Source organism: Amblyomma americanum, chromosome 9 (assembly GCF_052857255.1).
Source record: "Amblyomma americanum isolate KBUSLIRL-KWMA chromosome 9, ASM5285725v1, whole genome shotgun sequence".
NCBI lineage: Eukaryota > Metazoa > Arthropoda > Arachnida > Ixodida > Ixodidae > Amblyomma > Amblyomma americanum.
This window is the reverse complement of record NC_135505.1, coordinates 92,012,052-92,156,230: the sequence shown is the minus strand read 5'-3', so window position 1 is coordinate 92,156,230 and position 144,179 is coordinate 92,012,052. Positions and strand designations below refer to the sequence as shown.

The 144,179-nt window shown below is 47.0% G+C and overlaps 2 protein-coding genes across 14 annotated transcripts; one reads left to right on the top strand and one right to left on the bottom strand.

The window, feature by feature from the left end:
- Positions 1 to 44,401: 44,401 nt before the first annotated feature.
- Positions 44,402 to 72,430, bottom strand: LOC144103508 (uncharacterized). The gene is made up of 7 exons (XM_077636208.1): positions 72,375 to 72,430; positions 68,678 to 68,801; positions 62,579 to 62,641; positions 54,890 to 54,967; positions 45,866 to 46,002; positions 44,626 to 44,697; positions 44,402 to 44,416 (listed from the first exon to the last, which is right to left on the bottom strand). Exons 2-7 carry the CDS (start codon positions 68,778 to 68,780, stop codon positions 44,402 to 44,404), a joined length of 468 nt encoding a protein of 155 aa, XP_077492334.1. The 5' UTR covers positions 68,781 to 68,801; positions 72,375 to 72,430.
- A 3,517-nt stretch (positions 72,431 to 75,947) lies between these two features.
- LOC144103226 (uncharacterized) lies at positions 75,948 to 125,017 on the top strand. 13 transcript variants are annotated; one of them, XR_013308274.1, is made up of 5 exons: positions 108,323 to 108,384; positions 108,911 to 109,123; positions 114,819 to 114,973; positions 121,839 to 122,068; positions 123,377 to 123,676. XR_013308274.1 is itself a non-coding variant. In XM_077636003.1 (5 exons), exons 3-5 carry the CDS (start codon positions 114,928 to 114,930, stop codon positions 119,827 to 119,829), a joined length of 327 nt encoding a protein of 108 aa, XP_077492129.1. In that variant the 5' UTR covers positions 108,400 to 108,612; positions 108,911 to 109,123; positions 114,819 to 114,927; the 3' UTR covers positions 119,830 to 119,867. The 13 variants fall into 13 exon arrangements, 5 of the variants coding, with proteins under 5 accessions (XP_077492126.1, XP_077492127.1, XP_077492130.1 ...); XR_013308271.1 differs by lacking the exons at positions 121,839 to 122,068; positions 123,377 to 123,676 and adding exons at positions 118,822 to 119,030; positions 119,657 to 119,867; XR_013308276.1 differs by lacking the exons at positions 108,323 to 108,384; positions 114,819 to 114,973 and adding exons at positions 108,400 to 108,612; positions 119,657 to 119,916.
- Positions 125,018 to 144,179: the final 19,162 nt, after the last annotated feature.

Genomic DNA, 144,179 nt, shown 5'->3' with positions numbered 1-144,179 from the left:
TCGACGCTCTGTATCACCATCATGGCGTTAGTGCACCTTCTCTCCCTGAATGTTCAGGGATTTAGGTCGCCGGACAAGCAGAGAGAGGTGATGCACTTCGCCCGAGCGCAGGGCGTCGACATCCTTTTTTTACAGGAAACTAACCTACGTTACCCACGCGAGGTCTCCGATTTTAAGTCCAGGTTTTGTGTTCATGCTTTTTTTTCGTTAACTACTTGTGTTTCGTGCGGTGTTGGTGTGGTTTTTGTTAACAGCTCTTTTCGCTCTGGCGCGCACTGCATTTACGGCATAGACGGTCGCACACTTGCGGTGGATTTTTATTTGGGCAGCAGGCGTGTCAGGGCGGTAGTGGTCTACGCACCAGCCCGCCGTTCTGATTCGTCTAGTTTCTTTAATTTGTTAGATTCTATTTTCTTGGACTGTTATCCTTGTTTTCTAGTCGGCGATTTCAATTGTGTTTTAGATCCCGTTCGTGATGTTCGCGGTCCAGGCCAGGGGCGACCCTACGCCGGGGCACGGTCACTGCGGGATATTTGTATCCAATTTTCTTTGACTGACGCGTGGGTAAAACTACATGGTGACAGTTTTGGTGCTACCTGGGAGAGGCGCAGGTCGGCTAGTAGTCTCGACAAATTCCTGTTTCCACGCGATTTGGATTGTTGTGTGGTATCGTGTGACGTGCTCGCGTTTCCCCCGGGCACCCCACGTATTAGCGACCATCAACCTCTGTCAGCAGTACTTTACATGGGCGGTGGCGCCCCCCGTGTCGACGCGTGGCGTATGGATCCATGTCTGCTGACAGATTGGTGGAGCGTGACTTCTATTGAACAGGCGTTGGGAGGCCCGGTTAGAGGCGTTGAAAGTGCCAACACCTGGGATGAACTCAAATCGGCATGGCGGGCGCTTTTAGTTAGCGAAGGGCGCCAGCGCAGGAGGCGTATCTCGGAGGAGATAAACACCACCCTTGCCCGTATTTGCGTCGTGCAGCGCGGCGCGCCGCTTACCTTTGCCATGCGCGATTACCTCGCCCTTTTTAAAGCGCGCTGCCACATGCTACTGCGCCAGTCCTCGCGAGCCGCAAGTCAGACACTAGTGCTGGGTAGACCTGCGTCTGATCCAACAGTGCTGCGGCAGGTGCGCGCAGGTAGTCTTGATGAGACGCGACAGGTTCGCGTGGAGGAGGTCGTTTTGCCGGACGGTTCCAGGAGCAGCAGCGCGGCTGTCATCTCTGCCGTTTTTAAGCATCACTTCTCACAGCTGTTTGTTTCTGAGGCCGGACGGTGGGACGCCGCCTCCTTCACGGTCGCTTTACGCAGTTTTTTCGGCCAGCTCCCGCAGGTGCCGAGCGATGTCTGCACACAGCTCGGCGCTCCGGTGAGCTCAGAGGAACTCTGTGCCACAGTTAAAGGCATGAACGCTGCCTCAGCTCCAGGCCCTGACGGCATTCCCATTAACTTTTATGCGCGGTTTTACACCGTTCTGGAGAAACACCTTCTCCAGATGGTGAACGCCTTCGTCAGGGACGGCGAGAGGCCGGAGTCCTTCAGAGAGAGCCGTATTGGGCTCATCTTTAAGCCTGGCGGGAGCCCATCTGACCCGCAGGTGTGGCGCCCGATCACACTGCTTAATGCAGATTACAAGATTGTGGCGTCACTGCTGGCTAAAAGGTTGAGTACGGTTTTAGCGGAGCTCATAAGCCAGCACAGACATGCAGTGTGCCCGGACGATCGGTGTTCTCGTCTCTCGCACTAACGCGTGACTTGTTCACGTTCACCTCGAGAACGGGAATACCGGGTTGTTTCGTCTCACTTGATCAGGCTAAAGCCTTCGACCGAGTTGAGCACCGCTACCTTTTTGGAGTTCTCGGGGCTTTCGGCTTTCCGTCCGAGTTCGTGGCGCGGTTAGCGCAGTTGTATTCCGGCCTTACAGCTCGTCTGCTTTTTAACGGTTCGTTGAGCGCTTCAATATCGAGCGCGGCATACGACAGGGTTGTCCCAGGTCTCCTTTGCTATTCGTGTTGTGTTTAGACCCACTCCTGCGGCGCGTAACTGAATGTCCATCGGTGCGCGGGTTCCCTTTGCCTGGCCAAGGCCAGGTGAAGGTGTCCGCGTACGCTGATGACTTGTCCCTGTTTTTGCGAGACGAGGACAGCTACGCAGCGTTATTACGGCTTTTTGCGTGTTACAGCGAGCTGTCCGGCGCCCTGCTTAACAGGGGCAAGAGCAAAGCTCTGCGCTTTGGCGCTTTTACGTCAGACCTGCTGGCCGACGTTGTGTGGGTCTCGGCGGTTAAGGTCCTTGTCGTCGTGTTCCTCTCCTCAGGAGAGGTAGCTCGCGAGTCGTGGTCGCAGTTAAGAACGACCGCAGAGCGACGTCTCGCAGTGGCAGCGCGTTTTCGCTTGTCGCTGTCTGAGCGCGCTTTTATAATTAGATCATCTGTGTGCGCGCCACTCTTCTACGCCGCTCGCGTCGCCTGTCCGCCGCGCACATTCATGCGTCGTTTGGCCACACTTTGTGGCGCTTTTTACTGGGCGGGAAAGACGGAGACCATCGCTCGCGCGCTCCTCCGCCTTCCCACGCGCATGGGCAGGTTCAGCTTGCCAGACTTACGCACCATGTGCAGTGTTCTAGCTGTCCGAGGCGTCCGCGACCTGGTCAACGTCACCGACTACCCGGGGAGGGGACTTCTCGCCTACCTTCTTGGGACGTCGCGGCTCCTCTTTTTCGGTCAGGTAACATGTCCTTCAGCCGTACAGCCGCCGAGGTTCTTTAGGTATGTCTGTCGGGCGGCCGGGTCTCTCACAGCCGCTCTGCCCGAGGTCGACGTCACTAAGACACAGGCCTCCCGTGTTTGCGAGCTCCTCGCTATCCAGGAGGCTACTCCAGAACAGCTCGAACGGAGCAGGCGGGTGCGGTGGCGAGATTTGACGTCTGGCACTCTTCCACCAGACGGTCGTGACTTCGGCTGGCTGCGAGGCTGGAGGGTCTTGCCCAAGGGAGTCCGTGTCGCGGCGTGGGGCATCGCCCCTTCTTCGCGGTGTCCTCAGTGTGGCGGCACAGAAACCCTGCAGCATGCCATGTTTGACTGCGTGGTGGCTAGAACGTTTTGGCGGCTCATGTCGCGTACGTTTTTTGTCTCCTTGACCTCCCGCACCCGGCCACGTGAGTCGTTTGTGCGGCTTCTGCTCTGTGTGGGTGCGTTTGTTTTGTGGCGGCAGAGAGGCGTGGCTTCCTTGCAGGGTCGACCTCAGCGGGCCATGTTCCCTTTGTTGCTGAGGGTGAGAACGCGCCTGTTCGAACAGGCGTGCTTAGACTGGGTCACCCTCGACGGGGAAGAATTTCTGCGCCGGTGGAGCACCCGGTTCATCAACACAAGCAGGGGCCGCGTCACCGTGCAGCTCCTGCCATACTGAGTGTGCTGTGCGCTCCTTGTGTGCGGCGATTGTGCGCGGTGTGTTGTGCGTGCATGCCCCGCGTGCTTCCCCCCCGCGCGTATGGACCCTCTTTTGAACTCTTTTGGACTTTTATGGCTTTTCTATTTGTGCATTTCATGCCAACGTGCATTTTTGCATAAGTAGGTTGCCGCTAGTCGCCAACGCATGTCATTAGTTTATGTTGGGCGACATTAGTCGCCGTTCTGCCTTTGTTTTTGCGAGGGATACAAGTCACTTCCAGGCCCGTGGTAAATAAACTTCTCTTCAACCTTCTCGGCCTTTTGGCTAAGATCAGAGCCACCAGGCTGCTGGTCTTCGGAGAGGCAAACCCACGCGCCTGGAGCGTAGCGGTCCTGGGCCCCGCACCCGGAAGGAGGCCCCATCCCCCTGGAGGATCGTCGTCCCGGCGTCGGGATTTTGGCCGGTCGCCCGGGAATCCCTGCCGCCCAGCCTACCCCGGAGCTTGGTGGAGGTGCTGACCGCGGCCCCCTACCCTCTACGAGCTGCCCATCTGCTGATTCAGGTCCCCGGCCCGGCTCAAGCATGGTTTCTACCGGTCCCGCTTGCGGACCAACCTTCCGCGCGCCTCCCCCGAAGGCGCACTGCTTCAACCTCTCGTTGAAGACCGAGGCCTCGGCCGACGACTTAGTCGACGGCATCGAAGCTGTTGTCGGCCCGAAGGGGCTGGAGTCGCTCCAGCACCAGGATGGTTACAAGTTTTGTGTCGCCGTAGTCTCTGCTGCGGCGGCTCACAAGTTACTCGCAGCGGGTGCCTTCCCTGTGAACGGCACCTCAGTCCCGAACTCCTGCGTGGGTCCTGCGGTCGTGAACGTCACGGTGTTCCGGCTGCCGCTCTTCGTAGGTGACGCTTCGCTCACCTCGGCACTCAGCCCTTACGGGAAAGTGATCGAGATCACCCACCCTACCCTGAAGGGCCGGCGGCATGTCGACAACGGTCAGCAGCTGGTCTGGATGGAAATGCAGAATCACGTACCCAATTTCATTTCTGTCCTGGGGCGCCGCGCCATGTGCGATTATAGAGGCGTCCGCAAAGTTTGTTCCCGCTGCGGGCACGAGGGCCACGTCGGCGCAACGTGTCGCACGCCGCGGTGCTCGCGTTGCGAGGCCTTCGGCCGCGACACTGTCGGGTGTCGGGCGATGTGCAGGCGGTGCGGTGGGCCGCACGCGGCGGCGGAATGCCTGCGGCCGCGTTCGTTCGCGGATGCGGCCGCCGCCAGGGGGCCCGGGGCTCCCCGGCCTGGGCCGCCCAAGTGACCTGGAATGGCAACTTGCGGCCCCCGCCGAGCAACGGCCGGCTGACACCCCCCGGGAGGGCCAGGCCGCAGGCGCCCCTGTCGACACCCCCGGGGAGGACCAGGCCGCGAACCCCCCGGACGACTCTCCCCGAGAGGAGCAGAGTGCGAACCCTCCTGCTGCCACCCCCACGTGCCACCCCAGCGTGGACCACACCGTTGACGCGCCGCCAGAGAGCTTCTCGGAGCTTTTCTCCTTTCACTCCAATTCGTTCCCGGCCGCCATCTCTGATGCAACGGGCGCATTCTCGCCGGTGCCGCTCGCATCTTTCGGCTCGGAGGACGAGTCGAGCAAGGAATCTGAGTCCACCTCGTCCTGACGGATCAGGACGGGCCGTCCGTGAGCGGTTTAGTGCTACGCCTGACGGGGGACCTGACCTGCGAGCAGCGCCAAGCCCTCTCCACCTGGGTACACCAAGGCCTGCCCTGCCATGCTCCCCGCCCCCAGCCCAAGGGAGAGGAGACGCAACCAGCCGGTGGTGGCTTGTCGCCAACACTGGTCGCTACTCTGGCGGCGTCGAGTGAGGCGCTGAGTCACCACGTGACGGTCAGGCAGCCGCTCGATCTACGAGCATTGGCCGAAATGGACACAGGAAAGCTAGCGGGGAAGCAGGCGAGGGACGCGGATGATAATTCCGATGGCGCTGTCTCGTCGCAGGCAAAAAAGTCTGCCCCAAGCTCCACTCTTCGCGGGGCTCCCTAAAGGAGTACAGTCACCGTCGACGCTCTGTATCACCATCATGGCGTTAGTGCACCTTCTCTCCCTGAATGTTCAGGGATTTAGGTCGCCGGACAAGCAGAGAGAGGTGATGCACTTCGCCCGAGCGCAGGGCGCCGACATCCTGTTTTTACAGGAAACTAACCTACGTTACCCACGCGAGGTCTCCGATTTTAAGTCCAGGTTTTATGTTCATGCTTTTTTTTTTGTTAACTACTTGTGTTTCGTGCGGTGTTGGTGTGGTGTTTGTTAACAGCTCTTTTCGCTCTGGCGCGCACTGCATTTACGGCATAGACGGTCGCACACTTGCGGTGGATTTTTATTTAGGCAGCAGGCGTGTCAGGGCGGTAGTGGTCTACGCACCAGCCCGCCGTTCTGATTCGTCTAGTTTCTTTAATTTGTTAGATTCTTTTTTCTTGGACTGTTATCCTTGTTTTCTAGTCGGCGATTTCAATTGTGTTTTAGATCCCGTTCGTGATGTTCGCGGTCCAGGCCAGGGGCGACCCTACGCCGGGGCACGATCACTGCGGGATATTTGTATTCATATTTCTTTGACTGACGCGTGGGTAAAACTACATGGCGACAGTTTTGGTGCGACTTGGGAGAAGGGCAGGTCGGCTAGTAGTCTCGACAAATTCCTGTTTCCACGCGAGTTGGATTGTTGTGTGGTATCGTGTGACGTGCTCGCGTTTCCTCCGGGCACCCCACGTATTAGCGACCATCGACCTCTGTCAGCAGTACTTTACATGGGCGGTGGCGCCCCCCGTGTCGACGCGTGGTGTATGGATCCATGTCTGCTGACAGATTGGTGGAGCGTGACTTCTATTGAACAGGCGTTGGGAGGCCCGGTTAGAGGCGTTGAAAGTGCCAACACCTGGGATGAACTCAAATCGGCATGGCGGGCGCTTTTAGTTAGCGAAGGGCGCCAGCGCAGGAGGCGTATCTCGGAGGAGATAAACACCACCCTTGCCCGTATTTGCGTCGTGCAGTGCGGCGCGCCGCTTACCTTTGCCATGCGTGATTACCTCGCCCTTTTAAAAGCGCGCTATCACATGCTTCCACGCCAGTCCTCGCGAGCCGCAAGTCAGACACTAGTGCTGGGTAGACCTGTGTCTGATCCAACAGTGCTGCGGCAGGTGTGCGCAGGTAGTCTTGATGAGACGCGACAGGTTCGCGTGGAGGAGGTCGTTTTGCCGGACGGTTCCAGGAGCAGCAGCGCGGCTGTCATCTCTGCCGTTTTTAAGCATCACTTCTCACAGCTGTTTGTTTCTGAGGCCGAACGGTGGGACGCCGCCTCCTTTGCGTACGCTTCACGCAGTTTTTTCGGCCAGCTGCTGCAAGTGCCGAGAGATGTAGGCACACAGCTCAGCGCTCCGGTGAGCTCAGAAGAACTCTTTGCCACAGTTAAAGGCATGAACGCTGCCTCAGCTCCAGGCCCTGATGGCATTCCCATCAGCTTTCATGCAAGGTTTTACACCGTCTTGGAGGAACACCTTCTCCAGATGGTGAACGCCTTCGTCAGGGACGGTGACAGGCCGGAGTCCTCATCCTTAAGCCTGGCGGGTGCCCATCTGACCCGCAGGCGTGGCGTCCGATCACACTGCTTAATGCAAATTACAAGATTGTGGCGTCACTGCTGGCTAAAAGGTTGAGTACGGTTTTAGCGGAGCTCATAAGCCAGCACAGACATGCAGTGTGCCCGGACGATCGGTGTTCTCGTCTCTCGCACTAACGCGTGACTTGTTCACGTTCACCTCGAGAACGGGAATACCGGGTTGTTTCGTCTCACTTGATCAGGCTAAAGCCTTCGACCGAGTTGAGCACCGCTACCTTTTTGGAGTTCTCGGGGCTTTCGGCTTTCCGTCCGAGTTCGTGGCGCGGTTAGCGCAGTTGTATTCCGGCCTTACAGCTCGTCTGCTTTTTAACGGTTCGTTGAGCGCTTCAATATCGAGCGCATCATACGACAGGGTTGTCCCAGGTCTCCTTTGCTATTCGTGTTGTGTTTAGACCCACTCCTGCGGCGCGTAACTGAATGTCCATCGGTGCGCGGGTTCCCTTTGCCTGGCCAAGGCCAGGTGAAGGTGTCCGCGTACGCTGATGACTTGTCCCTGTTTTTGCGAGACGAGGACAGCTACGCAGCGTTATTACGGCTTTTTGCGTGTTACAGCGAGCTGTCCGGCGCCCTGCTTAACAGGGGCAAGAGCAAAGCTCTGCGCTTTGGCGCTTTTACGTCAGACCTGCTGGCCGACGTTGTGTGGGTCTCGGCGGTTAAGGTCCTTGTCGTCGTGTTCCTCTCCTCAGGAGAGGTAGCTCGCGAGTCGTGGTCGCAGTTAAGAACGACCGCAGAGCGACGTCTCGCAGTGGCAGCGCGTTTTCGCTTGTCGCTGTCTGAGCGCGCTTTTATAATTAGATCATCTGTGTGCGCGCCACTCTTCTACGCCGCTCGCGTCGCCTGTCCGCCGCGCACATTCATGCGTCGTTTGGCCACACTTTGTGGCGCTTTTTACTGGGCGGGAAAGACGGAGACCATCGCTCGCGCGCTCCTCCGCCTTCCCACGCGCATGGGCAGGTTCAGCTTGCCAGATTTACGCACCATGTGCAGTGTTCTAGCTGTCCGAGGCGTCCGCGACCTGGTCAACGTCACCGACTACCCGGGGAGGGGACTTCTCGCCTACCTTCTTGGGACGTCGCGGCTCCTCTTTTTCGGTCAGGTAACATGTCCTTCAGCCGTACAGCCGCCGAGGTTCTTTAGGTATGTCTGTCGGGCGGCCGGGTCTCTCACAGCCGCTCTGCCCGAGGTCGACGTCACTAAGACACAGGCCTCCCGTGTTTGCGAGCTCCTCGCTATCCAGGAGGCTACTCCAGAACAGCTCGAACGGAGCAGGCGGGTGCGGTGGCGAGATTTGACGTCTGGCACTCTTCCACCAGACGGTCGTGACTTCGGCTGGCTGCGAGGCTGGAGGGTCTTGCCCAAGGGAGTCCGTGTCGCGGCGTGGGGCATCGCCCCTTCTTCGCGGTGTCCTCAGTGTGGCGGCACAGAAACCCTGCAGCATGCCATGTTTGACTGCGTGGTGGCTAGAACGTTTTGGCGGCTCATGTCGCGTACGTTTTTTGTCTCCTTGACCTCCCGCACCCGGCCACGTGAGTCGTTTGTGCGGCTTCTGCTCTGTGTGGGTGCGTTTGTTTTGTGGCGGCAGAGAGGCGTGGCTTCCTTGCAGGGTCGACCTCAGCGGGCCATGTTCCCTTTGTTGCTGAGGGTGAGAACGCGCCTGTTCGAACAGGCGTGCTTAGACTGGGTCACCCTCGACGGGGAAGAATTTCTGCGCCGGTGGAGCACCCGGTTCATCAACACAAGCAGGGGCCGCGTCACCGTGCAGCTCCTGCCATACTGAGTGTGCTGTGCGCTCCTTGTGTGCGGCGATTGTGCGCGGTGTGTTGTGCGTGCATGCCCCGCGTGCTTCCCCCCCGCGCGTATGGACCCTCTTTTGAACTCTTTTGGACTTTTATGGCTTTTCTATTTGTGCATTTCATGCCAACGTGCATTTTTGCATAAGTAGGTTGCCGCTAGTCGCCAACGCATGTCATTAGTTTATGTTGGGCGACATTAGTCGCCGTTCTGCCTTTGTTTTTGCGAGGGATACAAGTCACTTCCAGGCCCGTGGTAAATAAACTTCTCTTCAACCTTCTCGGCCTTTTGGCTAAGATCAGAGCCACCAGGCTGCTGGTCTTCGGAGAGGCAAACCCACGCGCCTGGAGCGTAGCGGTCCTGGGCCCCGCACCCGGAAGGAGGCCCCATCCCCCTGGAGGATCGTCGTCCCGGCGTCGGGATTTTGGCCGGTCGCCCGGGAATCCCTGCCGCCCAGCCTACCCCGGAGCTTGGTGGAGGTGCTGACCGCGGCCCCCTACCCTCTACGAGCTGCCCATCTGCTGATTCAGGTCCCCGGCCCGGCTCAAGCATGGTTTCTACCGGTCCCGCTTGCGGACCAACCTTCCGCGCGCCTCCCCCGAAGGCGCACTGCTTCAACCTCTCGTTGAAGACCGAGGCCTCGGCCGACGACTTAGTCGACGGCATCGAAGCTGTTGTCGGCCCGAAGGGGCTGGAGTCGCTCCAGCACCAGGATGGTTACAAGTTTTGTGTCGCCGTAGTCTCTGCTGCGGCGGCTCACAAGTTACTCGCAGCGGGTGCCTTCCCTGTGAACGGCACCTCAGTCCCGAACTCCTGCGTGGGTCCTGCGGTCGTGAACGTCACGGTGTTCCGGCTGCCGCTCTTCGTAGGTGACGCTTCGCTCACCTCGGCACTCAGCCCTTACGGGAAAGTGATCGAGATCACCCACCCTACCCTGAAGGGCCGGCGGCATGTCGACAACGGTCAGCGGCTGGTCTGGATGGAAATGCAGAATCACGTACCCAATTTCATTTCTGTCCTGGGGCGCCGCGCCATGTGCGATTATAGAGGCGTCCGCAAAGTTTGTTCCCGCTGCGGGCACGAGGGCCACGTCGGCGCAACGTGTCGCACGCCGCGGTGCTCGCGTTGCGAGGCCTTCGGCCGCGACACTGTCGGGTGTCGGGCGATGTGCAGGCGGTGCGGTGGGCCGCACGCGGCGGCGGAATGCCTGCGGCCGCGTTCGTTCGCGGATGCGGCCGCCGCCAGGGGGCCCGGGGCTCCCCGGCCTGGGCCGCCCAAGTGACCTGGAATGGCAACTTGCGGCCCCCGCCGAGCAACGGCCGGCTGACACCCCCCGGGAGGGCCAGGCCGCAGGCGCCCCTGTCGACACCCCCGGGGAGGACCAGGCCGCGAACCCCCCGGACGACTCTCCCCGAGAGGAGCAGAGTGCGAACCCTCCTGCTGCCACCCCCACGTGCCACCCCAGCGTGGACCACACCGTTGACGCGCCGCCAGAGAGCTTCTCGGAGCTTTTCTCCTTTCACTCCAATTCGTTCCCGGCCGCCATCTCTGATGCAACGGGCGCATTCTCGCCGGTGCCGCTCGCATCTTTCGGCTCGGAGGACGAGTCGAGCAAGGAATCTGAGTCCACCTCGTCCTGACGGATCAGGACGGGCCGTCCGTGAGCGGTTTAGTGCTACGCCTGACGGGGGACCTGACCTGCGAGCAGCGCCAAGCCCTCTCCACCTGTGTACACCAAGGCCTGCCCTGCCATGCTCCCCGCCCCCAGCCCAAGGGAGAGGAGACGCAACCAGCCGGTGGTGGCTTGTCGCCAACACTGGTCGCTACTCTGGCGGCGTCGAGTGAGGCGCTGAGTCACCACGTGACGGTCAGGCAGCCGCTCGATCTACGAGCATTGGCCGAAATGGACACAGGAAAGCTAGCGGGGAAGCAGGCGAGGGACGCGGATGATAATTCCGATGGCGCTGTCTCGTCGCAGGCAAAAAAGTCTGCCCCAAGCTCCCCTCTTCGCGGGGCTCCCTAAAGGAGTACAGTCACCGTCGACGCTCTGTATCACCATCATGGCGTTAGTGCACCTTCTCTCCCTGAATGTTCAGGGATTTAGGTCGCCGGACAAGCAGAGAGAGGTGATGCACTTCGCCCGAGCGCAGGGCGCCGACATCCTGTTTTTACAGGAAACTAACCTACGTTACCCACGCGAGGTCTCCGATTTTAAGTCCAGGTTTTATGTTCATGCTTTTTTTTTGTTAACTACTTGTGTTTCGTGCGGTGTTGGTGTGGTGTTTGTTAACAGCTCTTTTCGCTCTGGCGCGCACTGCATTTACGGCATAGACGGTCGCACACTTGCGGTGGATTTTTATTTAGGCAGCAGGCGTGTCAGGGCGGTAGTGGTCTACGCACCAGCCCGCCGTTCTGATTCGTCTAGTTTCTTTAATTTGTTAGATTCTTTTTTCTTGGACTGTTATCCTTGTTTTCTAGTCGGCGATTTCAATTGTGTTTTAGATCCCGTTCGTGATGTTCGCGGTCCAGGCCAGGGGCGACCCTACGCCGGGGCACGATCACTGCGGGATATTTGTATTCATATTTCTTTGACTGACGCGTGGGTAAAACTACATGGCGACAGTTTTGGTGCGACTTGGGAGAAGGGCAGGTCGGCTAGTAGTCTCGACAAATTCCTGTTTCCACGCGAGTTGGATTGTTGTGTGGTATCGTGTGACGTGCTCGCGTTTCCTCCGGGCACCCCACGTATTAGCGACCATCGACCTCTGTCAGCAGTACTTTACATGGGCGGTGGCGCCCCCCGTGTCGACGCGTGGTGTATGGATCCATGTCTGCTGACAGATTGGTGGAGCGTGACTTCTATTGAACAGGCGTTGGGAGGCCCGGTTAGAGGCGTTGAAAGTGCCAACACCTGGGATGAACTCAAATCGGCATGGCGGGCGCTTTTAGTTAGCGAAGGGCGCCAGCGCAGGAGGCGTATCTCGGAGGAGATAAACACCACCCTTGCCCGTATTTGCGTCGTGCAGTGCGGCGCGCCGCTTACCTTTGCCATGCGTGATTACCTCGCCCTTTTAAAAGCGCGCTATCACATGCTTCCACGCCAGTCCTCGCGAGCCGCAAGTCAGACACTAGTGCTGGGTAGACCTGTGTCTGATCCAACAGTGCTGCGGCAGGTGTGCGCAGGTAGTCTTGATGAGACGCGACAGGTTCGCGTGGAGGAGGTCGTTTTGCCGGACGGTTCCAGGAGCAGCAGCGCGGCTGTCATCTCTGCCGTTTTTAAGCATCACTTCTCACAGCTGTTTGTTTCTGAGGCCGAACGGTGGGACGCCGCCTCCTTTGCGTACGCTTCACGCAGTTTTTTCGGCCAGCTGCTGCAAGTGCCGAGAGATGTAGGCACACAGCTCAGCGCTCCGGTGAGCTCAGAAGAACTCTTTGCCACAGTTAAAGGCATGAACGCTGCCTCAGCTCCAGGCCCTGATGGCATTCCCATCAGCTTTCATGCAAGGTTTTACACCGTCTTGGAGGAACACCTTCTCCAGATGGTGAACGCCTTCGTCAGGGACGGTGACAGGCCGGAGTCCTCATCCTTAAGCCTGGCGGGTGCCCATCTGACCCGCAGGCGTGGCGTCCGATCACACTGCTTAATGCAAATTACAAGATTGTGGCGTCACTGCTGGCTAAAAGGTTTAGTATGGTTTTAACGGAGCTCATAAGCCCTGCACAGACCAGCAGTGCGCCCGGACGATCGGTGTTCTCGTCTCTCGCATTAAGGTGTGACTTGTTCACGTTCACCTCGAGAACGGAAATACCGGGTTTTTTCGTCTCACTTGATCAGGCTCAAGCCTTCGACCGAGTCGAGCACCGCTACATTTTTGGAGTTCTCGGGGCTTTCGGCTTTCCGCCCGAGTTCGTGGCGCGGTTAGCGCGGCTGTATTCCGGCCTTACAGCTCGGTTGCTTTTTAACGGCTCGTTGAGCGACCGCTTCAATATCGAGCGCGGCATACGACAGGGTTGTCCCATGTCACCTATGCTATTCGTGTTGTGTTTAGACCCAATCCTGCGCCGCGTAGTGGAGTGTCCATCGGTGCGCGGGTTCCCTTTGCCTGGCCAAGGTCAGGTGAAGGTGTCCGCGTACGCTGGCGACGTGTCCCTGTTTTTGCGGGACGAGGATAGCTACGCAGCATTCTTACGGCTTTTTGCGTGTTAAAGCGAGCTGTCCGGCGCCCTGCTTAACAGGGGCAAGAGCAAAGCTCTGCGCTTTGGCGCTTTTACGTCAGACCTGCTGGGCGACGTAGAGTGGGTCTCGGCGGTTAAGGTTCTTGGCATCGTGTTCCTCTCCTCAGGAGAGGTAGCCCGCGAGTCGGGGTCACAGTTAAGAACGACCGCAGAGCGACGTCTCGCAGTGGCAGCGCGTTTTCGCTTGTCGCTGTGTGCGCGCGCTTTTATCATTAGATCATCTGTGTGCGCGCCACTCTTCTACGCAGCTCGCGTCGCCTGTCTGCCGCCACATTCACGCGTCGTTTGGCCACACTTTGTGGCGCTTTTTTCTGGGCGGGAAAGACGGAGACCGTCGCTTGCGCGCTCCTCCGCCTTCCCACACGCATGGGCAGGTTCAGCTTGCCAGATTTACGCACAATGTGCAGTGTTCTAGCTGTCCGAGGCGTCCGCGACCTGGTCAACGTCACAGACTACCCGGGGAGGGGACTTCTCGCCTACCTTCTTGGGTCGTCGCGGCGCCTCTTTTTTGGTCAAGTAACAGGTCCTTCAGCCGAACAGCAGCCGAGGTTCTTTAGGTATGTCTGTCGGGCGGCCGAGTCTCTCACAGCCGCTCTGCCCGAGGTCGACGTCACTAAGACACAGGCCTCCCGTGTTTGCGAGCTCCTCGCTATCCAGGAGGTTACACCAGAACTGCTCGAACGGAGCAGGCGGGTCCGGTGGCGAGATTTGACGTCTAGCACTCTTCCACCAGACGTTCGCGACTTCGGCTGACTGCGAGGCTGGAGGGTCTTGCCCACGGGAGTCCGCGTCGCAGCTTGGGGCATCGCCCTTTCTTCGCGGTGTCCTCAGTGTGGCAACACTGAAACCATACAGCATGCCATGTTTGAGTGCGTGGTTGCTAGAACGTTTTGGCGGCTCATGTCGCGAATGTTTTTTGTCACCTTGAACTCTCGCACCAGGCCACATGAGTCGTTTGTGCGGCTTCTGCTGTGTGTGGGTGCCTTTGTTTTGTGGCGGCGGACAAGCGTGGCTTCCTTGTAGGATCGACCCCAGCGGGCCATGTTCCCATTGTTGCTGAGGGTGAGAGCGCGCCTGTTCGAACAGGCGTGCTTAGACTGGGTCACCCTCGATGAGGAAGAATTCCTGCGCCGATGCAGCACCCGGTTCATCAACACAAGCAGGGGCCCTGTCACCGTGCAGCTCCTGCCATACTGAGTGTGCCGCGCGATCTTTGTGTGCGGCGATTGTGAGCGGTGTGTTGTGCTTGAATGCCCCGCGTGCTTCCCCCGGCGCGTATGGACCCTCTTTTGAACTATTTTGCACATTCATGGATTATGTCGTTGTGCATTTTATGCCAACGTGCATTTTTTGCATAGGTAGGGTGACGGTAGTCGCCAAAGCATGTCTTTAGTTCAGGTTGGGCGACATTAGTCGCCGTTCTGTGTCTTTGTTTTTGCGAGGGATGCCAGTCTCTTTCAGGCCCGTGGTAAATAAACTTCTCTTCAATATGTTACGGGTCCAAATGGATTATTTTTGGAAATGTGGTGGAGAGTTTGAAAGATGCTTCACTCCCACAACCGGTTGTCCCGGTATTGCACTATCTCCGGGATCGGCCTTGTCTTTAGTGCGTCTTTGCTATCCTGTCTTTCTATCCCATCTTTCATCTCTCCTACTATCTGCCCGTGGTAGCGATTGTGGCTCGGCTTGAGCCAGTGAGCAGGCCTGTGCACTTTCCTTTTCTTTCTTCCTGGCAGTAACAGACACACAGTAGTTACATGTAGCGGTCCCATAACGGGACAGTTTATCTCCCGTTGAAGGGTATTTTTGGGAGGGTAAGGGGGAAAGAGATAGGAGGGCGCAAGAAATTTTAATGGCCGCCATCCTAGATTAGAGGAAACGAAACTATGCCACCATTTCGTTCCCTGACGTCATTCACACATAGTTCCACCCCTATCCACCATATCGTACCGGGACGTCATCATTGTCGAGTGGCAGGTTGTTGCTTCTACAATGCTATCGTAGATGGCGCTACAAGTCCCCATTGCGAGATATGCTGTTTTCTAGTTGCTGCTACAGATGACGCTGTGATCGCAGGTTGGTAGCAGACCCCACGAACTCGAAACGTGATGAGTAATACCAAGCGCTCTTAAAATTGTGAATAAATGATTCATAAGTAACAAAGATCATCACCTGCGCCACTTTCGTTCAAATGATCCGCTATTATAGCGGCATGTGAGGTTGATAATTGTAGTTTCCTACTGGGAGCCCACTAAAGAAAGTCTTATGCTTAGCTATTGAAAAAAATGCCAGAAAGAACACGGCCAACCCAGAGGTCACAAACGACAGATTGCTCAAGATACGAACTATTGAGTTTTTGGTAATAGAAAGGCTATGATTCATATTATTGAGTTTATCGCCTCTAAACCCGTTTTAACACGGGGCCATTCATAAGCGCCGCATATTTTTGTCTAAACTCCTAGAACAGAGAATAAAGGAGTCACTTAGTGAACCAGTCAGAATAACTTTCCTGTGGCGTCTGATTGTGCCCACAAAATTTGCGTAGTCTGTTTTGCTACAAAATGCTAGTTATCCAACTCAACCAACTGCACCCGAATGTTCTGGTTGTGAGCGAGCTTAAGAAAAATAATAGGCAGAAATAGCTTGAGAAGGAGAAGCTCATGAGCTACGAATGTCTGTTTTAAAGGAGAACGGTACGGAAGGCTTCCTATGCCGAAGTATCCATTGTATCGGGAATCGATGGCAATGTAGACGGATAAGGAAGCCTTTGCAGCTCAGGCTTCCTCACTGGAGGATGGGTACGTGTTTGCGCCATCGCTTACTTGCAGAAAAACGCCTTGCAGAAAAAAGGGATTGGGTTCGACTACCATTACGGAAGCAGAATTTATCGTACATCACTAATTAAATCGGATTTGATCAGTTATCTAAATGCACACTTTTAAAAGCACACAACAGTAGCTCGGGGTGTTGCCGTAGCGGAATCACAACAAGCAGCATAGGAGTATGCTGCCGATTCAAATAAAACGATTACACTCCGTGCTGTTTCGGACCCTTAACTCACGTACGCTTCTTTTGACGTATATGGAACTGCAGAGGCTTTGAATCGTGTTCATATAAAGTGAAGTGTAAATTCAGGGGATATGCATACCGAACGGACGTTTAGAGATGTCATTATTGAGGGCTGCGGATTAGTTTAACCAACTGGATTTCTTTCATGTGTTCTGAGTACTCGCATAAAAATACCTTTGCACCATAGTTAATCGCAACACAACGACAAAATACGATCTATAAAAAAGATATTGTATATGAACCCCATGTGATTTTACCGAAATATTGTCGCCAGTTTTTGATATTTGTTCAATTTTTTTGATGCCAATGAGCCAAGGTATCTCTTCAACAAAACCTGAAAAACGTGATTTCATAACGGCTCGTCAGGCAGTTTTTGAGGATACGAGAAAGGAATCTCCGTTTTCAAATTTCACTTGTTCAAGTAGCCTCTTCGTGGTGGAGGCTAACTGTTGATTGTCGCCGCTGCGAAATGTTGTCGTCATTTACCGTCATTTTACTTCGAAGGGCTAATTTCTTTTACACGTTCTCTGGCATTTCAATTACCTGTATGATTATTCGATACAGGTATTTTTGCAACTACATGTATTTTAGTTATTTTGTTGGCAGGTGCTAGAGCGTTCATACTAGCGCGGAATTTTAGCAAGGTTTACGTGATCGCATATTGCCATCAAGTCTGCTTAGCTCTCATTTTTACTCGGTCATACTACGAAGGTTTCACTAAAGGGTCCCAATGGGAGATATCGCTCCGGGTGAGATCGTTTCAGGCAATTAGAGGGCTGAGGCCATGGAAGTGCGTCTTCGCACAGCTGTGAATCATGAAAGCTGCTTCTGTACAAGATAAAACCTAATATAAACAAAACTTCGACATTTAAGATAAAGCTGCTTTTCTTCTACAGGAAGGAAAAATAACAGGTGAATATGACTTCCATTTATCTGCGCCACGCTACAGCGAATAACTGAGGTAAGGGGATGTGCCGGTAAGCCTTCGCGGACCGGAAATTGGAAAGTTTTTCTAGCACACATTCAACGCCTTTTAGGGCAACAGATAAAATAATATCGAACTCATCAGTTTTGAAGTCGCGCTCTTGTTAGCGTCGAAAAGTACATTTGCAAAGTTGAAAACCAAGGTCGCTTTGCGAAGCTAAATCAGAGCTATTTATGCAGCTGCGGCGTGAGCATGTTGCAAAATGCTCAATTGTTTTCACCAACAATATAAAGGATTGACTAGAAATGGGAGTTGATTTTAACACAGGTGAACGACGTAGCTTTCATTGTGCTCTTTTTACTTATACAGAACGAAGAACGGCTCGTGGCGCTGGCCAAGACAAGAATGACTTTATATTTCGGCATTTAACGTAACGTCATTGTTGTGTGCTTTATTCTGAAACTTTTAATTAAGCGCGCACCCGTTTCCGAAAAGAGAGCAGAATGAAGTGATAGAAACAGGTAGTCAGGAACAGCATTTTATTACACTTCAACTTCCATGTCTTCAAAAGACAACGAAGACATTATAAACAATTCCGTGACAATTTGAGCTTGACATGCCAGCTCATGCCTGCTTAATTGGCGGCCATGATTTCATTCATAGCGGCCTCGTATTATTACAACATGCTCTTCATCAGAACGCGTATTTCCTTCTATGGAGCTGTAACAGCATTCTTCAAATTGCGTGCTTTCATAAGCGTGATAATCTTCCTGCACAAAGAATGTAGCTTGCTGATTATAGTCTACTGGATTTAACGGCTTAATTTACATTTTATAGAGCTCAACGTCCTTATCTATGGGCCGAGATAATAATCAACTCGGAAAAAGGGAGACAGCACAGAACACGAAAAAAAACAACAACAGAACTTTCGAAAAAGCGGTATCTACGGACACTCCATACGCGTACGCATTAATGTTTGAATGATCGTGGCTGGCATCTGTGTGCCTGTTTAATGAAGAAAATGAAAAAAAAAATTCTATACCTCAAAATATCCCAGTGACATGTTACTGTGCCAGAACAACATGCGAGAATAATCAATTGAGGCTCACCTTTCCAGGCTCACATGGTAATCCTTCCGCCATGTAGCGTATCCGGCATCTTTTATATTCAAAATCAAGGTCATCCCATTTGTCTTTCCAGCAGCACTTGACTTCGCATCTCTTATGACGGCGGTGATGCTTCTAGAGGGATGAAAACAGGATAACTGTAACGAAGAATAAGCGATACACGTAAAACAGCAGAGTTCACCTAAGTATGTCTATTATGTTTCTACACAATGCATGGGATGCCATGTGGAAAGAAATGAGGTGAAAAAAGGCGTTTTTTTACGCGAGTCAAACAAACTGACTGCTTTCAGAAAGGGTGGCCACAAGTCCGCAATACATTCAATACATTCTTTCATCAAAGTGGTTAATTCTTTTTTGTAAAGGGTTCAGCCCAATTCGCAGTGCTTGCTTCAGAGGCTAGTTATGAGTTTCAACCTTACGAACAGCATTACGATAAAGCGAACCAGTTTTGTTTTTAGAAAAAAAAATGGTATTCCGCCTTTTTCATGGGCATAAAATGAAAGCCCACGAGAAGGCAAAGCTAGCACGAGCGAGCATTGAAACTGCAGCGTTCCCAGAGGCGATCTTCGAAAAACCAGTCGAGCAACCTTCAGCGATTATATGAGTAGCTCCCTCGCCGGCAGTGGTCGCGCATGTGCGGCACGAATTCCAGACCCGCTAAGAAAAGCGACAACGTAACTTTTTTTTTGTGTATGGAGGAAGTAGTGAACATGAGTGGCCATAATATGATTTCTTTTTTCATCTTGCGAAATTATTTACGAGGGTACTATTTCTTCGTGCCCCATATCTTTTACTCTTGTATAGTGTAGTGCGTTGCTAATAAAAGGGGTGTGATTCATGCGCGGCAGTCTGAAATGTCAAGAATCGCCATGACCCGTGCTCGTATTGCACGTTCGTTAGTAACGGAGTACGACCGGTCGTTCGACGAGCCAGCAGCCGCAGCCCTGTCGCATGAGTGGCAATGATCACAAACTGGAAGCCTCCTCGGCTCAGTGCCGGAAGAATGAGAAGATTCAAAACTTTCAGACGCCGCCTGCACACGCTGAGGTTGCCACGCCTAGTTGATTTTTTTTCAGTTGGATGCTTTTGATTCTACGTTACTTATAGTCAATTCCAGTCGCAGGTTCGGTGCACTTCCTGATCAACTTTTTCTCCTTTCGTACACCCTTTCTTTGTTGTACATTGGACATGTTAAAATTGGTTGCGCTGCTGGTCAACAATGGTAACTGAGGTGCTGGGTAAATGTATGAACAACAGAGAACATATTTTTGCATGATTTTATTGATACATAGAGGGTGTTCTACGTAACACTTTTAAATATTTTTAAAAAGAGCCTTTTTGAGTTAAGACAGCGCTTTTTTCGACATAGCCTTGTCAGTGGTGAAGCACATCAGAATACAACAAAGATGTGCTAACTAGCTGGCTGGTTAACAAATATTGACTAGTGAGCTTTTCAACTATTATAGTTAGGTTCATTAATTACTAAATGTCGTGTAGCACACCGTAAAAAATATCCATACCAGTTTATAAAATTTGATATCCGCGGTTCCCCGCGGAGCTGCGGCCCAACAAATTTAGGCTATTTGGACGAATTCCCTGAACTGGAGAGGTTGCTTTGCCTGCAAGCTTCTCTAAAGTGCACGTATTTTGTCGCGATGTACCCAAAATGTTTTAGGCAATTACTTTTAGTTATCATCAAAATGACTCATTGTGAATAATATTGTGAAGAATGCCTTTGCATGCCCTAAAATGAGTTTTAATGAAGAAAGTGCGAACCCTAATTATTTAGAAAATTTGTTTTATGTGCGACAGACTAACAGTTTGAGATCTGACGCAAAGCTTTCCCGCAAGTTCCAAAGCCCTATAGTGATCCTGAAATCATGGATACTGTTTTTGTTACTCACGAAAAAGAAACATTTTTTTGAGCATTGAGAAGAATTTACTATGTACGTACGGATTCTGGCTTCACGCCTGCAACTCCTCTTTGGACCATTTCACAAAACCTCTTGCGGGTCATATTCTGCCCAGGGTATATTTCGCTGGTATAGTTAACTTGGTGGCTGATTTCAATGCAAGATCTGGATATATTTCTGCAAACAAAATGAGAACCACCGCTGCTGTATTGAGTGCAACCAGTGTCTAGGACAGTGGCTCTAAAGTCTCCAGTAAGGAGCAGTGTAACGGTGCACATTGCGTAATGAACGGTGGCAAAAATAAAGCCTTATTCTGCACATAAATGATTCACGTGCCATATGTGAACTAAAACTCAAAGTGGCTCTTTAAGAGAAAACTCCATTTACAGCAGTATCTATAAGATCCCTATATTTGGCGTAAGAGGCAAAAGAAAACAGCTGCAGTCTTGTTATACGCGCCACTTAGTTCATCTTTCCGCTTTAATACCGGGATTCAGTGTGGCAGTTTGTCAAAGAGTGCCAGAGGGATTTGCCTGCCTAGCCGATGCATTCTTGCTAGTAACAAGGGCCACCTATAAGAGCGCACCAGTGTATGTCACGATAAAGGTGAACAACAAAAAACTGTTGAAGATAATTTACTTGTCTAATTTTGCAAATAAATATAGAGAGGACATAACTAGGCCGGCTTCAGGCATCTAGCCAAGAACACCATATTTACGGGGCTGCAGTGTGAACTTTTATGTCACAACGGAGCTGCCACGGCTAAATAATATAGTTTTTTTCCTCCAGTCTTCTCAAAGAAAGAAAAGTTACATTTAGTAAAACGAACTAACATCAGTACAGGATAACTTCAAGTTGACATTTGGTGGTTGCTCATAAATACCCGCCGCGGTGGCTTAGTGGTTAGGGCGCTCGGTTACTGATCCGGAGTTCCCGGGTTCGAACCCGACCGCGGCTGCTGCGTTTTTATGGAGGCAAAACGCAGAGGCGCCCGTGTGCTGTGCGATGTCAGTGCACGTTAAAGATACCCAGGTGGTCGAAATAATTCCTGAGCCCTTCACAACGGCACCTCTTTCTTCCTTTCTTCTTTAACTCCCTCCTTTATCCCTTCCCTTACGCAGTTTTATTTGTTAGGAAATAGTTGTAACAAGTTTTTTCTTCTCTTCAAGCTTCTATTGATATTTCTGAAAAACAACTGCAACAATATTTAAAAATGCCTGTGTGTCCTGTCAGCCGCGAGGCAATACAGGCAGTTACGTTTAGAATAGAGTTTTTTCCTGATTTACGACATTATAATGAAACCACTGTTTCTTTTTTGGTGACGGTGATGGAAGTTGACGCTGTTGAACTTCAGTCCGGTCGGTCAGCCGCTGCCGCCCAGAGGAAACGTCTTGGCCTCCCAAATGACGCAAGCAGCCAGGCCACCGTGGTGTACTCGGTCACCAGCAATGACTCTTCGGCTGACGACGGTTTCATCAGAGTCGTAAGCATGAAGGCCAAACGGAGACTGCGCAAAGCTGAGGACTCGTCGTCCCCGAGTAGGTCCACGAACCCTACTGAGCGAGGATCATCGGCACGTACTGCCGTTTTTGTGCCAGGTACTCCGACCGACAATCTCAACCACATCAATAGGCAAGCCACGTCTGCGTTCCTGGAGGCACGCGTCCCGGGAGCAATTAAAGATGTGAGGGTGAATCGTTTTAGGAATGTCGTCGCCATTGATGTCATGGACCGGAACGCGCTTGCGAGTTTGAGCAACATCAGAACGCTCGGCGGCATCAGCGTTCGTTCCCATGTCCTTCTAGGCAGTGGCAGTACGGCAGGCGTCATTTACGACGTCGACGTGGCTATGCGCGACTTTGATCTGCCCATTTTGATTCAACCAGCTACCGATGGTGTAACCGTACTGCAACCTCAGTGTCTTGGAAGGACAAAGTGCATCAAGTTGACCTTCCAAGGGGACTGCATTTTAATATACGTGAAGGTTGGGCACTTTCGGCATGCAGTTAGGCCCTCGTCTCGAATTCTCTCCAGTGCCGGAAATGCATGAAGATAGGGCACGTGAGTAGTGTGTGCAATTTCCCCATCGTGTGTACACGGTGTACTTAGCCACACAGCGGCTATTCTTGCAGGGCAACATTCCTTACGTGTGCCAATTGCCGCGGCCCTCATGACGCTGCCTCAAAAGAGTGTCCTCGCCTGAAAAGGGAAAGGGCGATACTCAAACAAATGACGAGAGTTAATTCCACGCACAGAGAAGTTGCCGCTGAGGTGTTACGACGTCGTCGCCCTCTTCACAGACCTTCTAAAAGTTTAGCGAGCATTAGAAAGGATCGTCCAAGAATTTCCGCAACTTGTCCTCCCCCTCCGCATACTACTTTAAGGATTGGGAACAATATGACTGACGAGGCGCAGACGGTTGTCGCAGACGGGTCTTGTCCATCCCTGCCTGAGCTACACACACCTGCAGTGACCAAGCAGGTATTGCGTACTCATTGTCCCGAGCTTATTGCTAATCAAGCACAAGTCACAACTCCGGTCCAAGACCGGGACCGCCAAGTGACTTGGCCATCACTCCCGAAGCACCCAGCACCCACCCCAGCACCGCGCACCCAGTGTGTTGAGCCTACTGCTGGTCGGGTGGAAGGTCAGAAACCGGACCAGGTCGCAGACGAGCAAGTGATTGCAATGCTAAAGCCAATCGTGAATGCCATGCGTGTGCTGCTTTCCAGCATGCACATACCAGCTGCGCAGAATGCACTGCAGGTGCTGGATTTGTTCAATCCAGTGCTTGCAGCGGTCCAATAGCTGGCACAACGAATCCTCCAGCCTCATTCTTCCGAGAAGTCCAATGCTTACATTGTCATCAACATCATCAGCAGCAACGGCAAACAGCCTTTCTTGACACTGAAACGTCTGCGCTGCCTTGTAATGTAGGGCCCTCGATCTATCCCACTCAGGTCGCAGCAGTTGGCAGCCCTCAAGGTGTGCATGCTACAGCTGCGGTGGCCTGTGACTTACAGTGCTTGTGTTGTGCTTGTGTCGTGCCTGTCGTGCTTGCTGCGGACCGCATTTCTCTACTTCTTATTCTTTTACGCCCCCCCCCCCTCATCCCTCTCCCCCAATGCAGGGTAGCCAACCGGAACGTTTTACTGGTTAACCTACCTGCTTGTCCTCTACCACTTCGCTCTCTCTCTCTCTTCGTTTAGAATGCTGAAGCCTTAAAAACTCGCCTAAAAAGCTTTTAAAATTGAAGGTCAGAGATCGGCAGAATCCAGTTGCTGGGGTGTCAGTGCTGATCGACACACTGCTGTCTTCAAGCACTTAGAGAATCTTTCGAACGATGCTAGCGTCAACAAATGTGCGGCCTCTAAAGCACACTAAACCATGTTGCTAAGCCCTACTCATAGCAATCCCCAAACCACAATGGTATCACAAGATCTAAATTGGAACCCAGAGCAATATAGTCGCTGAATCCAACACGAAATGTGGCTGTAGTATTCTCAGTGTAAGTAATAATTTGTAAATGAGACAATGCGCACTCATTCTGGCACACGTTCGGCATAAAATAAAATAAAGATACTACGGGCAAAGTTCAAGGGTAGAGAACTGACTCAAAAAGATGTCAATAAATATTTCTTACCTGTACATAAACTGTATTTGATCCTTAGAGCAGTTTGATAGTCTGTTTCTGTTTCTGTAGTGGTCGTGGTAGCTCATTAAGAATCCATCTTGCCATGAACACCTCTCCGCTGATGGGTAACCCGAGATATTGAGGATACCCCTTTCACTGTCATGATCGGCCCCCAATCTAGCAGAAATGATGGGAAAGCAGTCGCACCATATAGTAAATAAAAAAACTTTATAAAGACAGCACTGCCGCGCGTATTTAAAACAGTCGTTTGTGCTAAATGTTTGCAATAAAATGACGTGCACATCCCTTCGTATTCTGGTAAAGTTCTTAAATATGTGGTGCTGAAAAATCAAGAGAATTTAGTTCCCATTTCAACAATCCAGTAATCGTTTTTATACATTCGCTTGTAGTTATCAAACTGATTGGAATGTGAGTAATGTGGTTCAGGGCGGCACCAACAGCCTCCCATTAGTAGCACACACGATTTCTCACAAACTCAATTCTCGTTTACGAATGATGCTAGCTGAGGCCAGTATTTAAACTTATGAGCTCAATTACAATTCATTAAACAAAGAAATAAACGCTAAATGAAGCATTCAAAACGGTCGTTTCAAAGAAGGATAAGAAGGATGTGCTCTTAATCTCAAAAGTGATTTTCTGTTCTTGGCTCGAACGTCTCCTGCTTTAGATAGCGCTGACGCAGAGATTGGACGTATGGCTTTTAATTACGTTAGAAAGAGTTTAGTCACCTTCTCTCTCAGGTGCTTGAGGCAGGTGTTTGATAAAAAATTAGGGAGGGTACTTAAGCCATGCCTTCGTAGTATGACGCGATAGCGTAATGGGTAAAGATTCTCATTCTGAGCAGTTTGACACCTTTGAACGCATTTTTTCATTTTTCAATATTTCCAGCTCATTTAAATAATGCCACGCTGTAAATTTTCTTACCTACCATCATCAAGCATTGACTTTCATTCTTAGCATTTTGGTACCAGTGAACATGCTTTTAACTTTTTAAATTTTAATTTCCTTAAGTAATCCATTATTCCATTAATTAAATGAGTTCACTACCTCGTCATCACGTGTCACACACCAATCAATCATCGATCACTAGAACTAAAAATTACCATGATGCAAACTTTTATACGCAGGCTCCGATTATTTCCGACACGAGGTGCTGGCTATGCCGACGGCCTTCGAACAAACAGGCTGTATGCGCTTTCGCGTAAAAGTAGACAATTGTCGTCGATACATTACATATTTTACGGATGCCCTTAAGCGATGCCTTTCCGATAAAGAGGAGCTCCAGTTTTGGTCTACCGATCTAAAAAGAACTTTCCCATTATATTACATTACGTAGATCTCTTAAGCGGTAAAAATTTTATAACAGCAGTGCCTTGGTCATTGCTTCTTTCCTTCGTTCTTGGTGTCCGCTACCCAGGGTAGCATATATGAGCCCGCCAATATTAGAAATCAGTCGGAAAAACATGATCCTAAGTAGGCCCAGAGCTCCCAACGAGTGTGTGATATTGGCTGAACCACTCATTAACGCAATCAATTATGGCCCTGGTAGCCCATGACTATCCCAGTATTGTATCTGCTGTTATAATATCCTGGTCATCGTGGGCTAGATTAGGCAAATTCTCCCATGCTTTGCTACTCCGGACAGTTCCCTCTAGGAATCATGGCTATCATGGGCCATGTAAGCCAGATTACCCCTATTGTTTGCTAGAATTGGTTGTGCTATTCTAGAAAGCTAAATATATTGGCCTAGCTTTGCCATCACTCATCCTGTGTTAAAAGCACACTTGCAAACGCTGGTCATCCTTGTGCCATCTAATAAAACAAAATGGAAACGTTCAATATTGCTGCAACAGAGAGAGACAGTTAAAACTCACTTGAGCTCTCTATAAGAGGTTCGAGACACGACTAGACTTGTCTCAGTTTAACTGTAATTGGAATGTATGCGCTTCCAAACTAGATTTTTTAAGTTGATCCTTGAGATAAAGACACATGTTCCTGGAGCACATTATGGAATACGAGCAGTATTAAGGCTGGTTCACATGCAAGCGACTGAGTGATTGAGTCGCGCGTCGCAGGGGAAATTTCCAGCTTATTTGAACCTCGCCGCTCATCGCCGTGACAACTCAAAACAGGTTTCTCAGCGGCGGCGGCAGGTTTCGCTGGCATTTTCGCTTGCATGTGAAACAGTCTTTAGAGCAGTAGCGTTGTGCTATTACATTACTACTCCTACTGGAATTCTATCACAATACCCGTGTTACGTAGACCTTTAGGTGGCATTTAAGCGAAATGGTATTCGACTCTACGAATGGCATTCGGACTCAATAGAGTTCTGCAATGAATCACAACAATTTCTAACGCATTCGGAAGCATTCCAAACGCACTCGCTCTCTGTTCAGCAATGCTGACGCTGCCGTCGAGTTTGGTTGTCCGTTCGCTCATTTTAAGTTGTACATCAACATGACGACGACTTCGATGGTGGCCAGTGGACTGTGCATATTCCGCCACAGAGGAACCAGTCTGTCGTATAAGACCGACGACAACACTATCCAGACCAACGACCACCGATGTATAGCATTCTATCGTTAAAGAGGCTCTGAAAGGGGCTCTAACAACGTTGTTATATTCCTCGGGTGTTAAAGCACGCCGCTTCACGAATATTGTCCAGGAATAATTTTTTAATGCGCTTTGTAGGAATAGAGTTATCTGTAGTCAAAATTTGAATTTCAGCGTCCTCACGCCTTTCCCTCTCCTCTCGTCACTTTTTGCACGCTGGAAGGTCGGCGCACCTCCGCCGGCCCTACCTCCAGGGGAGAGCTTCTTGCCCCGCCGGAGCTACGCGGCTTATTGGCCGCGGCCTCGGTAGCTGCCTGAAGTTTGAAACAATCAAACGAATAGCCATCTCTCAACATCTGTACGTAGATGCGAGCGACGGAGGAGGTTGCGAGCATGAACATGCCGCCGGAAAGGGCTCGCCAACTTTCGCGCGTGATTGTGGGTGCTCTGCTGGTTGTAGAAGTGTATTATTTGGCTCAGGTGTTCATGACAACAGAATGTAGTGATTGAGCAAGTTGATGTCCTCTCCACGGAAGTTGTTTCAGAGCCCCTTCAATACTGGGTAACTAGAAGAGGCTGCCACTAGCCACTAAAATTTTGAATAGAATAGAACTTAGTTTACATCACTATCTATGATATAGGAGGCCTGCAGAAAAAGCTGCCAGTAGCCAGCTTGACAGTGCCGCAGGTCCCCGTATTGGCATTACTCAGTGGAGATAAATAGCACCTGATTTATAACACAAGAAATCGTGGGTACAATGCATGGAATAATACGAGGTACATACATAATAATTGAAGAATGGCATAACATACTACATTTCTCATGCAAAACAAAACAAAAACAAAATTGTGTTCTACAATTTGAAAAACTCGTGCAATGTCTTGAACGTAATATTTTCAATTTGTATATTTCGAGCTTTTAAACTGTTCAGTATTCTTGGCAGTGTGTTCTGTAACATTTGAAGGCCGTATGTTGTTCTGCTTGTTTTAATATTCCATGGCTCAAAATGGCGTGTATTTATTTTGAAAGGTCCCATATATTGGGTAATTAACGAATGAGCGCTGGCGTGACCCAGTGGTAATGATTCGTCCAATTATGTATGGCTAAGCCAAGCCGCTAATCAACAAAATATATTATTTTTTTCAGAAGTGCACAGACAGAGGTCACGTTGTTGCCTTTGTCCGATTTTTGGGCGTAATAACCCGTCTATTTGTAATGGAACATTATGCGTTTGAAAGCGTTTTTGCGCGTTCTGCTCTCATGAGTATCTGGAAACCAGCCCAAAGGCGTTTCTTCCTAAAAAATTCATTTTATAAAGTTTTTTTTAATTAAGAGAGTCCCTTTTTTACTTCACACTAGAGAATTCACTGCCACACAGCGCAACGGGCCTCTGCTTATTGGAGATCCTGACTCAAACGTCATAGCTTCGTGGAAGTGAATTTGTTAAACCGGCTTTGTGCGCAGTTTTAGCAACGCACAGAAACGAAACAGCGGCCTCGTAATTCGGAAAGGCTGGCGCTTCACAAAGGCACGCCGTCACGTGCTGAAAGATTCCTACGCTTCCGTACCTCCTGCCCTGTGATATCGGTTTTCCCCGTGTTTCCCGATTTCCTATTGCCTTCCTTTTCTGCAAATCGTAATGAAGCAATTTGTTTTTTTTTGCGCATTTTATTGTTTGATTGAGTAATCAGCATTAAGGGCTATAGCTCTTGTTCAAATCTTTGCTTATTGGCTCAGAAATGTTTTTTTTTGCTTTCGGACATCACCTTTATTGATTAAAAGCATCGTAAGTAGTTGCGAATAACAATTTAACGTGTTTTTTGCGTGAAACTTACTCACGAACAAAAAAACTTGTCTTCTACGCACAGTGAATAACTGTGTTGACAATTGGTGTTAGACGCATGTTAAGCTAGGTTGTCTATCACATGTACGTATATGAAACTATGAAAGAGCCTGCCCTCTGCTTGCATAATATTTTATTTCTTTTATGTTTTTGTTATTTTGTGGTAACATTTTAAGCCATCTTCAACTAATAGAAGCCACATCGAATGGCCTTACAAAACACGCGATTGTCTGAAATTGTTTTGGCGAAATCCATATCCACGTTTTTCGCTTCAATGTTTTCGGGCACCGAACATGATGCTTTTCCTTCGGCTTTGCAACAATATTTTGACGCTTCCGCTTGACCCATCTCCTTGCTCCTTCTCAGCTGCCCATGACTCTTTTTTGGAGAATTCTAAACCCCTTTCACATGTTTCGGCCCCCGACACCTCTGTGTTGCAAGGACAATAATGCCGCGAAGCTTGCTTTTTGTCTGATCTTCTTATCGCGGCAGGCACGCCGCATTATCAATTTTCTGGGACGCGAGACGCGACCAGAGTTATCTCGATTTTTCCTAGCCTCGCGCAAGTGTGCCTACTATGTTCTGGAACTTTCCTTGCCGCCTTTAAAATCGAGCACGGCTAAGAGCGGCGGGCATTCTGTTAGTCGACGACCGCCGAGCACGTTCGCTGCTATCGCCGCCGCCGCGTTTTCAGTGCTGTTCTTAGTGGGCGTAAGCCAGCCTATTAAAGTATTCTCTTACGCCCGCCGGAGTTCCCGTCACCACCTCGTGACATCTGGTGGAGGTGCTGGTACATGCACCCAACCCAACCTGGAAGATCCACCGTAGAGAACGAGAGCCAAGAAGATCCCGAGGTACGACACAGCCGCCGTCTTCAAGGCCTGCAAGCTCAACACGGATTACTACCGGATCCTACTCGACAACGACAACAAGCTCCAGCGCCCACCATGACCGAGCCAGCGACGTCCACCCCTGCTCCACCAGCCACGGGTGCCTCCAACCTTCCACGGCTACCCTGGCGACGACCCGGAAGATTGGATAGACAACTTTGAGCGCGTGGCTACATTTAACAGGTGGGAAGATGACATGAAGCTCCGCTATGTTTTCTTTTCCCTTGACGGTCCTGCAAGAACGTGGTACGAAAACCACGAGACTACCTTGAAGACCTGGAAATTATTCAAGTCTTAAGTCGTGAAGGTGTTTACCAACATTCTCCGGAAGGAAAAGGCGCAGATGCTGCTGGACTCACGGATGCAGCACCCAAACGAAACTGTCAGCATGTACGTCGAAGAAATGCAGCGTCTTTTCCGCCGAGCTGACCCGAATATGACGGAGGAGAAGAAAACCGGATATCTAATGCGGGGCGTAAAGGAGTCTCTTTTCGCTGGCCTCGTACGAAATCCACCCAAGACTGTCGCCGAATTCGCCGAAGATACGTCAACGATTGAGAAGACCCTGGACGCCCGCACAAGGCAGTACAACCGACCACCGCAGGTCTGCTCCAGCTTTCCGGACACGACGACTACAACCAGCGACTTGCGGGAGATCATCCGTGAAATCGCCCGCGAAGAACTACGCCGGCTGCTGCCATCATCTTCACAACCTCAAGTAGCGAGCCTGACGGAAGTCGTCCGTGAAGAAGTGCGGCATGCGCTTGGCTCCCCTTCTGCGACGACTGAACCTCAAGCTCCAGCCATGAGTTACGTCGCTGCAGTACGCAAGCCCGCGCCTCGACGTGCCACCCCAAGCCCTATTCGACGTGAGCCAGCAGTGCTGGACCGCCGCCCTCCGGGCCCCGCCCACCCAACCTACGAACAACGTTCGGGCCCAAGGAAATGCGACACCTGGAGAACCCGTGACAACCGTCCGCTGTGCTTCCACTGCGGTGAAGCCGGTCACGTCCTGCGTCACTGCCCGTCCCGACGCATCGGTCTTCGCGGATTCGCCGTTGACGCACCACGACCACGCTTCGGCCAACATCCACAAGAAATCGACGACTACCTGCGCCGCAACGAATACGTGTCGAGCCGATTTTCCCGCTCACCCTCGCCGCGAGCCTCGCGCTTCACGTCGCCCTGCCACAGCTACGCAGCGGCTGTGCGAGGAAGGTCCCCCAGCCCCCGTAGGGGAAACTGAAAACAGCAACCTTAGGAGGTGAGGTTGCTTCCCGGCAAAAAAACGAAGACCCTCCAACGACGAGAACTCACGGCGACGCCGCACCGACGACGACACGACGCAACTTAGAGACCCCCAGGCCACCGACATCGACAAGCCTCTGCAGCCGCAGTCGCAATCACCGACCAAGCCGTGACCCGACGCCGAAAGTTACGTGCAACTCAAGAGCAAGGACTTCCGATCTAGAGGTGACTGTCGACGGCCGAAACGTTACTGCTCTAATCGACACGGGAGCTGACTATTCCGTGCTGAGTGGTTCCTTCGCTGACCGGATCAAGAAAGTGACGACGACTTGGGATGACCCGCAGATACGCACAGCAGGCGGACACCTCATCACGCCATCAGGAAGGTGCACTGCGAGACTGACTGTCAACGGACACACATATCCGACAGTATTCGTCGTACTTCAGAAATGTTCCCGTGACGCCATTCTGGGGATGGAATTCTTGACACAGCACCGCGCAGTCATCGACCTCAAGTCCAAGTCCATCACGCTTTCGACGGACGAAGCTTTACCTCCGAAAACGACCCCAGAGCAGTCAAAGGCCCTCAGTGTTCTCGATGAAGAACTAACCATCCCACCCCGGTCCAGCGTCATCGTCCCCGTCTGTGCAAGAAATTTCGAAGACGCAGAAGGCATCATCGAGGGAAACACGCAGTTGCTCTTAGACAGACGACTTGGCGTCGCAAGAGGCATCGCTCATTTGCGGCATGGAAAAGCCGAAGTACTGATCACGAACTTCAGCGAAGAATACCGACACCTCAACAGAGGCACTACAATTGCGTTCTTGGACGAAGCAACTGATTTACTGGACGCCTTCATCATCTCCGACGAACCTGCAAATGACAGCCTAAAGCAAGACCATGCTCCCACGTTCGCCATCAACCCAGCATTACCCCGGGACCGACAAGAGAAAATCACCCTTCTTCTTCAAAGTTACAGCGAATGTTTCGCCTCGTCATCAAAGGTGCGACAAATGACGATAGCCAAACATCGAATTATAACCGACGAACACACCAGACCTCTCCGCCAAAGCCCTTACCGTGTGTCGCCGCGAGAACGACAGGCCATCCGGGACCAAGTAGAGGAAATGCTTCGCGACGACGTCATCCAACCTTCGAAGAGCCCATGGGCGGCACCGGTCGTTCTAATGAGAAAGAAAGACGGTGCTCTTCGATTCTGCGTCGATTATCGGCGACTGAACAAGATTACGAAAAAAGACGTCTACCCCCTCCCGAGGATCGACGACACTCTGGACAGGCTCTGCCACGCCAAGTATTTCTCGTCGATGGATCTCAAGAGTGGATATTGGCAGATTGAAGTCGACGAAAGAGACCGGGAAAAGACTGCCTTCATCACACCGGACGGACTGTACGAGTTCAAAGTCATGCCATTTGGGCTTTGCTCCGCAGCCGCAACTTTCCAAAGGGTAATGGACACAGTGTTGGCAGGCCTCAAGTGGAAAACCTGTCTCGTCTATCTAGACGACGTTGTAGTCTTCGCAGCGAGCTTCGAGGAACACCTCCGGAGGCTGAAGGCAGTACTCGGCGCAATCAAGTTATCCGGACTTACCCTGAAGCCTGAAAAGTGCCGGTTTGCCTACCACGAACTATTGTTTCTCGGCCACATCATCAGCAAGGACGGCGTGCGCCCCGACCCGCAGAAGACAGCCGCCATTGCCAATTTCCCGCAGCCTCATGACAAGAAGGCGGTCCGCAGATTTCTGGGATTGTGTGCTTATTACAGACGCTTTGTGGGGAATTTTTCGCGCGTCGCGGAACCTCTGACCAAGCTCTCCAAGGCAGACGTACCATTCACATGGAATTCGGCACAAGCGGAAGCCTTCAACGAACTTCAGCGTCTCCTGCAGTCTCCACCGGTGCTAGGGCACTTTGACGAAAACGCCGAGGCAGAAATCCATACCGACGCAAGCAGCTTTGGTCTAGGCGCCGTGTTCGTCCAGAAAAACGAAGGAGTCGAAAAAGTAATAGCATATGCAAGTCGTTCATTGTCGAAAGCAGAAGCGAACTATTCGACCACTGAAAAGGAGTGCCTTGCGATCGTCTGGGCTACATCGAAGTTCCGTCCCTACTTGTATGGACGCCCGTTCAAGGTTGTGAGCGACCACCATGCATTGTGCTGGCTGGCTAACTTGAAGGACCCCTCTGGCCGTCTCGCTCGATGGAGCTTGCGCCTCCAAGAATTCGACGTCACGGTGGTCTACAGGTCTCGGCGAAAGCACTCCGACGCTGACTGCCTGTCACGAGCCCCGGTCGACACGCCGCCAAAAGACGATGACGACGACGCTTTCCTTGGACTGCTAAGTTCCAGCGACTTCGCACGACAGCAGCAATCTGATCCTGACCTACAGCGCCTGCACGAGTATCTTGAGGGGAAGTCTCCTTCACCTCCTGCCCTCTTCAGGCGTGGACTATCGTCCTACTGTCTGCAACAGGGAATCGTCGTGAAGAAGAATTTCTCACCGAACAAGGCCGCCTACCTTCTCGTCGTCCCGAAGAGCCTTCGGGAGGAAATTCTGCAGGCTTCGCATGACGAACCAATGGCTGGCCACCTCGGGTTTACTCGCACCCTCCGCCGAATCCAAGAGAGATATTACTGGCCTCGTCTATCCTCCGACGTCGCGCACTACGTTAAGAGTTGTCGTGAATGCAAACGCCGGAAAACGCCACCGAAAAGACCAGCAGGGTTCCTGCAGCCGATTCGACCGCCATCAAGACCTTTCCAGGAGGTCGGTATGGACCTACTTGGCCCCTTCCCAACATCAACGACGGGCAACAAGTGGATTATTGTGGCGACCGATTATCTCACCAGGTACGCCGAAGCAAAGGCCCTCCCGAACGGCACAGCAGCAGAAGTCGCCAAATTCTTCGTCGAATCCATTCTTTTACGACACGGCGCCCCCGAAATACTGATAACAGACAGGGGGACAGCGTTCACGGCGGAGCTAACCCAGGCCATTCTGCAGCACAGCCATACAAGTCACCGGAGAACAACTGCGTACCATCCGCAGACAAACGGGCTTACAGAACGCCTCAACAAGACCATCGCCGATATGCTTTCTATATACGTAGACGCAGAACACAAGACATGGGACGTCATTCTTCCCTATGTGGTGTTCGCCTACAACACCGCTGTGCAAGAGACCACCCAAATGACACCATTTAGTCTCGTCCACGGGAGGGAGGCCACGACCACACTCGACGCCATGCTGCCCGACGTTACCGACGAAAGTAACCTCGACGTCGCCGCCTACCTGCAGCGCGCAGAACAAGCTCGACGACTTGCCCGTGAGAGAATACAAGACCAGCAGCGCACCGACGCCCGACGCTACAATCTTCGAAGACGCGCAGTGCAATACAAGCCAGGCGATAGAGTTTGGGTTTGGACGCCGATTCGCCGCCGCGGACTGAGTGAAAAACTTCTGCGCCGCTATTTCGGCCCGTACAGGATTCTTCGCAGACTGGGTAATCTGGACTATGAAGTTGTCCCTGACGGAGTTACAGCATCCCAGAGACGCCGCACACGCTCAGAAGTTGTCCACGTCGCCCGTCTGAAGCCTTACTATTCGCGCTAATGACTCTTTGTGTTTACATCATGAGTATTTATTTTGTATGCTCTGTATCTTTATGTCCGTTATCCCTGTTTTTAAGCATCGGGTCGATGCTTCTTTAAGGGGGGAGTAATGCCGCGAAGCTTGCTTTTTGTCTGATCTTCTTATCGCGGCAGGCACGCCGCATTATCAATTTTCTGGGACGCGAGACGCGACCAGAGTTATCTCGATTTTTCCTAGCCTCGCGCAAGTGTGCCGACTATGTTCTGGAACTTTCCTTGCCGCCTTTAAAATCGAGCACGGCTAAGAGCGGCGGGCATTCTGTTAGTCGACGACCGCCGAGCACGTTCGCTGCTATCGCCGCCGCTGAGTTTTCAGAGCTGTTCTTAGTGGGCGTAAGCCAGCCTATTAAACTATTCTCTTACGAGCTGCTCTGTGCCTTCCTCAAGACCGGACCCCAGTCGGTGCTACGTGACCCCGGCGGAGTTCCCGTCACCACCTCGTGACAATATCTCCCTACCTTTTATCCCGTCACGCCCTTTTCCAGGTAGCGCGTCAACTCCCCAAACTACGAAGGCCTGTTTTTCTTTGTGATTTTACTCACTTTCTCTAAGCTGTTTTTTTTTCGCTCCCAGCTAGGCGCTTCGCCGTTCGTGCAAACCCCCCCCCCTCCCCCCCTAAAAAAAAGAGGTCTCCCATCACCCACCTATGAGCTGGAAACTTTTTCTGGCGACCATGAAAGCTGTGCAAAAGGTAATTACTGTCCCCCTTCAGCCATCCCCTCTCCTCCACCGTCGTCCACCCGGCCACTCGCATTGGAAAACTGCGGTGCATCACCATGACACGCAACCATGGCACATCCTTGACTGGACGCGTCTTGCACTGGAGGTCACGGCGGCGCCCAACCGCGCAATCAGTGCAAAGAAAAAGCATGCACACTCGGACTGGCACCGTTCGTAGTCTGTGCAAGCGAAATACCACATCTAAAACTACATGAGAGCTTCGACGCGGTTCAGTTCCCTGGCCTATAAAATCTTACTTGTGAGTATTGCAATTTTTTTTATCTTAAGATACGCTCGATAATGAATGTGGTTTTGGAAGTAAATGTTGCTTTGACATCATGCGGCTTTATTTTCCTGCAGGAATAGAGGACGAGACACGCTCGAGGACTACTTCTGTGTACCTAAATCTCATTGAGATATGTTTGGCTTGACGCGCAGTGCAATCTGCCCCAATGGTAAGAACGTTATTTTTCGTATTCGGTGAAATGAATTCAAAAAACATTCAGTTCTTTGCCTAACTGCAGGGTTAAATTCATGTGAGCTGACATCTGATGCATTCGGGGATGCGTTTGTTATATACCGCTTATGCAGGACAGGGTTAAGAACAGCTTAGTGTTCGGTAGGATCGTCCTTAACGACTTACCAGCGAAGTGTTACACACGATGTGTAATACTTCCTTATTGTTTATCTTCGGCTTGCAAACTTGCAGGCGTCCTAGAAAATCTGCATTTTCTGGATAAAGTTAATTTTGCTGGAATTTTCTTTCAATGAAAAAAAAAGCCTTTATTCTTGACTGTAAGACGGGTGTTTTTTGTGTGGTTTTGAAGTCAGAGCTTCGAATGCTATGCTAATTGCATGCCAGAATGGAAGCTTGGGCGAGTTGGTGGCTGTTTATTAGACATACAGCGCTAAGCAGACACGGACGCAGGAAGACGAACAGGACAAGCGCTATCCGGTTCGTCCTGTTTGTCTCCCTGCGTCCTTGTCTGTTTAGCGCTGTGTGGCAAGTAATTGCATGCGAAGTGATTGAGATAAACTCCTTGATTTTTTTAAAGCAAAGGTGCCCTGAGATTCGTGCATTCAGCGTATTCCGAAAAAATGCGCAAGCCGTATCTTTAACCCCATCCGAAGAAGCTTTGTTCAAAAATATTGCTTTCATGTCCATGTCTCGAGATAGTACAACCTGTGCATCTTTACTCGAATAAAAAATGCGCCCGTATTTGACAAGTGCTTAGTTATGATATTAAAACAAAATAATATATGTCGTTTTCAATATCACATTAATTCACTTTTGTCACACAGCGCATCGAACTAAACATGGCACATGGTACATGGCAAATTTAGTAAATTAATTTTTTGCTTGGTTCAATTAATGTGGTGTTAGTTCTTAAGCACAATTTATAAATTATTCTGCAAAATGCGTTGAAAGTGTCTTCAAGCAGACTGTGCCTCGTAAAATTCGCTGTATTGGATCTTTTTGTTTTTGTGTTTTGACACACAATAATTGGGCTCATCATGACATGATGCGTTCCTTTGCAGGCTCTACGCATCGTGAGATCACCGAACAAGAGCTGGAAGAAGAAACTATTTAAATGCACTGCACCAGTCTTTTGCAAGATCAGGGCAACAATCACTTCCATTGTGAGTGATCGGTTTTCGTTAAGCACTTTGGATGCCTATTGCCGTGCCACCAAAGCTTGCCGATGATCGACACGCAGTTAACTTGAACATAAACGATTTTCTCACAACCTCTACAGCTATGCTCTTAGCCCCCCTTTCCCCTAAATCCCAGGATGGCTATTGGCGAAGAAAGCAGTCTTGCATGCTCTAGAACCGTGATCCTTGTAACTCGATGCAATAAACGGGTCCTTCTCCTGAATTTATTGGCACCCTCCTTTTTAAATTTTTGCAAGGTAGAATGGTTCATCCACAGAGCATGTCATTGACCAGTGGTTATGTGGCATGTGCCAATTTTGAAAGCAGGATAGCAATATTTGAAAACTAGATAAAACTATCTGAAGTTTGATTGTGCCAATGTTCGCAAGCTGGTTACCAAAGTCCGAAAGCTCGATGCCAATGTTCGAACATGCCAATGAACGAACAATTTTCTGAAAACAATATTCGCGAAAATTTCTAGGTTGCGTTCATTAGACGGGATAAAATATAATGCGAATCTGAACAGGTAAAAATGTGACAAACAGCTGTCTTGACGCATTAATAGAGACTTTAAGTGACATCACTCCACTAACAAAAACACAGCACACTCCTCAACGCAGCTTCGACGCTCGAGTGCTTAGCCAACAATGTTTTCGCAAAAGCACACGTATCACTTGCAGACCAGCTCGTAACTTCGTACAAAGAGAGTACTACTAGAGTTATCCTGGTACAACTGGCATCATTAAGCGCTATTTACGACCAATCGCAATAAGTTGCTGCTGTCGTTATTATGGCATGTAGCAGGAAAGAAACCCTTTGCGGACAGGCGTGGTTTCGATTGGTTTAGGGATTCCTTGTGTAACACTCGTACCACTTCTATGTCGCCTACAGTCTAAACAAAAGAGTAAAATGGGAGCGACTTGTCCAAATGCGCAATAGATAAATGGGCTAGGTACCTTGCCCATGGTCAGGTCTATATTTTCATCACAAAAATTTTGAATACTTGCGGTTGGCAACATTACAGATTTCTTCAAAACCTGCGACGTTCTTAGCCGACGTTTCTATCGGCTCTAAATTCTATCCTCAAGACCTCTGGCGTCTTATTTAATGGTCTTTTTTCTTTGATGACAGGATCATGTTCTATGCCTTCAGGTGGGAATATGCCTCCGATGCCAACAGTGAGCATTCCGTATGTTTATTGATTTAAATGTGCCCTTGTACATCGGCAGAATATCTTGTCTCTAAAAACGAGTTCTGTAGAGGGAATTGTTTAGCTTTTTACTCACTTATAGAGTAATTAATATATACATTGTGGTTCGCGGTACAGTCGTCCTCACATTCTGTAGCGTGTACTTCATATTGCTCAGTATTTTTTTGGTGTTCAGAAAAGGGCGCCAGCCAACATTTACCGCCATCAAGGGCTGGCTGCGTGGCCGCAAGAACGGGCACGTTTAAGACGGGACGGTAAAAGAATTTTGCTTCTTACGCCCAAAGCCGGGAATGCTTTAATTATCCGAAATCATTCATTAGGCATGTAAGTAAGTTGTTATCTTCTTTATTACTCATTAACGCGTTCAAGCGGCAGTGGTTTTACGGGCGCTAAGCCCGGTGCGTGGTGGTCCATCGGAGATCCCCCCTTAGATTTTTTTGTGTGCAGCGCCATGCTTTCAGTGAGCCTGCGGCAAAGTAATCTTATTGGGCCCACAAAAGTGCAATTGAAACCTGGCATGTTTGCTTCTTGCAAGCACCCATAAAAATCTGAGCGATCCCGCGCCTGCAAAGTTTCGCTTAGGGTTCGCGCCGCACAGCAGAAACACACACGTCGCACCGGTGATCCACGACGCAGTGTTCTGCTACGCTGGTCGGGAACGCTTCCAGCTTGACAAGTTATATCTTTTATTTAAAATAGGAAGGAGATTTTTTTACCGGAAGTAGCATCTCTTATGTCTAAATAAATTTACTGCTGCTCGAAGGAATAGTATTTCTCTTTCTGGTACTTTTTTGTTGTTTCATCCAGAATTACCAACATTCTTCCCACCGTATTCCTTTTAGGACGAAGTGATAAAGGCGCTACGGTCGGCTCAAATTTTCGTGAATTCACTTGTGGTAAACCTTCACAGTTCTTAGCACAGACGTGTCCACTGATGCTCACCAAATGAGAACAGCCCCGATGTTCACAACATGCAAGCAGTTCGTTCTTGGGGTGGCAATAAGAAGCCACTACACCCCGGTTACTAATGGTTGCTTGCGATAACAGACGAAAGTCGTACTAGGACGGGAAAGCTCTCTGCTGTTCATTGAGGGCTTGGCAGGCATTCAAGAGCACTCGAATGTCGGCACTAAGTCTAATAGAAACGGTGGAAGCTGCTGAGCCCCGTTGCTTTTTATTCGACAGAACACAAAACCGTAGCATTTCGCTCACACCTGCGAGCGTCGCAATCTGCCTGGCGTCAGCCCAAACAATAAATTTACATTCTTCGATAGTTCTGAAATCATTGCTGTGACTTCATATGTGAGCATCTAGGAATAATGGCACTACAAATTTCTCAACAAACATTGTAAGTCAATACCCCTTTTGGTACGCACTGAATATGAGTAATAATCGCTTTTCCATCAAATTATATCCGCCTCTGCGGCATTTTTAACTGGCGATGCGTCCATGTGGGAAAACACGGCCAGTTAAGTACTTAAAATAAATTAATTCCTTGTGCAGTACGTTCACAACGGAAAAATAAATTTTGTTTGATGCGCGCTTGATTTGAAACTTACAAGTGTGCCAGCTCATGAGCAAGCGTGTGCACTCCATGGAAGGTGTAAGGCTCGTCTTCACCGACTCCGACTTTTGCTTCGCCGCATACGCCACCAATATAAGCGATACCTGAAAATGTTTGGGCATTGGATTTATATGAGCAGTACAGAGAATTCACTCGCTCAGCAGATAGTATCTCGCTTATATTTTCTTCGTGTCTCTGAACTGATTTTGAAGGAAAAACACATAATGTTTAACAAATGCTGCACGTTGTGAAAAGAGATCGTAGTTGAGAGCTGCCTTTGGGAGGAATGTGTAAAACAGCAAAATATGCTGCTCTTACTGTCACATGTTAAGCATGTATTAGTGTAAATTTCTGGTTGCACACACTTCTATTCCCATGATGCTATCTAGCTTTTTAAAAGATGCCCGTAACATTGTTTGCGAAATATAAACATTGATTTGTGGGCCGTTATTCACATTCCATAAAAGAACGTTTACAAACGGCTGATATTTATTTAACTTTCATCTAGATTTGCCGCGCGTTGAATCGCCTTCAAGACACCCGTTGGAAATGGTTATCAGGAAATGCATTGAACAACGTCATCTAGGTCACTCAAGGGATTTTGCGTTTGGTTGCTGGTTCCTATTTTGCGTGACCAGTACCAGCCGCGACTGCTTGAGGTATTTCTATACAGGCAAAAAAAAGAAAAAAAACGCCCGGGTGCCGCTGTGTGATGTCAGTGCGCTTCAAAAAGTTCCAGGTGGTTAAAACTATGCGGAAACACTCTAATGTGGCATTCCTTATCGCCCTTGTGTCGGTTACGAACCTTGATTCAAAACAATTTACAAATTGTAATGAAAGAAAACAGGTTTCAAAATATTTAGCCGAGCGTTCTCAGACAACAGGCATAACGCAAGCACGCACAGGAATCTAATAAAACACACAATCGCAGAAAATTGTTTCAAAATGCCGGAAGTGAAGTAACGTTTAAAAAACAAGTTGGCCACCCACAGCTTTCATTCAGGCAGATTATAGAGAAAAATCGTTCATTTATAGGTAGAAGTATAAAAAAAATTCTCAAGCGATCCTGCTAGCTCCTCGCGCCCATTTAGCGCAGGCATCATTAATATAAAATATCATCTTACACGAATACTAACTATGGGTATTGCCTGAAAGATCTGCGGCGCACCGATAAAACCACAAGAAAGAAAAGGACAACACATCCATGGTACAAGCGGTCCTTTACTTTATTCGGTTGTCATCGTTGCGCCGCAGGTTTTTCAGTCATGCACCAATTTGCCCAACAGCCGTCATTCTATAGGGCTGCTGTGTTTCTGGGTTGCAACATTTTGAAGTGAGAAAACAGGCGTGTGCTTTTACAGGTAAGGCGAAAATATGTCCTCGTTATTGGCGCTATGGGGCATGTGGAGGGATTTGTATTAACATGAATAATATTTTTCGCACACTAAGTATTACACTAAATGCCAGCAAACTTCGCATTGCATTCGACCTTGAACGTTCCATAATTGTATGCGGCTATTAAAAATACCTTGTGGACGACTGCGGATAAATTTCGACCAACAAAGACTTTTTAGCGTGCACTAGTTGTCATCCACAGCACACGGCCGCATTTGCATTTCGCTTTTATCTTAACTGCAGTAGCCGGGGTTTCACCTCAACAACTTAAGCTCATCAGCAAAACAAAAAGGCCACCGAGCCACCGCGGCGGCAATGTGAAAGAAACTGTATTTAAACCTTAAACTTTTTTTAGAAGCGACGTTAACAGATTTTCTTGACAAATGTAAATTACGATGTTCTTTGACCCAGCCGAACCATCAGTAGTCATGCAGTCATAGGTGTAACCATGGAAGAGAATATGCATATGTAAATCACATATTATCGGAATGAGCGCCGTGAAGCGACACCGGATTAATGTGCAACATGCGGGGTTCTCTAAGGACCAATGACATTGCAGAGCACAGGAATGTTTTGTATTTCGCCACCAGCGCAATACGCCCGCAGTGGCTGGGAGGGACCCGCAACCTTGAAGTTCGGATACCAGCACCAAAATCCCTGAGCCACTTCAGCGGGCAGACGTCATATGTAAACATACTGGAGAATATGTATAGCGGTTGGACAGCGGCTATAGTCGATAACAGAGACAGCGATACAATACCATAAAGGAACGGTGTCAGGCAAAGAGGCACAATTTCTGTAGCACTACTCATAGCGTTTTTAAACACAATATTCAGATAAATGGCTTGAGAACAGTTCAAGAAAAAGTTAATAGAGAGTTCTTTATCAATCACGAATTAGCTTGCGAGATTGCCTTGCTTAGTAACTCAAGGGCTGAATTGCGAAACCTGATCTAGCACATAGGCAGGCAAAACAGAAGGCGGCGCAAAAATAATATGAATAAATTTACTGCGGTGTTCAAAGTATCAAAAGATAATAATTTACGAAAATCAGCCAAGTATTGGAAGTGGTAAAGTATTATATCTAGCTAGGGCAGGTCGTGGCAGCAGATCCGGACCTGACCACGAAACATAAGTGAGAATGGGAATGGGGTGCAGTGAATTTTAGAGAGACTGTCACGTGATGGCAATTCACCAATATCTCTCAGTAGGAATGTCTACGAATGTATGCCTCTGGTACTGACCTATTGGACAGAAACGCAGAAGTTAAAGAAAAGGATGAGCATAGATTGAGGAAAACGTAGAGGACTGTAGAAAGCAAAGTGACAGTAAGTGGTGGTACCTTTAAAAGTTGTACCGACAACTTATTTCGAACGCAAAAAAACTACATATGTTTCTTGGGCATAAGAAGATACCTTCTTGGAAGTTAAACTCGCCGGTGACGAGTGGAAGATTATCTAATAAGATTTTGAATCTTCTGCAAGGAGCCGCTCGGCATTTCCATCTGCATCGACTGACCTCAACGCGCATGGCGAAATAATTGCGGCGTCACCTAAACCCTGCTGTGCTCTCAGCAATAGCACGTCTTTGCGGTGACGCCGGTGTCGTCAGGATTGTGCTAGTCCAGGCTGGCCGGTGTACCCTCATGTTAAGGTGCTTAAACACTGGAGCCCAAAGACAATGAAACTGTAGGCATAAAATAGCATTCAAATTATTTTTAAAGCTTCGCACCGGTGTTTCCAGCTCAGTTTGATAATTCCTATGCGCGTAGTCTTCTTTTAAAGCTAATTAAGAGCTACCAAGGCTTTACGGTCAATGCCACATTTACAGACCAAGAAGAACAGAAAAGGTCATGAAGTCAAGTCGATTCATTGTTAACCTATTCGAAATCTCGAAGAAGAAATGCTCGTAATGGCGAGGAAAGATAACAGATGGTCCCTTAAAGCAATGTTCTGCATTCCCAGAAGGGAAAACGCAGTTCGAGCAGTCAAAAGGTCACTTGGGCGGAAGATAGGGAGAAGTTAGCAGGATCATTATGGTCATGGCTGGCTGGCACATGACAAGGTTAACGGGGTCGATATGAGAGCAACCATTCTATTGCACTGGGCGTAGTTATGCAGATGACGATGATACTGTGGTTGTATCACCGACGCTATGCGAAATCGCTTCCAGGTTGTATTTCTTAAGACAGATCTCAGAGTAACATATTTTTACCATTGTATAGAATCCACATTATCTACACTGTTTAGTACACTAGAGTGTGTGAATTGTCACTAAGAATATTCGTGCTCAATTTAAGCAACTGCTAGAAATTTATGCTTGAGGTTTGCACACCAGGCTTGAAGTTGAGGTGGAAGTTTATGTATTTAGCACAAAGTACAAAGCAATTAACCGTCAGCGGACACTTTGGTAGAGGTAAGCAGCACAATTCACAAAAAAGAATATGAAATGCGATGCCAGTTTTTAAACAATAGTTAGAAGATCAAAATATTATATATTTTTAAAATAAAATAAGAAAAGGCAACGTTAAAAAGAATTATACAAAAAGCGCAAGTAAGAAAGTTTTAAAAAGCGCGTGCAATTTCTTTCTCGTGAGGTGGTATTTACTTAAACAGTGCGGAGCGCTGGACGGAACCACCCGAAATTCATAGTTAGTGTGAGATCTTGCGACATGCCAAAGTTGTCAAAAGGTTGTTAGCAATAGGCGTTTCACTTTTTGTCTGTGTCGATAAGTTTTTAGCTCTCGTGCCTTCTCGAAGTGATTGAAGTTATGAGAGAGGCATCAACAACTGACGTCTTTCTTGTGGATTCTAATATACAAATAGAATGCTCGAACTTACCAGCGACGCTTTTATCCGCTGTACCATTTTCATACATTACAAAATCTTGGCTTATGAAATGAACAGAAAACCACAAAAATACATTATTTCAATGACAGCAAACCATATTAAATGACGTCTCTCCAAATAAGGACAAAAATTAAAAACTCCACGTCTACTTTAAAATTGTCTCTCTCATTCTCCTCTGGCATGATGTATTTATTTAGAATATTCACCAATATAGATCCATGCTTTGACTACATATTTCACGGCTTTTTTTAAGAAGTACGTTTGGCAAAATTGTGTTGCTTGCTACAGGCCTGATAAAGCTTACCTCCAAGTTCACGCCAGCAAGCATTAAAAAGAGACACGAAGGTACATGGGTTGTCAAACAGGACCTACCTAATCTTCACAAGTGGCGGGAAAGCCCCTCTCTAGTTTATTTTTTCGTGCTAGGAATAAAAACATTTTTGCCGAACAAAACCACATAACTTATCTGTATACCAAGGACTTCGTAGCCTGCAGCGCTTTTGAGTAGCGTTAACGAATCGGTAACTATTTCACACACCACCCTCGTGACAATTACCACAATATAAATTGTTATTCTGTACCTTGATATGAAGAAAGCAATGTCACAGCGATTGAAAGTGCCTTGATGTGAAAGGTTTTTCATATTGTCTAACGTCGCCGTTATATCGGGTTGGGCTTCGGTAGTGTTAATTATTTTTTCACTCTGAGGAAACAAAGAAGATAAATTCAATGAATCAGTGTATATATATGAAGAAGGCAAAAGCATTATTTGGGCAAGATCGATCTGTGATACGTGGGTTACAACTATAAGCCTTCCTCGTGGGGTGCCATAAAACGCCGTAATTTTTGTACTACATTGCGCTTAAGATATCACAAAAGTACAGACATGCACAACAACCATTTAACAATAGGCGGCTACGCTTTTCAACCTAGAATACTGAATTAGCATATGATTGACAGTTCTAATATATTTTCTGCCGAAAATCAAAGTAATGTCTTTTAAAATCTCAATTTTCAGTGCACTGCAGGAAAATAGGAAACGAACAAAATATTTTACGAAATTTTTATACCAGAACTTTACTGGAAATATCTTTTGCAAGGTAATTGTTAAGGTAATTTTTAAGTGAATATTAAACAATTTTATTCAACATGATAAAATTCATTAAAAAGATCAAAATTTGTGACCTATGTAAAATAATAGTTTTTCTTGCTTCTGGAAAAATGCACTTACCAAATTTGTGAAGACTTGGTTAAGTTGGAAGCGTATTTTGGGATCCTTCAAATCAATGAAACTCAGGGCAGCCTTGGGGAAATAAGAAACCAAGCTTCATTACTAATTTTTAATATTGGTGCATGTCGTCGTTTGACGTTTTACTATCATTTAAAAAAAACCCCAGTGTAGCGCTAAAGGGGACGCCAGATAATCGATGGCTGAAAAATCTCAGCGTTTGTTGGGAAGTGGAGTAAAATCCAGCTACAATATTTTCAATGCAATAAAATGCCGAAATGTAATTCGATAGTTATTCTTCACCTTAGAAGACTCCAATATTAAAAAAGACAAAAATAAGAAGCACCTTATCTTGTGGTATCTATAAAGAAGGCACTCCTTATTATGAACAAAGTGGGTATCATTTAGTGCTATGCCAGAAAAATTTCCACCATGCTGCCAGAAATAAGCACTGCACTTGCCGTTTCTCTCACAAGTAACGTAGTTGAGAAAAATAAATTTTCTTTAAGTTTAGGGTCCCGAAACGATGCCTACGCGCATAAAACACTTAATGATTCCATTTATAGTGGAGTTAATGCCAACCGATTTAACTGCAGACCTTGCTTCCTCAACACGAAGGAACCTGTTGGTAAAATTTTTACCATTGGTGCCATCAAATTGATTTCACTCATTTTTTTCTAACGTCTTGTCGTCTTGTGTATGTACCTATAAATTTCTAGTGCGCCCGTTCCAGCTCCGCGCAGTTTTCAATTGAACGGCAGCCAAAGGTTGGAAGTCTGTAAAATGCTAGAAAGAATTATTCTACGCGTCATATTAGGATTCGAGATGTTTTCTCAAGTTTCTAGTCCGCAGTTGATATCTGAGCTGGCACCGTCTTCAAAACAGGGCATTGACTTGAAGATATTATAAAATCGTGCAGATAGAGGAGTCAGAATACGGCAGAAACCATTATATAATAAAAAATGTTAGTCCTCAATAGGCCTTTAAACCGTATATGTAGTAGTTTACCTTTGTATACCTTATATGCAAGTCATCTCTTGAGCATAGCTCTTCTCTCTGGTTACTCACTGACCAATAATAGACTGCGGAAACAACCTTCTTTGAAGAAGACAAAATCAATAGCATCTTTTCTCAGGCTGCAAGAACCTTTTCGTAGCTCATTGTGCTGGCATTTGCTGCTCCTAATGTTGTGTACAATTAAAACTACAACCAAAATCTGTGGTAGGTAATGAAAGATACATACCGCATTCAACATGAGAGCAATGTATTGAATAAGTTCTTCGGTTGAATTAAATTGACTTGAGTACTCCTTGCTTGTAACCATGCACATTTCTACCACGAACCTGTTTGGACGTTCCTTTTGCGTCTTATTTCGGAAGCCTGAAAAAGATTGGCGTTTAGACTCACTGTAAACGCAAAATTATTTATAGCGATATTTTTGTTACTTTTGATTAACCATACAGCCCTGCATTCTACCTTAAGATGTACAGCGTCATGCATAAGGCATTAATTGCTTAGTGAGATCTTTATTTAAATTTTTAGCAAATTATTTATTTAGGTTCAGGTGATGAATCCAAGTCATTTCAAAATTCACCTACCACGTTATGTAGGTAGCAAAGTGGTCCGAGAGAAATCTCTCGCTCTATGTTTAGGTGAGGGAAGGGAGTTGGAAATGCAAGATTGAAAGGAAAGAGAGAAAGTGGGAGGCAACAGGTAGCCTAGCGGATTGTGAGGTAATGGCGGAGTGAAGGAATGTGCAGCCTGAAGGGGGTTCCCAGGCATATTGCTGGGCTATGTGGATACACCAAAACTAATAATGTTTTTGCGGTTTCAAGCGCTTTTCCGTAACCCAAACTCTAAAGTACCTTTTGCTCGAAGCTCCATTTCACTCGATCTTTGAAATATGGCAATCCAAAAACTAACGCATGGTACCTGTAAGTCAAACATAATGGCTTGCACTATATTGACTGCGGTGTTTTCGAGTGAGATTTGCCATCTGATTTTGAAACCACGCCTTTCTATTGTAGATCACCTTACACCGTGTGTATTCTCTAACGCAGTGCATTTTTTCGATTTTCTGCGTAATTTTCGAAAAAAAACCGCTGCCCAATCTCCGTGTGAGGCAGCACAGAAAAAAAAAACGCTTTTTAGAGAAATGCGGTAGTAGGGTATGTAAAAAGACAGCAAGAAAGGCTTCAAGACAAAACTTTATTTGTTATACCTGCGCCCACAAAGAGCTGAATGACATTTTTTTTTATTGCTGCATAATTTGTTCTATATTTATTGTTTTGTTTACCCGACGTTTTATACCCAATTTGATATTCCTATTGATTTTTAGGTTAGCTGTTTATTGCTCTTTTTTGGGCTTACGTATGGCCTTTTCACGTTGTTGTCCCCCCCCCCCCCCCCACCCCCGCTTTTTATGTAATGTTCCTGGTGGGATCTTGAAGAGAACAAAAATGATGATTATACCGATTACTCTTCGGTGGTGACGAAAGTACCAACCGTGCCCAGTGGTCGTGGAACAAAACGAATGCAGTTCGTGGCTGCGCTCATTTAAAGCTGGCAAACAACCATCGACATAAAGAAGAAAACGCATCTACAGCGACCTTGAAAAACCTGGAAGCCTTGGACCTGGGTACGATCAACAGAGATAATTCTAGTTTCGTGTCGCGTCACGAAAGAAATAAAAACGCCCCCAGTCGGAGGCTTTGAGCATGGACAGAATATCAATACAAAGATGCGCGGTATTACTCCGCTCTCAACTATGCACTGGCTCGATTAGTTACAACAGAAAGAAAGTAAAGCAAAAAAACAAGCAGTAAATAGAAAGGAGAAAAACACTGAAGCTGCAAATACAAAGCGTCCGTTAGCGTCCACAATAAAGTTACAGGCACAAGACACCCACAGCTGTGATGCTGTCGCTCCGTCGGGAGACAATTCGTAGTCAGCCTGTCCAAGTCGACGAATGACTTCTATGGGGCGAAGTAGTGGCACAGAAGCTCTTAACTAAGCCTGCGCCGAATGCGAATCAAGTCAAGTCAAGTGAAGTCAATTTTATTTACATCATTATGATGTGGAAAGGCTCAGGGAAAAAGTGAACGATTTTCGCTTGAGCGAGCCCGAGGCCCCTATATGGCGTACAGTAAGGGCAAAAGTTTTAAAAATTACAAAATCCACACACACTACATAACAGAATATAATACAAGAAATTCAGAACAATCGATATAAACTCTTGGTACATGCTCAATAATACGCAATGTGTAGGTGTTAACACAGATGCAAAAGTCATTCTTGTCACACTTTTAACTCAAAGGGATTTGAAAAAAAAAGAGACGCCGACCAGTGAAAAAAGGGAATCCACACCAACATGCGGCCACTCGGCTTGTTTTCCGCGTCACGTCGGCTGAAGTTGTGCCGTAGAGTGCTGCTGATCTTTATTCCGTAATCGGGCAAGTGGTCGGGCTTCCTCTGCGCGCTTAGGGCAGGCGGCAACGTCAATGTTGCCTTCATCTGCGACATCCGGGAGCGTGGCGTCGAGCGTGGTGATTGCCTCTCTGCCATGGAGTGGTGTTGCAGGCGAAAACGATGGTGGGGTACATGGAATCACAGGTCTTGTGTCTGGCGTCCGCATATGGGGGAAAAATTCAGGAACAGTTTTGTTCAGACGCTCCGTAAGAGCGTTGGTCTGCGGATGACACGCATTAGTTCGCCGATGACTTCTGTTCTTGTAGTTCAGAATAGCTTGGGTGAACAAGGCCGTAAATGCTGTTTCTCTATAAGTGATGACAACGTCTGGTGCGCCGTGACGCAAAAGGGTCTACTGGACCAAAATATTTCCTACTTCAACCGCAGTACCACTCCACAGCGCTTTTACTTCTGGGCAGTGGGTCAACTAGCCGATCGCTACAATGAATCGCTTGTTCCCTGATGCTGACGTTTGAAAGGGGCCGAAATTACACATTCAAATCGGTTGAAAAGGCTTGCTGTATGGTGGTATGGGCTTCAAAACTCCAGCTGACCTGATCAGGGGCGTCCTTCGTCGTTGACACTCATGGAATGGTTTGACAAACCTTGCGACATCGGCGGATTATCGGGGCCAGTATTTATCCTGACTGCGACGAAGCAGAATGTAAACCCGAGGTGTCCAGCTGTTAGTTCATTGTGCGAAGCCTGCATAATTTTCTCTCGCAACATGTTCCGCACGGCGAGGAGGTACGCGATCTTGTTTGCAGCGAATTTCTTCACGAGCATGCGATGTCACAGACACAAAGCGGACAAACCACGCTTCAACGCTGCTGGGGTTTGGGAAGCCTTGCCTTCCAGATACGGGGGGAGAAGCTGTAGGTCGGGGTGCAAGTGTTGGCAATGTGCGACGTCGATGGTGCTTATCGGTTTGAAAAAGGTGACCTCCCCGTGATCTTACGGAGGCACCTCGATATTTTTTTTTATTCGAGAAGTGTGCCATGAGGCATAGGTTGAAAAAAAAGGAAGGGGGGAAGGAATGCACGGGATTGAAAATTAAAAGCAGGAGTGAAGACTCGTTGCGCTGAGGTAGTCGCAGAGGTTGATGATGAAACGGTTGTTCATAGTCCACTTCACGTAGTCACTTTCGCGGTCCCACCGCAGGCCCACCTCGCTGAGGAGCCTTTTTCTTATAGCAGCCGTCGCTGGGCGCGTCCACAACAAGTGCCGCACATCACAAATGTTCGGTGCAGCGCTACAGTGAGGGCACCTGTCAGGTGCTGGCAGATCTTTGGCACGCCACCGATGACGAACAGATGGTGTCAGAGCCACCCCTGCTCGAATCTGGCGCACGGATATTTCCTCCTGCCAAGTAAGACTACGGGGGAGAGATTGTGAACACGGAGGAATTAGAGTGCGTGTTCGCTGGCGCAGAACTTCGGAATCGGAAACATGGGACAGGAACGGATTTGGGGGAAGAGGGGAAGGTGGCAGATCGTGTGAGGTATGAAGATGAGTCAAAGCATCCGCTTGAATGGTATGTGGATCCTGAGCATGGCCGCGAATCCAGTGTTTGCGCACAGGACATGGATACTTTGCGCAGAGCACATGAATTGATTGTGAAATCTGAAATGTCCGTCGAACAGCCTTAAGCTGTTTAAGAGCGGCGCGGGAGTCGGTGTAAATATGAACTGTATTGAATGTTGGAAGGAGTGGGAGGGAAGCAATGGCATTATAAATGGCTTGAAGTTCCCATGCCGGGGAGTGCATGTATCCGCAGTATACGTCACGCGAGAGTTGAGATACTATACAGAGCAATAAGTCCCCTCTCTGCAGAATGTGATGCATACGTGTATATTTTGCACCCTTCAGGCAGATACGCTGCTGATACCGACGGGGAGACAGTGAAGCGATTGTCAGTGATCTGGCAATATGACCACGGAGGAAGTGTCTTTAAACGATAAAGTTGGAGAGACTGTTTTCGAGCTATATTTGCCACCCGTTGGTCGATGAGTTCACTGAGTGTAATAAGTTGGGCGAATTCCTGTAGCACAAGTATGGGGGTTAAATGAGGCAGATATGTTATGACTCGCATAGCCTCATGATTGATAGCTTCAAGGGAGTCCTACCGTGTGCGGGTGAGACCTTGAGACCTCGATATGTGCTGGAGATAGGCAGTCCGCATCCCTGTGCTTTCGTTCAGATTTTTAGACGACGGTAATGTCGAACTCCTGGCGGCGCAGGCCCCACTGATCGAGGGGGCTGGAGTGGTCCCAAAAATTGTCAAGCAAACACAATGTGGGGTGATCGCTTACCACCTTGGATTGAAGATAGGGGCGGAATTTCGACGTTGCTCAGACAATGCCGAGGAACTCCTCGGTCGTGCAATAGTTGGCCTCGGCCTTCGAAAGAGGACGGCTTGCATACGTGAATACTTTTTCCAGTCCGCAGCTTTTCTGAGCGTGGAAGGCGCCAAGGCGTACGTTGCTTTTATCGGTATGAATTTCAACCTTGGCGTATTCATGACGGCGTCCGAGGACCGGAGTGGTCTGTACACGATGCCGAAGTGTCTTGCAGGCTTTTACTTGCGGCCCTTCTCATTTACATGGCACATCTGCCTTTGCCAGCTGGGTCAGAGGCTCTTCAATGCGCGAAAAGTTGTTCACAAATTGTCGCTAATGCGCGCACAGTCCCAGAAGTCTACGCACAGCTTTCTTTTGATCGGTAGCAGAAGCTGTGCGATAGCGGCTGTTTTCTTCGGGTCTGCGCGTACTCCACCCTAGGTCACGATGTGCCCTAGACACATCAAATTCTCATAGATGAATTGAAACTTCTCTGATTTCAAGGTCAGGCCGTACGACTTGATTGCATCTAGTACTGTTAAAAGCCTTTTTAGGCGCCTTCAAAGATCGAGGCGATGACAACGGCGTAATCTAAATATACCATACAAATTTGCCACTTCAGGAATGCAAACTGTATTCATTACTCGCTGAAACGTCACTGGTGCGGAACAGAGACCAAATGACATCACATTTAACTCGAAGAAGCCATCTGGTGTGATGAGCGCTGTTTTCTTTCGTGCTCTTTTATTTACTTTTTTTTGGCGTGTGACCACTCCTGAGGTTCATCGAAGTCGGTCGAATTTGTCGTCGATGCGGTGGAGATGTTACACAATCGTCTTTATATGGTTCAAGCGGCGGCAACCGATGCAGAGCCGAGGTGTACAATCCTTCTTTGTCACCAGAATACCAGTACCTCCCAGCAGCTCTTCGACAGCTGGATGACGTCGTCGCGAGGCGTTTCATCCACTCGGTGCCGGATGGCCTGGATGGCAGGGATAGATACTTTGAATAAGGGGTTGCTCGTGTTCGTCGCTTGCAGCCTAATGTTTGTCTACCTGCGTTTGTCAGATTTTTGATGACTGCGAGAAGCGCTCACTGTTATTTTGAAGCAAGTTGTATATTTTATCCAGTCTCTTCAGAGGCAGGACTGTGCGCATGTCGAAAGAGGGCGAGTTCTTGGTACGATGATTCTTCTACATATCGGACGGAGAGGGCGAAGGCGTTGTGTTCTCCGGCTAGTTCCTCAACGAAAGAAATCATTGCAAAGTCCCCTTATAATGTCCCGATATTCTTCGTTGAAGTTCGACACCCGCACTTCAGCATGGCCATTGCGGATATATACGAGGTCTCTTTCGGCGCCGATTCTTCGGTCTAGAAGCAAGCGCCTTTTCCCCTCGATCATGGCTTCCGTGGCGCCTACGGGGACGATGACGCTTGAGCGGGGTGGGATGCTCACATGTTCCTCCAGGACAATCAAGGCAACGTGATGATCAAGGGTTGTCATCGAACGGATGACATCATCCAATAAATGCGTCATCAGCTTGGATGGCAGGTCGATCATTTTCTTATGCTCATTATCGTTAAAAAATCCACAGCCAACATCACTTAGCGGGAACATTGCGGTTGCACTAGAAAGGTCGCGGGTTAGGTATGTCTGCTGGTGGGCACTCGCGCAGTGCAAATTCTAGATGGCGTAATAAGGTCACCTCCTGCGGTTCAGATTTTTAGGCCATTAACAGTGGTCGTGACTTGCATTTGGTGCTCAGTGAAAGCTCCATTCATCACTGAATAATCGGCCACTACATCTACAAGAGCGGTCGCCGTCCATAGCTACTTTCAAGTGGGATATCCTGGCTCTTGCGTTCCACATCGCCCTCGGCATCGGGTCACGGCTCCACCGGGATAGTGGATCATGAGCAAGTCGTGTAGTCGAGGTTTTTTTGGTTGGCGGTGTCTTTATAAAGTCTGATCGCGTCGTGGCTGAGCTCGTGTTTGCCTGCGCTGTCGGCGTAGCGGGATTCGGCGTCTGGGGAGCTGCCGCGAACAGAAGCTGCGTAGCTTCGGTCTGGCGATGCAAACTTTGTTGTTGACGGTGGTGGTGGGCGAGAAAGGTTGTTTGCCACGTGCTCATCTCGACTAAGGAAATCTCTGATTTCTTACGGCTGTTGGCCGAAGCGTGACCGGTGCGCCAAAGGCAGAACCACGAAGACCGATAGGGCGCTACGGGCAGTGACGAAAAATATAGGCGGCCTTATCGCAATGAAAGCACACCGGGAGATCGTCGCAAGTCCTCCAGAAAACGGATTTCCGGCGGCTTGAGCGTCGCTCGTAGGCTGCGCGAGCAGGGGCCTGTGGGCACCGTTCTGGAACAGCTGGTTCATATCGAAGAGGAGGAGTTAGGGTGTGTCGTTAGCGCTGAGGATGGCGTTAAGCAGTGACGAACCTGATGGTTTGAGGTTCCGTTTAAGAAGCCTATGATGGGAAGCAAAACGCATGCTGCACTTCTTCATGGGCGGTTTTCCCAAAGGTTTCTACTTGAGGCAAGCTCGAAGATTGTAACAGGCGATGAAACTCTTCTCGTACAATGTCGCGGATGACAATCCAGAGACTGGCTCCGAATGTTGTGCCATCTGAGAGCGTTTTAAAGGTCAGTTGAAGCTGTCGAGGGAAGTGGTAGGCTCGTATTTCTAATGTTTTTCTCAATGGTCACTTCTTCGCTAGGGAAATCACGACGGTCTTTGGTGGATTGGGGGTTACACCTCCAAAAAGTGCCCCTTTATCACCCCGCACCAAAAACCCCATTTTCTCTTCCATCAAGTTAGCAGCGGCGAGTCGAAAAAGGCGCTTCATTTGTTCTACGTACGCAGTCATTGTCTCATTAGGGTGTTGGATGCGTGACTGTAGTAGCAGCAGCACTCTTTCTTTCCTGACGGTTGTTGTGAATACCTTGAGAAACTCTCGCCTGAATCATATTCAGGTCGCCAGAGAAGCTTCGTAGTTGCCGGACCAAATTCCGGCTGAGCCTTTAAGAAAAAAGAAAACGTGCCTAATTTTCATCGGTTTTCCCAACTGTGGAATACGACAACACGCTCATACTGATCCAGCCATTCTTCACGATCCTCGCCCGGTGAACCGTCGACCATGGGCGGCACTCGGGGCTCTTGTAAAACAACGGAGGCTCGTTTCGCAGCAGTGGCTTACGTCGGCTCTGAGGAGTCCTCTACTCGCGTGCGGTCCGCTTGTAGCCAGCTGTATTCAGGTGAACGCCTCTGGAGACAGCATGTTTCGCTCTTAGTCTTTGGCTGGGGTGGCTTCTGTGGCTTGCTCGTGATATGCGTCTTCGGGACGGCTCGGGCTGCTTCAGTGACTACCATGGTGTGAGGGCGACAAGGAAGTCCGATAGCAACTCCACAAGATCCAACGTAGTGGTGACGTCTGTCAGGCGAGCAGGAAGGCAGCAAAAAGGCTTCCAAAAAAACTGTTGTTTGACAGATCTGCGCCCATAAAAACTGAAAGTATCGAGGGTGGCAAAGGCAACAAGCGTGCTTGCCGGTCGTGTAACAGAATGCCTGCAGCTCTTAGCCACGCTCAATTTAAAGCCGCAAAAAAACCTTTGAGATAAGGAAGCAAAAGCAACTTCAACACTGAAAAATATGGAAGCAGCTGCGCGATGCCATGATCAATCCTGTTAAGTCTGGTCGCCTTTCGCGTCAGAACAAAATTATAAAGGCGGCTGCCGACGGCTTTGAGCGTGAACAAACAAACAATACAAAGAGTTTTGTTTATCAGGGTTTAACGTCCCAAAGCGACTCAGGCTATGAGAGACGCCGCAGCGGAGGTCGCGGAAATCTCGACCACCTAGGGCTTTCTGACGTGCACGGACGTAGTGCAGTCCACGGGACTTGATAATTTCGCCTCAATGAAAATGCGACCGCCGCGGCCGGGATCGAACCCGCGTCTTTCGCGTCAGCAGCCGGGCTCCACAGCCACTGAGCTACCGCGGTGGCAACAGTACAAAGATACGCGGCAACAGCCACCAACGAAGCCTCCGGGTGTCGCATTTGTCATCGTAGTACAGCGACGCCTTGCAATTGGCGGCGCTGTCGGGTGTGGCCCCTACGCCTTTCAGCATTACGTTTGGGAGCGTCCACGGTGGGGTCACTGCTTGGACTCTTTCAACGTAGATTTTGAGCTGAGCGACTAGCGAGAGCCTCTTGCCTCTTTTTTCTGCAGATGCTGTTGCTGCGGCTCCGTATCTGCCACAGCATTATTAAAACAAATGGGCGTCTCTACTTCTTAATACGTATTTGCCTGTCCAAGAAACTTGCAGCTCAGGTGTTACCAATGATGTGATAGCCATCGAAGCTTCTAAGGACCGCTCTTGGCTTTTGCCATATGTGTTTCCAGTTCTTTGTAAATGTCGGGAGTGAGAAAAAGACAGAAATTTCAAGAATTCTTACCTGTAGATGAATGCTTGTGGTTGTCATATTCCCCCTCGCTGGGACTAGGTTCTTCTGGTTCAGGCAGCGATTCTTCAGCTAGGAAAGCATTCAGAATGTGTAAATAAGGTTTATACGCTACTACCCACGGCTACGAAGAAAGCTGATTTCGCTTTATCTTGATCTTTATTCGTAAAGACAATTCAGTGCTACCACATGTCGAATTGCTTACCTTATCTTTCATGAAAGTGTTGTTATAATAACGAGAAAAGAGAAGTACCTCAAGATCTCTTGTGACCTAATGATAGAAATTAGTTAGTGCACTACTCTGTAAACACTCTATTCCTGCCACTAATATTACTAATACTACTGCTGAGGCTACAACTACTTCTTCTGAGAAACACGACCACCTGTATCAGATGTCTTCCAACAACCACGTCTCCTCTCGCAATATATTACTAGAATTTCTGCTATTCAGTGATACGAAGAACTCAAAATAAGACCTCTCCCTCCAGAATTCCACAAACGATTGTGATGCCCCACGTGTACTAAATAGGTAGAATTCTAGGTTATCGTGGTTTTTGTTTACAGGACATCTGTGCGAGCATTGTACAAAGGCTTTTAGCCATTGTTACGGTTACCCTTTGAATATTCTTCAAAAATTGCGGACCTCTTTCAGATCTTATTTAGACGCAAGAGAACTATTTTCGCGCCATTCATTTCCAGAAAGAAAAAATAGATAATTTACACGAACACAATTGACAGGCGGTATCAGCGAGGTGTTCCACAGCGGAGGATTTCATTTATTCTTTCTAATAATTCTCAGCCGCTTTCTTTGCATTTTTGCAAGTATCATTTAAGCTTCACATTTCGACTTGCCTTAAGATGCTTATAAACTAGCCGGAGACCAAACCTTTGATCGCCGTTTAGAACCTGTCTTTAATATATCTTTGGCATTATGTAAGAGGTTCACGCAATTAAACAGATTTGTCTTCTCAGCTGTCACTTTTAGCGGGCACTGTTAGACTTCGAAATGAACTGAAGCCTTGTTTTCTGTGAATTAAGCTAAAATAGAATAGGGAAGGAAGAAAATCTACTTATGTGTGTAAACAACGGCATAAAGTTTCCTCTACACGTCTTAATGAAGCAATTTGTTACTAAGCTCGTATAAACAACGGCATAAAGCTTCCTTCAGGTATCTTAATAAAGCACTTTGCTTCTAAGCTCGTGCAGTGAAATGAAGATCATTGTTTTAAAAAAAGTTTTTAGAGAAAATCACCCTTTTATTTTTCAAAACTCTAAATGGATAACAATAAAAAAATTATACCCTTTAAAAGGCTACCATTTAAACGTCTTTGCGAGATGATCTTGTTATCAAGAATATACATTTTTGTCGTTCTTATAACAAGAAATTAGCTTCTATTCTTTTGCTGGCTGAGTAACAAAAAAGAACTGCTGTCCTAAAAATGAAAAAACTGTATGCTCAGGAGAAGTTCAGTACAGAAAACAGAATTTTTTTACTCCCTTAGAGGTACATCATTGCTCTTGTGAAAATCTCGCCTGCCGCGTAATTACGTTCCCTATAGCAAACGAACAAAATTCACGCCATCCGAGGAGGCTTCGGACGCCCAGTCACCGCCTGGTTACGTGGCATACAGCAAATGTCACGATGTTATTCCTGGACCTGAACTGCGCACTGAGGCTAGGCCTAGCGCCTCCGGTGACGTGCTGGCGGGGGTAGCTCCGCCTGCGCCGCTTGCCTCAGTGGCATTCCCGCCACTACAACTGCCTCCTGAGCATGGGCCAGACCACCAAAATCGTGCCTTTTTTCCATCTGATACGGCGCCTGCTCTGCCTTCTCCAGATGTATAACAGCTCTTGAGTGATTTACTTTCTGGAGGAAAACCAGATACGGCTGTTCAGCCTATACCTCTGGAACGACCTCTACCAGTACTACATGAGACGGCGAGCACTCCAATGGACCTGTCATCAGCCCCGCCAATCGGGCCGCCTGCCCTCCGCTCTTCTCAAAAGCGCCCTTCTGGAGACGCTGCAACAAGTTCCACTTCGGCCAGCGGTGGCTCACAAGGCAAACGTTCCTGCCTAACCACAGACCGCCCAGTTGTGTCTACCCACGGCTCAGGGAGTTACAAAGCCACTATCAAATCTCTGGCAACGAAAAGCCTTACAGATATACCGACCAGAATTCTGCAGGCAAACCTGAATGCATGTCTCGGAGTGAAAGGTTTTCGTGGCTTTACGGTCAGACTGAAGTCCAATACTATTGCTGTGTGGCTCCCGACCTTGGCTGCCGTGGAACATCTGCAAACGCTACCGTGCATTACAGTTGCCAGCGAGGTCTCGGCACAGGTGTACCTGGTTGATGGATCTGACTTGCAACGTTGTGCTGTCTACAACGTCGATGTTAATGAGGACCAGGCCGCCCCTCAGCGTGAGGTTTGTTGTCCCACCAACCGAGCGATCCAAGCACGTTATATCTAAAAACGGTGCTCATGCATCGTCACCCTGCAAGGCCCACCAACACCGTCAGCCTGCTTGTACTACTAAGGCTGCATTTTACGGCCTCGGCCAAACAAAGCAACGGCCGTCTACTGCTACAGTTTCTTTAGACCTGGCCATATGCGTAGATCCTACCCTTTCACAACTCAAGTGGAACCTGCGCCGGGAGGCACAGCGGCGTGCAGATGTGGCCTCTGCAAAACTGACGACCACGACATCACATCGCCCGCTTGCCCCACAAAGCAGAAGTCAACAGAAAAGATTCGTTGTGGTTACTCTAAGCAATTGACTGAGAATATGAATACACCCCTTGTGCAGACCTCCAACGGGTTTGCAGCTCTCCAGTCGGATGATGACGAGTGGCCCGAACTTCCCGTGCGTCACGCGCATGAAACTGCTACCCAGCAGACTTATAGCGATAAAGTGCGTAAGGACTGCCGGCATCAGCAGGCTACTAAATAGCGTAGCATCCAGGAACCGCCCAACGATGACATGGTAGCAGTTGATGACCAAATCGCTCGCTTTTAGGCAGAGGTGTAAAGGCTCCGACAACACCGTGAACTGCTGGCGTGCCGTAGACGTGCAGCGGGATCTGGGACCACCACTAGAAAAGATAAATCAGCACCGAGCATGTCCCGCCCACCAGCTTCTTTCACCGCTCCTTCCAGAGTTCCGGCTACACTGCCTGATAACTATACAGCATCCCTGCTCCGCTTCATTGTTGCCCAGTTATCCAACGGGACATCTGTTCTCTTGCAACGCTTGGACTACTAACCGAAGTTGGCGCATTCCGGCTTTTGTGGTGTGCTCCAGTGGAACAGTAGAGGCCTCTGAACTTAAGTGGGAGAGCACAAAACCCGTCTTTGCTTGCATAAGTTTCAGGTGTGGGCTCTGCTACTGCAGGAGACCAATGCCTTGCCAGAAATTCGGGGCTCCAGTGGTTACGCGTCGCCTTCCATGAACGACCATCGTGTGCACACTGATTCCCCTCCAGGAAAGGTGGCGGTGTACGTTGACACGCGTTTCCCTCATGTACGCCTCTCTCTGGAAATCTGGTGCACCTCGTATCAGGAGGTAGTTGCAGTTGCTGTAATTACCCAAGGCAACTGTTTTGGTGGTGTCGTACTACGCAAGCCCAGCGGGTGGCGCTCCGTCCCGTTTTAATCTGAGCTGGTTATTTACTGTGCGTAGGGAATAACCTCGGGTGTCCGATTTTAGTCGGAGGTGACTTCAACGACCCACACTCAGACTCTGGGTACCCTACTTCGAGCTCCCACGGCAGGTGCGCGCGGGATGCCTTCGCGGATGCGTTGGTTTGTAGCGATAGCTACATTACGGTAGCATTTCGAGCCTTCAGCGTGGCGGCCCCGCGGCGGTAGTGGCGCCGCCACCCTGTGGCTGCGTCACTGCGCCGCCACGCTGTCACGTGGTTGCTCACAAAATCACGTGGTGCGTCACGTGGTTGGTCACGTGATCAAGTTCCACTCGGCCAGCTGTAGCTATCGCGTCACTCCAGGTTTAACCAGAGCAAAACTACCGCCAATTTTTTTATTCTTCTAAATCAACCCGGTTCCGCAACGCGGGCTATGCGTCACAGTCACAGTACCACCTATGCTCCTGATCTGACATGGTGGTCTGGCCCTGACACCCCCTCGTGGCACCTTGAGCCTGACTCTTGGTGGAGTGACCGCCACCCTAGCATCTTCGGTGCCTACCCATCACGTCCTCGCCGGTTACGGCGCAAGTGCACGGTCGTCAACTGGGATTGTTTCTGTTCTGTTTTTCACGATCTCCCTGCGGAGTCGTAATCATCGCCTCTTGACCGCATATAATGCGCGTTAAACAGGGCTACCACCTCCACCTGGGCAGACATCGATCGACCGGTTCCAGATATCGGTCTGCTAAACTTGTGGGCTGCTCGCCGAGAGGCCGAGCTGGCAGCCTCACGTGATCCCACACCAGCACAGGCACGTATAAGACTGAACTATATTACTGGTAAGGCTCGCAGATAGAACGCGATCTATCCAGAAGGCAGTGGCATGAGGAGTGCGAGCAGTTTTCTGCGAAGTCGTTGAATTCATCTCTCTGGCGAACTTTCCGTGCAATGGAACACGGTCACCGCCGCCCCGAAGCAGCCAGCACCACATGGTTCGCAGCTAACTTGTCTCTCGGATGATTTCGGCATAGAAGCGGCACGGAAATTCTTTCCAAAATATGTTTTGCCGCCCTGAGCTACCCCTGCTTACTTGGCAGGGATTCCAGCTCACGTAATCTGAAATTAGCACCAGACGCCGAGGGTATTGCGTCTCCTTTTATCATGCCTGAGTTGCTTGCAGCAATAAATGAGGTTAAACGAAAGACATCGCCCGGTCCGGATGCCATTCCATATATGGTGTACAAGAAGATGAGTTATGCGGTCCTCCCTCAACTTCTCGGCACCATGAATACAATAGCTAAACGGCTCTTTTCCTGAGACCTGGAAATTGGCCACTGGGATTCCAATCCCAGAAGCAGGGAAGCCACCGACAGATCTTGGCAACTTCCGGCCTATTTCTCTAACATCAACACTGTGCAAGCTGTCAGAGAAAATGTGAGCCGCACGACTGTTGTGGTGGCTGGAGCACCACGGTTTGTACCACCCCGCCCAAAATTGGCTTCCGTCCATTCATCGGCACTGAAGATGGTTTGGCTGTCTTGGCGTCGCAAGTTCTGTCATCAACTCGCAGCCACAGTGCACGTACCGTCCTCGCCATGGATATCGAAAAGGCTTACGATAATATAAGTCATGCTGCCATTTTGCATTCTACTGACATGCAGCATTTCCCTCTTCGACTGTGAAGTTTTATAAAATCCTTCCATGACGGCAGACAATTTGCCATACGCCTCAGTGGTGACTCCATAGGATCATTTGAATCTGTTCGAGGTGTACCCCAAGGCACGGTGCTGTTACCAACGCTGTTCAATATTGTCTTCATTCCTCTTGCATGACGCTTACATGAAGTCCAGTTCTTACTGTACGCCGATGATATCACGGTATGGAGCCCTCACCATGACCTGCTAACTCAAACGGCGGCCCTACAGTTAGTATTAGATATTACCGCCAATTATGCTATGTCTGTCGGCCTACAACTTTCCGTGAGCAAAACTACGTTCATGTCATTGGCCAACCGCTGGGGACGCCGTGAACTCGCTGCCACGCCAATCCGTCTCCAACTACCTGGAACCCCACTTCAAAAATCTCCGACCTCGAAAATTCTGGGTTTGTCGATGCATCAGTCCGGAACGGCTACTTCCTGGCTTTCTCAGGCTAAAAAGCAGGCATTGCAGACTTTGGGCCTAATCAGACGCATTGCTCCCAAAACCGGCGGCGCTCGTTCCCATATCGCGCGACATTTGGTGAAAGCGGTTTTGCAACCGCGCCTCATTTACCAAGCACAGTTCCAGCACTTAACCAGAGCTCGGTGGGATCGTCTGGAAGCAGTCGATTGAGAGACAATGAGAGCTATCACTTGCCTTCCCCGCATCACACCGATCGTGGAACTTCAAGAAAATGCGCAGCTAAATACCCTTGACGAGCTTCTGCAGCAGCGCCGTAATGGTAGTAGCCTTAAGGCCACCCGTTTTCATTCATCGCGAGCACTCCGGACCTTTGCTTCATCACACACCATACGGTTGCCGCCACCATATGTTCTTCCTCCATGAGAATTTGTGCAGATGAGCGACAACATAGCTACCGATCTACGTCACCCAACCTCACCTCATGCGGCATCGTCCCTTCGCGAGCGAATCGCGGAACACGATAGTCACCTACCCGGCTGGTCAATAATTATATATGTTGATGCCAGTATCCAGGGCTGTGTAACAACGACTGCAGTTTACTGTCCCTGCAAGCCTACACTTAACAAGACGGCCAGGTTTCGATTCGCGGAACCCCCTTCTTCCTTCTGTGCTGAGCTGGTTGCTATACAAGACGCGCTTCGCTCTGCAGTCGCAGTTACCTTGCTCTCTACAGCCCACATTATCATCCGCACTGACGCCCTTCAAGAAACTCGTCTTATCCGAAGCGTCAGGCGCACCCCAGAATTGTGCCAGAATATACATCGCCTGGCGGCTCGCATGCCGCAAGCCATTCGAATTGAGTGGGTCCCACATGACCTACACAATTCAAAAAGATCTGCAGATTCTGCAACCCGCTTGCCAACCCTACCCACGTGAATGCCTCAATTCCTCAGTATGGATGATGCTACCCTCTTTCTTACGAGAAAGGAACACATCCCGCGCCGCACACGTTCTCTCGTCCATCCGTGTGCGATAACCCTCCCCCGCGGTCTTACCCGTGCAGAGGAGGTTGTGCTCCGGGGGATCCGGGTCGGAGTTGTCCTCACTCCTGCCGTAACTCGGATGTAGCCTCAATTTCGCCACTTATATCGTACGATGTCCAGTCTGCAACTCACAAGACACTGAGGCTGACATTCACAACTTGTTGTGGGATTGCCCGGCACTGAAGCCAACGAGAATTCGCGACCTGGCAGCAGCGGATCTCCACCCAGACAACCCGTCCTTATATATTGATTGGACGCAGGAGCCACATCATCGCTTTCTTCTCGCGTTCATTAGATAGGCCCACTTTTCCTGCTTTATTTAACACCCACCAACTCTTTTCTTTCCTTTCTCTTTTCTTCCAAGCTCCCCTTATGCCCAGAGGCAATAAACAACGCTATAAAAAAACAGCTTTGCTTGTATCATGGGGTTCGTCACCAGCACGACGTTTGATTATGGATGCTCTCAAAGCATCAAGACAGCGCTCGGCTCTTACGCAAAAATGTAGGCGTAAGAATTTTGATCACTGAAATTCTCAGGCGCATATTATTGCCAGCGGATAATATATTAAACTTAATCGTTGGTGTGAAACAGCGCATGCAATATATATTCATAGATAGAGCAGCAATTCATTACGATACTAATTTTTCGTTGTGTAGTGCGAATTTGAAAAATTTGCAGGCAGTTCAGTCTGATATTGTGTAGTACTGAAGAACCAATCTTCGAAACACATAAGGATGCAGAATTTCAGCTGAGTAGGGTTAAGGTTGAAGTATTTTCTCTCCCTTAGCGCGCCTTTCATAACACGACTGGACTCCTTTATCTTCTGCGGTAGGTATTCGATAAAAAACATGCTTTGTACATGCTTACCGGAACCTGTAGAAGCATCATATGCGGTCGATAGATAATAGTCGTCGATTTGTGTGTCTGAACCTGGCAAAAACAGAAACACCTATTTTTATGGCCCAGTACCACTTCAGTAAATATTGATACTTCCTGCCAGCGACATCAACGGCGATAGAAATGGCAATAATCTGATTTCGTGAAGCAGGTTACATCAAATACTGCAAATATTTTTAGACGCTTGTTTAGATAACGCCTTTTTTAAACATGTTCTATTAAAAACTTTGCATTTAGTGCCCAACACTTTCTACTGTTTCAAAGATCTAAATCTATATACAAAAAAGCATAGCTTGAGGCAAAATACCCAAACAAACTTTACCGCACGGCGCCTTCCTTTGATGATTAGCTGCTTGTTTTCCTGGTGAAAAGCGTTAGAACAAGACGGCGTGATGGCCTAGTGCAAGCGGTTCGGCCCTCGACACTGACCGCTAAGTTGTTTTGCCCTTCGTAGCACTAAAATCACAGGGTGGTGACGGCAGTGAGATCAGAAGGCAGACTGGCAAAGTTGCGTCAAGCTTCGCAGAGTGTCTTGGGTTACCTTAGCTAGCAATGAGAAACAACTCAGCGGTGGTGATAATAAGTGCTATCGGCGCTGGATGAAGAACAGAATCACAACCGCTCTAAACCGCGTTCATTTTAAGACCGTTTACGATAATGTTTAATATCATAAGTGCAGTTGCCCGCGGCTGAAATCTCGCCTAAAAAATCCTACCGCATTTCTGGTCACAAACAAAGCGATGATTGCGCGCTCTATCGATTTAGAGCATAAAAAAAACATTGCCAAGCTTCACGGCATTACCATGGTTCTAATCGTGACTTCGTCTCATGCTTGAAACAAAACGCAAGGGGGTGAAAATAAGCACTGAGCATAAAAACGCTAGCGTTGTAGGGTTTTAGGCTCCCGGCATGCAGAACTTCTCTGAATGCTGGGAGGTCCTCGCACTTCATAGCCAAGTTCTCCAAGTCAGCGAAGGATCATCCATTGTTCTAATGAGCACCGCACTTTTCCACTGTCTGGGACAGCGAACAGGCGACAAAAACTAGGTTTCATTCAACTGGCGCTGTATTGCATAAGAAGCCATTATCCACTTTCCATTTCATTTGTACTGACTTCAGCATGAAGGCAGCATCGAACTAAAGCAGCAACGGCCGTCCTAAAAATGACAAGTTAGGGAGTCCCCATTTCTACAATAGCTTTCGCCAATCAAATCACCGTACACACCGGCTCCCCATTGGCTCTGATATGCTGCCTATGGCGATGTACGGTCGACAATGAGCCATTGTCTGCATCGCTTCCAAAGGAGGCGTGAAAGCGGAGGCGTTTGTTTTATTTTCTATGTACACAGTTAGTTTCTATAGATATGTTCGGTCTGTCTGTTCTCTTGCACTGCTCTGTTCTGTGATTTTTTTTTATTTTTTTCTTTCTGGATATACAACTAGTTTCTATAGATATGTTTGATTTGTCTTCTCTTGCGTCGTCCTTTCCTGTGATTCTTTTAGACTCGTTTTCTGAATAATAAGAATCGAATGAATGTTTATATGAGGAAAATCAGGAGCTCAGGAACGGTCAACTGTGCTCTCTTGCTAAGTAAGATTTAAAAGTGCTCCGGAGTCCAGTACCCGCAGTTGTAACAGCCGGAATAAGTTCAAATATACAGAGCCCTCTGGCGATTAATTTAACCACTGTCCAGTGCATTAGCGTACTTCTGTATACCTTTAGATCGGGCGACGGGAGCTTTTGAAACACCTCCTCGGAGGACTGTCGCAAACCGGTCCTGCTGCCGCTTCTTCCATGCTAGCGCCAAGTGCGTATCACAGTGAAGTGAGCACTACATCAACGACCAGGAAGCACTTAATGCAATTCTGGATCAGTCTTTGTAGAAAGTGAGAAAGGTAAGAGAAATGCACAGATTGAGTTTCCTCCATCGCAATATGAATTATGGAAGTGGTCACACTATTAGCAATAGCCAAAAGAAGATGATTTTTTTACACTACGATAATAACACTTCAAATTTCTCCTACATTGGGCTCTTCCCTATGCTGATCTGTCACGGTCAACTTTGTGGTCATCGGTGTCAACCTCATCGCACCAACCACGAGTGAATCCAGAGCACTGTCGTTAGCGCCTGTATTGTGTGTTCTCTGTTGTCTTCGTCTGCCTTGCGCTATATATATATAAAATGCGAACCAGCTAGCCCGAACCAAGCTTCTGATGACGTAACAACAGTGTAATATATTACTGCTTTGAAGATATCATTAGCCAGTTCTGGCATCACCACAGCTGCTGCTCAACCTTCTTAACATTACTCAACGAAAAAAGTTACTGACTCCAACTTATGCTCCCTGGACACTCTCGCCTCTCCAGATAAGCCAACCCAAACCAGTTGTAAGTACGAAGAGACACATGCTACAGGCGGACTTACTGCGAAATACTCGGACTTTTTTTGATGAGAAATACTCTGCGTACATCGACAGCTTCAAAGATGGCTCGACTTAGAGGAGTCTTCCTCTTGTGATTTTTTTGTTGGCTTGGGAAGCCAAACGTTTGCCCATCACATGCAACAGGAGACACCGTCCACGGCAGGTGAGGTTCACGGGATTAAAGACGCTGTCTCCTATCTCTCGCGACGAAGCCCTGGCTTCTGACATGTCTTCACGGACAGCAAAACAACGCTCACTCTCTGCCCACCGTATTGAAGGAAAAAAACTTGAGAGCCAGTTTCTATCCAAATTAGTTATCTACACCACCAGGCCACTTTATTATAATTCAGTGGAGTGTAGCTAACAGTAGAATCAGCGGTAACGAAAACGCGGATGAAGCAAGCCGCCGATGTCGTGGGCACCGTAAATGCAAGTTTACTTACTTCACGAGTTCTGAGGCGTCCTGAACACCCAAAAAAGCACTCACAAAGAAAAAACGGATGTGGAGCTTGCCGACACGTAATCACAAATTTCTGCACTTCATCTACGCAGAACTCAGATCACGACTGTCACCCTGACTTCTCGCCATCTGGAACCTCTTTGCCAACGACTTCGTCTAAGCGCTGTTCAGTTCAGTTTAGGTGAAGCGAGCAGTCCTTTTTGAGACAAATGCGGCTCACTAGAAACCGTGGAGCATATTTTGTTAGAATGTCCAGCGTGTACTGACCAGTGTGCAGATTGTGAATATCTTATAAAATCACACAAGCGTCACTAATATTCGACTGTGTATTACAACCTTTAGCTGGCCACAACCAGCAGAGACGCGCTAAGAACCTTTTATTTTTTTCTTTGAACAACATTATTCTTCGAGACAAATTTCAATCCCTTGGTTCAGCACTCTCAGCACGCATTCCCTATGCATCGATTCTTGTCATGTCATTTTCTACACCTCTTTCGTTCCATCTTTCTCGCACTGAAAACCTTCCCTACACAGAGCAGCAAGTCAACGAATTTAAACGCCAGCTGAATGTGTGTTACTAATAAAGAGCTTGTTTCTCTGATTTAGAACAACACATTGAGTTTCCGTTCTCTCAAAAAGTAGCACGAACTCGAGAGACAGCTGCGCGAAAAACGGTGGCTTGTGCCACGAAGTGCCCCTTATGTAATAAGCACGTCTAATTCCTGCTACTAGACCATATGAACATTAGCATCACAAGAGACCTACAAGAGGTTTGCTGTCATGAAACTTCTCTGTAACCCAATGGGAGAGCTTTGTTATGTGGCCCGAAGCGGCTGCGCGCCGGTGCTGTAGTCAAACGAGGATCATGTTTTGGCGAGCGGCGGAACGGATGGGTGACCGCCTACGCGTAGAAAGCGGCGTTTCGCGATGTGTCGTTTCATCGTTTTCTTGTTCCGGCGATTTATCAGTGGCAGTGTAGGAGTATGTGATTGGCTGTTTTGCTGTGAAACGAGCGCTTGCTGTGAAACATGCCTTCACCTAGTTGCACGACGCGCGGCCACTCCGGCTACATGGGCAACGACGAAATTGCATCAGCTTTTTCTTTTCCCCTCTGACGCCAAACTGCTAGAGAATTGGAGAAGCGCCATCCTCCGAAAAGAAATTTGTTGCTGCTCCTCTGATTCACCGCGCTTTCGCATTCGTCAGAAACATTTCGATACACCTGACGTCGTTTGGTACGAATGAGTTAGTTGTGAACGAGGGCTTTATGTCGCTGTGGCCTGAGCTGCTCAAGCCGCAGCCTGACGCTGTTCCAAGGGTACTCAAAGGGCTTTCACGATGCTTTAGAAAGAACAAATCACGCTTTTGGCCATGACCAAAACGACGCCGTGTCGCAACGGATGCCTGCACTACAGCGGGCCCTCCGGATATCTCCAGCCCGCACTACCCGGCTATCGACGGCGCTACAGACGCTTTAATATAAAAAAAATAGCTGTCTTGTGTCAGTACGTCAGACCTTTAACAGAAAAATGAATTGGCTGGCGTTCAGATGTGGAATGTTCTCGTGCTGCACACACTAAAATTGCAGCTTCGCAAGACGACGTACAGGCTCCATGAGAGTCAGCAGAAGCTTCATAAAGTCGCAACATGTGCAAACAAAATGAGCACCAGTACGTGCGGAATGCCCAGCCAGTGCAGGCAAGACGTTGAGCCAATAACAACTCCTATGCTGGCACTCAATTGTCTTTCTGCTTTGTATACTATATGTAAATAAAAGGTTCATTCTGTTAAGACACTTCTTTTCTCATTTTGCGCTATAATGTGTAATGATACAATGCTGTAATGCCTAACAAAAATGCGTGGTTACGAAAATACGAAAAAGCAGTTTCTTTCATTTTGGGCACGATTCCGTACTTTTTGACAGCTAGCAGTGCCTCTACTATGAACATGAAGTGTTATATGAAGCTTTGTTTTATTATTGTTAAAAAGTGCCCTGTAACTAGCTGTGTTTACAGCAAAGAGCAAAGCCTCTGTACGTGGCGAGTGCTCAGTGTCAAGTATTGCAGCGGCGACGCTTTAGGAGCGGGGTATTCACTGCGGGACCGCGAAGGTGGTGACCAGTACCACACTGACAGAAAGTTTGACGACTTAAATCATTGCCATCCTTATCGCTCACCCTTTACGTCTCGTAGAATAATCATGCGCGACCATGTGTTCGACGGCATTGGTGCTCTACTGTTTTCTGCGGCATGATGATGCGACGTCCTCAAGCGTCTTGAAAAACTGGACGCAAAGCAGGTTTGACACCGGATCCGGGAAAGTTCGACAGATCGACAACGGCTTCTTGCTACAACCCCACAGAACTCCGGAAGGCTGCCAACCACACGTTCCGCCAAATACAAAAGCACAACACCGCGTTCAGCAAGTATAAAACCAGGACGAAGTCGACTGAAGTAGTGCGGCGAGCAGCATGTACGACCCGCTCTACAACGTTCGAACTGTTCCTGGGATGTAGTGCAAAGTATAAAGGTTTAGCAAAGCGCATACTATCTATATTCAGCGCTTACGTCGGCCATCAGCCGGCAGTGCGCATGCGGTGGGAGGACAGAGATGCACAAGCATCTGGCTTGGATTAGGCCTGTCGGGGCCATCTGCGCATGCGCAATGGAGGTTGGGTGCCGCGGTAACCGCTGACGCGAGACGTTCCAAGACATGGTCAAACATTTAATTCTAGCGCAGCGTGTACTGTCTGCCGTCACCGCTTCGCTATGCACTAAAGCTTAAGCGTAAATGGAGCCGATTGGCAAGGCGCTGGACAGTTGCGATTGCGCGTAGCCCTACGGTGCGACCTCCCTTCGCGCATTGGCGGCTGGCAATCACGGTAAGCAGCGATAGCAAACGGTATGTGCTATGCTAACGCTCCTTATTTTATATTGCGCCTACGTTTACAGGTAGAGATACCGAAAATTGTTGTATTTCTTCCAGTCTTGCTAACACCACTCCTGGAAATCGACAGGCCTAGGCTGGCGAACCCAACAGGCTAAAACAGTCACCGCGGTGTAAGGCAGAGTGCAGGCTTTCGCAGCAAACAGGCACGTTGTTTATTTTAAAAAAATGGCATTTTCGCGGTAAGAACTGGTTTTCACGATAAGCAGAATAAAGTTAGGAGGATATTTGAAACGTACGTTCTTTCAAGAGAGCTTTCCGTCTTTCCTGCAGGTTAACCACCTGGTGCAGGATAGCACCGCCGTCGGAGCGCATGGCACGAGCAAGAGGAGCAATGCTCATATCATGGCTAAGAAGTCCTCTCTGAAAGCACAAGAGATAGTTCAGACTCTTTCCAACACCAGGCTGCAGGAATACATCAAAGCAGTGTCGTAATTGAATCATTTTTGAGGTGTTCCCCTTTCCTGTGTGTTCTGCTGGTATAAAAAGCACGGCAATTGCAGCTGCTTCAGAATCGGGTATCCAACGTACTTTTCTAGCATTGGCTTTCAGAGGCTTCGCGAGGTTTTTTTTTTTGTGCAATCTAGGCACATTTGTGCTTTTGAATTGCTTCACATCTTACCGGGGCCGATCGCCAGCACCTTCATTCTCCGAACTTCTGTCTATTTAGCGTAACTGGTCTGTTTGGACGCCGGTGTTCTATTCAGTTCCACCAAAAGGTGTGCCAAGGAACAATTGTATTATGCGTGTACTAAGTGAATACCGTGTTTTAATGAGAACAATAACTGGTTTCACTTAAGAAAGTATGTTTTTACACTAGAAAAGTACGCCAAATTAAAATCGGGTAAGGCCGCGACAAGCGTTTTTCCTGCCAAACTGCTGTGAAGTCTGGACCTTTTCTTGCTATTGATATCTAAAGCTTTTCGGATAATAACGTTTAAAGAACGGTGCCAGGATTCCTCACTTTAGTTAGTAAAATCTGAATTTTGAATCGAATTGCCACAAAAAATGTGCAATATAATTTTGCATTTTTCTCGGTAATAAATGAATCATTACTTTCCGATCAAACGTCAACAGAGCGATAAACAGCCAAATATCAAATTTTTCGACCAAGTTTCAATAAAACTGACTTTAGTGTTACTTGAATGTAAAAAAAAGGGGGGGGGGGGGATTCACAGCGATTTTACAGAAGCAGTAATTACCAACAAAGTTTACAAAAGGATCAAGTTATTGCACTCAGTACCGGCATTCAGGCTTCGGTGGAGACCGGCATATACTCGTAATAAACTGTGTCAACCATCCATTCACCTATACGGAAGAACCGTATTGGCTTTTTTAGCTGCTAGAGCTGTAGAAGCGCCAGTCTATGGATATATCTGTGGCGTGGTTTGACACGGAAGCCGCATCGTAGGACAGGCGGGAGCGAGGAGGAAGAGAAAAGAGCCATAGAGCCCAGTGTCGAAGCGAGACAGAAGAGTCGGCCCTTAACACCCCATACGAAGCAAGCAAGTACTCATAAAAAACTGCGATAAGAAAGCAAAGAAAATTGAAGGAGAGCCATTGAATTCAATGGAAAACTGCGAAAGAGAAACTGAGTAGAACCCGAGGTCCCGGAGCTCGGTGCGTGATGTGGTCGGCGGATGAGAACTACTCACGCGCATGTACGGCACTAGATGCACAATACAGTGCGGGCTGGCGACAACGGCAAATTAACTCCCATATGTTACCCTATACATTTCGCCGCTACCACACCCACTAGCTTGACCCTCGCACTCTCCTCCACATGTGGGGCTGCCAAGATCACCATGCGCTACTTGTTAGATTGCCCCAACAAATGGCGGTTCCCTAAAACCTAACTTATCCCAGTCGTCGTGGACGGAAACTTTCTGGGTTGCTCGCCCAAGTGACCAAACTTGGCTATTGGACAGAGCTCTCTGTCAAAAGGAAGCCCATGTAGTCCTGGATAAGTAGGCTCCTATCCTTGAGGACCTTCTTTAATTTTGTTTCAAATAAAGGACGCAGCCACCACTAAGATCAGGCACACACGGCCAGGTCACCGGCGCCAAACAAGCATTTAGTTCTTGCCTCTAACATTTAGAGAAAGGGAGGAGGGAGATGTTCCGTATGAAGTGACATGCTCGCTTCTAAGTGTTAATAACGCCAGCTACGATTCCAACCATTAGGGTCTCTTAGGCAATATGTATCACAAGATAAGCCTCCGAAGTCTGAACTCTCCATCAATTAACGGTGAAAGAAACATGCTTCATATTCTGCTTCAATAATTGAAGAGGTGGTAACTTCCATTTATTTTACCCTCAATGATTAGAATGACCACCTATATATGACGTAGAATTACAGCGCAATGTAAATAAAAGCCACAGAAAGAGAAGTTGACTCACGAGAGCTGAATTGAAACTTTTTATTAGAATGAATATCGACGTATGTGCTAATTTCGGAGAAAAGAGACAAAAAAATAAACAACCAATAGTTGTTGCATTCTAAGAGAAAAAAAATCGATATTATTGCTTTTGTCAGAGGTACCAAAGAAGTGCTAACACAATAATCAAACGGACTATAAATCTCAGCAGCATCCACAATCTCCCACCCCATCTTGCAAGATCCGGTGCGCACTCCCTTTTGACGCCAGAATCTTTGTCTCCTTATTTACATTCACGACGGCGCAGGACAAGATTTCTTGTGCTTGCATGGCAAGTTCTACATTCATGTTACTTCAGGTACTCATTGAGCATATTCGCGTCTGATCGATGTGAAACGTACCAGAGGACAGGAAAACGGAGTATACTACGCCCTGCACACAATCAACAAGGGATTTTGATGAGCAGTCAGACAGTGCCAACGCCCTTTGTCGTCCCCTCTGTTCTTCCCCGCACATAGCCTATGCATTTTATAGTGGCTGTGAATGTATGGTACTTTGTAGTCGCAACAGCCACTAATCTTGCTGAGTCGTTGCGACACGTTCTGTTAGGTAGACAGCGACAGCTACCTTACTTCTTTCCCGAGGTTCTTGTTCATTTACGTTTCTGGCAGTTGCACATTGTTTCTGCTCCTTCAACAGGCGTTCAACAAAAGACTTAACTGCGGGTTGAGGGAGCATGTAGACGACGCTGAGATATCCAGGTTGCATGACTGTTATGTTAGGGTGCCTTCAATATTACTGACCAAAGCACAGCTGAGGATGTTGAGGTATTGCACCACCTATTGCACGTTTCCTGTTTGTGTAATTCTTCAAAAATCAGTGTTAAATCGAGTTTCTTTCCACAAAGTGTCAGTTGCAGCCAGCAATCGTGTGTCAATTTGTATGTTGCGTAGCTGTGTTACATTGCAATTTTAATCATGAACGACGAACTAGCCTGCGCCCATACGTTAGCCCCTATACATGAACGATGTAATTTCTACTGCAGTGAAGAACAAACACCCAATCCTTTTTTTAAGTGAAGAAGTCTGACACGAAGCGTGGAATGCCAGCAAGGAACTGTTCGAGAATGGTGGCTGGTGTGGAGTGCACAAGTCTCTTCATCCAGTGAGCGAACCTTTAGCAATGAGCCTGCAGCCTAGTTTGGTGTGCCACGTTAAAGCGTAACCATTTCTCAAGCGCACTTCATAGCTTAAGTTGGTACATCAGCCTCGCTCTCACATCTTTTGCTCACATAGTGCGCATTTCGAATTTGTCTTCTTATATATTGCGTACATTTTGATTTTAGGTCGCATAAAGTGCACAAATTTCGGGAAATGGGATAAAAACGGGATAAACATGGGATTGCTCGCGCTGCTTGTCGCAACAAATTCTGGATTCAGCAAGCTTTTTTCACTTATAACGCCAACATAGAACAAGGCTACTTTTCGGTATAGGTTCGATAACTATGACTCCATCACATTTTAATTTTCCCGTTTGTCTGATAAATAATCGAAACATACTACTTCCAAGCCGTCTTCCAGTTGATTTACATGAACAGATGCTTTGTGCTCGCTGTCGTGGTACAAGTTTTCTTCTAGTTCCGCTCCATTTACCTGTTAAAGAATATACCAAAACAGTGCGAGTAAAACAATATTTTGTGCAGAATTTCAGTAGCGATACATTTGAAGCCGCACCCGGCATTAATACTTAGAAAGCAGGAGTAGGACGCTCTCCATATCGTAATTAGAGAGATCCCCTCACGTACTACTCAAAATTAATTACAATGAAAAAAAGCAAACTCCTCAACAACTTTTCATCAAACAAAATTTGCGTACTTTTCTGCTCGTAGTATAAGACCAGTTTTCTTTTCGACTTTTAATAGAGAAATTTTTGTTCCAGTGTCATACCAAAGCTAGCTATGCTTGATACCTTGGCGCCGTCGCGGTGGCTGAGTGGTTATGGTTTTCGACTGCTGACACGAAAGACGCGACTCCAGCCCCGGCCGCGATCCGGACCTGCAGTCCAACCCGACCGCGGCAGTCGAATTTCGATGGAGGCGAAATTCTAGAGGCGCGCGTACTGTGCGTTGTCAGGGCACGTTAAAGAACGGCTGGTGGTCGAAATTTACGGAGCATTTCACTACGGAGTTCCTCATAGTCTGAGTCGCTTCGGGACGTTACACCTCACTAAACCTAAGCCTAAACCTAAGCTGATATCTTAGCAATGTTACAGTTTAAATCCACTTGTTCTCTCAACACAAAACTACAAGCCGAAATCAAATTTCAGGAGCGATCTTTAACTGCCTGAGATGTACGATTAAGGAGCTGTATGATCATTAAAGGACATAGGCCAACCGAAGTCATTTATTTTTGCGTGTAATATATCGTTGCTTTAGTTTTAAAACCTGGGAGTGGAATGATTTTTCAAAATATGTGCTGGCAAAATTTAGTAAATTCATCAAATTTTACTCGTAGCAGCTGTCGTAATTTTAAGGTCACAGAGATGTCTTGTACAATACAGCATTACAAGAGCGTTCACTGTCATCATGAGGCCATTCCTAACGACACCGGCTCAGTTTCGCGTGTTTATGAACCTAATTTTAGGCAACAGCAGTCATGAAGCTGGGCTAATTTTATTGAAATCAGTTGTTTATTGGGATGACGAGGTTTGAAAAGAGAATGACTCATTTCGTTTCAAATTTTATCATAATTTGGAGGGACGATTGATTGTCAAATGCGGTCTCCCAAGTTTAATCAAATATGACATCAAATATTTTATAATACCTCGAAGACCATGACATCTTAATAAAACCAAAACTTCGCATCATACAATGAGCAAAGTAATAGTGACACTAAAAATTATCGAAACATGACAGTTTTGTTCATATAGAAAAGCGGCACCTTTGTAGAGACACGCATCAGAATTTTGAGTGCGTGCGTCTAGTGCTGTACCTTCGCAGGCACCATTTGGCAGTTTGCGGAAAAAATAATTTTTCCACGTACAAATAAATTGTGACCATAAAGAAACCAGCATTATCAGGTGTAAAAAGCGAAATAATGGAAGTTATAACATCGAAACCCTGACAGCTTAGTGAATTTCTCGTTACTTCAGTAGATCGCAGTTTTGTCTTGTTCGTATACACATGACATGATGATATTATGCATATTATTTTGACTAGTAAATCATGCATGCTACTTGAGCGCATTTGGTTTTCAAGTATTACTAGCTTTGCTGCCTTTACGCTCGTATTTTTTACAATCGCAACATAATTTTACAAATCGTACTAATGTGAAATGCGATTCTTAACTTTTACTCACAAACAAAATTAAATCCTTAACATTTTTATCTACAATACTGCATTTCCTGGTATTTTGTAAAGAATTTTGTAAAGTGTGCCACAAACTATTAAAGCACCAACTGGGCCTAATGGAAAAGGGTCCTCACCATTATTGTTTACAACGTTTCTTCGAACAGAGATTACAATTGACGCCTGCAAGATTTTAACTGGGAACTTACCCCCGTACTTTCTAGAGTACATATAAATTCGGTATTAGATGCTTTCCTGTTTCTTGAGACATTATTGATCTAGTCTTTTGTTTTGTGTGGCGTTCATATGTGCGCAGATGTTGGGTTGTGTTATAGGAAATTAAAACAATTGCTGCATAGCTACTCTCCAGTCATATCTTTGTTCAATTGCTTCGTGGCTCAAAAAAGCCAAATGAAAATTAACGCTAAAAATTCAGATTTGTCACGGTATCCACAGCATGCAGCTAATCTTCCATCTGGTGCCCCACTAATATTCCTCTATAATCTCTGTAATCTTTCAAATAACTTGGTTTGCAGTATCCTACCAGTTTTGCTAAGTGGGCTGATATTATATTACTAAAAGCTCAGACCCCATGCTCAGTTAAGGCCGACGTAACTTTCATGGCCTAACTGGTCGTTATGCATGTAATAAACCAACAGTATGCGTAGCTGTGCTGTTGAACGCTCGCTCTTATTTAGGGCTTTTTCGCTATATAGGCCGCAAGGAAAAAGGAACGATATGTCGGGAAGTCCATTTGGGAGTAAGAGCATGAGCAAGAACAACAGCTGGGAAGAGAGGCATCATGCCAGCTGAAGTCAATGAAAGGAAGGCATGTTGCATATCATGCAGCGAATAAGAGTGAGTTGGCCTCATGCCAGCCAGCAGCCGACACATAGTCTGCTGAGCGGAAAGGCGGTGGTGTATGTAAATATATCTCGGCATTGTGGCTGGCTCTTTTTTCACATGGCCGCCGCGGTGGCTGAGTGGTTATGGCGCTCGGCTGCTGACCCGGAAGACGCGGGTTCGATCCCGGTGACGGTGGTCGAATATCGATAAAGGCGAAATTCTAGAGGCCCGTGTTCTGTGCGATGTCAGCACACGTTAAAGAACCCCAGGTGGTCGAAATTTTCGGAGCCTTTCACTACGTCGTCCCTTATAGCCTGAGTCGCTTTGGGACGTTAAACCCTCATAAACCTAAAGTTAAAAATCTTTTTTCACATGGGCAAAAGCACTGAAAAATAACGGTACACATGTTATCACGCAGTGGTGACGGCAGTCCAGCAGCCAGAAAATAAAAGAAGCTATTTGGCTCACACATGTCCATAAATGGACTGCATTACTGGACTGCGGCGACAGCCACAAGTGTGCTCCGTGGTCGTTCAATAGAATGCCTGCAGTTGTTGGCCGTGCACCAGTTAAAGCTTGCAAGGAACCTTGCCAATAAGAAACGAAAAGCAACTACAATAATCTGGGAACATGTGGAGGCAGTTGTGTGACGTAGTGATCAATCGAGACAAGCCTTGTAGCATCTCCCGTCACAAACAATATCAAAGCCACGTGTCGGAGGCCTTGAGCATGAACAAACAAGGAGTACAGAAATTCGCGGCATCGCTTCCTTGTCATAAAAGCATCGCGCCAATGCATTAAAATGCGGTAAGGTGACCAGAAAGAAGAATAAAAACTTAACACAGAGTGTAAAAAATAACATCGAAAGTAGAAGTGCGCTGTCCTTTAGCACGCATAATACGGCTGTAGACCCAAGAAATGAACATGTTATGCTCATGTGTGCCTTGCTGGGATGCTGTCATTCTCTCAGCGATGATTTTATAGTCCAGTCCGCCTAGTCGACGATGAATCTTGGGTGAGTCAAAATAGCAGTAGAATGTTTTTCCCTCAATCCACGGCTACGGATGGGCGTCCAAACCTAGACTCGGTTGTCTGGTCTGTGTTCGGCGTCGCGTCTTCGTATGTTGAAGCGTCTGGCGTCGGTCCTCTGCTGGTCTTTGTTCCGTAATTGGATAATTCGTGGGGTTTCTTCAAAGGACTGAAAGTAAGCGGCTACTTAATTGTTGTGATAGTGATGATGATTGGTGATGTTTCGGAACATGGCGCCGACCACTATGATTGACTTCCTCTCATGTATGTGCCTAGACGATGTAATTTGGGTGGCCTTATGCACAGCTGCGTTGCACGCAGACAGTGTCGGGTAGATTGTTATCGCAGCTATTATGCTCGGCGTCGGCATATATAGCGACTGTGTCAACGATAGTTTTCTTCAGACGCCCTGTAAAACCGCTGTACTGCGGACGTTACGCAGAAGTTCGCCGATGGCTTTGTGGCACTAGTTGAAAATGGCTTCTTTAAGATCGGGTGTAAAAGCTGTTCTCGTATTCGTTATGGCCACTCCTGGAGCGCCATGGGGCCAAAGGATAATCTGGACGAAAAATTTCGCCACTTCCGCCGCAGTACCAGTCGGAAGAGCTTTATCGGAAGGATGTCGGAAAGAGGTCTATTCCAATCTGTTGAAAGCGCTTGCCACGCGATAGGTCCAGCAGGCCTGAACGATGGCGTCTGTCGTCGCTCGCGCTCATGTCATGTTTTGAAGTTCCTTGCGACATCCCGGACAGTCGTGGCTACGCTATTTTTCTTCAATACGACGAAGGGCGCGGGCAAACCCGAGGTGCCCAGCTTTTGGTTTGTCGTCGGAAGCCTGCAGAATCTTCTCTTGTAAGGAGATCGGAGGGACGAACAGCTACGTAGTCTTGTTGAAGGCGAAGTTCCTCTTGACGGCAATGCCATTTTGCAGACAGCAAGAGCCTCCCTCTTGAACGCTGCTGGGGGCGCGAAAGCCTTTCCTTCCAGATACTAGACGGGACGCTGTAGGCCGCAGTCCGAGCGTTGGTGTTGCAAGAACTCCCTGGATATTATCGGTCCGAAAAAGTCAAACTCACCGTACTCTTCCGATGCCTTCTCAGCAGAAGCTGAGTGATAGGCAGTCCACATCAGTGCGCTTGCGTTCAGATTTGTAGACGACGGTAATGTCAAACTCCTGAAGCCGCCTGCTCCTCTAAGCGAGGCGGCTGGAGGGGTCCTTCAAATTGGCAAGGCAACACAGAGCGTGTTCATAGCTGACCATCTTGGTTGGTCGTGCATGCAGGTAGGGTGGAGTTTCGACGCAGCCCAGACAATGGCGAGGCACTCCTTCTGCCTTGTCGAATGAGAAGCTTCAGCCTTTGAAAGAGAACGGTTTGCACACGCGATTTCTTTATGCAGTCCTCCTATTTATCTGAAAGAAGGCAGCCCGAGACACGCTGCTTGCGTCAGTATGAATTTTAGTGTCAGCATTTTTATCGAACTGCACAAAGACCAGAGGCGTCAGTAAATGACCGTGAAGTTCCTTGAAGGCTTCGCTTGCGGCACTTCGCATTTAAATGGCACACTTGTCTTTCTCATCTAGGTCAGAGGTTCGGTGATGCGCGAAAAGTTCTTGACAAATCGTCTGTAATAAGCGCGAAGTACGACGAATCTGTGCACAGCGTTCTTGTCGGTAGGAACTTTGTGATAGCAGCTGTTTTCTGCCGGTCTGGGTGCAGTCCATCTCTGCTTACAATGTGTCCCAGAAACAGCAGCTCCTTTCTGTTTTTCAAGATTAGCCCGGACGATTTGATTGCTTTCAGGACTTTTCGGAGCCTTTTAGGCGGTCATCGAAGTGTGAGCCAAAGACAATAAAATGATATAAATAAACTGAACAAACATTGCATTTTGGACCCGCGAAATTGTGTCCTTTGCCCGTTTGAATGTCGCCGGTGCGCAGCGGAGTGCAACCGGCATCACCTTGAACTCAAAGAGGCCATCCGGAGTGATGAATGCGGTCTTCTCTCGGTCTCTTTCACGGCTACGATTTTCCAGTAACGACCATTGAGGGCAATCGAAAAGTACCTGTCATTGCAGAGGCGGCCCCGTGTGTCATCGATGCTGTGAACGGGGCATACAGCCTTCGTTGTTAATGTTGTTCAAGCGGTGCTAATCGACGTACAATCAGAGTGCGCCGTCCCTCTTTCGCACCAGAACAACAGCTGTCGCCCAGGGGCTCTTCGACGGCTGTATGACGTCGCGGCGAAGCTTTTTTCCACTTGTTCCTGGATGGCGTGCTCGCCGCGACGCAGGGTAAGTGCTTTGTCGGAGCGGTCTGGCGCGTTATGTTTGGCAATCAGATTTTTCGGACTTTTGATGGAGCATAGAAGCACTCGCAGGAACTTTGAAAAAGGGTGCGCATTTTATCTTGCCTGTTTCAGGGCTCCGCTGACTTGATGTCGAATGTGGATGAGTCCTGTTGGTTAAGCGAATATTCTGCGGGTCGGCCGGAGAGCGCCAAGGAGACTCTTCCGTCGTAATCTTCGTCTCAAAAGGCGATCGTTGTGCCTCGGTTGATGTGTCGGGATTGTTCGCTGAAGATTGTCATCAGCGCCTCAGGTTGTAAATTTCGGAAACGGGCGACGCCTTTCGCGATGCCCAGACCTCCATTTAAGAGAAACTGTGTGTTCCTCCCTATAATGTCCTTGATGTTCTTGTTAATGTTGGCACCCCCTCGACAGAGGCGGGACGCTGATTTTTTCATAGAGCGCATTCAAGGTGAGGTGGTGCTCCCGTACAGACTTAGAAGGCAGGACTACCTCTCCGATAACGTGATGGCTTAGGATGGAAGCTTAACGATCGCTCGGTGCTTAGTTAAAAAGTCTACAGTCCATATCTTGGATCGCGCCTCGGGAACATTGCTTCACAATATATGAAGGTCGCAGGGTAGATATGGCCGCTGGCCATTTCTTGTGCTCTAAAGTGTTCTGACAGTGAAGGTAGGTGGCCTCGGGTTTGTGGGCTGCCCCAAATAACCGTCACTTTCTGGTGCTGCATGGCTATTGTTCAACTTATCACAGAGGTACAGTGTCAACTGGCGAGCAACATTTCAGTTGAATAACACTTAAAGCTCAATGGTTCTTGTTCTGATATTGCCGGTTGTCCTTGGAGTTTGGTCTCGGTATTCTCAGTGGTATGATCGCAGATGCCGCAGATTGTCCTCACTTTTCATACCCAACCATTCTGAACAAAAGCATTTTTGAGCGGGAAACCATCCATGAACGGAATTTTTTCGCACATTGCAAGGTTTTACTATCAAATAAACATATCTGCTGATCATCCTACAGCAGGGCTTTGATTTTTTTCGATTTACGTTTTTTTTATGGTCAGAAGCGTTCCACATTGGTTATACATAGCAGGCTTCATAATTCGATGTCATCGATACAAACACTTCAATTTTTTTGTACTTATCCGAGAAATGTACCATTAAATTCAATATTTCCATAGAATATCTTAATAATTTCAAATTTTCTTAATTTTTGCTCCGAGAATAATGGACATGACAGGCGAAGGCATCATTTTGAATTTGGGTCGCGATGTCGTCGAACTCATCCTCGTCTGCGGCGTCATTGTAGCGAATGCAGCGGGCCTCTGTGTTTTGGGCGGGGAATGATCTTGGTGGTTTCTCTGCAAGCAACCTAACCTCCAAAGGTTGCTTTCTTTGGTTTAACCTCTGGAGCTTAGGGGACCTTTGTTGCACTGCCGCTGCTTAAATACGGCTTGGCGACGCGAAACGCGATGCTGGTAGAGATGAGAACCGGGAAAGGCGGTTCGGCACATGGCCCTTTCGATAGAGATTGTCCTCCATTTCTTGAGTGCATTGGCTTAAGCGTGGTCGTGATGCGTCGATGGCAAGACCGCAAAGACCGATAAGTCTGTACGGGCAGTGACAAAGATTGTGTACGGCCACACCGGAATTGAAGCACCGAGGGCACATGTCGGATGCCCTGCCCTGCATCTTTTGGGGCTTGGGCGCTATTCGTAGTCAGGGCCAACGGGGGTAAAGAGGTGGCGTGCTGGAGCAACTGATCCAGACTGAAGAGGATTTGTGGGGTCTCGTCGGGGCCGACGCCTGCGTACCTCAACGGCATAGGTCATGGCTTCAGCCTCCATTGGACGCTTCGATTACTGGGAGCGAAGCGCATGCTGGACATCCCCCGCGAGGGTCACTGCTTGAGGCTGGTTGGAAGGCGGTAACATTCGACGCAGCTCTTCTTGAACAATGTTCCTGATACGATAGCGTAGGTTGCGTCGGGTAGATATCGGATAAGCCCGGCGAAATGTGCCTCTTTAACACCTCGCTTCAAAAGCTCCACCTTCTGCTTCTCTTTTGTCAGAATTGATATGCCGAAAAAGAAGATTCATTGATTTATGTAAGCAATCACTGTCTCATTTGGCTGTTGTGTCGGGGATTGCGGAAGCAGCTGCACTCTTTCTTTCTGGACAATGCTTGCGAAAGTGTTGAGGAACTCCCGTCGAACGGCTCCCACGTCACCAAGGAATCTTCGTGGTTTCCATGCGACATCCTGGCTGAGCCTTCCAAAGTGAATGAAGAGTGGTTCAATTTCATCTGGTCCTCCCAACTGTTGAGTACAGCGACACACTAAAACTGGTCCATCCATTACTCTTGATCCTCGCCCGGGGAATCGTTGTGAATAGACGGCAGTCGGGGCTGATAAAAAATAATGGAGGCTGAGGTGATTTTAATGGTGGACGTCAGCGTTGCGGAGTCCTTCTGTATACTTGCTTGCGATTCAGTAGAAGTCCATTTTCATGTGAACGCCCCTGGACAGGACGGCTGCTTTGGAGCTCGTCTTAGCGTGGGACGGCTTCTGTTTCGTTTCCATGATCGCTTAAAGGGAACGGCTTAGGCTGCTTCGGTGGCTTCCAGCTGTTGAGAGCGACTCGGATATTTATTAGCACCTCTACTGAATGTAACTTGGTGGTGACGCCAGACCGGCAGTGGGGAAGGCAGAGAAAAGGGTTTAACCTTTGTAGGGCTTGCTCGCGCCCACAACGTAGTGAATAACTAGACGGTGGTGTTAGCCACAAGCGTATCCCTCAGTCATTCAGTAGATTGACTGCCGTTTTTACAACATGAACTTGTGGGCGAGTAGGTCAGACATGGTTCTTTTAAACCAGCTTAACGGCTTGAAGCTACTTGCTATGGTAAGGCGTGTTGCGCGATCAGCTGAAGAACCCCAGGCCAGTAGGTGTGTTTCCGACGGAGTGGATGTTGTGCTGCGTTCGATCCCTTCTAAGAAAATCCTCCCGATTGCTAAGACTGTTCGATTTATGCGGGACAACAATCTGGTTTTGCTAACCGCTCAAAAAGATGGGGCTTTGCTGTACTTTCAAAGGATAGCTTTAAGCAGAAAGCAGGCGTTTCAGCGTTGTGTTTTGTCCCTTCCCTGTTTGGCTTTGAGCCATTGCGCTGGTTGACAATAACTATGCAGTTTTTGGCCGTGCTAAATTCAAAGCTGGCAAAGAACCTTCGAGATAAGGAATTAAGAGGAATTACAAGAATAAGAAAAAAATTCTGCACAGCCTTTCTATTTTTGCGAAGCAATACTACTTTAGGTCGCACTTCAGCCCGTTCCGTGGCGTGGCGGTGGTAGGCACCACTGACCTTTAGCGTCACCTCGCTGCGTGACGTCACACCACGTGACCTAGAGTGACGTCACACCAGCTGTGTAAAAACGGGGCCCCATCTCACGCCGTCGCGAGGCGAGGCGGTAGCCACCAACGGCGGCCTAACTCCCGCTCCTCTCACCAGGGCGCTACGGTCAGAGTGATGTCACACCAGCTGTATAAAACAGCTCCGCTCCTCCCGCCAAGGCAGTCATACAGCCAGATGTTACGATGGTGCCTACGAACAAGGCAGCTCAGCAGAATGCAAAGAGGAAGCATCAGCGAGCTACGGAGACAGAAGAAGAACGAGAAGAACGACTTTCTAAGCGGCGTGCCCAGTATGCAGCTCGGCGACAACGTGCAACCTCCTCTGTGGGAACAGCAGAAGCAAAGAAAGAAATTATGAGTTTGCCCGACAGTGAGTCTCCTTCTACTAGTTCGGAACGCTGGAACGCGACTAAACGGCAGAGGCGTGTCCATGAAACCCCGGAACAGCGGCAGCAGCGGCTCGAGAAGGAACGTGCGTTTCGAGAGAAGGAAAACGAAAAGCGAAGAAAACAGCGTGCAGAAGAAACACCACAGCAGATACAAGAGCGTTCGAAGAAAAGACAGGAGAAATGTCTCACCAAGGCTGGCCCGACTCAACCCGAAGGACACATTGCAGTAGAACGACGTGAAGAACATGCGAGAAGAGTAAAGGAGTTTGAGACGGCAACGCGTGAATTCAACAGACGCTTTACTAACAACCCGTTCGGCTTCGCAATCACCAGGCTTAACCAAGCTAAGCCACGGCCGTTTTTTTCTTTAGTTTCAAGCTATCATCAACTTGGTGCGGGCACGAGGTGTGGGCAAGCACTGAACAAATCGGTACCACACTTAGTTGAAGATAGCTTGTACCTACAGATAGAAAGGCTGGGAAAAGGTGGGCGCCCAAGGGGCCTTCTAGTGTCTCCAGCAGAAAGCTGTTTGAAGAGAATTTTGCCGCAAAAGAAGGCAGACAGCCTAAAAAGAAAAAAATCAAGAGACCGCTCATCATGCTACCGTATATCGACTGTATAACACAACAGTTCAAAAAAATTGGCAACCGGTTAAACGTGAATGTTGTGCTCTCTGCCCCAAACAAGCTCAAGGGACTAAGCCGGTAGGTCAACACAACGAGGCCAAACGAAGGGTGTGGAGTACGACACGAGACAAAATTCCTCGACTGCTCAGTGGGGGTGGTCTACATAATACTTCTTTCTTGCGGAAAGGTTTACGCCGGACAGACCGGTCGCTACTTCAACAATCGGCTAAGGAACCTCCGGAACGCGTGCGACTCCCTGCAATAGTATGGCCACTTGGCAGCCCACAGTCCCGGTTTGGCAAGAAGCAACCCCCAGACGAATCCTCACCCACAAACATTCGAGGCGAAAATCCAAGAAACGACCATTTTGGCAAAATCTCTCAGTACTTTAGGAAGGGATATAATCGAGGCGTTCATAATAAAGTCTGGTTTGGAAGGCGACTGCTTAAGAGCTCCATCGATAGCGCAGACAAAGAAATCCAGCTTGTATTGCAAGAGAGAAATTGCTGCAGATAGATATCGAAGGCGCTTAGGAGGAGGCGGAGGAAGAAGAAGAGGAAAGGTAGAGAGGTTAACCTGAAGAATAATCGGTTTGCCACCCGACACGGGGCGAAAGGGGTGAGGGGATATAAAATGAAAAAGAAAGTAGAGTCACTATGAAGAGTCAGCGTTCGTTAAAGTCACAGCCTATCGCATGAAAAGGAACGGATGCGGCGCTACCCATGTCCAACACCAAAAAAAAACCCGGCTTCGAAAATTATTACAGTTTGAAGATATCGCATTGCCATGAGGCAAGATTAAACGTCTCTCTCTAAGTCGGCTATCAGTACCCACTTGTGTTTTTTTTTCGTTTTCTTTCCTTCTTTCTCTGGGATTAAACTTTCACTCGATAATGTGCGCTTAACCGCGTGGTCTTTGTGTTTTTGTTTCCTTATTACTGTCGTCCTGCACTAACCTTGCTGCGCCAAAAAAGGCTTGTGAATGTTAACCAACTACCCCGAACCCAAGCTTTACTTACGGATGTAGCCGAACACGCGTGTTCAGGTATATTTGTACTACTTCGTCACAGTTATGGGTGAGCGCTCGTTATAAAATTTTACACTGTCCCAATGCAATTTGTATTGCTGGTTCACTACAGGCAAAACGCAAGCGCTAGTCTCAGCCTTGAAGGGTGCGGAAAAATACAGCTGCTTTACGTGCAGGGCTGTCGCTGACTTTGAACTTACTCTCCAGTAAAATAAGGTTTACTTCTTTTGTAATGACTACGAAGCCTTTATCAACGCCGCGTTTCATAGGATAGACGTCCAAACGCAGGGTCGCTATGGTGCTGAATAAAGAAGAGCCAAAACAAAAACGAAGGACTCGCCAAGCCATTGCTCGGCCAATGGACTAGTTTAGTCATTCGTTTTACTTATTGTGTTTATAACAGCAGCTATGAAATTTCACATGATGATAGAGGTGAGCGCATGTTAAAAACAGGTGAAAAACCCAGTTATGATCAAGCTAATGTGTTTAATATCCATGTATATTGAGGATCCACCGAAAATCAAAATATACAGGCAGCGTAAACATAATAGATGTCACTAGAGAAAATATATTCATGCTTTTCAATCGAAAAAAACAAGTGATAGGGCAATAATGATAAAACAAACTTACCAAAGAGTTTGTTGCCTTACTACGAAGTGTCCAGATTCTTCAGACAATAATAAACATGAGCGCACTCAAACAAACGTGCGCTTTGCATAAACGTCTATGAGCGTAGCGCAGCTAATTCAAGAAGAGTCGTGGTCACATAATTTCCTGGACAGGAAGTGACAGGTCTATTTTGATCTATCTTCATTTCGACAGTGTCCCCATCACTAGACCAGTCGCGGTGGCTCAGTGGTTAGGGCGCTCGGAAACTGATCCGGAGTTCCCGGTTTCGAACCCGACCACGGCGGCTGCGTTTTTATGGAGCCAAACGCTAAGGCGCCCGTGTGCTGTTCGATGTCAGTGCACGCTAAAGATCCCCAAGTGGTCGAAATTGTTCCGGAGCCCTCCACTACGATACCTTTTTCTCCCTTTCTTCTTTCACTGCCCTCCTTTATTCCACCCCATAGGGCGCGGTTCAGGTGTCCAACGATATGAGACAGATACTGCGCAATTTACTTTCCCCTGAAAACAACTATTATTATTGTTAAGGCGACGTCAACATATTGGATACTACTAGAAAAAAAATATATTCACGCTTTTCTAGCGTAAAAACAATTGCTAGGACAATTATGATGAACAAAACTTCCCAGAGTTTGTTGCCTTACTACGATGTATCCAGAATCTTTAGACAATAATATAGGTAATAAATAGAACACGAGCGCACTCAAACAAATGTGCGCTTTGCCAAAACGCCTATGAGCAGATAATTCGAGATGAACACGTTACCTGGTTCGGAGTGCTATCAACAGTTTTACGCATGTGAGCAAAAGTAAACTATGCATTGGAGAAGGAATCTCACCAGTGCAGTATTTCGCCGCTAGAGAAAAAAACATTGCAATAAACAGAAAGGCTCTTCGCATTGTGCCTCTTTAATTTCTGCACTGTTGCTTCAAGCGCCTTTCTAGAATGTGCTTTATACAGTGCAGAGTTTCGTTGTTGTTAAAGCTGCACCAAAAAAATGCAACAAAGCCATTCCCTGTTTTCCACAAGCATGCCATGCATCATTTTTACACTTAGAATATAGCCATGTCGCATAACTAAACGACTCCTGACATGGGTTTGAAATATGAGTTATTAAACAAAATACAAATGCTAGTCGAGCAGGGTGGGAAGTTTGGTGCAGTGAACCTTCTTTGTACAAGGGCCCTTTTAGGTGTTCAGGGCAATTGGTCAGGGAAGCTACCGTACTGGTACGACTGGAGGCGAAATGAAAGGAAAGCAAGTGCTGAAGTTGGACACGTAAGCGGTCGCATTACACGAAAAGTTTTTCGGTGAGCGAAATAGCACCGAAAAGTGACTAAAAAATCTCGCTTCGTCTATAGAGAAAACATACGAAGCTTTTCGTCACGCAAATAAATAACGTGAACATGAAATTGTATGTTTACTTGTGTGCTAAAGCGATCGCATATAAACCCAGTGCCTACTTGAGCCATCAAATTATTGCATTTTTTTCCGCGCGCATTTAACGGGCTTGTTCTGGTGCGCGCTATGCTGATGATGAGAGTAAAAGCTACTAAATTTTCTGTTCTGAACCTGGGAACATCAAAGCCATAGCATAAAGGGCTATAAGACGAATGTGGAGTCAGCTATACTTCACACTGCGTACAAGTCAATAGAAGTGTTGCGCTAGAAATCAGAAAACCAGCACCGAGGGTCACAAAAGAATTCATTTTCTCAACTTGTCTTATTTAGAATGGCATGCGCTTATTGCAATTGATTTTCGTATTGAATGTGGTTACTTGTTCCAGGAGCAACTCCAGCTGAGCTCGCTTCGGAGGTCGCTAATCTAGTTCTCTGGCGATGGTAGAAGTAAGCCTAGTTGGGCTGCCTTCGAACATGGCTGCGCCAGTTCTTTAAGCGCTTTGTAGAAAACAGTTACCAACTACGCTTTTTAGCACAGAAATGGTCATGAAGAGTGCTTTTCGTTTTTACGGCTTGAGCCGATATGCGGAGCCCACGTCGAGCCGTCGCGTGAATGATGCCGGTCCGAGGTCACCCATAAAAGCGGCCAGGACAGAAACAAGACATAAGGAATGGGTGGTGGTTTTCAGAGAAAGAAGGAAGAATGAGAATAAGAAGGAGGGGAGAAAATAGATTTAGGAAGATGGTGAGATAGAGTCTTAAAGAAGAGATAAACGCAGCGGTGACGTGACGCCCACCGCTCGCTTTAACAGCCGCAAAGACCATCGGCCACCAGAGCCGGTCTGATTGGTTCTGTGTTTCTCTCTCTTCACGAGAGCGTACAGTTCAGAAGCGCAGTGTTCGATGACAGGCAGTGCAGCCAAGTCTCCCTGTTGGGCAACCGGAGTACGAAATAGCATAACACAGCCTACGCTTGTTGCAGCAGGCGCCCTTTTCTTATTGGTTTGTTAGTCCTCCAAAGAAAAAGCTGAAAATATAAATGAGACAGAGAGCTCACTCCTCAACTGAATTTGCAACACACTCTCTGGCTATGAACTGTGCATTGTCGTCTAAAACAACTTCCATCTGCGGCGCGAACAGATCACATAAGTTTTATCTCGATCAGAGTTTAACCTGAGTCTAGTATCGTCGCCAGACCTGCCGAAAACCAGCAAAGCAAGGCCGTGAGCCGACCAAGCTAAACATATACTTCCCCACGTAAATACGATATAGCTACGTTACAATTGTACCAATTTATTGTATTTCGTTGATTGTGTTACAAATTTTCCTTATTTATATTTCAATGCTACACTTCTAACCTTATGTCACCTCTCTGTTTCTGAGCAAGCGAATTTCAAATCGCTTTTTGTTATCTTTCACGGCAGATGCATTCCCATGACCATTGTTATCCCACAGCGACAGGGCCTCTGGAAGAGGTATTGTTTACGCATCGACACCAGAATGGATAGCATAGCATGCGAGTGTAAGGTCTTAATTTGTTTCTACACATAAGCCACACACTGCACACGTGTCATCAGCTTGGTAAAATTTATTTTTACAGCTGCGCGTTCTAAGGCACCCTTGGCTTGCTTCAAATAATAGGGCACTGTCTTTTGAGTTATCATGGAACGATACCTTCGTGGTCTGCCTTATCCAATTTCGATGTAGGCGTTCACTCCCCTTCTTTTCCATTGAATTAATCGAGCTTTTACGTTCTGCGTTTCGCTCCTGTCGTTTATAGCTCTTCTCCATCTCTATGTCCTGCATACTCACGGGCTAGTTGCCTTTTTCTTCTCCGCTGTTGCCATTCAAAGCTCTTTCTGTATAAGTATTCAAATAGCATACCTGTGCACCCATTATCACCAAATTCCCTCAGGCCGCCTTCGTATATTTTACTCTGAGCTGCCGTCGCTTCGAGCGATGCCCAGCCCATATCCCTCGGTACTGCCTAATTTGTTTTGTCGCCGTGGGCACATGGTGAAAATTTTTCAACAGCTCTCTGATTTATTTCTAATCTCGACTGAACTTCTGCTTTTACGCAAAATACCGCATTGTGAAGGTGAGATCTGTCGCGATTATTTCATTCCAAACATCACTGGGTACTTCATATCTCAATTCATATAGGTCGCCAGCCAGAACGGCGCTGAAGGAAACGCGTAATGGGCGAACCTTCAACGTACAGAGCTGTCGTCCCGTAAGAGGTTCGTGCTAGCAGGGCCACGCTGAAGCGAGAGCATAGGCAGTGTCAGCGCGATGCAGCCGCCGCCACTGCAAGCCAGCTGGCAGGTTATGCCGATTGTTTAACTGGGTCACTGCGTCGTTTAACCAATTTTATTTTCTGCAGGGGAAACCTTCTTTTAGTCCGGTTTCTACCCCTACATGTTTAATATTTCATGTTTTTGGTTTTTATAGGGTTTAAGGTCCAAAGCGGCTCAGGCTATGAGGAACGCCGGATAACTCCGGATAATTTTGACTACCTGGGGTTCTTTGCCGTGCACTGACATCGCACAGTCCATTGACCCCTAGCATTTCGCCTGCATCGAAATGCGACCGCCGCGACCGAGATGAAACCCGTTGAATTGAATTGAGGTGTTGCATGCTGCAGGTGGGATTGGCCTTGCTTATTCTTCCGGCAGTTGCTTTACCGTAGCGCCACTTCTATGTTAATAACGCCCCAAAACCTGTTGGATCTACCCCCATATGCGCAGAGTCACTTCTAATAGCACATATTCTCCTCCCGCAGTCACCATCTATGCACTCACCCACTCCACACAGTCCACATCAAAGTCCATTCCAGAAGTCACCACCGAATCACATATTCAGACACAGTAGAAACACAGTCCATTGCAATGCCACAATCCATACACACATTCACTCACAGAATAACATAGTTCACTCTAGAAGACACCATCTACGCACACATTCAATCACAGTAGGCCATAGTCCGTTGCTGCCGTCACCGTTTAGAAACAAGATCAGTGTCCTCCTGAAATGTTAAAAGAAGGCGTTCAGCCTCCCCTCTGAAGGTCTGGTTTAAACTCGGGTAGACCATCTCCTGAGCTGTATTGTGAAGGGTTCCTGTCTTCTTGAAGGAAGTGAACATCACATACCTTTCCGCGTTGTACTCTGGGCAGTACACGATATCATGTTCGATATCTGGGCACACACCACATAAAGAACATAGCGAAGACGAGGCCATGCCCGTCTTATGCATCCAGGCAGGAGTGCGAGCAGAGGCCGTGCGAATTCGATGTAGTGCAGTCGCCGGGAATCTTTTGAGTCCCTTGGTCACACATGGCTTGTGGGGCGCACTCCACAGCAAACCCGTCTCTTTCGGGCCTGCAGCCAGGCACAAATCACCACTAATCCACTGCGTCGGCTTATTACTTTGGAAAATGTTTAGGTAAAAGTGTTTTCGTTTAGTGATTAAACATTGTATGTATACTTAGGCCAGGCAGTGACCGCTTATCCCGATCACGAGAGGAAACTAACTAGATAAATAAAAATGAGATGGACCGCATATGGCAGGTTCTTTCAGACCATGAATGGCAATTTACCAATATCCCTCAAGAAAAAAGTATACAACACTTGTATCTTACCGGTGCTCACCTAAGCGGCAGAAACGTGGAGGCTAAGGAAAAAGGTTCAGGTTAAGCTAAGGACAACTCACCGAGCTATGGGAAGAAAAATTATAGATGTAACGTTAAGAAACCGGAAGCGGGTGGAGTGGGTGAGGGAACAAACGTGGATTAATGACATTCTAGACAAAGTCAAGAGCAAGAAATGGGCTTGCCCAGGACATGTATGGTGAAGGTAACATCTATCCGCGGTGATTAATGGGAACGGTGTGGATTTGAATAGGAGACAAGCGTAGCAAGGGGAAGCAGAAAGCTAGTTGGGCCGATGAGATTAAGAAGTTTCCGGGGACACGGTGGGCGCGGCTGGCAAAATGCTGGGTTAATTGGAGAGACATGGGAGAAGCATTTGCCCTGCACTGGACATAGTCAGGCTGATGATGATGGTGACAAAATTGCTAGGGACATTTAGCATGGCTGCTTAAGATCGCCATGAGTTACCCTGAACATTAGGTAACCGGCCTCTGCTAATGGTCTCCTCAGAAAAAAATGGCGGCGTTCACGCCCATCTGAAAACTTTTCTCGCGTGCGGAGAGCTCAAAGTGACGAAACCAGAAAGTCTAAAATAAATCATAAACAGGACGCTTTTTAGTCTCCACAAAACGGCGCCCCACATGATTTACACGGCTGCACATGAGTCAAGCCCGCCTCACGTGTTGAAATTAGAAAATGAATGCAGGCATACCCTTTTCCCCTGACGGCCCGAGTTGGCAAACCTCCACCTCACCTCTCCCCAGTGAACCACTTCGAGCATATCGCGAGCACTTGCCTCCGTTCCTCCTCCGAGCTAGAGCAGAGAAAGCGTAGTGGTTCTTTCTTCCTTCAGGCTCTCCTTCATCCCGGTCCTTACGGCTAGGTTGAGCTGTCCATTGAGAAGTGAGAGAGTTACGGCGGCGCTTAAGCTCCTCAAGACCCAAACTTCAGAGAAAGCGGAGAGGCCCTGAGAACATTCCTTCTATCACCCCTCGTATTCAATGATAGCTGTCTGTGAGCATAGAGGCAGACGAAGTAGCGATGGTGTTGCATTTGGACTCGCCAGGACCCCGCTTGTAGCCATATAAGACAACGTGACGTCGGTTAATTGTTTCTACGCGCCTGCCCACCGGCACCGCTCCAGATCTATGTAAACATTTGGGAGACTTTAATACGCAGATTTTCCTGCAAGCTATTCCTCTGTGTTGCGATATTTCTCGCGGCCAGAAGTGTCGTGGGAACTAGAGCAGTGCTTTAGTCTCTAAGCGCTGTTATCTCATAATATTTATTGCAAAAAAACCGAGGAAAATATCGACGAGTCGAAATTAATTAGTGCAGAGCGAAGCACTTCGATCTCTGTAAGACTGGCTGAATTTATCAGATGTAACTGTCGGTTGCAAAATAATCAAGTGTTCATGAAAATATGGAGTCTGAGGAACAGGTGGCCATTATCTCTGACAGGGAACTTTCTCTGGTTCTTCTCGTGCACCTATCCAGCGCTCAAGTGACCGTCTAATGTCTTTGTTTTAATTCTTTTCTGTAAGAAAATCTTGAAATTAATACTTTCCTGCCTTGCGGAACTCAGCACGATAATGAAGGAACCGGCAATTGGTCGCTTCAAAATTTTACTCCTTTCGCGAAAACAGTAGTCGCAAGTATTTCTACATATTGGTCTCCATGTCAGGAAAGCAAATGATTGATTCGTGGTAAACAATTCTAGATTTTAGGCTAGTTAATCGCTTTTTTTCGAAATTTAAGAACTGCAGTAGCAAGCATTATGCTGTAGAATTTTTTTCTTTGAGAGCCGCAAAAGCCGGTGCACACAGAGCATTTGGTTTTTCGAAAAGCCCATTCATTTAAAATTTTTAAGTTTTCGGCTATCTTTAACGCAGGGGTGTAGTTTTAAGCAAATTACGTTTATCTGAGAAAATAACGAAATTAACGCCTTGCTTACGTTAACAAACTGCCCTAGGTTTCTAAGGAGAAAATTAAGTGCACTTATTAAAATGTTTTTACTTAACATTGCTAATCGATGAAAATAAATGTAATTTAAATGATTTCGATCAGTTTAAGAAAACAGATTACTGATATCCGATACTTAAGCGGAGTTCCGATTCATTGTTCTCAGGAACGACCAAATTTTCGAAAGCATAGCCGATGGCAGTGCAGCATAAAACCCAATGCTTGCCAGAAGCGGATTACGGACTGTTCTTTCCTCTTCGTGTTTGCACAAGAAGATGCCAACTGTCCTCCCATGCACGCACGTTTGACGTTGTGCGTGACATTTAAGGTTACTGCAAATATAAAAATCAAAATATACGACCTTTCGCAAAAGGAGAACCAGATGTCCTCCTACAAGAAATGCCTATTGTGTCTTGGAGATCATAGCAACCCGTAATATATTATTGTCACGCGCTCACATTTAATATGGTGGAGAGTGTCATTGGCCTTTTTCTTAAAGGTTTTAGGGTTCATCGCGTGGAAAAAATTTCGCGGAAGTTATGCGTCAAGTATGTACTTCATGTGTTATACAGACCTCGCTTGGAACAACCACGCTGCGTTGAAAATCAGCAGGTTTTTATTGAGTACGTTCCTGAAATATTTACAATATAATCGTGCAGAGAATAATCATCTAAATCTCGGTTATCAATTGGAACGAGGTCAGTCTAGCTTCTTGCAGGAAGTTCAATGAACGGGATCGCTTTAACGTGATTGCCATAAGGACATAAACGTTGCGGCCCGGAGCCGACCATATTTTTCGAATATATGAGCCTGAAGTAACTGTCTATAAACACTGTCGCTAAGAGGTTCTTCTTTGAGACTTATAGAAGATGGTGCAGATTCCGCCATTCCTTGCTACCTTTCATTGTTCCGATATTTAAAGCTTCAGCATGCTTAGCCCTTCTCGCAACCGCTAGTCTTGCTTTGCGTCACCGGTCGAGGTGATGAGTGCTCCAGTAATATGCAGAGTTTGCCGGCTTATATGGAACAGAATGGCAAAGCCACCTTGTACACGGGGCGAACACTGATTGAATAAAATACAGTGTGGTGCTCCTGCTGCTCTCTAAAGAATTTGCGATCAGACAGCGGGAAACAAACCTCAAGTACTTGCTCTGCCTGGGTAATCGGAGTGCCCGACTTGCTCCAGTCATCCCCCCCCCCTCCCCCGCCTTGCAAGCAAGTTCAGGCCAATGCGGTTGCATTTGCAAGTCTCTGACCGGCGGTCGGAGCGGTAGTGGTGGTCCAAAATTCTGTAGGGGACGTAAATCCCAAAAGGAGGTCCGGTGTTCTTTCCACGGCAATATGAGCATGCCCCAGCCAATGTAGCCCGATGACCTTGGCGGGGGCAGATGGGGATTCCACTGGGCACTTACTTGTAATCAGGTTTAAAATTAATAAATTCAAAACGTCAAAATATTAAATCCGAATGATCTTCCATTGGATGCGAAGACAGTACCAACCGGAAGCGGACGTGTTGGTCTCCGAATCGGATAGAGATCAGCTTTTATCGGCAGCACGCACCTGGGCGAGCGAAGGCTAGGTTCTTGGGAAGGTGCGCCTAAGCCTGAAGCGGTAAAAATGAGACAGAATTAGAGGCCCGATCGGGAGGCAAGCAAGCCCTGAACCTCAGAAAAGCCCTGCGGGTAATACGAAGTAACGGTTAACAAACGTGAGGAATGCACAAAGCAGCATCTAGCCTATATAAATGTGCGTTTGTGCAGGGGGTGGGTGGAAGGGGGCATGAAATAAGACGTTCAGATAGCATGAGGTGTGAACTGCGGACGCACAATGACACCCCAAACCTTTGGAGACAGGTGGAAGGCGTTTCACATACTATTTCAGGGGAAATTTTAGTGCTGCGATGCCGTGAGCACCGTGAAAGGGCCCAATGCGAGTGAGTACCTTACAGCGAGAGCCGAAACACTAAACGCGTAGCGAGAGAAGTGTTCTCTCTGTGCAAAAAGAAGCTCTAGGTGGCGTGGGGCGGGGGGGGGGGGGGGTGTGAGGGTGGGGACCTTGGCCGTTACTCCTGCTTGGTTAACTTGTCTCGGAGGGTCGGAGGCCCCGGAAAATATTTCCCGTGATGTGAAAATGCGCTTGGAGGCCGAGAGCCGCGCATCGGGCTAATATCGATTGTTCGCCTTGCAGGGAGGCCAGAAAAGAAGCTCTAATATCACGATCATTTGGGAAACAACTTTCCCCATGCTTAGTCCTAGTCTCATAACCCCACTGTTGAAGCCGACATCCCGTTCTCACATACAACCCAATCCATTTTTTTCAAAGGAAGATCAGGGAAGTGTGCACGTGCTTGCACGCCGGCATGTCGTTTTGTGGCTATTTTACCAGTTCTTTTGCAACAGTTACCAGTTCCCTTCATTTTCACCTGAGAGTTCAAAGGATCAATTGTCCATCCTTGGGCAAGTTCTTTAATGCTCCAATTGGAATAAACCTGTTGTGTTCATGCGGTGCAGGCTGGGGGCTGTTATTCTATAGCTATTTCAGGGAATTTTGTTCCAGGTCGACCGGTATCTTCGTGACTTATCATTCCCGTGAAATGTTAACAACGTCGTGATTTTCCCGTTTGTAACTGTCTTTTGAAAATTATCAATAGCAACACTAGCTGGGGGTGTGTTTGCATTGAAATCATCAGTCGATTCCAAAGCAGGCATCTGCTTAATTGCCAGGCATGTAAGTTAGAGACTTCAGTTCATCCATGTACTGCATGTCAAAGGAGAGCGCGTGCCTTTGGCGACTTAGAATATGCTTCGCTGGCTGTGAGTTCTCATTGTACATACTAGCTCTAGTGAGCACTGGAACAGCTGCAAGATGGCACTGCTGCTGTACTTCCAAAAAAAAAAGAATTTGGGATCAAGAATATGCCATGGATTCTGATCTACGCAGAAGAATATTTCCTAGCATCACCATCGTTGCCTTCACCCGCCACGTTGGTTGCGTTCTTGTAGAGACGAAAATGAACAAGTTAAAAGCCATTGTGATGAATAATCAGTTGTCCTCATTCATGGTTGTACATTTGTTCTCAATTGTCACGCGCTTGGTCACAGTAGTGGTTCAGCCATTGAATGGAACGGCAAAGTTCTGGAGCTGGCAAACGTCATTTAGAAAAAAAACAATATAGCGCGAACTTTACGCTGGAGCAGAAAATGGTTCGAATTTTTCGGCAACGAAACCCTTCTCGGAACGCAACTATGAAGTATTATATCGTCCAGGATGAAGATAAGCGTGTGAAGCATCTGCACAGCGAGAATAAGAGCAAATAAGGGACGCTTTGAGCCCAGCCTAGCCCAGAAGAAAGAAAGTAGCACAGCCCCACGCCACACAAAGCAAATAAATGGGGTAGTTGCGCGGATGCACACAAAGCCACGCTGCAGCTAGGGAGTGAGCATGCGTCCCAGGTTGATGGAGTGAAGTGGATCAGGGCATCAGCACGCCATGCAGCCAAGCAGCCTGAGCTAAACAATGTAAAACTGCGAGAAGCGTAATTTATGAACTCCCTAACAATACGCTACGCCTGTGTGGTGAACTATTCTTGCGGTAGTTCAAATGCTTCTATAACATTTTGCACTGCGTTCATTGATATTAGAGAAGATGGTGAGTTGGGCAAGTTGTACGTTATTCACATCAATACCCGCATACCCCAACCAGATGAAAATACAAAACAATGAAGGATTGTGTAATTGAGCCTTCCAATATGAGCCTTTCATTAAACAAACATCAAAGACTCCTGTGATGTCGGCGCCCACTATTCAACCCTGTCGAGCTCCCACCTCCTCTGTGATCATTTTGTGGCGCTTTATATGTATCTTCAGTGATAACGGTGTACTCTTTGTGTGGAATTGTGAAAGCTGTTACTACGAATTTGCGTACTCTGCAAACATTTGAAACTGTAACGCAGTGAGTGCTGTGCGTGTGGTCCCGTTGTGTGGCCTAGTGCTGTCCTGAAACGCAAAGTGTGCCGTAGTCCTCTACGTGCGTTCTTTCCTCTAGCAACACACCGTGTCAGTCAGCACCGAGGTTAACAAGAGATTAGCGACACGCGGCGTCGTCCAGTGCCGTCAACAATGAAGACAATAACACCCGCTTGGAGCCTGGCCGAAGATGGGCGCCAGGTGCATGCATATGATTGAGACAGGCAGGCAGATTCGTGGTGGACGGAAGGCGTTCTTCGTGCTCCGGTCAGCCCCGTCTGGCCAGACTTTGCGGCGACGAGAGCTGTACTACCGTCGCAGGTGGCCTGCCAGCAGTCCTTATTCCGGAGCCCCGGACCAAGCACTCTGACGTCACGTGTTTGACGCCGTGCTGAGCTCTCTCGGTCGGCCAGGTCTCGGGCGCCCCGCATCCCGTTGGAGCTGGATTTCTGCAGCCGGCAGTGGCGCTCCTTGCCCGGGGGCGTCTTCCTTCCGGACAGGCAAATCTCCGTGCCTGTTAAAGGAAATTATGCCCGCACTCGGGGCGATAACGGCCCTGACCGAGCAACCATCATCCTGGTACCTGACAGCATTCTCCGAGGACTGGTTTGCTTGTGCCTGCGCCATTATCTGCACCCGATGACTTCGCCTAGCCCATTTGTTTTTCTCCTACGCTCGACCCTCACTGTAGCGATGTAAAAAAAAGACAGGCACCGTTTAACTATAGTTATTTTCGAAAGTCGAACGATAGCATTTTGGCAATGGACCAGGTCAAATTTGGTAGGCACCAGCGTATCGGGTACTTAATTATGGTTGGCGATCATTTTTTGTCAAAATAGACCAACGTCCAATTTCGCGGGTGGCACCGGCAAAATTGTCACAACGGCCCATGCCAAATTTGGAGGTCACCATTGTATCGAGCATAGTAAATTTGGGTTGGACATTGTTTTTGGTCCAAATAGGCAGAAGTCAACTTTCAATCTGTTGCTGTGCTGCGCTTCTCAGGTGTAAACTGAAGCCAAATCAGGCACGGAATTGTGAACGACTTTTGCTTTGAATACAGCTGCCTCTCTAGGGGATATGCGTTCCAAGATGGCCGATGTAGGCGGGTTTTCTAGCCACACCGTAGCGACCCTACGTGCATCAGCAGCATCATCCTGACAACGCCCACTGCAGGGCAAAGGCCTCTCCTATGTCGCTCCAATTAAACCTGTTAATTACCAGCTGCGGCCACCGTTCCCCGCAAACATCTTAATTTCATCCACCTAAGCAACTTTCTGTCGACCTCTGCTACGCTTGCCTTCTTTTGGAATCCACTCCTTCAAACTTAAGGACCAGCGGTTATCTTGCCTTCACATAACGTGCCCGGCCCAAGGCCATTTCTTCCTCGTGATTTTGACTAGGATGTGATTAACTTGCGTTTCTTCACTCACCAATTATGCTCGCTACCGGTCTCTTAACGCTACACCTCTCATTTTTCTGTCGATAGTTTGCTGCGCTGTCTTTAACTAAAATTGACCCATTTTTGATGATTACGGCTTCATAGATCTCCCTTTGTATCTAAGGGAATTACTTGCCCAGCACTTTACGCTGCCCGCAATGAGGAATGCAACCACTTGCCGGCCCGTCTTTGGTAACAGCAACAACTTTTCTATTCCTCAAGTCATTTGCATGCCCCCATAATTTATCGTTAATCCAAAAACCGTTATGCCCGACATATGTAGCACCGAAAGAAGCAGCGATTTTTATTCCAGCAAATTTTGGTATTTTAGCGACTTGTTGCACCCTCCTGCCCTTCCTTTTTGGCACCAAAAACGAAAAATTTATCACCATATAGAGTACAGTGCTACAATATGAGGTGCCAGATGTGCACGTATCTCTTTTAATGGCGGGGAATATTGGCTCCAGAAAGGCATCCTCCAAGGTTTTTAAGCTGACCTGTTTCGGCACGCGCTACGGTGTGATGTAACGCCACAAATTTTTTTCAAAGACTCCCTACAGCGTTAACTACAGCGGCTGTGGCAAGCGCCCACACAGGCATATGGTTAGCAGAAAAGTTCTTATGTGATAATGTGCACCGGTTAACCCGCTTTTGATATTCAGAACAACCTCGGAAATGTCGACATAAGTTGCTTGAATCTTGGAGGCACACATATTAAGAAGGCTGTTAAGAGTGGGGAAGCTTGAGGGGCAGAAAGCCGCGCAGTACAACTGGGATCACTGTATCACACTAAAACTGTACTGTAAGCACGGTTCTAATTCTCCTGCTTCTTTATCGGCACGCACCAATCCAGTTGCATTACCTCTGAAGAATATACGTCCCGTGACATCAAACAACATCAGTTGTATAGCTTTCCTGGCGTGAATTTCGGAACCATTTATATACAGCATGCTTGCTACTCTCCCTGTCGACGCATCCTAAATTCCTGGCACGGGTGGCGGTGGACAAAAACACCCTGTGGTTTGGCCTCAAAGCATACAGGTATTTTTAATGACTGAATGTCACCGCGCTCACATATATTTCCAGAATGAAACATTCCTGTCGGCTAAATTATGCGTTGAAAATTGCTTAGTGCAGTTTACTAGTCCTCCGGAACATAATGCCAGCAAAGTGCTGCAGAAGAGGAAGTATTTAACAGGAACTGCAATAATTGCGCCGAAAAAATATTATTGTGCATTTAATTTCATTTCAGTGAGTCAGCATAAGAAAGGCACTGCTGGCGCTGGCCCTGACCAGTTTGCAATCAATGGAGAGACCTCTTTCCTACATTGGACGTAACCTACATTATGATTATGACAACGTCAGATTAAAACATAATTAGAAGAAAATGCGCTCTTCCCTGTTATCGGTGCTGCGCATGGTATGTGAACGACAACGCCCACCGTTCTCTGCGTGATCAATGCGTGCAACCTTTCTTTACTGATAACGACGCGCCCATGCGCCACGGTTTCCACGTGAGTGCGACGTGATGCGCTCGCTGCAAGGCGAGAAGAGCGGCTGTTTGCAAAAGCTTCAAAATTTCATCTTCTTTTTTTATTTTTTTAAATTTTGAAGTCTTGCTGTCAGTGACATGGAATTTTTCACGTGTTCTATATCAAAGCGTTCACGCTTGATGCCTTCAACACATAGCGTGTGATCGATAGGTTGGAATGAGAAAATAATTTCAGTAATGTTGACATAGGCCCTCATTCCGAGCATATCATGGACATTTTTTTTGTACGAGAAGGCAGCAATGTAGAAACAACTAAAATGCACATGTTCGTGACATGAAACTGGTGCACTCTGATGCAGAATGTTCGCAGAGCATATCTTCTCTCTCTACTGTACTCGTAGAAACCTTTCCCTCATTATTCATTCCTACTCGCTCAAACAAAGAACAATTGCCTAGAAACCATGCACAGGACGATAACATTAAGAGCGCTGCCAACGATTTGGACTACTGTATGTCATGAACGGCCCTGCCGTTCAGATATACTTTTCATAGATGGCCCTGCGCGTGCTACACAGCCTTAGAGGAGTATGTAGCCGTATATGGACATAAAGCAGATCTGCTGCACGAAAGAAGAGGACCTCCAGAACAAAAAAACACAGTAGATGCCATTATTCTGCACTTCGTCCGGTCGTGTGCGCAAGAAGAGCCATTGTGACATATTTTCAGAAAACAATTTAGCACTGAAAATTTACTGAACACTCTAATTATACCCAAGAAAAACAAACACAAGAAAAGATGTACTTACTGGCCTTCTTTCTTGAATCAAATATATTCTTGCAAATGAGATTGCCTATTTGACCGAAATGCCTGCCAGTTTAGGATTGATTTGTCTGTGAAGTTCTTCTATGACAATATTAATTTTAACAAAAACCGTCTATACAGAAATTTTTCAAAATTTTTTATGTCATGATTTACAATAATTTCTTCACAGCAGCTCGATGTAGGACGTTCAAACGAAAGAACCAGACTCAAATGCTTCTATTTTGATCTGATAATTCATTAAAATAAACATAAAAGGGCATCAAAGTGATAAAAAAGTTGATTTTGGTAGATAACAGGAATATTTCCACACAACAAATCTCTATTTTGCGGCTTTCACGCAGCCAAATTTAATTATTTGGCGCTTGTCCGGCCTTTGGACAAGCAAGGAGCTAGCGGTTTCTTCGTACTGTCTAGCCTTCTGTTTCCTTGCACGTTCTAGTACATCTCAGTAAATTTCTCTGAGTACATCAAGCGTCTGTCGGTGTCATATTTGATGCAGCCGCTTGGTAGTGTCTCTTGTTCAATGATTTTGAAGACGCTCTTGAAGCACATTCTCAACCCCTCGATTCCACACTCGTTTACAAAGCGGGCTGCCGCCATAGATGCTTATAACTGTAGCCCGGCGGACTGAAAACTCTAGCAAGGGCATTGTCTACAACCGCGGGTATCGAGAAAACGCACCACCCAGATACTCCCTGCCGTTCGTCCTTGACGCAGCTCGGTTGCCACTTTTGTTCTGCAGTGACAGTTTCGAGGACGTTGAAGACAGGTTGCCAGTTTTCACTGCGCGGCCTGCTTGAACGAGTGGGGCGGCGAGCGTAATTTCAGAAATGTGTACGTCGCTCTCCAGGACTCAGCCAAGACGTGGTTCGAGAACCACCAGGCTTCGTTCGCCAGGTAGGATGCTTTCCGCTGAGACGCTCAGAGTTGTTAGCGACATTCAGTAGCAGAATGACGAAAAGACAAGACTGAAATCGCCCTGCACTCTAGACCGCAGCAGATGAATAAGAGAGTGGCTAAGTTAATCGAATACAAGATGTGAGTCTTTAGTTAGGCCAACCTTGAAAAGCCAGAAGCCAAGAAGGTGCACAACTTAATGCGCGCTGTAAAGGAGCAGTTGGCCGGAATATTTCAGGACCCTCCAAGAACAGTGGCTGACTTTGCCAAGGAAGCAACGAGCATGGAGCCATCTCTGCAGGAACGGGGTGCGTAGTAAGGGCGCCAGGCTAGTTTATAAGCTGTTAAGCACTGCAAGCCTTTGTCGCTGCCCGACGAGAGCTTTCGGAGGTTGTGAGGAGCACTGAGCGTTAAGAACTGAAGAAACTTCGCTTCCAAATTCCACTGGCCAGCGCCGCTGCCATGCCGGATGTGGTCCGAGATCAAATCCAGCGAGCGCTGCAGCCCCCACCAGCCCACAACCGAAACCGTACGTAATGCCCTACAGCGACGTACTTATGCCCGGGCCAGTAACGCCAGCCTTTTCCCGCGTCGCTCGTGCGCCTTCTCTGCTGCACTCAGTCGCAGCTGCACGTACAAGTCGCAGCTGTAGAATTTTGCCACACGGCTCTCACAGATGAGGTATAAATTAACAGTTTAAATTTCTTTCATGAGATAACAATGCACACCCAACGGCACAGCAATGCTTAAGAAAGAAGAAGCAAAAGGAGGTGATCAAGGACCCGTTAAGCCATGGGTAGGTAAACGTACATATCTATAAGCATTACTTTCCTATACCAAACGAACAACGTCGAAGGGGTTGGTGCGGTGACATGCGCATACAAAGAATGAGAATAGGAAAAACAAACTATTTCTCTGAAAGACGATACATCTATTAATGCCTGGCTTGAATAGCCAGAGCAGCTAGAAAACGTGCAGGAAAATTCATTTAAAGAAACATTCATCAGATGTTCAAGTAGGCATGCACGGTGACGTGCACCGACACTTTGCGAAGAGACGAGCTGATCGATTGTAATGGGACACCTGCACTTCTGCAGGAAGTCAGCTGCCAGACGACACTTCTGAGAAGTTAGGAGCCAGTATACTTACGCTCACAGCGGTAGAACAAACCCAATAGTACGATGATTCTCAAAGTAGCATGCCCCGCGACAGCCAAGTGTCGGTGAAAGTCAAGCTTCGGAAGTAGAATAAACGTATTAAGCTCTCTGTCGCGATCAATTAACGACGTAAGCATGAAATACTTTCTGGTATCGGCGTAGGCCTGCTAGCGTCGACTATAGATGGTGCCAGCAGCATTCTTAAATTGTGTTTCGTCTACGTCATGACACACCACAATGAACCACGTTAGATTTTTTTCCCCAGTTGGCTTTGCTGCAGTGCTTGGCGGAATGAATGAGTACGCGCTGGCCAGTCTGCTGAAGAGGACTGCAGGCAAACGAAAAATGAAACCCGAACTACGCAGAGAACTCGCGCCCAGAAGCAAAAAAAGCACGAGACTAAAGCTTACCATGCCAAACTGAACTTTGTCACTTCCTTTCAATATGTCAATTCCGCCTAAACTTTCGCTGCAGCTCTCGAGAGGCAGTGGATAACGTCCAGAACAGCTTCCTTTTCACAACTCTGCGCTCCTCATTTTGTAACAGGTAGTTCAATGGCGGCTTTGTTACCGCAGGTTCCTAGCAGCTTTGCTGCGCTCGCGGTTTCTTTCGAAAGAATCTGTTACAGCCGACCTTAGGAATATGTGATGAAGGCGCTCGCTTCTCTATAAATGTTCGCTAGGTTCGGGTTTTAATTCGCATTCGGTTTGATTTCATCTTGACACTGCGGCTCGGCGTCATGATCTCCCTCCGTTTTGGCATCGAGGTCTCATTGCGGCTCAACAAGACGCGTGCTAAAAGCATTTCATGCTTAAGAGAAAGCCAGAAAAAACAGGGTTCGCGGGGAATCCTGCACCGCTACCTCCGAGCCACAGAAGAGATGGAAGGTCGCGCAGCAGCTAGAGCGGCGCCGACGAAAACGCGAAGAGTGCAGACATCCAACCGTCGACTAGGGCAAGATGAGTGTACGAGGGCTGCCTAGAGCGAGATCTTAGGACCGTGAGATTTACCCCACCACGTGAGATTTGCTCGCTTTAACCAGCCGTTTTAACAAACCCGCATCTTAGTTTGGCCAGTTTTTGTATAGACATGACGTTATATTTGGTAAGAGTTCACTATAACAATTAGTATATCTTTAGATATTTTTCGGAAGGCAAGCATTTTATTTGCTACTAGCGATGCTGCTACCGTTACAAACATTCCTCATGCTTTTCTATGGCACTCTTTACTCGTTACGAGCATTGGAGAAACCTTAAAAGGTAGAGTTTGCTACGCATCGCAAGATGGCACCGTTAACTTCATCATTTCTATAAATGTTCTTTACAAAACTACAGTGCTTAAAATTGATGCGCAAGAATTTTGGACTGCTCATCGGATTTATAACAGGAGCTTGTATAAAATAACACATAAAAATGGCAGTGGGTGCAGATAAAAAACGATGCAACATTCCAACTACAGAAAACTTATGAGTTTAGTAGCCTAGTGTATTCAAAATCTAGCTATAAGCTACATTTAGCTGTATCACGATCCTGAGTATAACTATGCAGAAGAATTTATTCTTTCTGGACGAGAATACAATGGTTGTAAAAAAGATGACACAGCATACTGAAGTTTTAAAACAACTGCTTTCCTTACTACGATGTGTCCAGATTTTGTACGTACAGATAGTAAAATGTGAGCACACTGAAACAGCAGTCGAATTTGTAAAAGACCCCTGAACGCACCGGAGCTAACCAAAAATGAACACAATACATGATTACAACCGCATTCAACACTTTTACGCATGTGAGCGCAAGTATATTTTGCGTTCAACAAAGAATCTCACAAGCATATGACTGGGCCACTAGACAAACGCACACTGCAACAGAGAGTCTCTTCTCATTGTGCCTCTTCTTTTTTTTGGCGCACTCTTTCCTCAAGAGCATATCATTAATGTGCTTTAAAAACTGCAGAGTTCTATTATTTTTATATTTGTAAATAAACGATGCCTATGAATTATTGCTGCTTTCCACATGAATGCAATGTCTCATATTCAGACTTAAAATTGACATAAGTCTCACAGTTTGTGTAAACGGCTCCAGACGGGAGATTGAAATATAAATTAGAAAGTAAAAAATATTGTCGAGCAGGATCGCTTGTTTTGTGCAATGAACGCTCGTATAGCCGCTTTTTTGCAACTTCCAGGCAATACTTCATGGAACCTGCCGCAGTTCCACGAGCAAGTGCTGAAGAAGGATAGGCAAGCTGTCGTTGAACTGGAAACAATTTTCGATGGGTGAAGCAGCACAGAGAGGTTACCTAAAAAAATTGGTCACTCGTCAGCAGATTCTAACAAAGGAAATTTAGATCATGCCCTGTACTATAGGAATATTGCGTGCAATGGAAAGTTCTAAGGTTCCATTCAATCTTCTTGTGCACATGGGCCTGCTGAGGCTCTTGAAGACCCACATGATAATTCCCCACGGAGAGACGCCACATTCGTCGATGTCCGTTCAAAGAGCGGTGCGCTTTGCCGTGGAGGGTATATGCGGCCGTGTATCGACCTTCACTCAATCTGGATTTCTTTGCTCAATGCACTTATGTGTATCCCGGTTTTTGCAGAGTGATCGCAGCATGCTGATGTGACCACATGTGACGGGTTCGCGGGATTCGGCCTTCTTAAGTTAGGCAAGAAGATTGTCAGCGTTGTTGTACTGTCTTGCAATAAAGAAAAAAATGAGGCCGCGCTATAGTCGTCTTATGCAGTGGCCAGCGAAGCTCATCTTTCCCCGCCGCTGAGGGTTGGAAACCCAATCGCCGCCAAAAAGTGTCCAGCTTTCAAGTCAAGTTTAGCCACACAGACAGTAGCAGGACAGTAGAGAGATCGGAGAGTAGGTTTTTCAGTGCTCGCGCGCTAGAATCTAAAACTGCTAAGATAACACTGACCTCAGAAGAATCCGATAGGAAACCCCGACTTGGTGCCACGCCAAACGCATTAGCCCCTAATGGCGCCAACAGGCTCAAGACCATTATGGAGGCAACCTGGACTCATTTGATTGTTATTGGGAATTTCAGCGGTCACCACCAGACATACTTTGGGGAAGCCCTAGAATCTAAACAAAGAGAAAGGAATTTGGCCTGATTTGCTTTAAAAAATAAACTTCGTGTAATGAATGACGGCACTTTGACGTACCTGCATAGCTGATCTTACAGATGTTTCCTGGATCTGTCATGAATTTCCCGGTCTCTCTACCGGCGTGTCTGGTGGTTGAGTGATGTGGCGACCGATGGAAGTGACCACATACCCACTTATTTCAAGATTCCAGGTCTGGGGGCATCCGGCCGAGCTAAAGCCTTGCATATCGACCGGAGGGCGTATAGAAAACTCATGCAGCAGGCGTGCAAAGAGGCCCTCAGTTCTAGTTTGAAGGAAAACTTGTAACTGCAATGAAAGCTGCTAGGGATACCTCACGTCGACTAGAATGCGCAGTAAATTTCATATAGAATTTGACCAGCTAGGGGCTAATCGGCGCAGCACTAAAAACGTGACAAAGACGAACAAAATGTTTCCGGGATTTGATAGAGGCGCCGGTATGCAGAGGAAAATCAAGCGACAATTTCACAGCGTGGCGGAACAGTGCTCTAAATTATTGTCAGCGTCTGGGTCCTAGAAATGGCTTATTCCTCATTTGGCGGACGGTGCGAGGTTTCAAAACTTTCCGCAGAAACGACAGTATTTCCATGCGGTAGCTGTACATTAAGGTCGTCACCAGATTGAAGTATCATTTGACTTCCGCAGGACAGGTGCAGGCGTAATAAACATCTCGAGTTCCCAGCGTGTTCCTCCTGCGTCACGGGAATCAGCGATGGTGGTTATCTTTTTTCGTGAGGAAACCGATGCAGCCATTGCGGACACTAAGTTTTCGTCTTCGCCAAGGCCAGATGGCCTCACATATACTGCGCTGTGCCTCCTTGGACCCGATGCGAGAGGAGAGCTACGCAACCTTTACAACAATTTGTGGCTCAATGGCGTTGTTCCACCCCAGTGAAAATTCATTCGGCGGATGCCATTCGTAAAACTAAGGAGAGCTCCGCTTTAGCTTCCATCATTCAACTTCCAACGGGAAGCTTCCTAGAAGAAATCATTGTAATATTTGAGAGGACACTTTCAATAAATTCCTATATATCACCGCTTTTGTCGAATTCCTTGTTGCCTTACAAGAGTTTCAAAGACAAATCAATTTTTGATCAAGATCTACAATTTCTTCCGCATTAAACTGAAAAGCTCACACTGGAAAAATTATTAGCAACACCAATCGCACCTCTTCATACTTAAGATATAATTTCAGTAAAGCCCTTACTTCATTAAAGCTTCTTCTTTATAAAACCCTTATCCGACCCAAACTTGAATATGCTGCCTCCATCTGGGATTCCAATCAAAAGACTGTCTCATGCTGTTGAAACGGTGCAAAATAAAGCTATTCGATTAGCACTTTCCAATTATAACCAAACAGCCAGCATAATGTTAATGAGGTCTAATGTCGGTTAGCCGTGTCTTTCTTTGCGCCCGTAAAACTTTTCGCATTTGCTTGTTTCATAAAATTTACTACCATGAGTCTCTACATCGTGAATTCATCATGTCGCCTAGCTACCTCTCCTCACGTGTCGACCATCGTCGGAAGGTTGCTCTTCCTAACTGCCGCACCAGCAACTTTTATTATTCATTCTTGCCAAACACATCTAAAGACTGGAACCACCTTCCCGCAGAGATCGCAACGATGTCAGATTACGCCCTTTTCAGGCAAGCATTGATCAATCATTTTTGTAAGGTCACCTAAGACTTAATTTATGCATTTTGTAATTCATATCTTGTTTCGCTTTTCAGTCTATTTTTATATTGCAACTATATTCGTTTTCTAGCTTTTTAACTTTTCACGCTATATGATTAAATTTGTATTTTGTACTACATGCCTGCCGCTTTTATGTTCTGGTTTTGCTTTTTGTAACCCGCTCCCCTCTACGATGCTTCGGTGATTTAGGGTAAGCGAAATAAATAAATAAATAAATAAATAAATAAATAAATAAATAAATAAATAAATAAATAAATAAATAAATAAATAAATAAATAAATAAATAAATAAATCCTAAGCTTGCCGGCATTCCGGTCAGTTAGCCATTCAAATTTGCTAGCATATATTTCAGTTCAAAATATACGGCAGGAAGCTCGCATTTTCTGGCGTTTTTTTTTTTTTGGTGTAGTTAAAGTTCTCAGTAAAATTTTAGTGCTAAATTTGTTTCCGAAAATGTGCCCAAAAAGGTTCATTTTGAGTACACGACCAAAGTGCAGAATAGGAGCCCCTAATGTGATTTATGCCCTCAGGCATAATGCGATCGAGTTATGTGCAAGCAAGTTCTCTTGCGTTGTGTAGTAGACCTGTGATGAGCCTCTATACGACTACAGACTAGCATAAATATGTGTAGCACGGTCGTATATCATAAGACTAGACCTCAAGGATTTTAAAACGTTACTTTTTTCCTTATATTGGCTTCCGTCATCGGTGTAATGTTCTATTAATCGAATCGAATTCAATGTGGTTTTTAATTATCCACGGTTGTGTAATAAATCATAACTTACGCTTCACATAACCTTATACGTCGCCACTTCATTCATTGATGACAGGACATGACAAGTCCAGCTTAGAGGTCTTTTTGGCACAGGGAAAAGAAAGCTTCTTTCTGATTATCGCACTAATTAGAGTAAATGAAGAAAATCCGCCGGCTAGGTAACAAGTGCTCCCAACTTTACCTTCCCAGAACAGAATCTCCAGAAATGGCTGCTTCCAACTTGAGACATCGAGAGCCAACGTCACTGTGTTTTCAGCTTATAGCGCCAGACGGCGGAATGAACTTGCTTGAGAAACAAACAGTTACTGTGTCCCTACCCCAAAATGTAAGAAGGTATGCAAGAAGGGTTGAAATAAAAGAGCATCCATTCAATGGATTCAGAATAACTTTAGCTCTTTGAGGTTCTTTAAAGGGCACGTGTAATGGATTGCATACGGCTTTTTTTGCATATCGGCTTCATCGACATGAGGCTGCCGCGGCCAACATTTTAATCACGCGTCCTATTGCTCAGCAGCCAATGACTGTAATCACTGCGCAATCGCGACGGGTTACGTCATGGACACTTCGCATGCCACCCGTGAGCCGGCACTGGCGAGCGGGTTGCGATTAGAAGAAGAGGTAACTTGTAATGACACCTGGCTCCGCCTCCCTCCTTCTTTCTAAAAACCAAATCAGAAGTGCATCATCCTAATCTTCGAGTAAAAATACAAAATGTGTTACAATTCACCCAATAAAACATTTTCTACTGCACCTTCCCTCAATACCACCCCGTCTAACTGTTATCTATCACGTCTTGTGCTGGAAACCATCTATGATAGGTATAACTGAAGAGTGACTTATTTTAACAGCGTCTCCCATAAACACCAAACCACACAAAGCTGTTAGCGTAGTTCGTTGCTCTCACAGGGTTATCGTCGAGTGCTTAGTCTCTTGGTCGTTCTTGTTGGGTTTTGCATCTGAAAATGAACAATTGTGGAAACGTTTCTGGGAGTACTGCAAGCAGAGAGGCATTGCTCTGCGAACATTCTGTATAAGTCTCTGCTATTTTTAATGTCGGGGAGTTGTGCACTATTGTTGCTCCAACATTGCTGCCTTCCTCTACACGGGAAAATGCCCAAAGAATGCAATGAATGTGGGCCTATGTCATCATTGCAAAAATTGCTATGTTGTTCATCCCAAGCCATCAGTCACACGAATGAACGCTTTTGTTGAGGAAAGCAGCAAGCCTGCTACATCTTTGAGTGCGAGACCGCTCAATTGATACAATTAAAACGAAAAAAAGAAAACCTTTCGCAAACCACGCCCTCTTCTTGCCTTGCAGCACGCGGTATCACGTCCCACTCACGTGCAAACCACGACCCATGTGCGTGATGTTTTTTCTAGAGAAAGGCTCAACGCACTGATCGCTTTGAGAAGGAAAGGCTTGGTCGTTCACGCAGCATGCTCAAGAGCTGTTGTTTCTTTTTTTAAAGCTGTGAACAGCTGTGTTACTTTGGTCTTAGGGGGCAAAGACTTTCGTCGCCGAGAGTGTCATCATTCCCAGCTTCTTGCATGTTTGAAAAGGGTATAATGAGGTGAGCCAAGACAGGATCCTATCAGAGGAAAGAGGGAAAGGGCGTCTCTTTTAGAACTTATGTATTAATCTGATATTATCATAATGAACTGACAAGTTGCGTAAAGAGTAGGAAAGAAGTTTCTCGACGTATCGCAATTGGTCTTGGCAGACGGCTACGGCGGATTTTCTCAGCAGGCTCACTTAAGTAAATTGAAATTGCGCCATCAAACTCCTGTCCGCCAATTGGGTCAGTTATTCTTTGAATATACCCTATACTGTTTGACCACTTTCCTAGAAATACCTTTGAAGCCGCCAAAATTTCAGCAGGCCGTTTTAAATGCATAATTTAGGTGTAAGAAGTGTTTCATTGTAACTTTATACTGAGATATTAGGTTAGTGAAAGTCGCCTCATGGACTGAGGTTTACCAGAAAAATTTATCCACTGAGATCCTCGCGCTCAAACGGGTAAAAGGCGTTCAGTACACAAATGATCCTTACGACAAATGACCCTGAACGTGCTTCCCATGCCACTTTGTGCTTCATAGGGTTGATGCAACTGCACCAGCGAACTGCGCAAGACACGTGTGGGAGAGCGTCGTATCGCCAACGCCTACGAGAGCTGCTAGCCACAGGTGCCGTTGTGACGTCGCGTGCTGTCCAGGCTACAGAAGCATCCCCTCATCGGACCTGCCATCCAGTCGGCGGTGCCACGTTGTGCAGGAAACTAACTGCTTCCCGCGCCACTTTGTGCTTCACAGGTGAGTACACCTGCATCGAGGTGTTTACCTATAGGCGACCAACCTTTCCATTGTTTGCCAATGCCAACTGAGTGTCTAGTAATTTTTGCTGACGATGTCGACTGCCACTGCTGATGTCATGAACGCTATTCAAGATTTCAAACGCGAAATGCGCATCGAAATACGCTCAATCACCCAGAGCATAACATTTTGTTCTGCGCTGCTGATGACTTCAAAAATGTCCTATCAGAACTGAAAACTCTAACTGCTGAGGTCAGGAGAACAAAGGAGGAATGTGCTGTCTTAAGGCAAAAAAACCAGGACCTAACCGAGAGGCTAACTAAAGCTGATGGGAGAATTGCTTAAATGGAGCAATACAGCCGGTCGAACAATGTGGAGATAAAGGGCTTGCCACTCACCGCTAAATACAGAGCTGCAGAGATAGCCTTGCAAATCGCACAAACCACGAGCATCCCTCGTGACCTGGCAGACATTGACATTGCGCCTAGCGTTAAAATCAAAAACAGCGATGATATTAATCTAGTTGTCAGATTTACGACCCGTACGAAGAGAAACCATTTTCTTGAGGCAGGAAAAAAGGCAACCCTATCAACTACTGAGATTTGTTTCACTGGTCCTGCTCAACGGAACATTTGACACCCGACAACAAACGCTTCTTGGTGCCGCAGTTGCAAGGAAAAAGGAAACGTGTTGGATGTACGTGTGAACAAAAAAACGGCAGCATACTCGCGCAGAAAACGGAGACTTCTGATATCATTCGGATAAGCAGTAAAGCCGATTTCCTAAATATGACGTAATACGACCTCATTACTCATCACAAAGGAGTTGTTCTTGCTTTCTTGTCTCTGGATAATGGATTGAGCACTACATATGTTCACACACCCTCACATTTAATAAATATGTTGGCGTAGATGAAAATAAGCAATTCATATTATTTCATTCCAACATGCAATCTTCTGTGAACAAAGTTTATCAACTGACTCATTTTGTGGCAGGCAGAAAGGATATCGTTTGAAGTAATCTGTTTAACGTAAACATGGTATGGTCACGACACTGATGTTCTGTGGAAGAGGAAGACGAAGACGTTGTTCGATCTACTGTCGCCTAAGCTCTGTTTTTTTACCTAATTTTCCCTAAATTTTCTAGCTTTAGTTGAATATTCGAGGAAAGCAGCATCTTCAAGGCGGTACTCTCTCTATGGGAAGAGTAAGCTGCTCCGGCACCGGCAAGCCTAAAGGGACCACGCCAATCTAAGGAGGCTGGCTCGGAAAAGGCGGCGATGGCTTCCCAGGCTGTGGAGCGACCAGAATATGGAGACGACCACCCGTCCAGCGAGACCTGATCGTTCAGTGGGGATGAGTCAACAATGATGAACGCTGACGAGTCAGTGGCCGATATGGCTGACGTGGACAACGAGGGCTTCAAGTTGGTGAGTCATCGCAAGCAACGAACGGTTGGGATCCCGGTAGTCGTTGAGTCTACAGAAAAAGAAGAGAAGAATCCCATCTTACTTTTCGCGGCCATTCAATCACTGCAGTGATCAGCTCCAATTCCTAGTCGGTTCACAATGCACGAGGCTCTACAGCTGGATGCCTCGACGGAAGAGCAGGTTTACAAGCTCCTGCAGAGCTCTCAGATTTTTGGCATCAAAGTTAACCTGCGGTTGCCCCATTCCTACATGAAGAACACCTGTGTTACTAAGGGTGTACCAAAGCAGTATTCAGAACGCGACCTACTTGATTATCTGAAACCACAAGGTGTTCTGCACGTGAAACGAACGACTAGTGCATCGTGTGGAGTCTCCAGGAAAAGAATGGGCTGCAAAAACCTACCAACTCTATCGTGTTGACATTCGCTCCCATTTCAGAGCGCCCGAAACAATTGATCTGGGATTCACAAAACACGCAGTTGCCGACTTCATTGAAGCTCCTCTACAGTGTTTTAGATGCCAACGGTTTGGGCACATGGCAAAATTTTGCTCAAAGGATCGATGCTGTAAGCGGTGCGGAGGCGACCACGACTTCAAAACCTGCAAGGCCGATTTTGCTTGCGCCAATTGCGGTGGTGATCATCCAGCGAGTTTCGGAGGCTGCCCCATCCGTGTGAGCGCACTGCACCGTCGAATATCCTTTATTGCTGGTCCCAAAACCCAACCGACTGAGACGCCTGTCCCAGGATTTGACGAGTTGCCATTGTTGGAGTCTGATGTTGTTGCGTTGCCGTACAATGCTCCTAAGAGGCCTGAATCCAGCAAGACGCCAAGGTGCATTGCATGGGAGTCGGTTGTTCGACCTCCAGCAAAAAGTGTCCATGTTCGTGAGCTACCGGATCACAGCCAGACTCGACGGCAAGGGGGACTCTCATATGCACAAGGGACAAAAAAACCAGCTAATGCAGCCAAGAGTGTGTCCCCGTCGACAACTTTTGTCGATGTTGTAAGTGAGTGTGTTGCGCAAAATAAGGAGCTCAAAAATGACGGTATGTCTGACCTTCTTCATGTTTTGTTTGGGGCCGTGCGTTCACATCTTCCAGCAATGGCGCCTGGTAACCTGAAGAACTTCCTACAGCTGGTGCTTTTTTTGGGTCCCTAATTACCACCTTCAAAGAGAACTTCCTTGCGATCTAATATGGATGGGGTTGAACCTCGCGGATCTCATATGCACCGAAAGTGCCGTTTATATTTCAGTAGAACTGCGCTGGGATTTTAAATCGGTTAGTCGAAATAAAACTATTCTTGAAAGAGAGTATTGGCCCGGTCAGAAGCTGGCCTGCCAAGGGGAGATGTTTGACTGGATATGTCGCCCATAAAAACTGACTTAAAGTCATTTCCTGCAGGAATTGCCGGGCTTTACATAAGAAGGGAAAGTGAACATGTTTATCTAAGCGTTGATGATCTTTGCACGGATGACATTGAGGTAGCGGCTGTGACAATACAGCTCGGCTTTCGAACCCTTTCTATTGTATCCGTGTACGTGTCCCCGCGGAAGAAGGTCGCATTGGATTTGTTTCTACAGCAGCTCTGCGACCGCTGCTCATCTCCTCGAATCATCTGAGGTGATATCAACGCCCATCATACCGTCTGCGGTGAGAGGAACTCGGATTTCCGTGGACGCAAACTCGTAGACGTTATTGACAGTTTGGACCTGTGTGTTGCCAATGACCGAAGCTCCACTTTCTTCCGGCCTCCAGCCTCAGCGACAGCTATAGACCTGACACTGCATTAGCCTGACGTCAGCGTGAGGTGGTCAACAGCGCCTGACCGCATGGGAAGTGATCACTATCCGATTTTTGTGTTTTCTGGCGACTTTCCTATGCATGGTCCTAAAATTACCAATGTGGTCAACTGGGACAAATACACAGAGCACCTAGAACGTGTTTCTGGTGATGTTGTTGACAAAAAAATGTCTAGTAAGCTAGCAGCAACTACGGCGGTCCAGTTACCTGATCATTTTTCTGCCCCGGATTTAAAACTCAGGATCCTTTGCACAGCGAGAAGAAGGTCGCAGCGCCAACTCGTGCGGAAGAACGACGACAGGACTCTGAAGACGACCTTCAACAGGCTGAATTATGCCATTAGACGGCATGCAAACAAGCTATACAGGTCGCAATGGGCCTCATTCTGCGCTAGTTTGAATGTGTTCTCACCGATGACGAGAATATGGCGAGTTATTGGCAGCCTTGCTGCAGAATCTCGCCCTTCGAAGCCTTTTCAAGCTCTTGCAATACGCAAGAAAAAACCTATTCCGTGCTTGGCAGAGGAATTTGCAGATGCACTCCTACGTGTTAATTCTGGAATAGGTATATATACACCACCTGCTTCCTCCAGGTCTATCATGGACGTCCCGTTCACGCTTCGTGAGGTTCAGACTGCGCTCAGTGGCGTGCGGCGCCGTTGTGCACCAGGTCCCGACGGCATCACCAATCAAATGCTGAATAATCTGCCCTTGCAACTCCGGAAGGAGCTCCTCAACTTCATCAATCGAGCTTGAAAGACTGGCGATGTTCGTCTGTCATGGATGGTGGCACATGTAGTTCCAGTACTGAAGCCTGGCAAAGACATGACAGACCTTGCCTCGTATCGCCGTGTGTCATTGAGCTCCTGTGTAGCTAAGTTAGTGGCGAAGCTGGTAAATGAACGCTTATCGTGGTGGCTTGAGGACAGCAAGGCTCTGCCAACATGCATGACAGGATTCCGCCGAGTTCTTAGTGCCCAAGATGGCGCTTTAGACTTGGTGAGTCACATTGCACAATAGACAGCTTTCGGCCTTTCTCCTTAGCCATTTTTCTTGACGTTGCGATAGCTTACGACAACGTGCTTCAGAGCTCAATTCTAAACAATTTGCAAAGCATGGGCATACAAGGCCATATGCTGCAGGCAAGTGCGTATGTCAATATATGCTGACGACATCTGTATTTGTATTACTGGCTACCAACACAAGCGATTAGCCCTGATAGCTCAACAGGCTTTACTTTCGGCATAAGCTTACCTTCAAGGTGTGGGATTGTCTCTGTCATTGGAAAAATCCGGCTTTGTTCTGTTTCTAGGTGCAGGAAGACCACAAGCGCGGTTGAAGATATACCTCAGTCACTGTTGCCTCCGTCAATTCAACCACACGCGTTTCCTGGGCGTCATTGTTGACTCCCGCCTACAGTGGCGAAAAGCTGTAGACGCGTTTGCTTCATATATATCTTCGCGTCTTAATGTAATCCGTAGAATTGCACGTGAGCAATGGGGAAACCATCTTTCTTCTATGGTCAAACTTCATGAAGCGCTTGTGGCCATTCGCATAATGTATCAATGACCTTTAATTTCCCCCTCGGCATCACAACTTGAACGTCTCGAAGTTGTCCACAGAAAGGGCCTAAGAAGAGCCATTGGAGTTCCTCAGGCGGCTGCGAATGAGACAGTACTTCATGAGTCTCTATCGAAACCTCTTAGCGTTGTCGCTTCTCAGAGATTACTAATGCATCTTGGCCGCCTAGGAGAGACGGTAGCTGGGCGATCCCTTCTCCAGCGGCTCTGCAAGAGATATGAGTCGATAGCTTACTTGGCACTCAATACTCTTAGTTCTTTAGTCCTTAATGTCCGAAGGAAAAGGAAACGGTTGAATCTCCCCTGGTCTTTTCCGACCCTCGACTGCAAGGTCACAATTCCCCATGTGAGCGCAAAGCGCATGTCTCCTTTGGCAGCAATGCGTTCGCTTGTACTTGAAAATTTGGAAACAGAGTATGTCCGCCAGCTTCAAAATTTCACGGTTGGTTTTGTGGACAAGGTCAAGCAAGCTAGCGCAGCGGCTTTTTACATTCTTTATTTGGACTATGAGTGGTCCGTACGCTTTACTGCTTTCGTATCCTCCCCAACGGCTGAAAGTGTTGCTATAGAGGTGGCTTTACGCAAGTAAGGGTCTAGTCTGGCTGAACCTGTTGTCATCCTAACTGATTCAAAATCTGCCCTTGAGAGGTTAGAGCGCGGATTTCCTACTGATGCCTTGTCTATAAGCCCTCTGCGCATGACACAAAATCTGCACAGCAGAAGCTTTACTCTATATTTCCAATGGGTGCCCTCTCACATAGGAGTCAACGGTAATGAGGTGGCAGGCAATCACGCCCATAAAGCTCTCCCAAAGAGTCTATCAAAAAAAGTATCCGAAGTTGGGAAAATTCTCGACAGGAAAACTGTGCTCGATCATTTCAGTACCCCACGGAGTGTGCCCCACAAGCCATGTGTGACCAAGGGACTGTGAAGATCCCAGGCGACTCTACTACATCGAATTTGCACGGCCTGTGCTCGCACCCCTGCCTGGATGCATAAGACGGGCATAGCATCGTCTCCGCTCAGTTCTTTATGTGGTATGTGCAGGGATATCGAACATTATGTTATGTACTGCCCAGAGCACAACGCGGAGAGGTATGATATGTTCGCTTCCTTCAAGAAGACAGGAACCCGTCACAGTACAGTTAGGACATTGTCTACCCGAGTGGAAACCAGACATGCAGAAGGGAGGCTGCACGCCTCCTTTTAACATTTCTGCAGGCCACGGATGTTGTTTCTAAATATTGACAGCAGGAACGGACTATGGCCTCCTGTGATTTAATGTTTGCGTAAATGGTGTCTTCTGCAGTGGACTACGTTATACTGTGAGTGAATGTGTGTATGGATAGTGGCACTGCAATGGCCTATGTTCTACTAAAACTGAATTTGTGCATAGATGGTGACTTCTGGAGTGGACTGTGGTGTGGACTGTGTGGATTGATTGTGTGCACAGATGGTGACTGCGGGAGAGAATGTGTGCTATTATAAGAGACTGTGCGCATAGCGGGGTGGATTCGAGAGGCTTTAGGACATTAATATAGGAGGGATGCTACGGTAGAGAATTTGCCGGAAGATAAATCAAGGCTAACCCCACCTGTAGCATTAAACACCTCCCTTCAACTCAACTCACCTGATGTTCTGTGAAAAATTCAAGGGGCCACTTTGTTGACATAAAGTGCAGTGAGGCGGAAGCCTTTAGCGCAGTATTGCTGCTTGTGTCACTGGTGATTGGTCAAGATGTTTTGTTAAGTACACAACTGTTTTTGAATCGTAAATGCTGGAGACACTGGAGGAAATTCGCTCCATCGTCCGAGACAAGGATAATGACATATGAGTTTGCAGGAAGTAGCGTAGTCGTTAGCGCGCTCGGCGGTGGAACTGAAAGATGGTGGCTCGAGTCTCATCGTGAACAAGGTTTTTTTTTGCATATCGAGTTGCTGAAAAGCGTAATGGAAGGAAGGACGGACGGGAACGGTCGCGAGCATGAGCCATTACAGACTTTCGCCTTAATACCGGGAATAGCTCTTTTTATGCTAACCGCACTGCAAAACGTGGGGGATGCGCTGCGCTACTAGTGAAAAACAAGCATGTCTGTGAAGTCTTATCTGATCACTGCTTCTGCAATGTTGATATCGAGATGCTCACTGTTAAGTCGGCCTCTCAAACTTTTTCTCGTCTTTACCGCCCCCCCCCCCCCCCCAACCAGGGCAACTTACCAATGTTTTTGGACCACTTTGAGCGCGAATTTTTCTTTTTTTTAACACAGAAAGCTTTTTTTTCCTGTATAGCGAGAGATTTCAACATAGATATAAGCACAGTCAGTTCAGCACAGGAAACACTTTCGACACGTCTAGAGGTGACTGGTTTTGACAACGCTATCATTAGTGCCGCCGCGGTGGCTGAGTGGTTATGGCGCTGGGCTGCTGGCCCGAAAGACGCGGGTTCGATCCCGGCCGCGGTGGTCGAATTTCGATGGAGGCGAAATTATAGAGGCCCGTGTACTGTGCGATGTCAGGGCACGTTAAAGAACCCCAGGTGGTCGAAATTTCCGGAGCCCTTCATTACGGCGTCCCTCATAGCCTCAGTTGCTTTGGGACGTTAAACACCCATAAACCCGTAAACAACGCTATCAGTAGTTGAACACGCATCATTGCTACCTGTGCTTCCACGCTAGACATTATCGTAGCAAATAATCATAATGCACTCTTTTCGGGCTGTATCGCAGTAGATATGTCATCATTTGCCGCTTTTATTACGTGTAGACAAAAAAATCAACACGAAGGCAAATGCACAAGCTCGGCGGCAACTTATTTCTCAAGAAAGGGTTGAGCAATTTAGCAGCCGCATTGCTTTAGTGAACTGGGATCCCGTATGCAGAGAAAACAAAGCTGAGGGCGATTATCACAAGTTCCTTGAAATTTTTGTTTACTGCACAATGACTGCTTCCCTGTGGTTGACATAACGCCCTGCAAGAGTGCTCGTAAACCCTGAATAAACCGTCGCCTTACACGACTTGTGGAAAAGAAACACAAGATCTTTGCACAATTAAAAACAAAAACTAGAGACGCGGACTTACTAGCCAGGTATAAATCATTGCGCAATAATTTAAATAAAGAAATTTGGATTGATAAGGTCGCTTACCATAACAACCTAATTGATAACCAGCTTCCTAGCAACCGCAATGAAAAATAGAGGCGCTTAAACCGACTCCTAAATAGAAACACACACAGCAGGAACATAACACGTTTACTAATCGATGGTAAAGAAACGCCACACGTTTAATTAATTCTTCTCCGAAGTAGGTCCTAGCCAATTTAATGATGGCATCTCCAATTTTTTAGGCGGCAAGTTAAGAGCATCCCTCTTCCTTGGACCAACTGACCACGCTTAAGTTTTTGCAATATATGCGGAAAATTGAGATACTTGTAGTCTTGATGCACACAGTTTACAGAGCCGATCAGTTATATATATATATATATATATATATATATATATATATATATATATATATATATATATATATATATATATATATATATATATATATATATATATATATATATATATATATATATATATATATATATATATATATATATCCCTAGCATCAGTAACCGTGCAAAATATTTTATATAGGCAGACGACGCCAGCCTATTCTTTTCTTCCAATGATGCACTCCGCTTAGTAGATACCGCAAACCATACGCTCTTATCACTTGCCACATAGTCATCGGTTAACTTACTAAAGATAAACAAAGAGAAAACTGAAGCAGTACTCTACCTTCCTAAACGAAAACAAGTATCTCGCCGCTCCTCGCTATACCTCAGTGGCAGTGTAATCGAGTACGTGAACACCTTTAAATCATTGGGTGTGACATTCAGCAGTACGATGACATAGGATGCACATGTTATTAACCTTGCATCAACACTTTCTAGAATCGTCGGAATTGCGTTGCGTAATAGGCATATTTGCGTAACAGGCATAACAATGCAATTGCACCAAAAATAGATTTCGCAAAATATGTGCTTTCAATGGGAGCAGCTCTCTTTCTGCAGGCATAAACTCAGAATGATTAGTTCTTTCGATGAGAGATTTTGGAGTGTTATTCGTACTTCCCCTGCACTGAGCATCATTGAATTCTGAAACTGTACTGTAGCATCAATAAATACTGACTTATAGTAATGCTCGATGCGAGCAGCAACGCTACTGGCTGGCGTTATTTTGCTCTTGTGGAAGCTATCTCTATCAGTATAACCACATATATAAAACTTTTGTTCGCGCCCACTGCAACTGAAAAGAAAAAAATGGCTGCTGTCTAGACAAGTTACAACGAAGTATTTCATCGTTTAAAGAGAACAACTTATATATGAAATGCCAGATGCTGCTAGAGCGCCATAGCGCCGTGAACTGCATTTTTACGTTTAATAATGACAAATCTGAGCACGCTTGCTTTAGACTTGACGAGACGATGAACTTTAGCACCTCAAAGCTGCGGTTTGTTTTTCAGTAACGTAGAGTTTACAACTTCCCTTCGTCAAAAAGTTCCTGTCACTGTACTCTGAATCGTGCCTTGCACACTGTGATTCTCAGCATGCCGCAGGAATTATAGGACCGGTGAACACACGGGCACCTTCAATTACTGGCAGCGGCGCAGCTCGATCTATAAACTCTCGTGGTTACACATTCTAGAGCTGGTGGAAGGCAACGAGAGGAACCATGATCGTTGATGACTGAGCTTCGTGGTAGGCATGCTTTCTGGTATTTGAGATAAACGGCAAGAGATTAACCTTATGGGCTCGCGGAAGTCGCAGTCATACAAAAAGAAACAGCTGAAGTTTTGCGATGAGGCAATCATTTCCCTGAATTTCCTTGTGAATGTTTCCAGATCATGCCAGCGAACAGGGCGGCAGCGCACCCGTCGGGGACGTGGATGACAGAACTCTACCACACTTAAAGTCCACTGTACATGTGATAAAAAGCGCCAACTTCACTGGTAAACTGCCGGCATAATACAATCGAGTGGGAAACGTGACTGCGAATGAACAGCGTCACTACGATTGCTTCAAAGGCAACAATAGCACCCTAATAAATGGAGTAAGCTATTATGGCGTCCGCCTTAATATGGTTCTATCGTATTCACTGTTAGCAGTTAGCAGTTGCGTTGTCGATATAAACTTGTATATGTACGCTAGTTTTACAAATGAAACAACATGTGTTGAGTGCTTAACTGGTATATTAATATCTTCTGTTTCAACCACTAGATTATTCGAGATGTTTTCTATACGTGTTCTAGCCCACTATGTTCTATAAGCCGTAAAGACAGGTCATTGTCTTCGCCCGTTTATACATGATGGTACCTGCAGCACACTCAGTAGCAGCTTAATTAGAAGATGTCATTGTGTGTGACAGATTGTCAAATTAGCGACTACAAAGGTGAAGCAAGAATTTAAACTTTTCAGGTTCTGCTCGGTACATTCATTAAAGAAACTATAACACTTCTCGACCTCAATAGTACACCGAGGCAACAAAAACTCACTTGGTGAGTTTATCAACGCCAAAGACACGGAGGTTGTGTTTCACTGAACAGTACAAATTTAACAAATTTTCGCAGAAACGTGTAGAATTATTAAAATTGTAACAGACAAATTTTAATATTTGTCAGATATGTACCCTGTTAATCGCAGAATAACTTTTTTTTCTGGAATATGCATATTATGCAGGAAACCCAGAGAAAAAAAGGCCTTACTACTCGGTGCAAGAGTTCTCTCCATCAAAAGTAGGAGAAGAGATTGCCAGGCTTCCGGCTATTTTGCCATGCAGTATTTACAGCATTCTCTACGGTACTGCAAGAGTTCACATCATTTGCAACATTGCGGCTTCGAAATTCACCTGAAACAGCAAAATAAATGCTAGCTGCAGCACAGGATCAAAGTGCTCCGAGTTCACTTTGCACGCAGTTGTGTACAGCGCGACTTATAAGGTAAGCGAAATTCCTTCAGCGGTTGCGTTCCTTTAATTTAATATATCAGCACGAAAGAACTAGGGATAAGATCAATGCTCTCTATGGTGACGATGCGCCTTCCTGCTACCATGTAAAGTTTTGAACCTATCAGTCTAAATGATGTACGGAATAAACTGGAATTAGCAGCTGTTGAGGCTGAACTATAGGGTGACCTAAAGTCAAGGATACACCTCAGGGCTTCGTTATCTGGTTTTGCTTTATTTTCAGTATGAATCATAATATGATGATCTTTTTCAAGGTGTAGTCTCATTTGGCGCAAAGAAAGTTGACGCCTCATGAACAGATACGTCGTCAGAAATTTAGCCAAACTAATTTTGATGTTTATAGGGGAAATATAAATGATTGGATTGGTTTATGGGGGTTTAACGTCCCAAAGTGACTCAGGCTATAAGGGACGCCGTAGTGAAGGCCTCCGGAAATTTCGACCACCTCGGGTTTTTTAGCGTGCACTGACATCGCACAGTACACGGGACTCTAGAATTTCGCCTCGATAGAAATTCGATCGCCGCGGCCGGGATCGAAACCGCTTATTTCGGGTCAGCAGCCGAGCGCCATAACCACTCAGCCACTGCGGCGGCCCGGAAATATAAAAATATAAAAGGCTTTCCCTGTCCAAGTTATAACCGTCATGAAACATGGACCAAGTCCCGTTACTCTGAGAACAAACAGAAAAAACAACGCCAAAAAAGTTTTTTGTACAGCAGTTAGTTGAAAAACCAGCGGTAACATCTCTGAAATACAGAATATGTTCTATTCCAGGAATATATCTCTTAAAAAACCACGGTTATCGGTGAAACTCTCCCCATAAGACTTTTCTCAACATTTTCGCAGCAAATATTCCATCGAAAACTATATTGACAGTTTACTATTGATATTGTTTTTGCAAAAGTGCCCATGAGAACTCCGTTTTCACCTTGCTATTGAGAGAAATGCCGAAGGCACCTCTGGCGCAAGCTATAATTATCTTCTCTTTATATTGTTATACAAACCAAAGGAACTTTCTTGAATTTGGAAACCAACCGCTGTTTAAAAAAGGTGATACCTTCATTTTAAATAAATGCGGCCTACCTTGTCGAGGACGGTCCGTAAGCCTAAAGTTTCCCGCATACAAAAGTATTTTCAAGATAATATTCCTTCAGAGTGGATATCAAATATAGTGTTCAGACTACACTGTACGTAGAGGGACGACTTTAATCTTATACCGTAAGGACCCACAGTTCGCTGATAGGTTCGATAAAGTAACGACGTGACCGGATATGAAGTACCGAGAGCCGAAGGTGGGCTCCCATCAGTTTTTGTGGCCGATGTTGGGCATGCGGCATTTAACCAGGAATGGTGCGGCGGGCTCTGCCGAAGCTTAGCCGAGCAGTCAAATTCCTCACGTAAGAGTACGCGAAAAGAGACGGGAAGAAAGTACTCCATAGTATGCTACTATACGCTACAGGCACTCGCGTTGCGAGGCTGCTTCAATACACTTAAACATTCCAGGATCTCAAGCCAGGAAACCTGAGAACTTTATCATTGTCCGAACAAAGGCTCACTCGAGTTGCCTTGGGGAGTGGCCCACCGCTTGAGGTGTTGCTGGGGTCCACCCTTGCGGAGCGATGTCGACGCTGTCACAGCTTCTCAGCTCCTCCGGTGGTGATGGTGGCTGAGCACCATGCATAGCAGATTCCAGTTGCATCGCTTGTGGTGCAGGGTCAACTAGAAGCTCCGCGTCCTGTAAGGTCACCAAGTTTGAGTCTGTGCGCTATGTGGAGAAGGAAGAGGATAGGCGGCGTCGTTAGTCTTTTCGAAGAAGGAGAGTTAGTTTCCAGAACAGGTCGGACCACCTTGGCAGTGTAAATATTTGTCTCTCCGCTGCCGTTCCGAATGTGGAGAAAGCTTCTGCCGCCAACGACGCAACTAGTACCGAGTGTTCACGCAACGCAGAGTCCGCCTCACCAAAGCTGCTGGTCGGCGAGCGCTTTCTCCTGCACCAAAGGAAGGAAGACATTACGCCGCTGCGATAGTGGCGCTCAGGGGGTTCGTTCTACGCTGGCGCCTTATTGAGACGCCCCTGTTGAGAGGTCACGGAAGTTCCGGCGCATAAATTCCTCACGGGCTGAAGGTACGTGCCCGATCATAACAACATAAGCAATATTTCTAATTTGTCATCTAAAATATTCAAAGCAATGAAAATCTGAAGATCTCAAAGGAGTTGTTTTTTCTTCAAGCAATATGATCACACGCGATGCGTTGCCACGGTTGCTGCAGTCAAGGGGAACGGCGACGGTGCTGCGTTGCACAAAGTTCCTCATATCGAAAAAATAGGAGGACTACCTAATTTATAAATCGTATTTATTTTCTTACTTTCCAATAATTTTCCGCAAGAAACATAATTCCTGATGATCTCATGCAAATCTGTAGATGATCAAACACAGGTTTTTTATTTAGTTATCTCTTTATTTATTTACTTGAAATAGATACTGCGACCTGTAGTGCAAGATCATATCAACGTGGGTATATATCACACAAGCGTGTAAACACACTCAGATTCATAGCATTGGTAGACAGTTTTCAAATATCAGTTAAGAATTCTGGATAAAATTGTCGCTACGGTTATTCCTCTGAGTAGTTGTCTTCGGGGAAACATTAATTCTGAAATGAGCTATTTCACGTGCAGAAATCAGTTATTTTAGCGTGTGACTTAGTCCCATGTTATGAACTAGGGGGCAAGCTTGGCACATTTTGGCTATTTCGACGAGTTACGTCCACTGCAGAGGTTGCTTTGCTTGCAAGCTTCTCGAAAGGACATTAATTTTGTGCGATGTATGCAAAATTACATGGGCCACAGCGCCGAAGATAATCACGTTTTCAAAATTCTTAAAACTGATAGGGATATTACTTACGGTAGGCTACACGGCTCTCAATAATTAAGGAGCCTAAGAGTAATAGTTGAGTTAACTGTTCAGTAGCAGTTAACCAGCCTGTTATTTAACAAATCTTGGCTTTATTGCGATGCACTACATCGTTCACAATGCTATGCTGAAAAAAGCGCGTCTCTAACTCAAAAACTTTATTTTTAAAAATTATGTAAAGTCTGAAGTAGGACACCCTGTACATGGCAAACACAACAGGAATGTACTCCATGATAACCCGCCTGTTTTAGATGTTGCACGGTTGCTCACAGCGGCAGCGGCACTCACACACGCAGTACATATCTTGCACATAACTTGCACGCCGTTTTGTCATCGTGATGACCCCTGAAACCTTTTCAGAAAATCTAACGTCACTCTCTATAGTATGACATGTCAGCTTTTAACAGTAATCGATTATCGCTTGCTCAGTCCTCTAAGCTACAATAGCCGCTTCTTGTAGCGGGAAATCTCGCATTCCTTTTGCTGAAAATCTGATATTTTCTTTTTGATATTTGCAGCAGCCTAAAATGTCATGTACAACATCAAAGGCAGCTCCATGAGAGGACAGATGGCGTCTGCTCGTGCGAACACGACGGGGAAAGCACAGTTTTGCTTTGCTTCTTGCAGGTCTGCGGCTAAATATTGCATGGTCATGGGCTACGCTTTTGAAAGCAGTACTTTCTGGGGAACATTGATAGGACATCCGCTTAAGTATTAGACACCAGATATTTGGTTGCTCTACCATTGCAGGCTTTATGCGTTGCCTTCATTTCTGTTACTTCGTATTTTAGAAATAAAGAGCGCTTTAATCACCTCTATTTGTTTTTGTGCACGCTAACGTATACCGCAGTGCAGTAACTTAAAGGAGGCGCAGATGGTGGGGTTTTTTTAATGAAAACAATGCTGAACAAAGCACTATCTAAGTAGTAGATATGGTGAGAAGCTTGTTTGAGCAAATAACAAACTTTGCACGAATCAGCTTTTGTAGCGAAAGCTACATTACGGTAGCATTTCGAGCCTTCAGCGCGGCGGCGCGCAACTCTGTGGCGGCGCCGTCACCCTGTGGCTGCACGCCACCCGGTGGCTGCGCCGCTACGCTTTCACGTGGTTGGTCACGTGATGCGGAGCCGCGGCCGGTGGTGTGGCGTCGTGGCTCATCACGTCGTTCGTCACGTGGTTTGTCACGTGACCAAGTTTCCCTTGGCTAGCTGTAGCTATCGCGTCACTCCAGGTTTAACCAGCGCTAAACCACGCAATTTTTTTGAATAACCAAACCCTCTATGACTGCCGGCTGTTGCGGCGATAAAAGAAACGTGTTTCTAGAGCGTAAAGCTTGCTGCTGTAGTCCGTGGTTAAAGAGAATTTTTGCAAAAGAGATCATAGTTGAGATATTTGCTGTCCGATCGCCTTGACAAAGCAGTAACACCTCCAACTGGTGTATTTGAGATAAAGAGGCTATGAAACTGACATCGCACAGAAAACAGGTCTGTAGCATTTCGCCTCCATCCAAGGGCGACCACCGTGAGCGGGAACAAACGCGCGTCTTTCTGGTCAGCGGGTGAGCACTACAACCACTGAGCGACCTCAGCGGTGTATATTACGGTCGGATTATTCTCTTCCAAACAAGAGGGCAAACAGGGGAACGCAACGTTATCTACGTCTTAAATATCCTAGTTACTTGTTTGACAAATTTTCCCTTTAGGTACACGCGCACCAAATGTATTGAGATAAGGCGCTGCAGTTTCTCAACAGTTGTTGATGATGATAGTGAATTTTTATGGCTCAAGAGAATCTGCGGCCAAAGAGCTCTCTGACACAACGTATTTTCGTTTGCTCAAGGTGGGGTCACAGACCCATTTACCAAGCACTTCACCCTGAATAAGCCGAGCACCGGGCGAGAGGAAGATTGCTTCACCGGTGGGTACCCGGCGGCACTAGGGATCGAACTCCGCACCGCCGACGTGCAAGGCGGATGCTCAACCACAAGGCCACTGCTGCGGTTCTTCACAATAGTTGAAGCGTTGCATATAATCAGTGCATATAAGGAGCAGAGGAGGAATAGTGGTCAGAGCAGCTTCAAATCAGACTTGTGGCTTGAAAAAAAGGTGAATACTTAATGCGTTACTGTGTCGAAAACTGTTTCTAATAAAGGTAGCTTGCCACGTAAGTTACGTCACCAATCAGTAACGACTGATTTTTTTGTAGCAACTGGTTGTTCATTTCGAGAGTACAGAAGAGACCACGCGGAAGGCAGGAAGCCAAAGAGAAACTTAATACTTATAACCGGTTTTATATCCTTTAGGCACCAGAAATAATAGGAATTGTATTTCCGCAGGTGAGGAATGCAGAACGGCTATATCCTGCTTGCCAGGTAGATTACCTTGGTGGTGGTAAAACTTTATTGGATGCACTGGGGCGGGTTTTAGAGGAGAGTGTAAGGTTTCACCGCTCCCTTGCCTGGGTGGCAGCCATCATTCCAGGACGCCATTGGCGGTAGCCGCTGCCCGCGCTCTTTGAACCAGAGCCCTCTAGAACTTCAGGTCCAAGCAGTTGTACGAGGTCGCCTCCAAGTTCACTCTCGTTGGCTGATTTACTCTCTTTGTTTCCGGATTTTTCTAACAGGCCTACACCATATGATAAGCGTCTGCCCAGATCTAAAAAAACTTACAGTACCCCGAAAAAGCCGGGTCTATGTGTTTTAGAATTGCAGGCCATATAAACGACCCGGTTTGCTGCCTTCGATATGTCGTTCCTCAGCTCTATCCAGGCCCTTGGCGGGCTCTGAGAACGTCTGCCTACTTAGGCGCAGATATGCTGTAATGTCCGCATATGTGGTAAGCGGATTCGGTACAGGAGTCCCGACAGAGTCTGGGAATTGAATGGAACTCCGGGAAAGAGACGCTCTGGCGGCTGTGTGAGCAGCCTCGTTCTCTTCTATTCCCTAGTGTCCGGGCACCCATACCAAATGTTTTGTTCTCTGCATTGAGCTATGTTGCGCGTTTGCTAAAAATATGCCTCGAAATAATCTCGGCAACAAAGGTGCCTTTCAAGCACAAAATTTGGCACATGGGCATCGGCTACAGCGCCGACGATAAGTTCGGAAAGGTTCTCAACCTACACATCAGGAATCTAAACTTGGTGGGAAGTATTCATTAAAAAAATGAAATATAACCAACGAAAAGTTCAAAATCATGGCACGCAAAAAAAAAACGAACAGGCGATCAGGCGGTATCACGTGACAAACGTGCATGACGACGAACGACAAGGTAGGCAAGACAACACAGGCGCTTACTCGCAAATGGGCGTTCATTACAAAAACACAAAATATAAAGAGAAAACTACTAAACACCAACAAAAAAACAGGCATTCATGGAGGCACATAGAAGGTAATCAAGCTGGTGCATCTAGATATAAAAACTCTTGCTCATGCAGCACCACCATAGGATCAGCCACACACGATTGCTCATTCTCGCGGATATGATATGCCTCGGCAATGTCTCTAGTAAGCTGGTCTGGAGGGCGAAAGAAGATGGTGGTTTTAACAAGCAAACGCTTACAGCCTCTACGACCTCGATGGAAAGAAACGCGAACAACCCGGCGCCAACACGCCCCGCTGTTGGAATTTATTTTCATCGCGCTTTTACCTGGGTGGCAAGAAAAAGACAGAGTCGTCCTAGAATGTATCATGGACGAGTCTAGGGTCTCTTTGCTATCACCGAAGTAAAAGCGCGGTGAAAAGAAATTGAAACAGCGGAGCGTGTTGGCGCCGGGTTGTTCGCGTTTCTTTCCATCGAGGTAGTACATTTAGTGCAGTGCTTAGAAAGATGCATCACCGCCTAGCTCAGATGTCGATCCTTCTTCAGCTTTTTACCTTTTTGAGTGCGTGGATCTAAGTGGAGAAAATGTTCTGGTTAATACTCAGTCCATGAGGCGGTTTTCACTATCTTAATGCCTACTGATAGGTTTAGAACGAAAGATTCCTTACACCTAAATTATGCATTGAAAACTGCCTGCTGAAATTTGGGTGCTTCAAAAGGTCTTCCAGGAAAGTGATCAAATCAGTATACCGAATATTCAATGAATAATTGCACCCATTGGCCGAGAGGAATTTAAAGACGCCATATCAGTTTACTTGAGTGAGCCTGTAGAGGAAATCCGCCGTTGGCGGCGGCCAAGACCAATTGCAATACGTAGAGACTTGAGATAATTTGAGATTATTACATCATTTAAAGAAAATTCGTCATTCCTCTTTTTCCCCTCATGGGTGCCTATCTTGGCTGACCTCAGTATGTTCTCAAACACGCAAGCAGTCGGGAACGTTCACACTCTCGGCGAAGAAAGCTTTTGCCCCCCATGAATAGAGCAACACAGCTGTTCAAAGCTTTAAAGGAAGAAAAAAAAACAACTCCTGAGCAACCCGCGTGAAAGACTGAACCTTTCTTTCTCAACGTGATCAGTGCGTAAAGCCTTTCTCTAAAACAGCATGACGCACATGCGACGTGGTTTGCACGTGAGTGGGACGTGATACCGCGGGCTTCGAGGCAAGAAGAGGACGTCGTTTGCAAAAGAGTTGCGTTTTTATTTTCTTGTTTCATTGTTTTACTCGAGCAGTCATGCTATCAGAGAAATGGCAATCTTCCTGCTTTCCTGCTTTCCAGCCTTCAGCTTCCTGATATACTTTCCATAGCTAACTTTCAGCGCAAGATGTGATAGATAACAGTTACGCGTGGCGGTGATGAGAGAAGTGCAGTAGAAAATCTTTAATCGGGCAAATTTTAAAGCGTTTCTTGTTTTTGCTCGGCGAATACGAGGGTGGACTTCTGATTTGGGTGTTAGAAAGAAGGAGGGAGGCGGAGCAAGGTGTCATTACAGACTGCCCCTTCTACTAATCGCATCCCGCTCGCCATTGCTGTCTCTCGGTTGGCGTGCGAAGTGTCCATGGCGTGACCCGTCACGATTGCGCAGTGATTACAGTGATTGGCTGCTAAGCAATAGGACGCGTGATCAAAATGTTGGCCGCGGCAGCCTCATGTCGATGCCGCTTTTATGAAAAAGAAAAAAAGCCGTGTGCAATACATTACGCGTGCCCGGTAAAGAACGTCAAATATCTATCGTTATTCTGAATCTATTCTTTGGAGGCTCTTGTATTTCAATCCTTCTTGCATATCTTCTTACATTTTGTGGTAGGGACTCAGTAACTGTGTGCTTCATTTCTTAAGCAAGTTTTTTCCGCCGTCTGGCGCTATGCTTTCAATACACAGCGACGTTGGCGCTTGTCTCAAGTGGGAAGCAGGCAGTTTTTGTAGATTCTGTGCTGAGAAAGTAAATTTGGGAGCATTTGCTACCTAGCCGGCGCATTCTCTTTTTTTACTCTAATGAGTGCCATAATCAGAAATGAGTTTTCTTTTTGTTGTGCCGATAAGATCTCTATGCTGGGTTTGTCATCTCCTATCATCAATGAATAAAGTAGCGGCATATAATGTTACGTTAACCGCAAGGTATCATTTATCACAGAACTGTGGACAATTAAAAAGTATATTGAATGCGGTTCTATGAATTGAACATTACACTCAGGAAAGAAGCCAATAGAAGACAAAAAGAAACCTTGTAAGATTCATGAGATCTCGTCTTATGATATACGACCGTGCTACACAGCTTTATGCTAGTCTGTAGCCGTATACGGACTCACCACACGGCTACTACACAACGCAAGAGAACTTGCTTGCACAGGACTCCACCCCAGTAAGTCTGAGGGCATAAATCAAATTACGTGGTTATTTTCTGCTCTATGTTTGGCTGTCTACACAAGCAGAACCATTTGGGTGCTTTTTCGGAAACCAATTAAGCACTGACAGAGTACTGAATAGTTTAACTATTATAAAGGAAAACAAACGCCCGAAAAGAAGCGCTTCCTACCTTTTATTTTTAACAGATATATATGCTAGAAAATCTTAATTGCTAACTGACAGGAATGCCGGCCAGCTTAGGATTAATTTGTCTTGAAATACTTGTAAGACGATAACGAATTCAATAAAAGTGGCCATATATAGGCATTATTAGATGTTTTTTCTCTTATTCGCAATTCTTCAAGGGCAGCTTCTCATTCGAAAATGAAACCAAAAAATATTCAAAAGCGTCTACTGAGATCAGTTGCCTCATTGTTGATTAAAGTGAAAATAAAAGGGCGCCTCATGTGAAAGCGATACCTTAATGGGTTAATTCCCGAATATTTAGAAGGTAACGCTCTACATACATAGATCCAGCCGCCGCGGTGGCCGAGTGGTTATGGCGCTCGGCTGCCGGCCCGAAAGACGCGGGTTCGATCCCGGCCGCGGCAGTTGAATTTCGATGGAGGTGAAATTCTAGAGGCCCGTGTGCTGTGCGATGTCAGTGCACGTAAAAGAACCCCAGGTGGTCGAAATTTCCGGAGCCCATCACTACGGCGTCCCTCATAGCCTGAGTTACTTTGGGACGTTAAAGCCCCCATAAACCATAAACATACATAGATCCCTGGGAGTTCTCTTACCTCTCCTGGTGCTGTGGGGCAGCGGTTAAGCAATGCGCCACTGCCCTACCGACGGCAGGCGCTCCCAGCGATGTACCTTGTGCGGCCCACATTACACTTCCTGAGCAACCAATCGTTAATTTAACTGTCTCCTGCCACGGTGGGTAGGTTGTGATGACGTCGCAACGTCACGTGTTCTAAGTGGCCGAACTGAATTTTAGGTTGCTCTCTGGGCGCACCCTGCCTTAGTCATGCTCGTCATCTTTCCTTCAGAACGCCGACACAGATTTTCCGGATAACGGCCGGGGCTTTTGCGCCAGCGCGTTAAAGGGTTATTTTGATAATATAACTGTGTATCCACCTAAACATCTGACCACTGATTTTAGCAGCTTATAGCGCAAAAAGGGAGACTTCATGTGTTTCGTATTGAAAGCGCCTTTGACATAAAAAAAAAAGTTCAACGTACATGCACTTCTAACGTTTCTGATGCCGAACTGTCGGCACAAGATCCAAGATCAATGAAGCCCTCTGCATAGTAGCGACGACGCCGAAAAGCAGCCATGGGATTAGAGTAAACTTCATAGTGCTCAAAGTAGTATTCAATGCTCGTAAGCATAATTCTTCCCATAGTTTCTCCCGTACAACTGGCCAAAGCCTGTAATATGAGCTCGAGCGGAGATCTCCTTGGTTATAGTAAAGGTATAAGCCGAGTGGATTTCCACTAATGTAGAACAACACCGTTGAGTCATAAATAGTTATAAAGGTTGAGTAGCTCGGCTCTCTCATTGGGTCCAAGGCAGCAGAGCGAAGTATGTGTGATGCGATCTGGCCCTGGTGAAGACGACCCCTTAGTTTCCTTAGTGGAGCATCGGGTTCTTCTCTAGAAAAGATAAGATTCATTGCTGATTCCCGTGATGCAAGAGGAACACGCTGGGAATCCGAGGTATTCATTGCACCCACAACTGTCCTGCAGAAGTAAGGTGCTACTTCAATCTGGTGACGACATTGATGTACAGCTACCGCCTAGAAAGGCTGTCTTTTTCCGTGGAAAAGTTGGAAACCTCGCACCGTCCGTCAAACAAGGGACATGGCCTTTCGTGGAACCAGACACAAAGATTTCGAGCGTTGCTCCGCCAGCCTGTTCATTCATCGCTTGATTTTCCTCTGCATACCACGCACCTCCCTGAAATCTCGGGAGCATTTTGTGCGTGTGTGTCGCCTTTCTGCCCGGCACCGATTAGCCGATAACTGGTCAAACTTTATATGAAATTCAATGTGCATTCTAGTTAACGTAAGGCATTCTCTAGGAGCTTTTATTGAAGTTGCTAAATTTTCATCCAAACTAGAATTCAGGGTTTTTTTGCACGCCTCCTTCATGAGTGTTTTATATGCCGTCCGGTCGATATGCACGGGTTTAGCTGGGCTGGACGCCCCAAGACCTGCAGTTGTGAGGTAACTTGGTATGTGGTGATTTCCAAGGGTCTCCACATCACTGAACCACCGGACACGCTGATACAGAGACCGGGAACTTGACGTCACGTCCAGGAAACATCTGTAGGAGCAGCCTCGAAGGTACGTGAAGTGCTGTCATTCATTACACGCAGTTTATTGTTTGAAGCAGATAAGACCAGATTCTTTGCTCTTTGTTTATTTTCCAGGGCTTCCCCATAGTATGTGTGGTGGTGAACGCTGAAATTCTCAGTAACAATCTAAAGAGTCCTGGTTGCCTCCATAATGGTCTTGAGCCCGTTGCCGCCAGGCGGGGAAACGTGTTTTGCATCGCGCCAAGTCGGGCCTCCTCTCAGATTCTTCTCAGGTCAGTGTTATCTTAGCAGTTTGATATTCTAGCGCACGAGCACTAACACCCCAACTCACCGATATCGCCACTGTCTGTGCGGCTAAGCTTGACTTGTAAGCTTGACAGTTTTTGGCGGCGATTGGGTTTCCAACCCTCAGCGGCTGGGAAAGACGAGCTTCGCTGGCCACTGCATTAGATGACTATAGCGCCGCCTCATATGTTTCTCTCTTGTATGACAGTACAACAACACTGACAAGCGTCTAGCCTAACTGAACAAGGCCGCATCCCGCGAACCCGTCACACGTGGTCACATCAGCATGCTGCGATCACTCTGCAAAAACCGGGATACACATAAGTGCATTGAGCAAAGAAATCCAGATTGAGTGAAGGTCGATACAGGGCCGCATATACCCTCCCCAGCAACGCGCACCGCTCTCTGAAGAGACACCGACAAGTGTGGCGTCTCTCCATGGGGATTTATCATGTGGCTGTTCAAAAGACTAAACAGGCCCATGTGCACAAAAAGATCGCCTGGAACCATAGAACCTTCCATTGCATGCAATATTCCTATAATACTGGGCATGATGCGATTTTTTTTTGTGAGAGTCTGCAGAAGAACCACCAAGTTTTCTAGGTAACCTCACTGTGCTGCTTCACCCACCGAAAATTGTTTTCAGTTCAATGACCTCTTGTGAGTCCTCCTTCAGCACTTGCTTTCCTTTCCTGTCACATCCATTCTTAGCACTATGGTGGGTTGCATGAAGAATATCCTGGAACTTGCAAAAAACCGCCTATACGAGAGTTCATTGCACGAAACATTCGATCCTGCTCAGCAGGTTTTTTTTTATTTTACTTTCTATCTTGTATTTCAATCCGCCGTTAGGAGCCGTTTACATAAACTGCGAGACTTGGGTCGATTTAAAATCTGAAAATGATGCATTACATTCATGTGGAGAGCACCAGTAGTTTTTAGGCATCGTTAATTGGTGACTATAACATTAACAGAACTCTGCGGTTTATAAACCACATTCAAGAGGTGTTCTTGACGAAAGAGTGCGCCAAAAAAAAGAAGCATAATGAGAAGAGGTTCTCTGGCTTCTCTGTTTGTTGTGGAGCTTGTTTGTCTAGCGGCGCAGTCATATGCTGGTGCGATTCTTTCCTTAACACAAAATTTACTTGTGCTCATATGCATAAAATTGTGGAATGCTGTCAGGCTCATGTATTGTGTTCATTTTTGGTTAGCTCCAGTGCGTTCAGAGGTCTCCAGAGGTCGGTTTCAGTGTTGTCATGTTTTACTATATGTGCGTGCAAAATCTGGGCACATCATAGTAAGGAAAGCAGTTGATTTAAAACATCGGTATTTTGTGTTATCGTTGTCAGAACCATTACATTTTCGTTCAAAAAGAATAAATCGTGTCTTATAGTTATATTCGGAATCGTTATATAGCTAAATTTAGCCCATAGCTTGATTTTGAATACAAAGCTACAATGCTGGCTCCGAGGTTATGGCGCCCGGCTGCTGGCCCAAAAGCCGCGGCGGTCAGATTTCGATGGAGGCGAAATTCAAGAGGCCCGTGCACTGTGCGGTGTCAGTGCACGTTAAAGAACCCCAGATAGGAGAAATTTCCAGAGCCCTTCACTACGGCGTCCCTCATAGCCTGAGTCGCTTTGGGACCTTAAATCCCCATAAACCATAAAACAAACCACTTTTAATGCACTAGGATACTAAACACATTAGCTTGCTTATAGTTGCAATACTGCATCGTTTTTCATCTGCACGCACTGCCATCGCCCTGTGTTATTTTATACCGGCTCCTGTTATAAATTCGATGAGAAGTCCAGGATTCTTGCGCATCAATATTGGATACTGTGCTTTTGTCAAGTGCTGTTATATAAATATTGAAGTTAATGGTGCATTCTTGCGATGCGTAGCAAACTCCTTTTAAAGTTTCTGCTATGCTCGAAGCGAGTAAAGAGTGCCATAGAGAAGCAATAACAAATGTTTTCGATGCCTGCAACATCGCTAGTAGCAAATAAAATTCTTGCCTGCCTAAGGAAGATGTACAGATATAATGATTGTTATAGTTAACTCTTACCAAACATAAAAACGTCATGTCTATACAAAAACTGGCCAAAATAAGATGCGGATTTGATAAAACGGCTGGTTAAAGCGAGCAAATCTCACGTGGCGGGGTTGGCTGCTTCATTGCTACGGTCCTAAGATCTCGCTCTGGGCAGCCCTCGTGCATGCACTCACCTCGCCCCAGTCGACGGTTGTATGTCTGCACTCTTCGCGTTTTTGTCGGCTGCACTCTAGGTGCTGCGCGATCTTCCATCTCTTATGTGCCCCGCGAGCCCCGTTTTTTGTGGCTTTCTCTTAGGCGTGAAATGTTTTTAGCACGCGTCTTGTTGAGCCCGAATGAGACCTAGACGCCAGAACGGAGGAAGATCATGACGCCGAGCCGCAGTGTCAAGATGAAATCGAACCGAAGGCGAATTAAATCCTGAACCTAAGGCGAACATTGTGAGAGAAGCGAGCGCCTTCATCACATATAATCCGCACGTTGACGGTAACCGAATCTTTCAAAAGAAACCGCGAGCGCAGCAAAGCTGCGCTGGCAAAGCTTTTGCAAAATGAGGACCGCAGAGTTGTGAAAAGGAAGCTGTTCTGGACGTTATCCACTGCCGCTCGAGAGCTGCAGCGAAAGTTTAGGCGGAATTGACATCTTGAAAGGAAGTGACAAAGTTCAGCTTGGCATGGTTAGCTTTAGTCTCGTGCTGTTTTACTTCCGGGAGCGAGTTCTCTGCGTAGTTCGGGTTTCATTTTTCGTTTGCCTGTAGTACTCTTCAGCAGACTGGCCAGCGTGTACTCATTCATTCCGCCTAGCGCTGCAGCAAAGCCAACGGAGGAAAAAAATCTTATGGGATGCATTGTGGTGTGTCATGACGTTGACGAAACACAATTTAGGAATGCTGCTAGCACCATCTATAGTCGACGCTAACAGTCCTACGCCGATGATACAAAGTATTCATGCTTACGTTGACTACTGATCAATATAGAGAGCTCAATATGGTTGTTCAACTTCCGAAGCTTGACTTTCACCGACACTTGGCTGTCGCGGGGCATGCTACTTTGAGAGGCATCGTACTATTGTGTTTGTTTTATCGCTGTGGGCGTAAGTATACTGCCTCCTAACTTTTCCTAAAATTTGAATTTTGGCTAGTTGGTTAATTGTTGAAACATTAGAGGGCAGGGCAAAAGAACTTCACAGAAAACAGCAGAAACATAGAAAGACAGGCCCGCGCGCGTCTTGTCTTTCAATGTTTCTGCTGTTTTCTGTGCCGCTATTTTGCGCTCCTTTTTAATGTCCCAACTTCTGAGAAGTGTCGTCTGGCTGCTGAGTTCCTGCAGAAGTGCCTGTGTTTCATTACAGATGATCAGCTCGTCTCATCGCAAAGTGCGTGGGCTTGTCACCGTGCATGCGCTTTTGTACATCTTATGATTTACAAGTGTAGCAGATATTATTTTGGATTATAAGAAGTGCCTCGTAACGAAGCTTGTAGTTGTCTAAATTTGAATCCAGAGAAGCTTGTCCCTGACTGACGCCTTTCCTTGGCAGTGTGGAGCCCAGGAGCCCGTTGTGTCTCGACCTGACGACGTTCCAAAAATTTTAGGGTGAGCTACTTAGTGGACACAGTATTAAATGCTCTTTTCTTATCAACGGACACGTATTATTGGGAAGATCGCCATCGCGGCGCGTATATCTGAGACGTGACGGGAAATCAGAAAATTATACTTTTGCGGCCAGTTTTCGATGTCGATGCAGTGAGGCGTCTTAAGACCATCGTTTGGCTCTTAGGCAGTACCCGTGGTTCTCATACTTAAGTTGTGCAGGTTTCTTCCAAATTCTTCAAAACGTCGCATCCACGGCAGCTCCCCTCTCAAATTTGTTTAAACAGGGCGAAATTTGCCTACGATGTAAATAGCAGCAGAGCGTCTTCCAAGCACTGAAATATGAGCTGACTGGATGCCCTGTACCAACTATCTCGCACGTTGACTGCCACACTGAAGTGCACACCGACTCCAGCCTGTTCGGCCCCCGGGTGGTTCTGTTAGAACTAGAACCAAACTGTCGTCAGCACATCTTTCCACACGCAAGCCGAAAATTATAAGCTGTCGAAAGCCATTACCTCTCGAACAAATACGAATGTCTTGCACTGGGCTGGAGCGTCGACGACAACTTTAACCACTACTTCGTCGGCGGAAATTAATGGTCGCTGTTGATGGTTGTGTAATCGCCTGGACATTGATGAAGCAGCATTTTAAATGCGTGTGTTTGGTTATTAGTATGGCAGAATACATATAATGTCTATTAATGGGAGGTATGAGTCATTGTAGGCCTGCGTGTGTTCTTCGGAATCCCCCATGGCGTTTGGTAGCGCGTTGTCGTCTAATGATACCCTAAATACTCAAATCCACTTATTAACAAACACCATCTCAAATCCTATTTCCAAAAACACACTTTAGAAATGCGGTTGCATCGAGACAATATCATCCTACCAAAGAACCTGACTAGAATCACAAACATACGGGTTCACAAATTACTAAGTGGTTTGAGGATAACCTTCCGATCTCATTCTTCCGCACTGAGCATGTGTCATGCGCTTGGCAGGAACACAGGTGACCAACCGCGTTCCGTCACTGTGATGCTTTTGGATTTCCAGGACAATGTGTAGTGTGTAAATAAACTTTCTAAATATAAAAACCCAGACTTCCGCGTTTACTAATACTTCTTCCTTCACGCAAGCGCCATTTATAAGATCGAACTCCACGGATACTTCATATCCGCCGCTGAATCTATTGTCCGTGCAATATATTTATGTTTTAATCCAAGAAGGCTTCCACATATTACTAGTGTCACGAGACATGGCCACAGAGTGGTGTGCAAGGCTGTAGCATTAGGTAGACGTCAATGGCTGGATGGCGTTCTTTGAGGAGCATATGCTGATAGATGCTCGAGTTGCATTTGACGGTAAGTAAGAAGAATAAATGCAGTCCAAGGTAAAAATTCTGTGGCGTTGTTTTCCTGTCCAGCACTCATTTTTTGGTTAAATAATAAGCTCGTCGTGTGGCTCCGCTGGAACATGGTTATTTGAAGAATTTCGTCTGCATTTCTCTCGCAGAGTTTTTAGTCTATCCGAGGATCCTAGAAAAAAGCAGGGAGGACAATTCTTTACTCGTGCATATTCACGACGGCCTGACCCTGAATCTGCAAAAGAGTTCAATTCTGACCGATGATGTCTTCATCACTTCATCAGCTGGCACCGGTTCGGACTCAGAAGTTGTGAGCGCATTTTAACGCTTCTAGCGCATTCGTGTGCGTCTTGAAGTGATCTGCAACATAGAATTATTGTTTTTGTGATACCACCTGTAACGGTTTATCAAACTTTTCGAGGTATAAAAACAAGTCTGACGCGTAATCTTTTCTACAATATTCACGCATTAGCATTTCTTTGGAAGCAAGCTGCTGAGACTACGAGTTTGAATATTTGCGCCAAACTACTAAATATAAACTGAAAAATAAGTAACTATTGGGTAACTACGGATGATGGATTTTGTTTCAAGCTCCCATATCAGAACATGATTTGCCGTGACTTCTAGTCTTAATGCCCGTTCACAAAATGAAAAATGTTGCCACCCTATATCTACGGATGAGTGCATTTGCTGAGGAAAGGTATCAATGTGGCATAGTGTTATGAATTCTGCGCAGAACACAATCTTTTATTGGCAGCCGAAGCTGCCAAAAAATACAAAACGAATTCTGCAGTAAGTTGTTACAAAGGCCGCTAGCTTGTTTCATAGCCCTTAAAATTTTGGATAGGTGTCTTAATACAATGGTTAATAAGTTCAATATCATAAAGTAGTTAGCGCCGAACTAGGGAACATTATTCACCTGTTCGTTGTTGTCTGCCTCAAAAAGCCTATCTTTAATCACATTCACTGGAACACCTGGTATATATATATAGCAGGTGTTCCAGTGAATGTGATTAAAGATAGGCTTTATATATATATATATATATATATATATATATATATATATATATATATATATATATATATATATATATATATATATTGTCACGCTTGAATGCGGTGATCACTGAACACAACACAGGAACGCAGGATCCGACGAACGTCTGCACCACAGCTCAAGATCGCTGACACCTCCGCTTCCTCTTCTTTGAGACAGCGCGTGCTTCAGGTACGCGCTAAGCGAAAATGCGGAATGCACAGTGTCACTGGCCCCCGAAAAAAAAGAGCATCGTCCCGATGCGTAGCCGGTGTGTTGAAAAAAAAAGTTCACCAAGGGAAGTTCACGTGTTGTGCGGCCGTAAGTCCAGCTCTAGCGCTACCGCTCGTAGTAAGGCTTGAGGCGGACAACGTGTACCACCTCAGGGTGCTGGGAGAGCCGAGTCTTCTGAAAGCCGTCAGGAACGACCTCATAGTTCTGGTCTCCAATTGGCCTGATGACTTTGTAAGGTCCAAAATACCGGCAGAGGAGCTTTTCGCTAAGTCCGCGTCGGCGAATGGGAAACCAGACCCACACACAGTCTCCTGATGAGTACCGAGCATCACGGCGTCGGAGGTGATAGTGTTGGGCATCTCGGCATTGTTGGTCGAGAATCGTCACCCTGGTCAGCTGACGAGCCTCTTTAGCGAGGTGCAGGAAGGTGTGAAGATCCGCATTCGGGTCGATGTCGTCCACATGTGGTAACATGGCGTCTAGCATCGTGGTCACGTCGCGGCCGTAAACGAGACGGAACGGTGGCATGTTTGTCGTTTCCTGAACGGCCGTATTGTATGCAAAGGTGACGTATGGGAGAACTTCGTCCCAAGTTTTGTGCTGAACGTCGACATACATGGAGAGCATGTCACCTAGCGTTTTGTTTAAGCGTTCCGTTAAACCGTTCGTCTGAGGGTGGTAGGATGTCGTCCTTCGGTGGTCTGTATGACTGTGGAGTAAAATCTGCTGTAGGAGGTCAGCCATGAAAGCTGTACCCCTGTCGGTGATTAGGGTCTCCGGGCCACCGTGACGCAAAACGATCTGATGGATGAAAAATTTTGCTACGTCAAGGGCTGTGGCACTTGGCAGAGCTGATGTTTCTGCGTATCGGGTCAGATAGTCAGTTGCCACGATGACCCACTTGCTTCCCGAATGAGAAAGAGGGAATGGGCCCAGCATATCCATCCCGATCTGCTGGAAAGGCCGCGATAGTGGTGCTATAGGCTTCAAGAATCCAGCAGGTTTTGTTGAGGGCATTTTGCGACGCTGACAGCCTCGGCACGTTCTGACGTAGTGCGCAACGTCCGACTGAAGGCGGGGCCAGTAATACTTCTCTTTGATTCTTGCAAGCGTGCGGGCTACACCCAAATGTCCAGAAGTCGGTTCATCATGTGAAGCTTGAAGGATTTCGTCCCTTAGGCTCGTCGGTATAACAATAAGGTATTGCTGATTGTTTGCGGCGAAATTTTTCTTTACGACGACACCATGGCGAACGCAGAGAGACGCTACCGAGCGCTTGAAAGCCTTCGGGACAGTCGGGCGGGCCCCGTTAAGAAACTCAATGAGGTCCCGAAGTTCTGGGTCGGCGTATTATTTGTCAACAAGGCTCGTTGCACTGATCGCATTTAAGGTGATGTCGTCGTCGTAGTTTCCGTCCTCCGTTGGGGATTCGACGGGGGCACGCGAGAGGCAATCGGCATCCGAGTGTTTCCGGCCGGACTTGTACGCCACTCTCATGTCGTATTCTTGGAGGCGCAGACTCCATCTGACAAGGCGGGCTGATGGATCTTTGAGGGTCGCAAGCCAACACAAGGCATGATGGTCTGTAACTACAGTAAAACGTTTTCCATAAAGGTAGGGTCGAAATTTCGACGTCGCCCACACGATCACTAGACACTCTTTCTCAGTTGCTGAGTAGTTAGCTTCAGCGCGAGAGAAAGAGCGGCTGGCGTAAGCGATGACTCGCTCTCGGCTGCCGTGGATTTGAACCAAAACGGCACCCAGGCCTACTTTGTTTTCGTCAGTATGAAGCTCCGTATCTGCGTTTTCGTCGAAGTGAGCCAGAATTGGAGGTCCTTGCAGGTGGCGTTGAAGAGATTCAAATGCTTGTGCTTGAGGGGCAACCCACGTGAAAGGCGTTTCTGTCCTTGTCAAAAGCCTCAGGGGCTCGGCGATTTGAGCGAAATCTTTCACAAAGCGACGGTAGTGGGCACATAATCCTAGAAAGTGGCGGACTTCCTTTTGGTCCTGCGGTGGAGGGAAATTGGCAATTGCTTTGGTTTTGTCCGGGTCCGGCCGAACTCCCTCGCAACTGACGACGTGACCCAAGAACTTTAGCTCAGTGTAAGCAAAGCGGCATTTCTCATTTTTTAACGTTCGCCCAGAAGACTTTATTGCAGCACAACTTCAAGGCGCCGAAGGTGCTCCTCGAATGTTGGGGCGAACACAACAACGTCATCAAGGTAGACGAGGCATGTCTGCCACTTCAGGTCTGCCAGAACTCTGTCCATCAGCCGTTGGAACGTCGCGGGTGCAGAGCACAAACCAAATGGCATTGCCTTAAACTCATAGAGCCCGTCCGGAGTAATAAATGCGGCTTTTTCTCGGTCCCGTTCATCTACCTCGATTTGCCAAAATCCTGATTTGAGGTCCATGGATGAGAAATATTTTGCATAGCAGAGGCGATCGAGAGCATCGTCGATTCGAGGAAGGGGATAAACATCTTTTTTAGTTACTTTGTTTAGGCGACGGTAGTCTACACAAAATCGCTGTGTACCATCTTTTATCTTCACGAGGACGACAGGTGCCGCCCAGGGACTACGAGAGGGCTGAATGACGTCGTCTCGAAGCATCTCCTTAACTTGACGGCTGATTGCGGCGCGTTCCGTGGAAGACACGCGGTAAGGTGACTGTCTGAGAGGGTGCACGGCGTCATCTGTAATTATCCGATGCTTGGTCAAGCGTGTTCTGCCGACGCGGGAAGAAGTCGAGAAGGTATCGCCGTAGCGCTGGCGGAGATTTTCTACTTGGCCTCTCTGCTGCGGCGAAAGTGCGGGGTTATTGTCGTACTGGAAGTCGGGAACACCGGTCTGAACTTCTGTTGACGACACCATAGCAAGACTGGGAGCTCGTCGAATGTCCGCGATACCATGAACGTGGGCCACAGTAGTCCCAAGGCTCAAGATCGCTCAAGATCGTTGACACCTCCGCTTCCTCTTCTTCGAGACGGCGCGTGCTTCAGGTCAGCGCTAAGCGAAAATGCGGAATGCACTGTGTCAATATATATATACTTATGAAGGGAGCCAACAGTCACCGAAGCCAAGGTGCATAGGGGAACGTTATTTTTTTAATATGTTATACTTATCAGTGGGATAATATTACTTAGATTAATAAATCGCTTAAAAAAATTACTTATATAAAACAGCAGAAAAAACAATCACGACGCCGGTGGGATCCGAACCCATGACCTCCGCATATCGCGTCCGGTGCTCTTACCAACTGGGCTACGGCGATGGCTGTCCGATCTGCTGCTCTCGTGGGTATTTATGTTTATTTGGTGTACGCGAACCTTGAGAGTGTTCACCAGCGACACCCTCGACCATAGCGGCGGACGTAGCACGTTTTGTATTACCGCGAGCGTGACGGGGAACATCTTCTAACGGCGAGGGCGGAAACTGTGCGAGAGCCCTTTTAAGCAACCTGTGGCATCAAGACTGCCAGAACCGAGACCCTTGTTAAGCTATTAGCAGGCAAGGTAAAGTAAATGAGGGGCCCGTTAGACAAACTTATGAAGGGAGCCAACAGTCACCGAAACCAAGGTGCATAGGGGAACGTTATTTTTTTTAATGTGTTATGCTTATCAGTGGGATAATATTACCAAGATTAATAAATCGCTTAAAGAAAATTACTTATATAAAGCAGCAGAAAAACAGCCATGTCGCCGGTGGGATCCGAACCCACGACCTCCGAATATCGCGTCCAGTGCTCTTACCAACCGGGCTACGGCGACGGCTGTCCAATCTGCTGCTCTCGTGGATATTTATGTTTATTCGGTGCACGCGAACCTTGAGAGTGTTCACCAGCGCCACCCTCGACCATAGTGCAGCGGACGTAGCACGTCATGTATTACCGCGAGCGTGACGTGGAACATCATCTAACGCTGGTGAGCACTCTCAAGGTTCGCGTACACCAAATAAACATAAATACCCACGAGATCAGCAGATTGGACAGCCGTCGCCGTAGCCCAGTTGGTAAGAGCACCGGACGCGATATTCGGAGGTCGTGGGTTCGGATCCCACCGGCGGCATGGTTGTTTTTTCTGCTGCTTTATATAAGTAATTTTATTTAAGCGATTTATTAATCTAAGTAATATTATCCCACTGATAAGTATAACACATTAAAAAAAAAATAACGTTCCCCTATGCACCTTGGTTTCGGTGACTGTTCGCTTCCTTCATAAGTTTGTCTAACGGTCCCCTCATCTCCTTTACCTTGTCTGCTAATAGCTTAACGAGGGTCTCGGTTCTAGCAGTCTTGATGCCATAGGTTGCTTAAGAGGGTTCTCGCGCAGTTTCCGTCCACCGCTATGGTCGAGGGTGGCGCTGGTGAACACTCTAAAGGTTCGCTTACACGCAGTAAACATAAATACCCACGAAAGCAGCAGATTGGACAGCCGTCGCCGTAGCTCAGTTGGTAAGAGCACCGGACGCGATATTCGGAGGTTGTGGGTTCGGATCCCACCGGCGGCATGGTTGTTTTTGCTGCTGCTTTATAATTTTCTTTAAACCGATTGATTGGCACTACAAATAAAAAAAAAATAAGAACATTCCCCTCTGCCCCTTGGTTTCCGTGACTGTTGGCTTCCTTAATATGTTTGTCAAACGAGCCCCTCATTTCCTTTACCTTGTCTGCTTATATATATATATATATATATATATATATATATATATATATATATATATATATATATATATATATATCAGGTGCTCCAGTGCATGCGATTAAAGATAAGCTTTTTGAGGCAGACAACAGGGAACAGGTGAGTATTGTTCTCTAATTCGGTGCACAACTACTTTATGATAATTAACTTTTTACAACGATTGGTAGACACATGTTTGTAATTAGATTTCTGTAGCGGTTCGTTAGTTAGAGCCATGCCAGATTTGAGAATTTCGAAAACGTGATTACCCTTGGCGCTGGGAATCGATAAGATTCGGCTATTTCGACTAGTACATGCACTGGAGCGGTTAGTTCACCCCATGGTTTCCTTAAGCTCTTTTATCTTGACATGAGGTAGGCGAAAGTTTTGCATCAATGCGCCGAGAATAATAGCATGTGAAAAATTCAATATATAATGATGTATATTACTAAGCCGCAAATACAAATCTCTAATTGTAACCAGATGTCTCACTGCAAAGATTAAAAAGTTCAGTATCAAAAATCTGCTAACTGGCTAAATTAGTAACTAAATTCACATGTTTTCTGACGTCCGCCAACGCTCATAATATCATGCCAGAGAAGTCGCCTTTATACAACAAGAGGCCTATTTTCAAAAATTCTGCTTCACGTTGGCTTAAATACCTCTTAAACAACCAAGTAGCTTTTTTGGCTTTTATATGTTTTTTTTTGAAAAATTTTGAGAGACGCGTTAGTGCATCATTTCGAGCGGAATTGTACAGCAAGCAAGTAGTATGTACTGTATGCACCAGTAACAAGATGAAAAATTACCCGAAATTAACCAATTATTTTTGTTTCTGAATTACAGGACAAGGCAGTATTGCAAAATTTATGGCCGTCGTGACCGAATGTGAGCACTGTTTTTAAATTTTTAAATCGGCAATGGCCTTCGACGTAAACAATGTAAAATATATGCAAGTGAAACCGAGTTTAGTTGTCTTTCCTACATTGCTAATATACATAAATTAGTACCTCTGGCACTTTCTAGGCGACAACTGCAAGCTCACTTCGTGTAGTTTGTGACGCAGAATAATTTAATTTGATTGTGGAGACAATACGACGCGCACAGGTGGCATTTTATAATTGGGTAATGCCAGAAGTCTGCTCAACAAGCTTTCAAATACGAAATTTTGAAGATTAATATTCCGCGGTACATTGCCGATTAAGAAAATTTTGAAACAGGGCTATCTTCCGCAAAATATCGAACTTCACAAACGAGCATTTAAAAGCTTGTTGAGCAGAGTCCTGCTGAGCAAAAATCAAGAGTCTTGCTGAGAAGAGCCAAGTCTTTGTTGAGCAAAAAGAAAGCTTGTTGAGCAAAATTCTGCTCAACAAGCTTTCAGATACGCATTTTTGAAGTTCGATATTTTGCGGTACATTTCCGATTATGAAAATATTTAAACAGGGCTCACCTTCGATGTTGGCGGCCATCAATTTAGGTTTATAGCCTTGCCCTTTAAATTCAGAGATAAAGTTTATTAGTGTTTTTGTCAACTATTTATCTTATTATTGATTCATTTGAGCGGCATATTGTCCACCTGGCTGCCGAATCCAGCTCAAGAGACGGCATTGACGCATCTCTCACAGTTCTGAAATGAAAATCTGTAAAGGTAAAAAAGAAATCACCCTCTATATACCTGGGCAGGTGGCCCACACGGCGGGCAGGTTGCAACCTGCCCGCCATGGTAGGTGGGCGCCTGCAAGAAGCAGCCTTGAGAAAGACAAACACCGGCGAAACTTGAGACTGGGGATTTTCATGGTATCACTCTAAAAACGATGTTTCTTCGCTTCATCAGAATGTTTTTTGGACAGAAGTGATTGTGCTATATCCATCATGTTCTTGGCAAGACGCCTGAAATGTGGCATGTTACCACCTCTTTATATTTATTAGAAAACTAGACAGGAGCTCAATGCGGCAAAGTCCTTCACTCACAGTCAAAATATTTGAAGGCCACTAGGACCGTGGTAGGGTCAGATGCGCTGTTCTCGTTGTCATT

Bases quoted from the DNA above. Each gene is read 5' to 3' on its own strand.
- LOC144103226 (XM_077636000.1), top strand. From the start codon at position 108,916: ATGCAACTGCACCAGCGAACTGCGCAAGACACGTGTGGGAGAGCGTCG. The intron at 109,124-118,821 runs GTGAGTACACCT...GAATGTTTCCAG, and splicing joins CGCCACTTTGTGCTTCACAG to ATCATGCCAGCGAACAGGGC. The intron at 118,930-119,656 runs GTAAACTGCCGG...CATATTATGCAG, and splicing joins AAAAAGCGCCAACTTCACTG to GAAACCCAGAGAAAAAAAGG.
- LOC144103508 (XM_077636208.1), bottom strand. From the start codon at position 68,780: ATGAGCATTGCTCCTCTTGCTCGTGCCATGCGCTCCGACGGCGGTGCT. The intron at 62,642-68,677 runs GTACGTTTCAAA...TGTTTTTGCCAG, and splicing joins GAAAGCTCTCTTGAAAGAAC to GTTCAGACACACAAATCGAC. The intron at 46,003-54,889 runs GTAAGAATTCTT...AATCTTTTTCAG, and splicing joins CCACAAGCATTCATCTACAG to GCTTCCGAAATAAGACGCAA.